General features: G+C 34.5%; 11 protein-coding genes and 1 pseudogene across 14 annotated transcripts; 6 read left to right on the forward strand and 6 right to left on the reverse strand.

Moving 5' to 3' along the window:
* Positions 1 to 10,883: 10,883 nt before the first annotated feature.
* Positions 10,884 to 13,216, forward strand: LOC108321884 (uncharacterized). The gene is made up of 2 exons (XM_052867004.1): positions 10,884 to 11,201; positions 11,704 to 13,216. The coding sequence occupies exons 1-2, from the start codon at positions 11,145 to 11,147 to the stop codon at positions 12,784 to 12,786; spliced, it is 1,140 nt and encodes a 379-aa protein (XP_052722964.1). The 5' UTR covers positions 10,884 to 11,144; the 3' UTR covers positions 12,787 to 13,216.
* A 231-nt stretch (positions 13,217 to 13,447) lies between these two features.
* Positions 13,448 to 17,592, reverse strand: LOC108321864 (cationic amino acid transporter 1). Its single transcript, XM_017553757.2, has 3 exons — positions 17,485 to 17,592; positions 16,978 to 17,390; positions 13,448 to 15,097 (listed from the first exon to the last, which is right to left on the reverse strand). The coding sequence occupies exons 2-3, from the start codon at positions 17,387 to 17,389 to the stop codon at positions 13,692 to 13,694; spliced, it is 1,818 nt and encodes a 605-aa protein (XP_017409246.1). The 5' UTR covers position 17,390; positions 17,485 to 17,592; the 3' UTR covers positions 13,448 to 13,691.
* Positions 17,593 to 29,233: 11,641 nt separating this feature from the next.
* On the forward strand, positions 29,234 to 33,072 carry LOC108321865 (protein WHAT'S THIS FACTOR 9, mitochondrial). 4 transcript variants are annotated; one of them, XM_052871342.1, is made up of 3 exons: positions 29,234 to 29,564; positions 30,726 to 30,859; positions 31,251 to 33,072. In XM_052871342.1, the coding sequence occupies exon 3, from the start codon at positions 31,345 to 31,347 to the stop codon at positions 32,635 to 32,637; it is 1,293 nt and encodes a 430-aa protein (XP_052727302.1). In that variant the 5' UTR covers positions 29,234 to 29,564; positions 30,726 to 30,859; positions 31,251 to 31,344; the 3' UTR covers positions 32,638 to 33,072. The 4 variants fall into 4 exon arrangements, with proteins under 4 accessions (XP_052727302.1, XP_052727303.1, XP_052727304.1 ...); XM_052871343.1 differs by having other exon boundaries at positions 30,726 to 30,793; XM_052871344.1 differs by having other exon boundaries at positions 30,739 to 30,793.
* Positions 33,073 to 33,580: 508 nt separating this feature from the next.
* On the reverse strand, positions 33,581 to 45,292 carry LOC108321890 (DNA damage-binding protein 1). Its single transcript, XM_017553785.2, has 19 exons — positions 44,982 to 45,292; positions 44,859 to 44,907; positions 44,658 to 44,717; positions 44,472 to 44,563; positions 43,274 to 43,325; positions 43,059 to 43,121; positions 42,893 to 42,942; positions 41,937 to 42,012; positions 40,741 to 40,950; positions 40,502 to 40,608; positions 40,262 to 40,370; positions 38,687 to 38,887; positions 38,370 to 38,585; positions 37,779 to 37,889; positions 36,070 to 36,345; positions 35,484 to 35,758; positions 34,999 to 35,350; positions 34,627 to 34,911; positions 33,581 to 34,412 (listed from the first exon to the last, which is right to left on the reverse strand). Exons 1-19 carry the CDS (start codon positions 45,083 to 45,085, stop codon positions 33,831 to 33,833), a joined length of 3,270 nt encoding a protein of 1,089 aa, XP_017409274.1. The 5' UTR covers positions 45,086 to 45,292; the 3' UTR covers positions 33,581 to 33,830.
* Positions 45,293 to 57,709: 12,417 nt separating this feature from the next.
* LOC108321885 (glucan endo-1,3-beta-glucosidase 13) lies at positions 57,710 to 60,744 on the reverse strand. The gene is made up of 4 exons (XM_017553780.2): positions 60,452 to 60,744; positions 59,158 to 59,496; positions 58,132 to 58,162; positions 57,710 to 58,026 (listed from the first exon to the last, which is right to left on the reverse strand). Exons 1-4 carry the CDS (start codon positions 60,504 to 60,506, stop codon positions 57,924 to 57,926), a joined length of 528 nt encoding a protein of 175 aa, XP_017409269.1. The 5' UTR covers positions 60,507 to 60,744; the 3' UTR covers positions 57,710 to 57,923.
* A 21,025-nt stretch (positions 60,745 to 81,769) lies between these two features.
* On the reverse strand, positions 81,770 to 83,185 carry LOC128195402 (uncharacterized). Its single transcript, XM_052872746.1, has one exon. It carries the CDS (start codon positions 83,183 to 83,185, stop codon positions 81,770 to 81,772), a length of 1,416 nt encoding a protein of 471 aa, XP_052728706.1.
* An 11,113-nt stretch (positions 83,186 to 94,298) lies between these two features.
* On the forward strand, positions 94,299 to 95,240 carry LOC108321868 (uncharacterized). Its single transcript, XM_017553763.1, has one exon. It carries the CDS (start codon positions 94,299 to 94,301, stop codon positions 95,238 to 95,240), a length of 942 nt encoding a protein of 313 aa, XP_017409252.1.
* Positions 95,241 to 106,233: 10,993 nt separating this feature from the next.
* On the forward strand, positions 106,234 to 108,531 carry LOC108321879 (protein kinase PINOID). The gene is made up of 2 exons (XM_017553776.2): positions 106,234 to 107,413; positions 107,497 to 108,531. The coding sequence occupies exons 1-2, from the start codon at positions 106,818 to 106,820 to the stop codon at positions 108,308 to 108,310; spliced, it is 1,410 nt and encodes a 469-aa protein (XP_017409265.1). The 5' UTR covers positions 106,234 to 106,817; the 3' UTR covers positions 108,311 to 108,531.
* A 7,536-nt stretch (positions 108,532 to 116,067) lies between these two features.
* On the reverse strand, positions 116,068 to 118,526 carry LOC108318855 (glycosyltransferase family protein 64 C3). Its single transcript, XM_017556155.2, has one exon. It carries the CDS (start codon positions 118,498 to 118,500, stop codon positions 117,442 to 117,444), a length of 1,059 nt encoding a protein of 352 aa, XP_017411644.1. The 5' UTR covers positions 118,501 to 118,526; the 3' UTR covers positions 116,068 to 117,441.
* A 7,663-nt stretch (positions 118,527 to 126,189) lies between these two features.
* On the reverse strand, positions 126,190 to 127,760 carry LOC108322309 (protein JINGUBANG). Its single transcript, XM_017554362.2, has one exon. The coding sequence runs from the start codon at positions 127,567 to 127,569 to the stop codon at positions 126,268 to 126,270; it is 1,302 nt and encodes a 433-aa protein (XP_017409851.1). The 5' UTR covers positions 127,570 to 127,760; the 3' UTR covers positions 126,190 to 126,267.
* Positions 127,761 to 135,948: 8,188 nt separating this feature from the next.
* On the forward strand, positions 135,949 to 137,430 carry LOC128195403 (uncharacterized mitochondrial protein AtMg00810-like; annotated as a pseudogene).
* A 1,909-nt stretch (positions 137,431 to 139,339) lies between these two features.
* Positions 139,340 to 140,179, forward strand: LOC108336379 (uncharacterized). The gene is made up of 2 exons (XM_017572816.2): positions 139,340 to 139,536; positions 139,858 to 140,179. Exons 1-2 carry the CDS (start codon positions 139,432 to 139,434, stop codon positions 139,936 to 139,938), a joined length of 186 nt encoding a protein of 61 aa, XP_017428305.1. The 5' UTR covers positions 139,340 to 139,431; the 3' UTR covers positions 139,939 to 140,179.
* Positions 140,180 to 144,179: the final 4,000 nt, after the last annotated feature.

Below are 144,179 nucleotides of genomic sequence, written 5' to 3' on the forward strand. Positions count from 1 at the left end.
TTTTTCAATCAACAAATGCAAAATCGATAATGCATGGTTGTGTTAGAAATTTGACTAGTTTTAGAAGATTCTACACATGTTAATAGTAATTTTAAGGCTTAATATCTTTGATGGTCCCTATTTTTATCAAGTGTGTTCGATTTGGTTCCTGTTTTTTTTTTGTTCAATGTTGTCCTAAAGAATATAAAATCTGTTTAATTTGGTCCTTTTTGCAAACGTTGTTTAAATCATTAACAACAAACAGTCCAGGTGTGCACAACAGTGTTGAGATGACATTTAACTGTCCACGTGGATGGTGAGGTGGATTTTATGTTTTTTTGAAAGTGTATTTTTGATATGTAATGAAACCCATTACTCTTCTTCTCTTTCCTATACTAACCAAATCCCAATCCTCTAGTCTCTTCTCCTTCAGCTTCTCTAACTCGAGCCCACCACCTCAAACACCGCCAAAATGCTCTCTTAGTTGCCACAACCCAATTCTACCCTAAAAATCACAATCCAAGTCTATCCCAAAAACACTGTTGTGCACACTTGGATTGTCTGCCGTTAACGATTTTAACGATGTTTGCAAAAAGGACCAAATTGAACAGATTTTACATTCTTAAGGACAACATTGAAAAAAAAAACAGGGACCAAATTGGATGCACTTGACGAAAATAGGGACCACCAGAGGTATTAAGCCTAATTTTAATGTTTATGAAATGTTAGGCTATATATTTGCTACTTGAAATTTATAATTAAGTTTTCAATTGAATGAATTTAAAAAGTAATTTCTAGGTTTAAAAAGTCTAAATGTCTATAAAAATATAAATAATAGACTTTTGTAAAAATATAAAATGTGCAAAAATAGAGTAGATTTGTTAAAACTATAAAGAATATGTAAAAATATATAGATTTGATTTATTAAAAATATAAATTAATGTATGAATAAACAAATGTAATATAAATTGATAGACTTGTCTAATTAATGCATTGACAAAATCGTTTAATATGTATTGTTAGACTTGTCTAATTAGCATATGTACACATCCGTTTGATGTATATTATTAGACTTGTTTACTTAGTATTTTGAAAAACTTGTGTAATGTATATTACAAGACTCGTTTAATTATAAAATGTATATAGTCGTTTAATGTGTATTAATATATTATTAGACTAGTATAATTGTTAGACCTATATAATGTTTTTTGATATACTAATTTAATCAACATATGAATAAATGTGTCTAATGTGTATTTTAATATTCATCTAAGCAGTAAATGAACAAACTTGTCTAATGTTTATTATTATATTCATGTGATTTATGTGTTGAAAGACTTTATTAATGTATATTAATAGAGTCGTCTAATAAATATATGAATGACTCGTCTAATGTGTATTGCTAGACTCGTTTCATCAATACATTCACAATCTCGTCTAATTTTTTTGCTTTATTCATCTAATCAATGTATTCTTAAACTTATCTAATAATTTTTGTTACACTCGTCTAATGACGTATGAAATGATTTGTCTAATATTTTTTGTTATGCATATAATTATTATATGGACAATCTCATGTAATTTTGTTCTCTATATTCTTATAATCAATGTATGGAAAGACTCATCTGATATGTATTACTCTACTCGTCTAATCAATACATCGATAAATTCACATAATATGTATTGTTAGATTTGCTTAATTAGTATACAGACACATTCGTATAATATTATTGCAAGATTCGTATAATAAGTGTATATTCAAACTCATGTGATGTGTATTAAAAGACTCGTCTAATTAATGATTGAATAAACTCGTCTAATGTGTATTAATAAACTTGTCTAATTTGTGTATAGACAAACTTATCTAATACATATTGATAGACTTGTATAATTAGTATATAGACATATTAGGCTATTGTTTGTTGCTAAAATAATTTAATTAGTTTATGTATATAATCGTCTAATTAATGTATTTGCAGACTCATTTAATTGTATTGCAAGACTTGTTTAACCAAATACGTCTTTAACCAGTGAATGAGTAAACTCGTCTAATGTGTATTAATAGTCTTGTATAATTTGTGTATGGGGGAAATAAAATTATGCAATGCATATTTATAGACTTGTTTTATCAGTGTATGGATAAACTCATTTAATGTTTGTTGTTAGACTTGTTTAATTAATGTATGGAGAGACTCTTCTAATGGGTATTTCTAGATTCGTATAATGAATGTGTGGAATAATTCATCTAATATTTTTTTGGTATACTTGTTTAGTAATTGTATGGAAAAATTCATTTAATGTATATTGTTCAACTTGTCTAATCGTATATCCGCAAACATGTTTAACATTTTATTATACTCGTATCAGTGTATGCTTAGACTTGTCTAATCAATTTATGGAATACCTCAATATTTTTTTTTGTCATACTCATCTAATTAATGTATTAAAAAACTCCTTTATTGTGTATTGTTACACTCATCTAATGTGTATATTGTTATACTAATATAATATTTTTTGCTATATTTGTCTGAGTGTGTGTTGCTAGCCTCATTTAATTAATGTATGTCTAATATATGTTTGTAGACTCAAATAATGACAATATAAATACATTAGTGATATATTTTAAAACAATTAGTTGATTAGCTTTTATTTTTCATTTTGATCTTACTAAAATCTTAAACTCAACATTTTTAAGTTGAAAATAGTAAAACGTGAATTCAAAGAATATAAAACAAAACTTATAATATTAAGAAGTATGATTTTATTATTATAAATATGTAATTTAACCTTTGAAATGAACTAATAGGTACAATATTTTAATTTATTATGTAAAATAAAAAAAGATAAACATAATTTGTTTAAGACTAAATATTACATTATAATTTATTTTATATTATAATGTCAAAATTTATATTATTAATAAAAATATATTTTTTTTAAATAATATTATTTTAAGATATAAAAGTAAAATATATTTTTTAAAATTTTATTTTATTAAATGACCACATAATTAGAAATCACAAAAAGGATAGAATTGAAAATGAAAAAAAATAGTATAGAAAAAAGTTTTTATTTAATGTTTTTTGTTATACTCATCGAGTGTTTATTGTTAGACTCGTCTAATTAATATACATAATATATATATATATATATATATATATATATATATATATATATATATATATATATATATATATATATATATATATTCCTAGACTCAGATGATATAGATACACTAGTAGTATATTTAAAGACAATTAGTTTGTTAGTTTTTACTTTCTTTTTTGTCTTATTAAAGTTACAAGCTTTAACAATTTGAAGTTGGAATAAAAAATGAATCAAGTGAATATAACAAAATTTATAATATTAAGAAGTGTGATTTTTTATTACTAAATATTTGAAATGAACTATTAAGTACAATTTTTTAATTTATTTTGTGATAAATATAATTATTTGAAGGATTAAATATGTTTTTAGTTCATAAACTTTAACACAAAATTGAAATTCAATCTTGTCTAAAATTTTGATAGAATTTGATTCTTAAACTTTTAAAATACATGGATATAGTTCTTCTAACCCAATAACATTAATTTTTTAGCGCAAATGTGAGTGTAGAAGATAGTTTAACACGTAAAAAACTTAACAACATTGAATTGAAAGGACTATATCCATTCATTTTTAAATTTTGAAAACCAAACTATATCAAAACTTCGAACATGAGCCAATTTTAATTTTGCGTTCAGCTTTATAGACTAAAAACTGAAACATAGGAAAAACTCTAGAAAGGGGTTGAATTGAGTTTTTAAAACTTTTTCACAAGTGTTTAAACTCTCTTGCAAGGGTTACAATAAGTGTTAAACACTTCGGTAATTTGAAAAGCGTTTAGGAAAACCTTTGAAAATGAAAGCAACAAGACAAACTTATTTTTATACTGGTTCGCTCACAACTTAAACTACGCCAATTCTTCCTTAAGCACTCTTAAAGAGTTTCACTAATCTCAAAAGATTTACACACGAGTTTAACCATCCTTGGTATTACAACTAACCCAATTGGTTATGACGAGTATCATCACTCCTGTTACTTACTAGTCTAATTGACTATACCACTTAACTTTATTGAGTTAAACTTACCAGTATTTGAGTTCACTTCTGAATATGAGAGAAATAAAGTGTTTTTTAAGATACAAGATTAGTAGAGAGAATATGAAATTATGCAAAGATTCTGAAAACTTGTAAAGAAACTTTTCTTTTCAAAGAATAAGTGTTAGACAATGTAAACATAGAGAAAACAATAGCGTGAGAGAATGCAAAGAATAATTCTTGATGATCTTCTTTCCATGCGGTCCTCTTTATATAGCCTTCTTAAGAAAAGATTCGTTACTCATAGCTTTGACTTTCACATAAGGATATAGCCTTTTGTACGAAGTCAGAAGCTATGTAGCGTCTTGTAAAGACAACAATGTTATGTGTACAAAGGAGACAAACAGAAGGTGTGAAGGAAACATTCCTAGAATATCTTCTTATCTGTAAATGTTCTTCTGATTCATATGTAGGCTTTTGTATAAAGGTATTGTATTGAGATGATATACACAAAAAAAGAGAATATAACGCAACAGACAAAATAGTACTACTATGTACATGCATTAAAGCGTTAGACAATCCTAAGCATTAGAAAATGTCTATTTGAGTAACACGTAGCGTTTAGGATAAGTTTTAATTGAGAATTTATTTTGATTAAAGTTAGAAACTTTCATGTGATTGAATGAGTTTTTGCCAATAATTGATAATGTACTTTGATTAAAGATGAAAACTTTAACAAGAATTAATCAAAAATGTACTTTGATTAATTAGCTTTTTACTTGATATAAGATATAAAAGAATAAACATGATTAGGCATAGTTATTTAATTGAGTATGTACTTTGGTTAAATTACTATGATTAATCTACAAAGTTCTTGCTTTTAATTGAGAATGTACTTTGGTTAATAGTGAGAACGCCAACAAATTAACTGAGAATTTACATTGATTAATTTGAAAATCTAAGAAAATAATTAATTGAACAATAATATTTAGATAACCAATGATAAATCCTATTTTGGAAAAGCACTAAAATCAACCTATTTTCTTTATCATTGTTTTTATCTTTTTAAATCTTTTTTATAAATTTATTTCTTTCTTTTGTTATTTTGTTCTGAAATATTTTATTTATCTTTATCTTCTTTATTATTTTTATTCTACTAACCCTTTTGTATAGTTTTATAAGAACAAATTTGTTAAGAATCAATTATGTGTTCGTTGGGAGATGACTTAGGGTTAAATTTACCCTACTATCTTAACAATACTGAAGTTGTATAGTTTAGTAGTATTGATTTGATCGTGTCAACGACAACGTTATCAAATTTGTTGTCTTTTATGCGAGCTTGGTTTTTATGCGACCAACTTTAGGTAGGTTTTTTCTAGTGCTATCGGCTTAGGCAAGTATGGTCGAGTTGATGATGTTTTTAACTTCTTTCTATATTGTTACTTAACTTCAAGCAATCCTCGTTTCTTCAAGTCCTCTTTGTGTTTGTCCTCGTGTTTCTTGTCTTATTTTTTCAATTTGCTTGTTTGTCGGGGGAAGTAAAGACGGTTGAGGTAAAGGCCGAGTGAGGCATCTTGATCGTCTTGTGTACTAAGGTCCGTGAGAGCTAAGAGACCTGTAATTGGTTTGTCAGCCTTGAGGCTTGATGTTACTCATCTGGATTTAAGGAGAGTGCCAACTTCCTGACAGGCAGGCTAACAGCTTATACTGATAATTCAGAGAAAGAGGCGAGTCGCTTCTTTAGTCATGGTTTATACTTGAGGTAGTGTGGACAACTCGTGTACTTCAGTATTGGAATGTTGATTTGCTTTTGTTTCTGTATTTTTCATGCCAAGTTGTTATCTACTTTGTACTTTGGTCGAGTTACCCATATATGAAAACACCGAGTTTCTTTTTGTGCTCAGACATTGGGGCATTGAGATGTTCCTTTGCTAGGGTGTTGAATTGTTTTTTGTTCTCAAACATTGGGATGTTGAGCTTCTCTCATACTCAGGTACTGGGACACTAAGCTTGTCTTGTTCTAAGTCTAATGGAATATCTACTTTTACTCGAATAGCTCATTATATCTTTAATTTTGTTTGACTGACTTGATGTCGCACCTTTCCTGAAGGGCTTTTTAGTTTGTTACTTGGTGAAGTAACTCAATTTTCTTAATGAAGTAGCATGGTGTCTCGCATGGAGGCCTTTTTTTTAATGTAAGTTACCTGAAGTAGCTCAATTTACTTATTGATGTAGTCCGATGTCTCGCTTGGAGGGCTTTGGTGCCTCACATGTACGGCTTTTGGTGTCGTTTATGTAACTTGGGTGTCACCTTCGTGGTCTTTTCTCATTGCCACCTCCGTAGACTTTTATCGTTGCCACCTGTGTTGACTTTTATTATTGTCACCTCCGTGAACTTTTATTGTTGCGACCTTTGTGGACTTTTATTGTTGCCATCTCCGTGGACTTCTTTTATTGTCACCTCCATGGACTTTTCTTGTTGTCACCTTTTTGGATTTTTTTCATTGCCACCTTCATGGACATTTTTTGTTGCCATCTCCATAGACTTTTCTCGTGGGGTCACCTTTGTGGACTTTTTTCATTGCCATCTTCGTGGAATTTTCTCATTATTGTTTAATAGCTCACGTGTCTTGTTTGAGGGCTTACGGTGTCTCATTCATGTGCTTTATTTGTTGCTAAAGTTGGCTGCCTTTCTTGCTCTTGTAAGTCTTTGTTGTGATTATTAGCATAAGGGAGCATGAACAAATAACAAAATAAAAGATTCTTGAGTATAGGTTTGGAAATATAATGTTTGCTTATCTCTTGGTCATTTGTCTTTGTACCGTCTTAGGATATTGTGAATATGATGGGTATGAGTAATTATAAAGTAGGTATTCATCAGGAGAATGCTAGTTGTATTTATAGGATGAAGGACCTATGTTTCTATTCAAATAATACTTACTAAGGAGTATAATAACAGTGTAACAAATAATAATAGAATGATAAATAACAAACATCACACTGAACTGCTGAGATTTAATTATAATATTTAAAGATGATCCAAATAGACATAAGTTTAGATCGAATATGAACAATCTACTTTCTTTGTGTAATAAAGTGGACATAAAGAGAGTGAATAGAGTTCATATTTTGGATTTTAAATTTTCTGTTGATTTTTTTTTTATCTTTATATCAAACTTTTAAAATATATTAAAAAATTTAATATATTTTAAAACATATATATATATATATATATATATATATATATATATATATATATATATATATATAAGTATATTTTAAAATAATAACAAAAGAAAAAAATAAAAAAATCCAACAAAAAAAAATCAAGTTAAAATATTCAAAATATTTCCTTTACTACTTAATAATTTGAATAGTTTAAATATTATGTTGATTTGATTGTTTAAAATCAACAACTTTAATAAAGACTCGTTTACAGGCTAACGAAGATATAAGATTAACTTTAGAGATAAAATTAAAATAATTTAGGTTTAATCTCTTCGTAGGTTCCTATTTTCGTCCAGAATCTCAATTAAGTCTCCTTCTTTTTCGGCGTCTCAATTGAGTCCTCATTTTGTGAAAATTGCAACAATTAGATCCTTACCGTTAAATTGGGTCTAACAGCGTTAGTGTTAGGTTGATGTGGCATACTGACGTTGGTTTTTAAATGATGTGGACTTCTTTAGTGTATTTTGACGTGTCTATTTTATTTTATTTTTTAAAAAAACAAATTCAGAAAAATGAATTAAACATCGAGAATGAACTGGGAATTCCACTTGTTCGAATTAGGGTTTGAGAAAATTTATTTATGCTTCTTTGTAGGTTCATACAAATTGGAAATCAATTTCAGAAATTGGAGATTGATGGCACTACCCAACAACATATTTCCTGTCCTTCATCATCGGCGGCCTAGGACGGCACCCAGAGAACCGTCGAGACGACGCCATTGGCTGTCAAAGGCAGGAGGACACAAAGGGAGAAGACGGCGATAAAGATGGCGGAGAAAGTAGAAGGTTTTGATGGAGAAACAAAAATTGAAATGAGTTTGAACTGAATCGTAGTTATGATGGAGAAAAAGTTAAATCGAAGTTAAGAAAATTGAGGGATGAGAGTGGTGGTTGAACTACACAAATTACTTTGCACCTTTCTTTCTTTCTTACTTTTGGAATCGGTGCTTGAGGATTCGGGTGGTTTGAAGGAGTTCTGGTCTTGTTCTATTGCATGCCATTGTTTACAAAACATTTATTTCTTTACCCTTTGATCTTTTATATGTTGCATTATAACCTCTGCAAAAATTGTGTGTAATTGTCTTTTAATCGATTAAATGTTGCTGCAAGCTTTTGAACATGATAAATGAGAAACTCTTATATTTAAATATTGTAATTTGGGTATTTAGACGAGGATAATATTTTGTATAATCTCATTGTTAAATTTTCAGTAATGTGTTTGGAATACTAGCATTTCCCAGAACAATGAATATGGAAGATTAGGATCATATTTTGAGGGAGTCATGATGAACATTGTATAACCGCATTGTGTTGCTGCTGCTACAGTGGTGATATAGGACCACGTTGTTAGTGCATCAGTTGTTGACAAACTATTTCAGATTAAATGAATGTTTATAGATGCAATCTGTAATTGTGGTGATACAATAAATAAGCTCATTCGACTAATATCATGATTATATAAGACCTAGATCGTGAAACATAATATAAGACCTGTGATCCAAATATGATGATAAAGAAAGATATAAAGTAACTTTAGAGGATATACAAAATCAAAAGTTGTGAAAGCAATCATACATAAACATTCTTAAACTTGATTGTAGGGTTTTCATTAATTCTTTTCTTGCTCAAACCACTGTAAAAGACTAAAAAGTTTTCTTCATCGACGAGACCATCATCATCATAAACACATCTTTAAAAACTTTAGTTATTTCATTTAATTCTCTAAATTAAACTAATTATTTGTTATTAAATATTTTAGTTCCTGGCTTTATATTCAAACACACTTTTTTTAACTTTAGATTGATTTATAAATTGACAAATTAAATTTTCAACGACTTATGTAAAGTTTATTAGTGAAATTAATGTGAATAGGCCTATTGTTGAAAGAACTCATCTATGTGCATATTAAAACTAAGGAAAAGTATTTGTAAAGAGTTGAAACAGGTTAGTGAGACCTTTTCCTTATGTAGGTTTCATTGTTTGTTTTCTCAAAATAGTAAAATTTTCTTCCCTCTACAACCAAATAAAACCAGTAAAAGTAATAAATCACCAACTCTATCAGTACGAATCACAAACACTCACTATCAAATTTGTTTTTTAAAATTAAAAAAATTAGGAAAAGTTAATATAATTTTACAAAGGAGAACTTCTAAAGGGAATCAATATGAAATGCTCTGTACGAAGAAATAAGAATTTGCTAGATCAGTCAAACGAAAGCCCCATTACACGTCCAAGGTATATAAACACTTGAATTGTGTATATATAAGAATCCTATGATTGCAACATGCAACATTGCACTAAGCTAGAGCACCTCAAGAACATCACCCATTTTCCTTCTATTGAATCAGATATTATCAACCATCCATGTCACAAAGGAGTAAGTCATTTCGTTTTAGGATCCCATGGCTATCACCTTATGAATCCTTCGCTCGTAGTGTAAGAGATACACAAAAATCTCCTTCCCAATCAGACACAAGTGTACCTATTCATAGACCATCTAAGCCTTATTTGGTGGCACCTTCAGAGCCATTTCCTCCTTCATGAAAAATCTCTCAAATCGCAAGACCAATTCTCAAAGCTACCGTCCGTCCTCATCTTCTTCTATTCGCAATTCAATCTGCAGAAAACCAAATCAAGACCAGCAGAAACCCTAGAATCCCAAATCGTGTCGCCATCACGATTTAACCTACGATACCCTTGCACATCCAAAATCCAAAATCCCCAATTCAAACCCCAATTTATGCAATTGATTCCCAATTTCCATCTTCTCCCTTTGTGTCCTCCCGCCTTTGACAGCAATGACGTGGTATCGACGGTTCTCTGGGTGCCGTCACAGGCAGCCGGTGATGAAGGACAGGAAATATGTTGCTGGGTAGTGCCATCAATCTCCAATTTCTGAAATTGATTTCCAATTTGTATGAACCCTACAAAGAAGCATAACGAAATTTTCTCAATCACTGATTCGAACAAATTGAATTCTCAGTTCATTCCCGATGTTTAATTCATTTTTCTGAATTTGTTTTTTTTTTAAATAAAATAAAATAGACACGTCAAAATACACTAAAGAAGTCTGCGTCATTTAAAAACCAACGTCACTATGCCACATCAACCTAACACTAACGCCGTTAGACCCAATTTAACAGTAAGGGTCTAATTGTTGCAATTTTCACAAAATAAAAACTCAATTGAGACGCTGAAAAAAAGGGGACTTAATTGAGATTCTGGACGAAAATAGAGACTACGAAGACATTAAACCAATAATTTATTAAAAAGTTGTGAATTTAATTATCTCGTTAATAAATACCAGCACCAATGATAAAAAGAAGTCTATATTAATTATATTATAAGAATTTAATATCGATAGCCTCTATTTATATTTCCTTTCCACTTTTGTGTGTAGCTTTAGTTAAGAGAAGTCGTACAAAATCCCATTCCTGATTTATTCTTTCCTGTTTTAGGGACACGGCTACAAAGCTGTGACTATCATTTTTGGTTAGAAAACAGGTTTTCTTTAATATTCTCAGAGTTTCAAACTACATTTTCGTCTTTTCTGAAGCATTTAAATTAGGGATAGCCAGAAAAAAAACAATGCCTTGAACAGTCTACCTACCCGTAGGATATTTACGAAAATGGATTTTTATTTTACTTATAATTATTTTGCCATAAGAAATAAGAACACGAGGAAGAGTGTAACTAAAGTTGATAGTTTGAAATAGGATGGACCTAATATGACTTCTCTCTCTTTATTTTCATCTTCTGTTTCCATTCACTAAATTTTGCTTTGAGTTTCCCAGATTAAACAACTCTGCATTGCTTGAGTTTGAGATTTTGTAAGAAGAAGAACACTAAACAAACAAAAATGCCTTACCAAAGAGCAAGAACATATTCTTCTGAATCTTACTCACCAAACAGCCAGGTATGTATGCATTCATATATGTAAGATATGCTAATGCTATCTTCACCTTGTTTTACCCATTTATCTCATGAGCTCTATATACCCCATTACCAAAACAAATATCTCTATATATGATACTGTTTTATATGTTTCTAAGTTCATCATGATTGTTATGGTATAAGATTGTTGATTTTTCACCATCATACACGCTAGTTTGATCTTCTTTGTCATCTTGAAAGTTGAGGAAATGTGAATACTCATTGTTGCACAAAAATACAGAAACATTCAGGTCATTTGAGACATCTAAAAGGTTTGTGTTTTGCTAAGGGAGAGATGAAGATCCACTTGAGACAAGGTTAAATTATACCATATAAATAGATACAAGTTAGACTTAAAAGTTCAGTTTTTGAAAGTTTCATAGACTATATGCAAATGTTTTTATCATTCTTGTGGATGTAAGTAGCATCCTTACCATTGATTTTATTTGTAACTTGCACATTGTTGGTTTGTGTTCAATGTTCAGTCAGAGTCTTCGGACCTCCCTTCCTCTGCAAGAAAGCGTTTGATTCCAGATTCCAGAGTACTTCATACCCGCCGTTCCTTGAGATTAGCAAATAAGTATATTGAAACTAGAACCACCCCTGTTCAGGCTAACCAAGTCTCACGTTCCACTGTAATTTATGCCGGCTGTTCCTCTATGAGATCAGAACAACAAGAGATTGTTGAAACTGGAACAACAGCAGAGAAGATTACAGAAGTGAGTGATAATGAGAAGCAAATTGTTAATCACTCGACTCAAGTGGAAAAGCACAATGCATTGGAAGTAGAATGTGCCCCTCTTGAGAAGGAACTTTTCGCTGAGGGTACTCAAACATCGGCTAACTCTAGGGAAAGAAAGGACAAGAACAATAGTAGGTCTATTTCAATGGTTGCACATTCATCCTCACAATTCAGCCTTCAATTTACTCACATAGTTAATATGTGGGAAAATGAAGGTGATGATGAAGTTGATTCTGTGGGACATAGCTCAACAATGGACGGAGTTGAAGGATACAAAGTGAAGGAAGAATTCATGCCCCTGTTAAGAAGTATTCTCACTAAGCATAGAGATATTTTTGAGAATTCCTTGATATTGACAGAAAGATTCCGATCAGTTTTTTTGGAGACAATATGTGAGATCATCTCAGAACTGAAAGACAAGGATCTCATCAAAATCACAGAAGATAGGCTGCATAGCATGATTGCCCTTGCAAATGAAATGAAAAATATGCAAGTGAACATTGAGTGGCTTCACCTGAGATTGGAAGAGATATATGAGGCAAGAAAGATTCTTAAACAATCTGGCATGCTGAAGGAGAGAAAAGATAGCAACAAAAAGGTCATCGAAACTGTGCAGAGAGAATTGGATCAATGTCAAGAAGAAAGGGAGGCATTGGAAGTAAAGTTCCAAGCATTACGTGAGAGAATATGTAATAAAGAGACTGCTTGCAAGGAGACACTAGCAAGAGCACAGGATGAATATGCTTGCATATCTCAAACTATCACAGATGCTAAATCTAAAGTGAAGCGCTTTTTAAATTGCTCTCTGGTGAATGGTTTGCTTTAGTTTAAGTACCGTTTCTTCCCCTCTCTCTTCTCTTCATGGTAGTGACATTTTGGGTTGTTTAGTGAGTTTTAATTACACCTCTACGGATATGTTTAGTTGGTTAAACTGTGTCTTTACAGCTCGGTCAAACAATCTTCCATTTATGTTGTTTGTACAATGAATTATCTTATTGTGTGGTTTCCAAACTACCCTTTATTTTTCTGCTTGATTGTGTCTAGTGTGGAACGTGAAGAGAGCTAGAAAGAGACACGGATAGCATGACAAGGCTATCTATTTCAGGCTGGAGAGTGAAGCTAGACTCCAAAATCCAAGCAAAGGAAAACAAACAAATGAGACTTGAAATTAACTATATTGAAGCTTTCATTATGCTAACACTTCCATATTTGTTTAATGAAAGTAACACCTCTGGCTGTTTAAAGGTCCTTTAAAAATACTACCACTTTCATGACGGTCACTTTTTAATAGACTCAATTCTAGCACAACTTGTTACTGGAAATATCATTACTAATTTATAGAATGACCATGTTCTCCGTTTACAGGTACATGAGGATGTGAATCATTTGTTATGCTCTAGTTGCATAAGTCAAGAAGTTCGGTATGTGTCCATACTGAAAAATGATTGGTGTTCTATCCCCTAAATTGTAGTTGAATTTGAGAACCCTTTGTACTAACCATGCAGATTTTACTGCTAAAAAGAAACTATACTAAAACAGATAGTTGTCTAAAGATTATCACTCTACAAATAATTCAGCAACACTAATAAGAAACATGTTCACACATCCACAGCTTCTTTTTTTGAAAAATACACACCCACAGCTACTTTTTTTGACTAACTGGAATATCGAAAGTTTAAGTAAATTATTTGCTGAGAAGCCTTTTGTCTAGTTACGGCAACTTTTTGTACATTAGTCAGTTGTAACTGCTGTAAGAGGCACTTGCCCTCTTGCCCCTTGCGCCCCTTCTTCCGCCTTGTTCCACTGCTTATCAACATCCACAGAAGTTTTTTGGCTCTCGAACCCTTTCGCTGTATCATAAGAAGCATGTAGCCCCAGTAGCCCATAGTATACCAAGAGGAGCCCTGTCCACACCCCAAATCTGATAAATGAATCTTTATCAATAGAGCCAAGAAGGAATATGTTAATGGCAATAGATAAAGAAGGTAGCCATGGAACCAAGGGCACCCCCCAAAGTTTCGGTTGCTTTGCCTGCGGAACACAAAGCCAAAGAACCACAGTCCCTAAAATCCACAGCGGCACGAAAATTGCATACCCAATCCAACCATCGCTGCTTGCCCAATAACCAGAAATTCCACACGAAGACCCCAAAATCAGCACAAGGCACAGAATGAGCTTCGTTTTATTCTGCTTTGTGGTTACCCCACTTGAGTAATAGCGGCGCACTAGAAGCGCCACAGCCACAAGCATGAAGATGAAGAGAGTGGAAATTGACAAGAGGTTGGAGAGAATATTAAGTTTAGTGAAGAAAGAAATTACGGCTGTGGCTGCAAGCATGGAAATTGTGGCATTCACGGGTGTCCCAGTTTTCTCATCAACATGAGCAAACCAAGGAGGCATCATGTGGGTACGTGCAATGTGGGTTAGGTAACGAGCTTGACCCACCGCACCCACCAACAACACAGTGGTCATTCCCTTCAACGCCCCAAATGCAACAATGTACTTAGCCCAATCCATTCCCACAGCACTAAACGCAATCGAATAGGGAGCGTCTGGGTCAATATCGGTGTACTTTTGCATGAGGCATAGTGTCACAGCTAGCGCGCAATATAAGAATGTGGTAATCACCATTGAGCCCACAAGACCAATGGGAATGTCCCTCGCTGGGTTCTTGGTTTCCTCAGCCATGGTTGAGACAGCATCAAAGCCAACATAGGCAAAGAAAAGAACAGCCGAAGCCTTGAACACGCCACGAACTTCAAAAGGAAGAAAAGGTTTGTAGTTTTCGGTGTTGGCCTTCGTTAGGCCTGCGATGATGATGAAAGCAATGACAATCAAGTGAAAGATCGTGGCAATGAAGTTGAAGATTGAAGAGCCTTTGGTGCTGTACACTGCGAGGAGAGTGATGGCTATGAGTACTCCGATGGATATAGGGTCCAGATGCCCATAATCAGGGTTCATGTTGTGGACTACTATACGAAAGTCATCAGGGTGTTGGCCGCAGAGGGTGGCGAAATAAGAGGTCCATGACCGAGCCACCGCGGCGCCGCCGATTACATATTCAAGGAGGATGTTTCCGGCAGCTATGAAGGCCACAAATTCACCCAGTTCTACTCTTAAGTACGCAAATGATCCACCTAACAAAACCAAACATAGCCAAAATGCTTAGTAGTTTTAACGAAACAGGATTAATAGTTGCACATGGCATTTTCTTCTCACACTTTAGAAAAGTCAAACCTATGTTTTCTAGTGAAATTAGGTACCATGTGATATTCTTGAGACAAAAAACATTGTCCATGGCTAATTTTTTTTTTTTTAAATACATAAATAGACGAGTCTTGATTAAAAGAAATCGTGTTTCCATGTTGGATTGTTTTATAAAAGTATAACTTAATTTATTCATGAATAGTAAAATTTAAAGTGGTGTGAGAACATAAACTATGGATATTGGAAATTTAAAACAACCATTTTGGTTGATGCTTTTGCGAAGTGCGAACAATTACACTTGAGATGTGACATCTAAAGTGCAAGGTCGACAACAGGAGTCCAAGAGGATACGTTTTGTGTAATTTGACTCCTTTATATTCAATGGCGGGCGGTCGCTTTCATCGTTTCTCTCATGTTGTTGGACGTTGTTTTCTCATTAAACACTGGGACTACTACTATTATTGTAATATAGCATTTCTAATTTAACAATTCATGAACTCTTTTCCTCTTTATTTATCTACTTATCCATGCATGCTTACTTTTCTTATCAGTATCAAAGTTAATTTTAATATTCAACTCAAATTCTACCAATCAACGGGATTCAAAGGGGACCTAAAACTTCACTTTAACATAAATATGGTTCCGTAAATTAGACATCAAAAGTTTAACATCACATTTCAAATTTTTATTTTTTTTATAGTACGTCTTAAATTTTACATTTTATATAGGATTTTTTTAAAAAAAACCAAAGAGAATGAACACCCTCTCAAAATTATTCTATAAACAACGTCACTCCGATTAAGAAGAATAAATATACCACACAGTACACACGTCAATTCGTTTGAAACGAGAGAAGATCTTGTATGTTCAAGTTTCGTCATCTCTACTGTTTAGAGAATGACTTTATTATTTGAACATTAAATCATGGATATATATCATTTTACGTGTGTGTGTGTGTATGATGCACACATATATTATTACGATTATGAGAAATTCAGAAAATTGTTCTTATGAGTATGAGTTTTGGAGGAAGAAAAATGGTGCTGGGACCGTGCATTCCAGCACAACTCATTAATTGAAAATTCAACAATACAACAGTGGAAGAGTTTAACTTTGTAGGTCACCCACCTTATTCATATTCCAAAAGTTGATACGTAACTTTCACCAATTAAATTTGCCATATTTAATTTTTAATAATCAAATTCTTAATATATCAATTAAGCGTTTGATATGCATTACACTCAGTGAATTTGTATTTATAAATAAATATAAATATAAAGTCACCGACAAATGAAAAATATATTGTCAAACTTAAAGACCAATCAAGTATCCAAAGCTGACATTAACTACAAAAAGCTTTTTTATATAAAATTAACTAATCACTGTTGTAAATAATTTACTAATATGCAGATACAACGGTCTAATTCAAATGCTGGATCAGAAATATCTATCTATATTATCTGATAGTTTTCGATTCATCATATAATTATATATATATAAATATTCATACAAAATCTTAGTTTAAAATATTAAAGTTAGAGTTTGTAAACTTCTTAATAACTAAGAAAGAGAGATAAATATATGCATAATATATTTAAACGTAATATTTATATTTGTTTAAATTATTTGGTTTGTTTGATAAAAAAAAATTAAAATCTAACTTGTTTTCTAATCAAGTTTATATATATTTATATATATAAACCTAGATTCAAAGTAGTTATTTTTGTATGAAGATTTAAACGTGTTATTGTCTGAAATCCTGCAAAGTGTAACTGTACGCAAACAAAAGCAAGAGTGCAAGAGATGGAACCTGCGACGGGGATTTCTACCGCGAACTCGGTGTAGCAGAAGACGGAGAACAAGGCGGAGACTCCGGAAACGACGTAGGAGAGGACGACGGCGGGTCCGACCGTTGACCTAGCCTCGAGGCCGGTGAGGACGAATATGCCGGAGCCGATGACGGCGCCGATTCCAAACCACATGAGGTCCCACCAGTTGAGCGTCTTCTTCATCTCGTGGCTGCTCCGAGCCTTCATCTCTACGAGCTCCGTGTGGTCCTGGGATCGACTCAGCACCCGATCCATCAGCCTCCACGGCGTCTCCATAATGGCTCTGGCATAGTTGTTCCAACTCTTGAACGACTCTTCCGGAAAAAAGTCGTTTTTCCGGAATGTCAATCCCCGCCTCCGCACTCCGCCGTCAATCGCGCCCTCACCTCCCATCCTGCTTAGTACAACGAATGAATGCCGTAAGAGAACTATATAACAGAAAAAATAAAGACAGTGAGTTTCAGAAAATTGAATGAAACAAAAGGAACCAGTTTTGTAGTTTTCTCTCTGTCAAAAGCTGTGTGCCTGATAGTGTGGCGTAGAGTTAAGACTTATAAAGTCCATGATATTGAAATCCCAAACGGTTGACTAAAATAATAATAATAATAATTATTATTATTATTATAATTTTTATCTTGGATTATTGTATTTTCTTGAGGTAGGTGTTAGGATATGTTCACACCGATTGAGTGAGATAACGCTTCTTCTCTCTCTTTAATAGGCAGACATTTTTTCTTTCTTTCTATAGATGAAGATTCGAAATCCACAATTAATGCACATGAGATGAATGAATTAGTAAGATTAATGACAGAGAGAAAGAAAATAAGAGTCACATGGAAAGAGGTTGAAGTCAAAGATGACAGAATATTCTTCACCTTGTCCATATGGAGAAATATTCTTTAAATTTAATTCATCACACTGTTACATTATCAAACAAATTTCATTTCCACACCTCAAATTTTGATTCATCTTTAATTTTGTTACATCTTCTAATTTATTATTTTCATAAATAGAAATAGACGTCTATGATTTTAATTCTATTTTAATTGATTGTTAAAACTTATCAAATGTTTATAAATGTTTTTCTTTAAAAAATTTATGCTGAATCCTTTTCATCACGTAATCTTCTGTAGGACTTATAATGTTTTTTAATTGATTATGTGATAATTTGTTTTTAACTAAGCACCTATTGGTTTCAATTAGTTCTTAAAACTTATTCATTTTTAATAAATAATTTTCTCAAAAAATATATTTAAACTGGATCAAAATATCAAAATATTGTACTATTAATATGTTTATTTAAATTAACTTTGATTCTTTTAATGAAAATTTGAATTTGAATGGTTGATATAGACTTCTGTTAATTTTGGATATGTGAATTCTATATCCTATTCTTCAAACTTAAAAAATTAACTTTGGAAAAATAACATGACTCAAAGTAAAACATTTTTGTATAAATAATTAAAATTGTACTCGATTAAAAAATATTTGTAAAATTTAGATTGATCTTTTAATTTTTTTTTTTTACTTCTAAATTATTATTTTCATTGCACTTTAATATATAAAAATGAATTACACCAAGAAGAAGACAAAAAATTAACACTTGATTTAAATGATTTAACTCAAACATACCAGACAAAGTGTATTTACCAAATTGAATGGTTTTAAGGATTATTTAGTATAAAATTAAAATTTAGGTGTCTTTGTTTAAAAATAAATTATGCTTATGGATCAATTAGCAAAATTAAATTTTGACATATCTATTTGTAAATGTGACAAAATTTGAGAATCAATTAATATAAAAGTAAAGTTTAAAGTGCATACTTATAAAAGGAATAAAATCAGGAGGGTTAAATATTTCTTCCAATAATTTTCTACTTAACGTAATTTTAATTAATTTAGTTAGCTAAAATTATTTATTGCCTTTTATGTCAGAATTTATAAATAATAATAACAAGATGATAATAGAAAAATATAATATCTGCATTTTAAGAAATATATATTTCATCGAATTTAATGCATATAAATGATTAAATAAAATTATTTTGAAATGTGATAATTTTGAATACATGATTTAGGTAAAAAAAAACAGTCTAACAATGAATTTCAATAATAAATGTTGTAACTAAAATTATTAAATACTATAATATTTAATATAATTATAATGGTGTATCATTTCATATGTTACACGTAATAAATATTCTATTATATATATATATATATATATATATATATATATATTAAAAAAATTCATATATATAATGACATAAATTAATAACTTTTTTATATTATTTGAATTTTAATTAGTGATAAGCTTCTAATTGTATTATCTGATTAATTAATTTTTAATTTCTTTATATATTTCTATATCTATTTATCTATATGTTAGGAATTAATTAATGAATTTATGTAGAAGAAATTGAAGAAATACTTACAATTATGTTGTCGAATAGCTTTTTATTGATTTATTTATTAATTATTTCATATACTTATTGATATAAAGACATAAATTAATGAATTTTATATTAGATAAAATTAATTACTTATTTCCTAATTAGTTTACATTAATTTAATTTTAAATATATTAAAAAAATCTATAAATTCTATTATACTATATTTAAAGATAGGAGTTACTGAATTCTTGTAAGCTGTATGAATTATAATTAAATAATTTTGTAATTATGTTTTCCAAATAATTAGTTTGAATTAAGAGGGACAGACTAAATAATACACGTGTAATTCATACAAATTATTATGTCGTTCAATAATTTTAAATTAAAAAAAAACCATACATTTTCAAAATTCACACTTAAATTAAAGTTTCTTTCACATAAATTATATTTATAAAATTATTTAGTATCTCATATATATATATATATATATATTATTTTAAATAAAATTATTTAAAACCAAATCTTTAAAATATAAAATTAAATAAAAAAGTATTCTTTAAGTACAATTTAAATCAAAATACTTATTAAAATGTTAATACAATACAAATTTGAATAAGTTCCAAAATATAAATTTTAAAAAATGAGTCTGTGATATTTTGTTATTAATAAACTTAAACCAAATAACATATGTTTTGGTTATCTGTTAAATGTGATTTGGTGTGTACAATTGAATTAAAATTGGAGGGTTATAAAAACCCTTGAGAAGAATATTAGGAAGTAATTCTGGTGTTTAATAGTTCATTATAATTATCAAGAATTTTGTACTATTGTGTTGTTATTGTGTGGACCATAATGATAATATTAAGAAGATCCTAAAGTTAGATTTTTCAAAATTGATGCTGATTGTGTGGAAAACCCTTTGATTGCGAAATAAGGTAGAAGTTTAATCTCCATAAAATAGAACAATATCAAAAGATATATTTTTAATTGTATAATAAATATTTCTTTTTTATATTATTTCAATGTAGTATACTTTAATATAGTCAAACATTTTATAATATTTATTTTAAACTTTTTGTATTAATATGTAAATTCATATTATAACATAATATAGTCATACATTTCTGTCAAAATTAAAAATATTAATATAAATGAATTTATCAATAACATATACGTAAAAACATCAAATTATTATAATTTTTAAAATTTAATGAAAAATTATAATGATATACAAATTATTACATAAATAAAAGTTACTAAGATAATAATTTCAATATATTTTAAAAAATTAATAAAAAATATTATTGTTAATTAAAGAAGATGCATGTCTTATTCTCAATCTTAAACACAATCAGAAAGATCATATTAAATAAAGAAAAATTGATGTTTGGATGATAACGATGATTTATAAATAAATGATGCAAAGTTAAAGAAAGTTTGATAGGTAACATTGAAGATTGAACACCTATAGTTGAGTTAAAGACTTGGAAATTTCCTTGTTAAAGTCATGTCATTTGTATATTTTAGTTAAGATAGTAAAGTTAGAAGGTCAAGAGTGTATTAATGGTAAAACCAATGTAAGTCTATTGGTCGCAGTGTAGTAAGTGATAAATATTCTTCTCTTTTGAAACTTGTGCAACATTCGATAACTCTTGCACTCAATAGCTTAATTAGACCACAACAATCATAAAAACACAAGAAACTTTTTTTGGTATTTTCATCAAACAGTTGGTGTACAAGAAAATGTAACATAAATGTATTAAGACTAGACTTCATCAACTTCATTATCATGCATTAATAATCATCTCAATTCCACTTTCAAGTCAAAATCAACTCACAAATATAGTCAAATCCTATCCGTACTAACTTTGAGCCTATGATAACTCATCAAGCTCCAATTCCTTGAATCCTCAACAAGAAATCATGGATTAAGTTCAAGAATTTAATATTACTAATGAACCAAGTTTTATTCCTAGATATAAGCATTCATTAGGCATTCAATTTCAAGGCTAGATTCTAAAAATATTATCCAATCTCTTCAAAATCATAAATTAAGCATGCGAACAATCCACATCAAGCATGAAAATCAAATATTAACTTGAATTGGAAAAGCATACATATATCAACAACACAATTTTAGACAAGAATTTAATGTTTTACATCTAATATCAACAAATAGAAATTGAAAGAGATAAAGAATCTAGGGTTTACAAATTAAGAGATAAAGAAGAAATTGAAATCATAAAGAAGATGAAGACCCTTTCCCAAGGCACCTAGCAACTACTTCAAGCTTCAATCACGCCTTTCCTCTGCCCCACAGATCACCACGTGGCTTTCCACGTGTGCTTTGTCCTCACTCGCACACTTTTCGAGAAAACTTCCCAAAAGGTCACCCATCCCTAAATTGCTCCAGGCTAAGCACGCTTAACCATGGAGTTCTTATGGGTCAGGCTACCGAAAAGCAAATGCATTTTGGTGATATAAGTAGCCAAATCAATTCCTTTAAGCTATCCTTCAACTGTATAGTCCCATACCTATACAGTCTCCAGATCCCTCTCATTCCGGTGTATGTTCGATTCATCCATGTACCCCTTCCACCCGAAGCTGCCAGGAGCCGCTCCTTGTCTGTGCTCCCTGCACCATGCCTCTTGCACCGGCGTCACTCCCCACCCTCGTTAGTGCCCGGATGTCACACAAGGAGGCGAGGTATAACTTCCTAACACTCCAAACAACCTCCAAGAGTCTCTCCCAAGTACCCTAGGTGATTTTATTCGTGTAAAAAAGAGGAGTACCCAAAATCCTCGTGAAAACATGATTAAATACCAATTTTCGCATATCAAGGCTGACAGACTCGCCCAACGGCTTCATTCTTACCCAATGAAGCCTAAAATTTATGCTCTCTAACTTGTAACTCGTTGGGTGAGCCATATTTTCGTCCAACGACTCGAATATTGTAGGTTTGAACTGTCATTTTCGCCTAGCGACTCACCTTGGTGCTTAATGGTGATTTTTAGTCCTCCGGAGGCGGTCCATGGAAATATAACTCTACAAGTGAGTCTTTTCTTTATGTTTGCAACGTTAAATGCGATTCTAATAAGTATTTGTCTAAAAAGAATTCTTTCTTGTCCAATCATGCTTCCTTGAGTTCCAATTTGTTTTTCTCCACATAAATTGTTTCCTATTGACTTATTTTACAAATTCAAAAAAGATATTAGAGGTATACAAGCATAAAAAAACCTAAAATAAAAAATAATGCAAAAAAAATACATTTGAGGATTAAACAAGAAAAAATCCATGGAGATGTTGATTTTATTAATTGAAAGAAACACACAAAAATAGGTAAAAATAAACCTTATTAGAGCCAAAAGACATAACCCAAACAACAATGCACTAAGAAATTTAAGAGAGAGTTTTACTTTTGTAATTAAAACTAGAATAATCGATTATTCTTATTAATAATTGATTATCTCAGAAAAAATGTTTTTCAAAAAAAGTCACAGTGATAATCGATTATCACTTAAGTTAATCGATAAATGCAGAGAAAATCTTTCTAAATAAGTTACATCAATAATCGACTATCACTTTACAATAATCGTGACAAAAAAAAAGATTGCACTGAAACATTTTCTTTGAGAAGCAATGCGCAATAATCGATTATTGATGGTCGTTAAAACCTAACCCTTCATCTTCTTAACTTAATTTATAATTTAGCTCTTATAAATGAAGTGGAGAGATCATTCTAAGAAGTCAGTAGAACTTGGTAACTCTATGAAAGGCTTTGAAAAACCTAGTGCTAAAGCGACAACTTTCGCTAAATGTGACCTTGAGTGACTGAGTGTTGTTCACTAGTACAAAAACAGCGTATAACATCACGCGTTCAACGTCCAACCACTGAATAACAACCGTTAAAAATGAGGGGTGGCATTTTTGTAAATAAATGCAATTATTAAACATCGTTTAGAATTGTAATTCGACGTAAAAGGATAAAACGTCGAATGCCTTTTAAATTCGACCTCAAAAGGTTAGTGAATTCAATAAAAATTTGAGCGAGAGATTGAAAATTCATTCACTTTATCTTAGCGCGCGATATCCTCTTCTCTTCTCAAACTTTTCTCGAACAAAGTTTGACGAGTATCACATGTAATCTTTCTTTCATTTGATACAAATGCATGTTAATTAACTACTTTATGTATGATTTTTGTTTGTTTTAACCGATTATTTTCGTGTTCTTGTCCTTCATAGGCGCATTCTGATTTCTCTCTCACTGGTGACGAAACTTTATTCCGATGAACCCATCTTTTGAAGGTTAGTTTTCGTTTTCGTTTTAAACAACTTATGTATTGAACTTGTTTTTTTTTTTTGTTGAACTTGTTTTTTGTTGTTGTTTGGTTGAACTTGTTTGTTGTTGTTTGATTGAACTTGTTTGTTGTTGGTTATTATTGTTTGTTGATGATACTACACTACACATTCATAGTTCATGCTTTATAAAATACCAAAAACTGAAATTTGTTGTTTTTCTGCTTTTCAAGTTTCTTAGAGTCGTAAAAAATGATCACAATTAATTAAAAAAAATTGATTAACGTCAAATATTGACAAAATTCGACGTTAACGTCGTATATTGAGAAAATTCAACGTTAATTTAACGTCGAATTTTTTTAATTCGACATCAATTTAACGTCTCCTGATATGACGTCGTTCGCGATTTCGCCGTTAAAAGCCCAAAATATTCGACGTTGTACGCGATTTTTGTACTAGTGGTTGTTGTTGATAGGAGAAGTTGTTCATCCTTTGTGTGATTCAAAGAAGGTCTTTAAACTTGTCAAATTGGCTCATCTTATTTGACTTAGCCCTAACCCACATGGGTTAGGACCAAAAAGTCCACAAGACCAAAAATTTCCTTATTGAAAAAACTCACAGTGCCAAATTATCCACAAATCCCTTTATGCCATGGTTAGCCTATAGACCTTCCTTTTTAGCATGAAATTCCATTTTATAGAAGACTTGACAGTTTTATATGGTATATTTTTAGTATTATCTCAAAAATTTTATATACAAAAATTAGTGATGAGGACCACACACTCCTACTAAGAATCTAGAATTGTTAAAAGTTAAGCCTTCCTAAGAAATAAAGATGACAATATGTCTTAATTTCCATTTAAATCATCATCTAAGGATAAAATAAACATTTAAACTAAATGCAACAAATGATAGATCCAAGACATTACATTGAAAAGAAATGAATGAATTACATATCATGTGTAACACCCAATTAATTTAAGGGTATTACAAACTTTAAACAATATAGCCTTCACCACTTAACATAAGTTCGAATTTAGACTTACAAGCCTTACACAACATATTTTTTTAATACAAATTTATTCTTTTTACAAAAACAAAACCCTTGAAAGTTTTTCCCAGCATGTCTCTCATCATCTCTAAGTTTTTTCAACTGCATCTGCAACATTATCTGCTCACGTATAACATGAGTTATACGATCATAGCACAAACAAATAAGAGTAAGCTAACCATAACATACAATCATTAAACTTACTTATAATATATATTTCAATCATGTATTATTACAATTTATGAACAAAATTATCCCGATGTCATTAATTCATTTTTCCTTAACTTCCTTCAAAATCATCCTTCTCATTTTCATAAACATTACCAGTATACTATGCTTACTCACGAAGCCTTATGGTTAGACCGCTCTCTGCCTACTTCCTTAAGCCTTACCCGTATATGTTTTACTTTCTGAAGCCTGATGGTCAAACCGTTCTCTGCCTGCTTCTATAAGACTTACGAGTAATATGTTTATGTCAAAGCCTTATGGTCAGACCACTCTCTGTCTGCTTTCATAAACCTCAAGTGTTACTCTGCTCATATCAAGGTCTCATGGTATAAACCAAATATACTACTCCCGATAGTAAACATCATTTCATAATTAATGATTTCTTATATTCACCCCAACATTTCCTAAAATCAACAAATCATATCTTCTCATCCACCTAACTCAATCATGTTTGTTCTCTAATCATAAATTGATAATAACTCATTTTCGTGTCAATATCCAAAATAAAATAAACCTATTGTCAGATATCATACTCTTCTTATAATCTCATATTTCCCATAACGAGTACAAACTCAACATAATTTCACCAATCAAATGTTACAGATCAGCCAAATTTATTTATTTTTTATGACGTTACACACAAAAGTTTGTTCTTAGTACAAGTTCCACATTCAGGATCTAAACTGATAAACTGAATCATAATTTACTAGAATCTTGGATAAAAATTTCAGTTCGATCTAACCATTAATAAAGTGAAAATTTGAAATTTTGCATCCGTAATTTAAGAACATAAAATTGAGATCCTTAATAAATACCACTTAGTTTTTAAAAAAATGGAACATTCAAAATACATTAACATGTCTTAGGAACTACATATCTAAATTTTAGGTTAATCTAACAGTTAACTAGGTAGAGATTGAGATTTATACAACTCGAAAACATTATTCAATTGGGTTGTCAACTCTATCAAAATTGCGGAATTAATTCCTCCAAGTACAGACATTCAATTACAAATCCGAGTGGTCAAAATATAGTAATATATTTCTGGAATCAATTATCAAAATTTCCAACTTAATCTATCGGCAAAAGAAGGGGGAATTTAGATTTTTCCGATATAAGTTAGAGATAGAAATAAAGTGATGGTCATTCTACCCAAAATTATAATATTATTTCCTCTAAGTACAATTCTCAAGTTAGCAAGAAAGTTAAGATCTTGTACAATAGAGTGAGAGTGATTGTTTATGAAGTGAGTATTCCATAGGAGAATACTAGTTGTATTTATATGATCAACATGAACTATGAGTCTATGTTCTTATTAGAACTATACTTACCTAGGAATATAATAACAAAATAGTGACAAAATGAAACTTACTAAACTACCTAAATTTAATTATAATATATAAATATGACTCAAATAGACGTAGGTTAGAATGTTCCATAACGAAGATGTTTAAAGAACTTTATTAGGTCACCCTCTTTAATATGTCTATTAGGCTGGACAAAAACAACAAAAAATTAAACTTTCCTTATGCTAACACTAACCAGAAGTTGGAATCAAAACTAATAAAGTGACTGAAACACTAATCAGAATTTGGAATCAAAATTGAAGAAGTGGCTGAAACTCTAATTGGTAAAAATTAAATTTAAATTTTCTACTGATATTTTAAAATATTTTAACATGTGTTTTAATATATCAATATCAATGTAGTTTAATGTTTACAAAAGAAAAAAAATCAGCACATCATATAGACCAATAAAAATTAGTATTTACTATTATTAGTTTATCATATTATATGTTATTTTTAAATTCTTTTATATATTTTTCTAATTTTATTGATTATATATATATATATATATATATATATATATATATATATATATATGTTTTACATAGCAAAAGAGAAGAAGACGACATTGGACTTAAAGTAAGGCCCAACTTCTAAAAATACCCAATCCACTAACACAAAATAGAAAAAATAACTGAGAAAGACAGCATCAACACACAAAATGGATAGAAACGGAAGTGAAGCACCGAAATGTTACCCAGCTCTGTTCGACATCGTTTCGGACATAAGGTTGAAATCTCATACTCAAAGCACTCTAGATTGTCTCGAAGGTCAGACGAACTACCTAGTAGCTGGTCGGGATTCCTCTAGTTAAGATCCACGGCTACCTCGAGCGGTAGTGTTCATTTAGAACTTGTCGTTTACCGCCCGGTCAAGTCGACAGTGGTTTCTTTCGGAACTCTCTGCTCATCAACTTGGGCGTTGTTCGTACCGGACGGTAGTGGTTCCTTTCGGAACTCGTCGTTCACCATCCGGCCAAGTTGACAGAGATTCCTTTCGGAACACTCTGTTCATCAACTTGGGTTTATGTTGACTATTTTTTCGTTCGGTTCCGTTTTTCTTCGCTCACAATTTCGCTGTTAGGCCGAAAGGCCGAATGGTTGACTTCCTGTGAGGACAAATGGTTGAATACTTGTGAGGCCAAGTTTGAGAAAGTACCTAAGAGGTCAAGGTATGACCGGACGACTAAGGCCATGGTTGTTGGGAAGTTAAGGTTAGGGTATTGTCGGACGACTGAGGCCATGGGAGGCTGGGAAGTTGAGGTCAGGGTATCGCTGGACGATTGAGGCCAATACTTGGGGCCAAATGGTTGAACACCTGTAAAGCCAAGTTTGAGAAAATACCTGAAAGTTCAAGGTATGACCGGACGACTGAGGCCATTGGAGACCAAGAAATTGAGGCCAATGTATGGTTGGACGATTGATTCTTAACACTTGGGGCCAAATGGTTGAATACCTATGAGGCCAAGCTTGAGAAAATACCTGAAAGGTCAAGGTATGATCGGACGAATGAGGTCATGGGAGGCCGGATGATCGAGACCGGATGGCCGGGGCCAGATGCTTGAGGTTGGATGGTTGAGGCCGGATGACTGAGGCCAGATGGCGGAGCAATTGATGTCCTTTAAAGCATCACTCATTAGTTCCTTATTGCTACAATGGGTGATATTCGCTTGGCCCCACATTGGGCTCCAAAATGTTTCGGGCATAGAGTTGAAGTCCCATACTCAAAGCACTCCAGATTGTCTCGAAGACCGGACGAGTTACCTAGTGGTCTTCTAGTTGGCACGTAGGGCGGACGGGCTCCTTGGTTGTCCTCCTTCCTCCAAGTTACGTTGTTCGTTCTCCCTCCTCCTTGGCCAAGCCGTGTGGGCGGACACCTGTCAAAGGCACTCTGATGCTCAAGTTAGTAATGTAACCCAACGGTTGGCAAAGCAAGTAATGTATGTATATTGTGCATCGTGATCCCAAAGTCATACCTGAGACCTTCATTTATGCTAGTCGTAATGGGTCTTTACCTTTCGTTGGCCTAGTGACAGTCCAATCACACTTTAATCTGCTTTAGGGGCTTAATGAGTCATTATCGTTTATAATTAAATCATGTGGTCGGCCTAGGTGGTCGGCGTAAGTAATCGGTCGGCCTGATGAGTGGTCAGCCACTTGGTTTAGTGGTCGACCTAGATGGTCAGCCATGTGGTTAGCCTAGGTCATCTGCATAGTGGTCGACCATACAATCGACCTAGGTCATCAGCCTAGTGGTCGGCCTGGTGATTAGGCTTGAGTGATTGACCTAAGTGGTGACCGGGAGTGCGTACGGTACAGGCATAAATCGTTACCTACAAACAAACAATTTTTTTTTTGTTTTTGGCATTTTTGTAGCGTACTCTAAACTCGATTTACACGTGTCTGATCGAGTTCAGACGAGCCTACGTAGAAGTGATTCTACTATGTGTGAGTTAACTAGGTTTGAGTTCACTCACGATCTCGATAATCTTGCATTTGTCGGCTCTTCTAATTGATTGTAGTGATTTGAAGATGGATAATGATACTTTGACAACATTTTAACATCATCTACGTGTCATTGTGTGATAGGTCCAAAATTACTTCACAATCAATAATAATAATCATAAACACTAACATAGATCAATCACAGAATAACACATAAATGATGTTAAAATGTTGTCAAAGTATCGTTATGTTTCTGAAAGCTCATAATATCATACATGATGATTAGCTCATAAACATGTGGTTTTGTTTTTGTGCTTCTAGGAAACTGATTTCTTATTTTAGTTAAGGTTGGAAAAGAAACTTAACTATATTAAATTATAATTAATTATACAATTATACTCAAAAATTAATTTATTTTTACTAAAAATTAAATATACTATTTTTTATTTCAGTTTCAAATTTTCAGTCTTTGTTTGAGAACTGAATCAGTGGCTTTTTCATCACTCCCTCTTGTCAGTTATTCCTAAAACGTGAATCGAGTAAATGAGAGCTCCAACTTATACGCACGGTGACCCTGCTCTATCCTTGCCATGACGCGGCCGCTGCCCACCGTGACCCTGTCGTCGAAGGAGAGCTCCAACGAAAACCCACGGTGATCCTGCCCTAACCCTGCCGTGACGCTGCCCACCGTTGTCGTCGAAAAAGAGCTCCAACGAAAACCCACGGTGACCCTGCCCTGGCCCTATTGTGACACGGCCTCTGCCACCGTAGAGGGACCCTGCCGTGTTCGCTGCCGTACTGACTGTCGAGGTAAGCAGTGATTCGATTATTGTGTTCGAGCTTGCCTCTTTCTCCCTCTGCCTCTCTGTGTGCTTTCCTTAAATCTATGTTCTATGAAATTTTGTTTTGATAAATGTGATTCTGAAATCATGTCCATTTCTTAAATTCGACACCACCATTCGAATTTACAATGATGCCAATACTCAAATTCAACCCTGATAGATGTGAGCAAAAAAGTTTAAATTCTGTCTCTCACTCGTTCCCTGGTAGATGTTTATTCAGAAAAGGTTTAGCCAGATTATTGAAACTCACTAACATCTTCAGCGGCTGCATACCTTCTAATGATGTCAATAACTTCGGGCTTTAAAATCTTCTCTTTGTTAAAATCGTTACAGATATAATAAAGTGCTCCAAGTGCATAATTTACCTAAAATAACAGATAGATACACTTTTAATGCACCAAATTGTAATTGATTCTTTTATGAAAGAAAAATAACTTTAGAATGTACAGGCCAATGTAAGGACTATTACTCTGCAAATGCGAAAAAAATAAATAAATTCATAATGAGTTGTTAGTATAGTGAGTTGGGTAATTAAAAACGTACCTACTAAAACATATTGCTCTAAAACAGTTTTTTTCTGGAAAGCAAACCTTTAACTGCCATTAACTTGGATGATTGAAGATGTAGTTACAAGCTGCTTCAGACTCTACCTCCTTAATTAAGAAACTGATGAACTCCCCTTATCTTTGAACTTCTGATTTTATCTGTCCAGCGATGTGCACAGTATCAATGAAAATATGTGAAGATTAATCAATGTTAAAACTTTTGACCCATGAAAATTAGTGTTGAGTCTTGAAAATCTGGATTTGTATGTATATTTGCATTTTCTGAACTCTTTTCACTTGTGATTATCTGAACTGGTGATGCTTTAAGTTGAATTGGTTCTGAATTGTTGTTGCCATCGATGGATTTCTATATCTTCTTCAACAAAACTGATTATTTTTCTCTGTTACTATGCTTTTCTTTCTTTGGTTTTGTGTTAGGGTAGTGAACTATGGGGTTCCAATGTTGGTAAGTTAATCACAGTATTCCAGTAACATGTCATGTCTATTTTTATGCATTTTATTTTTATTTGCTTAGAACTTAATTTTTTATATAATTGATATGTATAATGTTCAAGGAATTGTAGTTCTTATACCCAGGGGAGGATTATTCCAGTATTCCAGTTAGGGAAGTGAACTATGGGGTCCAATGTTGGTAAGTTAATTGGAGGATTATTAGAAGTAATCAAGTTAACCAAGATCTTGAGTGTTTCTTCCTAAGGTGTGTGATAAGTACCTCTTGTTTGAACTAGTTGAACATTTTTTCTGTCTAGTATGTCAGATACTGGCTTATGAAAGGAAAAAACTGCAAAGACAAAATAGTGGAGACCTTATATTCGTTGCCTTGGAAAGTTAAACCTTATATTCCAAACCTTTTTTTTTCTGCTCAAACGATGCAAAGAAACCTCTACGTTTATCCAACCTAGCTTTTAAGTTTTTGATCAGGATTTGATAAAATATTATATTTGTTGGCAATTTGAATTTAAATCTGGTTTGCAAGTTTGATAGAACTTTTAGTATCAAGTTTCATTTTGTGTCGAATACTGTCTTTCTAGTGGTAGGAGAATCTTTCTTTGTTTAAATTGTCTTAAATCTACGTTTTACTTATGCAGTAGCTTTTCTTGGAGCAAAGTGTGGATTTTGACAACTACAAGTCCATAGGGAATCTCTGTGTGCTACTTATACTGTCCATGGTCAGTTTATATTATGTTCCGTGGGGTATTTGGTATTGGAAGAAATTCTGGTTTTGTTCACGGTTATGGTTATCGACAAGGATACATTTACCAGCAGAAGTTTAGTCTGGTGAACATAAAATTGAAATGGGTAAAAGATAGGACATTGGATGCTGTTGTTGCTGGTCAAAGGGATGTTAAGGCAACTGGGATCCTTGTCTCCATAATTCATTCTTCTTCCCAATGCTGCCTTCCAATATACCATCTTTCTCCCTACCGTGGACAACTTGGTCTTCCCAGTGACCTCAAACTCTCTACCTTTATAAGAAGATATCCGAATATATTTGTTGAGTCCTGTTTTCTTGATAGTGGAGGTTCTCCTGTCCCATGGTTCAGTCTGAGTCCTGAAGCCTTGGAGCTTCACCACCGGGAAGTCAGCATCCTTCAGCAAAGTCAATTGGAACTTAGGGATAGGCTGTGCAAATTGCTTATGCTCACGGCTCATAGGATCCTTCCACTACAAACCATTGACCAGTTAAAATGGGATTTGGGTTTACCATATGATTACCAGCATTCTTTTATTCCAAATCACCCTGAAAGATTCGCATATGTTCGCCTTCCTGATGATCGTGTTGGGTTGAAATTGTTATTTTGGGATGACAAGCTTTCCATCTCAGAGTTACAGAAGAATAGTTCTCTACAGCAAAAGGGAGAAGACATAAAAAATGGATCGTTAGCATTTCCAGTTAGTTTTACCAGGGGTTTTGGTTTGAAAAGAAAATGCATGGAGTGGCTGAAAGAGTGGCAGAAACTCCCATATACTTCACCTTATGCCGATGCCTCTCATTTGGATCCCCGCACTGATGTTTCTGAGAAAAGAATTGTTGGAGTCTTCCATGAGCTCCTTCACCTTACACTTCATAAACAAACTGAGCGCAAGAATGTCAGCAACTTGCGTAGACCCCTGTCACTGCCGCAGAAGTTTACTAAAGCGTTTGAACGTCATCCTGGTATATTTTATATTTCCAAGAAGAGTGACACCCAAACAGTTGTTCTCAGGGAGGCCTATTACGGTCAAGAACCTGTGCAGAATCATCCCCTCCTACAAATTAGAGAGGGATTCGCAAGCCTAATGAAGAAAGGACTGTTGGATAGGAGTAGGGGTGTATACAGAAGAAACAGAGATACTAATTCGGTGGATGGTTTGAGAAACGAGGTTTGCATTTCTGATAAAACTAACCAGATTAGTTCTAAGGATAAATCAGATTCCATGTTTTATGATTATGATTCAGATAGCCCTCTACAAAGCCCTTGCCGATATATGTGAATGTGGTAATTTCTATTTGGCCACTGTCTTAGTGTGGCTTCGATTCGTGAGAATCTTAAATATGGCATAGAGAGGATGTTTAGATATTACTACTGTTCAGCCACCTCCTTCTGCTACCTTATTTATGAAGTTCTGTCAACAACCAAGCATATCAGCAATGCTATCATCTTAACAAGGAGGGTCATTTTCGGATTAGAGGCAATATTCTGGAATAAGGGTACAGCTCAATCTCGTTAGAAGATTACTGACATGGGATATATTTAAGACATAAAAAGCTACAATTCAATTCACTGTAAGAAATTTTTGGTATCAATTTTTATGGGAATTACAAATTTAGCTCAAAAGCTATGACTAGATGCACGTAATACTGAACAATTCAGTTCACTGTAAAAGAAATTTGGTATCAATTTTTATGGGATTTAAAAATTTGGCTCAGAAGCTATGACTAAATACTCTTTCTGAAAGACAATTCGAATAATGAAATTTTTCTTTATGTCGAAGTGAAAGTTTTTCATTATATTATATATTATGTGCGGCAGGAAACTTTCAAAGTCTCATTAATGCTAAATACGAATACATTAATTACGCATCTCTATCCCTGCAATTACAGAAGAGTTTCACAGTTTTCTTTTCAATTCAAATTCACAAACACTACAGATAATCTTGTTCGTATCTTCCGTTTTGAGAAAAAAAGAAAAATCTCGAAAAGTAACGAGAGGGTTATTGTAATTAAACTGAAAATGTTAATGTAATTATATATACCTTTTCTTTAGAAACGTGTAGCTGTCGGCCCTATACTTCAATTTTCAATGACCAAATTTTTGTCTAGAAAGTCTTTGGCATGACGATTTTGTTATTCAACCAAAACTTCAAAAGAGCAGCGCTACAATACATACTAATATTGGACGTCTGACCAGACTTTGTTTTTGCGTGATTTACAGAATTTTAACATATAAATAACTAAGCAAATATTAGGAAATCGATGGTGTTTTACAAAATTTAGAAAAGAAAACGCTATTATGCCTCAGAACATGGCATTCATATCATACACCAATTGTGATTCATTCATTGCAAAACACAAACGAAGGTGAGCATGGGGTACAAAATATCATATAATACTATAGCCCTCACCCATACCCTGAAAAATTAAAAAGGAAGAAGGATGCTAATTGAGAGAAAAAAAAATAACAAACTCAGTGCAACCTGGTCAACTCTTCCACTCTTTTGCATAACTCCTCTACAGAAACATCCATTGCCTTGGAAATTTCATCCATCCTACTGCGGTTGAGATCCAGAAATGATTCAATCAAATCTCCATCCAAAAAGTTTCTGGCTTCAACAGTTTTCTTCTCATTGTTAAACGACCTCCATTGCTCATGGCTGAGTCCTCCAACACCTTTAATTACCTTCCTCAAATTTGACTGAAGTTTCTCCAAGAAAACATATTGCTCGTGCGGAAGAGAAGCAATTACCCCAATAACACCATTAATGGTACCAAAGATAACTGTTGGAATCTGCCCAACATCAGAATCTGGCAAGCGCATAACGAGGGAGCCATGCCGGAACCGATTAATAAATTCTCCAAGGTGATACTCACCAACCACTTCAAGACGACCCCGCTCTTCGTCAGTAGCACCTTCACTATTTTTCCGAACAGTGAACAGATTAAAATTATTTTCTGCACCAAGGTAAATGTCATCGTCAAGGATTTCAACAGCCGACATCCAATTTGCATTGTAGTCACGAGCTCTTTCCTCAATAGCACCTTCTTCATGCTAACAATAAAGAACAATTTACCATTACAAAAGAACATGCTCAGAGAAATCCGGTATTCATTCAAAACTATAAGCAGCACAACAGTTTAAAATTTGACAAAACCAGATATAAATTTGAGTCACAACATATAAATTTAACCAAAAAAAAGACAGGATTGAAAAGGTTAGCATTTGAGACAATGAACTTCCGCTTCAAGACAATTTAGAAGCTTACCTTATAGATTAACAAGGAAATTGACTTCATCAGATCACCTACTACAATAAAATCTCCTCTAGTTTGCACATAAAGAGCTAGGATGTGTCCATGATGTCCACATTCAGACTGCAATTCGTGGGTTCCATCATCACGTAGCACCCACTTGTACAGCTGGATTTTTTGATTAATAGCAGCAAGTAATTTACCATTAAATGCATTCAAACAATAAACAGCTCCTTTTGTCTCCTTCTCAGCAATTAGCTGTAGTTTTCCATCTTCAACAGTAAAAACAAGAATTCTACCCTACATGTTTTAAAATGGGAAAAGTAAGCAGGAATTAGAAGCTTTTACTAGAACAATGCTGGAAAAAATACAAATTTATCAACTTACTTTTGTTGGTTCATTTTCCTCTGGCAACACATATGCAGTTCCAACACAGTAATAAACATTATTATCATCTGAGAATGAGCAGCTAATTATAAAGCAACCATACTCATATGTGTCAAGAGAATAAGTTGATATGAACTCAAAAGTCTGGTCATCCAGTAAACGGACAAAGTGCATTTCAGAGTCTTCACCACCCGTTGGGTTGTATTTCAAACTACAAATAGCAAAAGTCCTAGATTGCTCCTGGTGGCAGATACGCCGAGCATGCTCTCCAAGCGGAATGGAGCGTATATGTAGTTTTTGTATGTCATCAATGGTGCCAATAGTAAGCTCACCTTCTTTCGCAATTGCCAAACTGTTGGAAGTTATGAACAGTGTGTAATGAGTACCATCACCTTTACATTAATGTAAAATACAAGATACAAGAACAGCACAAGGCAGATATGTCAATAATTTTAGGAAGCCAAACTAATGAAGGACCAAGATACCTGTCTGGAAAAGCAGCAGAATTGAAAGGACACATATGACTCACTTCCTTCAGATTTACATTACTATAAAGTAATTTTTTGTTACTACTATAGATCACAGTCGGCCGATCAGATGCAGCAAATACATGGGTAGTATTCTTGGAGGAGAACGTCCGTAGTGTAATGGGCTGTGTCCCAAGAGATACCTTTTTCCTATCTGTTAACTCGCCAGTATTTGTGTTCAGCATGAAGTTTAAGAGATGTCCATCACCAAGGGCACATAGCAAGTAAGATATCTGGAGAATAAAATTTAAAAAGTAACACTTTAATAAGATATTTTTAACAAGGTAACTGCAATTAAACTTGTGAATTGGTAGTTTAGCAATTCCTAAATTAATCCTTGAAGGACATCATTACAAAAAGATATTAGTGTTGCTGATCTAGTATATCCCTCACAATGGCTACATGTAAAATCCAAAATCTCTACTCCAAAGATTGAACTTAAAAGAGGTGAGCATTTCATGGTATTCAGAAACAAAAATTAAGCAGAATAACAGAATAAAAAAACTATAAAAGCACATGAAAAAATAACACAAGAAAAGCCTACCCCTTCAAAAGCACAAAGAAGAACAGAACGAGGTATGATTTCCCCTCCTAGCTGTTCCTTTGTGACGAGATTCAGATCAGGAAGAGAAAAAACCCTAACACTTATGTCTGTCCACATTCCAACAGCTGCAAGATGACTATGATTGGGGTTTTCACCAATGGGATTGATGTCTAAACATGAAATCTCATACTCCAGTTGGGCATGTTTTACTTCATGCAATATTCCATCTCCAATTTCAAGGTAAACCAAATGCCCTCCTCCTGTGGCCAACAAAACCTGTATCAAGGTGTAATGATAGTCACCAATTTGACTGCAAATTCAATGTATATAGTCATTGTTAAAAAATAGACTTTAAACATAACTCAATCCTACAAAACCGGTTTGTAAGATGGGGTTTGCACCCACTTATATACTCTAAATTGTTCTTATATCTAGTTGATGTGGGACTTCAAACACATCCTTCACATCAAGGTATATGCATCTCAAACGCGAGACTTGACATTAATATATGATCGGATAGCAGATGGAACAATATGCCTAATAAAGACAAACCTCGCTAGGATAGACTATTAACAATGACTTTAATACCATGTTAAGAAGTGGACTTCCAACAGTCATAATAAAATCAAACGATGAAAATGCACATAATAGTGTAGATTGAAGAAAATTCTCTTAAAAGGTAACTAAGTAGAACTTGATAGGATGCCATACCAAAACAACTAATAGAGACCTAGATATCATAACAAAGGCCAAGCATAGAAGTTGTACCCAAGAACAATTTATTTTTCCAGCAGCAAGAATGTGATACTTCTGGCCAAAATCAATACTAGTTCTATACCAATTAACCCAAATTATGCTTGGCTGAACAATCACAGATATAAAACTTATTATAATCAAAATTTGGCACAGATTATATTATTGTGTAGAATGTATTATGTGGCATTTTAGTGTATCAGAATCTAGAATTCTCTATCTTTTGGAAAGGGTCTATCCCAACTTTCGAGGAATTCAAATACGTAAAAATTGTGTTGCCACTTGATGATTAACTTTTTTTCCCTTTAACATTCCACTGTTACTGACTTTTGATCTATGTTAATAAAAAAAACATTGGGCAGCATAAAACATCTGAATTAAAATATCAAACAGAAAACGGAAACAAGGTTATCAGTATAAAACAAATTCATATTCATATAGATATTTAATATTGGAGCTTCACCGATCACCAAAATCAATCCTTGGAGAATCAAAGATAGTTCTCTAAGTAAATGAAAAAACTAGAAGCAGGCATTAAGAAACTACAGAGCCTTCACGCCTAACTAACATTAGCTGAAAACCTTCAGGAAATTTTCCATGCTTACAGAAGACATTAAGACATCAATCAACATTTTTAAACAACCAATGGCAGATAGTTAACGCTTAATTTTTTCAGCTGTCTTCCACTTTTTACTTTTAAGAATTAACCAAAGGTATCATTTTTAGCATTCTACTTTCAGTAATCCTATAGCTTTCTAAACATAATAATTTCACCCAAATAGCACTAGCAATGAATAGAAGAACATGGTCTCAACTCATTAAAATTAATCATAAACAGCTGCTCATGATTCACCCACTTCCATCTCCCGGATCTGCCTCCACTCAGAAATGCCACATTGACAAGGAAACGCATTGTAATTATTAAAACACCAAGCAAATATTTCCTATAATCAAACCTGGGTAGCATTTGCTGTAGCTACATTAACTGAATAGCCCGATGGTGCAAACCATTCATTGCGGAGCTCTCTAGTTGTGGAACTGACTAGTCTGACAGAATTCGAAGTGACCTGTTATGATGGTTTATTAGATGATGGGAGGTAACCGACACAAAACACAATAAAATGAAGTAAAAAAAGTATGGAAGAATACAACAGAAGAGCATCAATTTATGAAGATTATTCTAATTAACTGCAAAGGAGTATGCAAAACCTAGCCCGAGAAGCTTCAAGAAAATTAACCCATTTCTTTAAAATTCCAGGTAATTAATTTAGATGCGCAGAAGATTAAAAATCTCAACAATTATTATAGAAAACCAAAAATAAAAGGTATTAATAATCACTAGGTTGTGAAAGAGTTTGAAAATTAAAGGAATGCAATCCTGAAAAAATATAAAGAGAGCCTAACAGAAAAATTTGATGCTAAATCTATATCAATATGCCAAAATAGTCCTTCAGGTATGAATAGCTTTCTTAATATCCACTTTTTGTAAATGCCATCAGATAGATGTAGGAATTAAATCAAGAGAAGAAAATAAGGTAAGAACCTACTTGAACAAGTTGATTGTGAACAGCATCGTGGCAAAATAATGTCTGCACTTGAGAACAGAATCCCTCAATCTCAGTTTCTTCCAGCTCATCCTCAAGATTCATTGCTAAGATTCTTGTTTCACTAATAAAACTCACAACCAGAAAAGTATCAAAAGGATCATCAGTTGAGGATCTTAGTGACCACATTCCTTTGATACCTTGAAGCTCTACTGATGCCTGATCAAATAAATGCATGAAAAAATTAAATATTATACAAGCCATGTGCCATTGATATAAAAGTTAATTTTCTCTTTCCTTTTGAATGTCTTGGGGCTGACCTGCTCATTAATTCCAATCCCATTGCGAACAACACGCAGAGAACCATCCTTGTAGGCTCCAGAGCAAGTTACAACCTGACCTTGGCCCTGCCTCTCAAGGTCTACTACACAGAAGTCAACAATAGGCCCTAAATTGACATACCTTTCCAGTACTTCCACATAAGAACCTTTTGCATCAGGCTGCAGATTTAGTTTTATAAGCTGTGCAATTTACCATCAGAAATTGTCAATGTTATGTCTGAATATGTAAGCAAAAGTATTAGATAGGTCATAATACAATTCAAAGTCATCAAAACAACATAAATATAGAAAACAATGTATTCCAATTGCTTCATAATACAGATCCGTTTTTTCCCTCCCTTAATATTACCAAGTAAAAAGATTAGAACAAAAGAAAATATCATTTGAAAAAAATTGATCTGGGTGTACCAATTCCCACGTGTATTGACCTACTGCTTTATGTTCTTACTAATTACAATAATATTGCAAATGCTTACTAAAACAGATCTGTTCTTTCTTTCCCTCCCTTATTATCTTACACTACAGAGAAAAAATATTAGAAGAAAAGAAACTATAATTTGAAAAAAAAAAAACTTAATTTTGGTGAAGCAGCTCTCTCTCACTTGTATATGTTCTAACTAATTACTAATAATATTACATTTTTCCTTTTTTATGGAATTTGGAATTGCTAACATTTATTATGTAGTGTTAAATTGTGTTTGGGGTTTACTTAAACTAGAGCTGTCAAAACGGGTCACCCGGCCCAACCCGACCCGGCCCACCACGGATTGGTCACTTAGTGAGCCAACCCAACCCGGCTCATTTATTAGCGAGCCAGAAAAATTTGAACCCGGCTCGACCCACCACGGGTTGGTGGGTAAACGGGTTGGCTCATTGGCTCACTTAATTACAATTTCTTTTAAATAAAAAAAATTACAAACTTTCTATAATACAAATCTAAACAAATTTCACTTCCAAATTTCACTTCCAACATGGGTGTTTAATTAATTTTGAAAATAAGAAACTTAAATAATTTTTTCATGCAAAAACAAAATAATAAATATTTTTTTATAAAATTAAAATTAATTTTTAATAAAATAAAATTAGGTAGGTGGATTGGTGGGCCAACCCGGCCCACCACGGGTTCAACCCGCATGAGCCGGGTTTAAACAAGCCGGGTTGAAATCTGACCCGCATAAAAAAAATACAATTTTTTCTAACCCAACCCGGCTCAAACTCGTGGTGAGCCGGGTTGGCTCGCGGGTTGTGACCCATTTTGACAGCTCTAACTTAAACTAACACGACCTTACCATTTACCAGATAAACAAGGCTACACTCTCTTCTAAGCTATATTTAAACAAGTACATCTAGAGTCATAAACTCTCAAATCTGAATACAATTAATAGGCAAACAACCCAACATAAGATACAAATTATATCAGATAAAAATAATGAAACAAGTCAGCCTGCATACTCTTTCAAAACCAGTACTTTGGAAGACAGAAATTTGGAAATAACATATTATAAACTCATAAAACAAAAAATTATAAAGTAATATGCTATTTCATTAGGCAACCTGTGAGTCTCCATAACTTGAACCAATATAGACGAAAGCATTATCAAGGTATGATATTGTAGATGCAATGGAAGTCTCCCCGAGGGGCTCAATTTTGAGTCCAGTAACCCTACAAAACAAATGTAAATGATAAAACAACAGGATTAAGGTAAATACGGATTGTTTATTCAATGAACATGCTGACACCCAAGATAGTAAAAAATCTGTTAAGCCAACATGAAAATGAGACAGATCACATACTTTTCTTTCTCATGGGTTATTACAAGTAGGCTAAGCAAACCCGTATGATCACCAAGTAAATATCTAGAACCATCAGGATCAACTCTTCCATAGGCTTTCGTAATTGACTGAAAAGCACATAAGGTATAATTAAAATTGAAGGGAATTCAAAAAACACGTATTGCATAAATTTCATGAAAATCCAAAAAACCACAATGGATGATTTAAATGGAAGAAACAAAAACTATTATTTAACATACAGGTCTGATTGGGATAGCCTTGAAAGCATTAGCACTGCAGTATACGATGGTTTCTTCTCCAATAATAAGCACGCCACAAAGTGGTGGGGGAACTGGTATCAATAGATCAGCCCCATTATCAAGATTGTTCTGGGACCATGGACCTTCAACAAAATCTTTATCCTTCAGCGCAACCTCATATGTTTTAACATGACGAGCATCTTTATTATCCTGTCATAGATTAAAATATAATATTAAAGCCATCATAATAAAAAGACAGATATGTTTCCAACCAAATGCGTTGCATAAAGGACATGCAAAAAACGCATCATGCATTTTCATAGATGATAGAATCATAGAAACATTGAGTAAAGAAGGTATGCAAGAATATGAGTATGCCCAGTCAAACTGAGACTAAAACAGTAAAACCATGAAATCAATCACAAACCCTCTTTGGCAGTCGTTAAATTGTCTTATACCTATGTCAACAATTCTAATACATATCAATGTGACGATCACGACTGTGTCACTTTTAAGCAACAAACTACATACAGAACTTGCCCGTAAGAACTATTTAATTCTTCAGTATGTTAAATTAGCTATTAAAAGTCCCTTTTAAAAAAACAGAACATGGTAAGTACTATAATGATTCCATGTTGACTGTATGAGCAATCTTTCGACCAAATGTAGGCAGGTCTACAACAGTAAAAAAATGTGAAACGCACATAATTCCCTCTCTTAACAAATTTTGGGGCAAAAGACACCTTAAAGGTGTAAGCATCCTGGTCTAACTAAACATGCCGGAGGACAGCTTACACCAAAACCAGCCACAGAAATTTAGCCTCCTTAGATAAAGCTCTAGATTCCTAAATGCATTCAGTGTGGACCCAAAGACTACAATAAAAGAGCAGACGAAAGAAAGAAGCAAAGTATGATAACACCTCAGACTCAATCTATTCCATGTAACTAATCAACTAATAACCCCAAAACATTAGGTAGAAGAGGAATGCTCGCAACACACCCTCTAACATACTGTTTCTAACACAATTAATTATTAGTTAGAATTTATTGAAAACTACAAAATAAAATAATTCATTAACTAAGAGAGACCCACCAAAATCTGTGAATTCCAATATATTTCAACCCATACTAGTATTCAAACATGTCACAGAAAGTGTGTTGCCAGTAATTCTCACAGGTAGAATAGAATTAAGAACCTGGTAAAGAACCACGATGGTTGGCTTTGAACAACCATAAAGAAATTTGATATCCAAAACTTGAAGCTCCTCAAGCCTGAAAACAAACAAATCATAATTGAAAAGAAACAAAAATGGGGAAGAACAAAAGCTAGGGTAGAAATTACATGACATATTATAAAAATATTTTCAATTTAAAAAATGTCAACTGTATGTGTTTTTATTTTAAATTTTAAAGTTCAAAAAAGAAATCTAGAAGACTTAGGTGCAACAATCAACATAAGCTTATCTGGATAAGGACTGCTTATAATAGTGTGAAGTGTACACAGATGAATATTCTTATTTATAATGAAGATGTGATACACTAATAGGAACAAAATCAATAATTAATAATTACAAATATTAGCGTAGATATTTCCCTACTTGAACACTTAAATTCTCCACCAAGCATACCATGCTACTTGATGTGGTACCTAAGCACCCAAGTTTCCATTGATCCCTCAATACGCATATGAAGCCTCTTTATTAACAAAAAAAAAGGCATTATCTACCTAAATAATAATTTCTTTAAGGCAAGGATATTTGAGACCCAAGGGAAATGAGGTACATCGATTGCCTAACCAGGTAAAAGTTCGAATTTTTAAAATCATCTTGTCAATTAAACATACATTAAATCAACAAAGAAAAGTATACACATACTTCCCTATGTTTTTTTTTTTTCAAAGAAAGCTATATCTAAGTTCACTATTGATCCAAATCCTTTATGCATGAGATTCAGAAACCACTTTCAATCTTATGTAAAGACACCAACACTATCCAAGAAATTGGTTCACAGTTCCTTCTTCAGACAGTGGAGACTTGTAATCATTACTCAACGTCATGGACTTGGCTACTAATACAACATTTACGCACACCTGCAAAGATCAAATTATAAAGAGAATTCATGTGTAGACCACCAAGAGAATAAAAAGAATTACCTTATATTAAATGCTTCCTTGAGCTGACCTTTATTGTCAAAGGGAATAACCTGGAATATCAATGAACAGTGAATTATTCAAACTCTGTAACATGACACTGTAAACCAAAGCATATTGTCATTAGAATCTAAATTTTTTACAGGATACTAGATGAGAAGTTACATACTTTGAACAAACCATCATACAAGTGAAGTCCAATCAACCTACAATCAGGATCAATAATGCCAATCTGCAAAAAGAAAATGGATAACAGCTGAAATGCACTGAACAACTTTCATCTGATCCTAGACTTATCATTAATGTTGTTACAAATATCAAAAGTTAAAGAATACAATAACTACCAAGCTATATTGGTAAGTAGTAATAAAATAATATAGATACCTGACCGTTATCAGTGGGACGTCCTATCCGATCAGAAACATCCCCCATTGCCCTGGATGACAGTAAAATTGAGAATTAAACTGATGAATAAGACAACCATTATGGCCCCTACTAGGAATTCCAGTTTTATGATATCATACAAAAATTGAAAATCTTGCTGATTATTTGAGCTATTTTGGCTCACAATTTCATTTGTTTTCAATTTATAGGAGGGTTTCCTCCCTTGCCCTACATGAACATACTCTTCCATATTTAAGTGGCACACATTTAAGTTAAGAATCTGGGGGGCCATTCTTATTTTGACTTATAACTCCCAACATAACTCCACCTCCAGAGTCCTGTTTGGGGGTCTCAAATGACCCAGACAAAACCTATGCAATTAAGATATGGAAAGGTCAGGATGCGGAAAACATTCCCATCTTCATTTTTCACAGAAAATCCTAGCTTGTATACTTAAGATACCACTCAAGACCACCAGGTTATCAACCTATAACCCCGCCCAAAAGAAAGTAAAAGAGGCAGAACGATGCAAGAGACTCAGTCTGGGAGGTCAAGTGACGAAAACATCCCAATCATTTTTCTAAGAAATTTTGAGCTTGTACATTTAGGACACTACTCAAGATCATATAGGTATAGAAAATAATCCCACACAAAAGAAAGTAAAAGAGGCAGTTTAATGCAGGAGGCTCGCTCTAGGAGGTCAAGAGTATGCAATTTACTAAACTAAAATTTCCCTTCACATGAACGGATACCTATATCCGTCTTCATAAGCAAAGCTGTACAAAACATATCAATCGGGATTTTCTGGTCATGCAGAGATGGCATGCTGTGTTATGTGCAAGAATATATAGAATACATGTCAGAAATGCAGTTTGCTTCCCATTTCTTCATCCAACAACACCAGAAAGCTTAGCAGTAAAAGTATAACTAACGAAGTAATTAACAAGGAGAGAATACAAAGTTACAAAACTCTCCTTGAGGCATTTCATATAAAGTTTCCTATTCTAGCCAATAGGATTGTTGCATTACAAAATTCACATTGAGATTGTTAGCACCCCAGCTGATTGATTATATGCCCCTAAACGTCGTAACTATTGGTAAGATTAAAAATAAAGTTGATTTCAATCTATCCGAAAACAATCATGAGCATGAGTAAGTCCACTCCAGAGGAAAACATTTGCTGTTTCCTCAAACATACCGGGTAACAAGCTCAGCAGTCTCAGAATCCCATTGAAGAACACAAAATTTGTATCTTTCAGTTGCGATAAAGAGATAATCCTGTGCTTCACCCTGTTTGAGACCAAAACAAATTACAGAAGGATAAAATCAAAACTAAAACATTAGACGATAACTCAAGAAACACGGATGCTTTTAAATTTCTCACGTGAGGGCGGAAGAGTTCAAGCGTAGCAATTCTTCCATATATCGGGACGTCCAACATAGGCTGCAAAGATAGGTTTCGGTTTCACATTTATCCGATTCAGTTACATATGCATCCAAAAATGAAGAGAAGAAAAACACAAACAACGCATATTGAAATAAGATTATTGAAACAAGTAGTGTATCAACGGGAGAGCGAAAGAACCTGTAAGCCCTGAGGAGAGAGCAAGTGAATCTCGATGCGCGTGCATTTCCTGATAATAAAAAAGAAGTGAAAAGGAGAAGAAGAAAAAACCCTAAGAGAAAAAGAAAGGGAATAGATGAATACGCGATAATGAGGTTGAGGTCTTGAGGACTGGTGAAATTGCCGACGCAGGAGTGAGTGACGTTGGTGGGTTTGTGAGCTGTGACAACGTAGTTCCATATACTCATCCTTCTCTTCCCTTCTTTGCTTCCTCTCAGCACGAACTCTGCTTCTGCGCTTCGAAATTGAATAGGGTTTCGTTTTGGTTCCGAACAATTAACTGCTTAGGGCGCTGTCAAAGAACGCAACAAGCACCTCACTCACAGACACTCTCTTTCTCAGACCCTCGAGCGGCTTTCACTTTTGGCTTTTGCCCTTGTTTCAGTGAACCGCTTTTTTTTTCTCTTTTATTTTCTCATTTATTATTTTTTTCTTTCCTTCATTTTCATTTCATGTTTATTTTATTTTGTTCTTATGTACATAAGTCAAAGACTTATGTGTATTTTTGTTTTGACAAAATTGTGAATTTTATTCCTCTTTTCAATATATTTTCCAAACTTTTTCCTGGATTTTTTATTTTATTTTAAAATGTTATCTAGGTCTTTTGATTTCATGATTACATATACTATTTAAAAAAGTTTTAAAAACAAAAACCAAATGAAAAACTTCTTAAAGATCAAAACTAAAAAACATATATCTTAAACAAAAATTAAAATTTGATCATTTATCTTGACCATAACGTATTTAAGTTTATAGATTGTCCTGATTTGTTTTTGACGGCATAACCATCTATAGTTTAATTATGATTTTATTACTAAAATTTAGAGCCAATCTGGTTTTGGTCTTCCGTATTTTAATATATATATATATATATATATATATATATATATATATATATATATATTGGTTTTTCAGATTAAAAATACATTTTTAATCAAAAAATTTATAACTAAAATTATTTTCAAAACTACTTTTGGTTCTCAAATAGTAAATTTGAGAAACTACAACTATTTTTTTTATAAAATTGTAATTTAAGAATTTTAAAAGGGTAAAGTCAAATTATCACAAATTTGAGAATTCAATATTATTTATTTGACATTTTTCATATGAAATCATAATGAAATATATTGCATGTATGGGGCATCGATGTTTTGTTATCATAATGTGTTTACATTTAATAATTATAGTGTAGTTTTTTAAGAATGTGTAAGGATTTGAATAATAGAAATGATAGGGTTGAGATTGTTTTAATTACCAAAGCATTATGAACTTTGTAACAATCCATTTTTTCGTACTCAAAGTATTAATCAGGTTTTTTCTTTTAGTTAAGAAAAAAAAGAAGAAATAGAATATATATATATATATATATATATATATATATATATATTATATTTCAAATTAACTAATTTGTTTTTCAAGAAAGACTGATACAAAATATTTTTTTCAATATCTAAATTTACAAACTATGGTGTTAATTTAATGTTTTTGGCAGCGCCTGCATCCCTTACTATTCATGTTAGTAAAATTACATATAAAATACACAAGGATAATACAAGAATTAGACTAATTACTCTACATTAGGACCATAATAAAGGATTTATCATATAATTAAATTCATGCATCATTTCACACAAACAAGTAATATTTAAATGATTACATAGTTTCACAATATACTTTCACAATTTTTCATATTCATCGTCATTTCATAATCATATTTCATAAAAATGAGTATAACATGGTGAGTCGCCTATTTATAGATTTAATCATAAATGCCAAATATACCGATAAGGATCTCATACAACTCTCATCATAAGATTTTTCTCTATGTAAATCTAATACTTAATAGAGTCCGAATAGTCTCATTCTAATTCTCACATCAATACACGTCACATAACAAATCAAGAGTAGAGTTTCCACCTTTAGAACTATTATTTCAAATCAAACATTTCAACCAAGCAAGAACCCCCAATAAAACAAAGTTCATACATTATTTATATGTCTCAAATATCTTCTCTTCCATATACAAATTATGCATATTCAACTCAAATTTTATTCACAATTCATTCAAGATAAATATAAAAAAGAACAATGCAACATCAAACAACTTCTCTCCATTGCCCAACACTAGTTGCACCTAGAGCCACTTATTTTAAAATTTGAAACAATGCACAGCGGTATCCCTAAGCGCCTAGCGCCAACACTCCCTGATGCTTTTTATCAAAGTAGCACCCAATGGTCTCAACATGGTGCCCAACGACATCAAAATGGCACCCGACTCTACCCCTTTAAAGCTTTATGACTTTAGATTTTAAACGTATCACTCAACAATACGCGTATGGCGCTCAACGTCGCACCAGGATACTCAAAAGGTTGATTTTTCTATATTAGGATACCAAACTTGATTTGTCTAACGAATCTCCACTCTTTTATTAATCATTTTCCAATTTATAGTTCAAACACATCCTTTAGACAAAACAATTTGAATCTCTTTGTATAAAGAAATCAAAATACACACAAGTTCATTCAAAAATCAACCATTTGTCACATTTATTTACAATTATTCTCATTCAACACTAACATATATTAGTTAGTCCTAAATTAATCAATTTCTAAGGCCAATCATGCACAAAAGTTCAACTATACAGAACAATTGTTTCAATTTACACTAAAATACCAATTTTTTTTCTATAATGTTAGCTTCCTTGGCCTTGATTAGGACTCCTAAAGCTCTCAAAGTTTCCCCTTCACAACCCACTCGTAGATGTAATTTTGTCTACACAAAAAAGAGAATTAGATTAATGATATGAACGTACCATTAAAATCATAAACACAGAAAGAACCAATTTGAGTAGAATTAAGCCACATACAACTCATCATACTCACATGTAAGGGATGAAAACATTTTTTTACTTTAGAAAATGACCACGACTCTGATCGAATAAAGTTAGAGTGTTCTCTGTAATGATAGACTCTGATCGAATAATAGATGAAGGATGAGTTTTATATCTTAAAGAGAAGACAGAGAGATTTAAGAGAAATGATTTTCTAGAGAGATAAAATGATTTTATAAAATGAACTCTATAATAGGAAAATTATTTATAGTTTAGTCTTTTATTAATAAAATATTCAAACATCGTTCTATTAAGGTTTTTATAACTTTAAATATTTATTTTTTAATCTTCACAAAATGTATTGTGACAATTATTACATGAAAGTAAGGTGTGTATTTTATCAATATATATATATATATATATATATATATATATATATATATATATATATATATATATATATATATATATATATATAATACTTTTATGTTTTTAGTTTAATACATATTTTGGTCTCTCGGTTTGTAGGGTATGTTCAAAGTTGTCCTCCTTTTTTTTAAAAGTTCACTAACATCCTACTTTTCGCAAGAACGGTGCACGTTAGTCCTTTTTGCTTACGGCGTTAAAAAGACTAACAGCAGAGCTGCCCAGCTAGCAAAAAATTGATGATATGTACAGTTTTGGTTGTGGTGGCACTATGACTTCATTATATGTGTTAAAATAAAATAACTTAAAATGACGTGGAATATGTAAAAGATAGGGTTAAGATAATTTTAGGATTAACTGAAGCGATATTACATTTGGGGTAAAATCAACTCGTGATTTTGGGGCGATTTAGAGTTCAACAATCAGCTTCAACAATCCAGATTTTGATTCCTGGTGAAATCACGTTCGTGGTTCATCTAAGAATGTGGTTCGTTCATCAGCGCTGGTGAGGTTAGTGTTCTTACTTATGTTGTTGGTGTAGTTACTGATCGCATTATTAACTACTTTCATTCATGATGTTTGTCGTCTTTAATGGGTGGATTTTGTATTTGTTTTGTAATGGGTGGAATGGGTTAAAATATTATTATATTTGTCGCATGTTGGGGGGTTTATGGAAAAAGTAGTGGCGTTGGGTGTTGAAATTGGTCTCATTGGTGTTAATTTAAGTTAATTGAGTGGTCCCCCTTTCCATTTGCAGGGTAGGGATGTCTAACGATAGGTTTGAGGTAGCGATCCACCACAGTGGGACCTTGATAAAGGAAATTCCCTTTAAGTATATAGGTGGGGAGATATGTTATTGGGACATTGACCCCGATACATGGAATTATTTTGGAGTAGTAGGTTCACTTAAAGATTTGGGTTACATTGAAGTAGAGGAGTTATATTAGAATATTCAACATGTTTTACATAAGCTATATGACGATAAAGGAGCTATGAACATGATGAATATGGAAAAATTGTTAGGGAAAGTTGTCGCAACCGGAATCGCGACGGGACGACAATCCATAGAGAAAACGACTTTGAAAAGAGATTTTGGAGTCGCCACCATAGTTTATTCTGGAAAACTACGGAAAAACCATAAAATGATAAGGCATGGTCAATTTGAACCAGATTCTTGGTTCGGGAGTCGGTTACGTGTAGGGAAGGTATCAGCACCCTACAACGCCTGCCCTAAGGCAGTACCTTTAACTAAATGTGCGAATGTGGATGTGGTTTTCAAAGTGTTTAACTTTCCCTTAAAATAAAATTCTAAATAAACAAAACATATTTTTTTAATTTTTTGGGCCCGACAAGGATTGACCTTGCTCCTACGTATTCTCATTCAGAATGAAAAATCAGGGTTCCGTAGTTCGTTTGGAAAACTGCTTGAGAAAATTTGCTTGAAAATTGTTTGAGGATTTGTTTGGAAAATAATTTGGATTTTGAGGGAAATGAGCCTGACAAGGACTGGCCTTGCTCCTACGTATCTCCACTTTTGACGGAGAATCAAGGATCACGTAGTTCTACGAGGCGATATTGTTTGTAGCTTTGAAAAGTAGATGTTTTTTAGTTTTTAAAGATTGTATATTTTTTGGTATTTTTTATTTAGGAGAATGAAGAGGTTTTTTAGCACAAGGACGATGCGTGCGATCACACATGTGCCTAAACCTTTAAAACATATTTTTTTGGATTTTTTAATTTTAGAAAAGAGAAAAGGTTTTTAGCACAAGGACGATGCGTGCGATCACACATGTGCCTAAACCTTTGAAACATATTTTTTTGCGTAATGAGTACTAGGCTGATGCGTACGATCGCACGAGCACTCACACGGCTTTTTTTTTCCTTTTATTGTTTTGCGTAATGAGTACTAGGCTGATGCGTACGATCGCACGAGCACTCACACGGCTTTTTATTTCTTTTGTTTTGCGTAATGAGTACTAGGCTGATGCGTACGATCGCACGAGCACTCACACGGCTTTTTATTTATTTTATATTTGGGCAATAAGTACTAGGCTGATGCATACGATCGCACGAGTACTCATACCGAGATTTATTACATTAAATGTTTTTTAAGTTTTATATATTTTTTATTATTTTTTTGTCCTTTTTGAAATAAAACGAGATGAACAAATTTACTAAAACAAAAAGTGGAGGTTATTGTACAAAGGGTGTGACAAGTAATAAAAACCAATAAAAAGAAAAAGAAAGCATAAAAATAAAACAAGAAAAGCTCAATAGAAATTGGGGGTACAGAGATAAAAACCAGGGGTGCCGAGTGAAATTGAAGCTCCTTTGTTTGGGTAATGTCCTTTTTCTCCAACTTTGTATCTGTGAAGAGTGTAAATATGAAAACGGAGGTGCATCCATGGGTGCGTGCTGGGGTTCCTTCAATTGGGCCAAAATCCTTCTCTTCAACTACTCTGTATCCGTCCAGGTGTAAGGATGAAATTCGGAGGTGTTGCTGGTGAATGTTAACCCAAGATCGAGGCCCATTTCTTTTTTTGTTATTTTGTTCTTTTTTTTATTTTTATTTAGACGGGCTTTAGCCCAAAATGAAAATGGATATGAATGGAGTTGTGCGGGTGAAGATCTGCGTGTGGTATGAAGAAAAGACACAGCCCATAGCCAATTCAGAATCCCTTAGGGGTTTCTCACACGAATCCAATCTTTCTTACTTCTCACTTGCCAATCACGAATACAATCTCTCTGCTCTCATCCAAATGAAACAATTTCTTTCCGCCATGAATTCAGATGAAGGGCGTCCTCCGCACATACGTTACCGCATCCGTCAGATCGGCCGCCTCCATTGGTTGCCGTGCTAAGCTTCCCTCTTTTTCTTCTCCGTTTCTCCGTGCACGATGAGGAAGGACCCTACCTTTCAACCTGCAATATCGTCGCCGCAGTTTCCACCGAAGCCGGTCGCCGCAGGTCACGGTGCAAGGTTCAATTTGCAGATTTAGATTGCGCAAAGAGGGCGCTGGTCCCTGATTGTGGAAATGGGAGAGGCGTGTTTGGTTTGTTTTGGATTGAGACTTTAATGATGCTTTTTGGCGGAGAGAGTGGGAGCAGACGGTGGTTGAAGGGTGGATGGCAGTAACCGTGAGTAAAAAAAAAAGAAAAAAAAAAAGTGGTAGAGGTGGTTACGGGCTGGGAGATGGAATGAGAGTTGGTCCTGAGGTGGTATAAGAATGAAGATGTTGATGTTAAATGAAGAGGAAAAGGACCGATGATGATGGGTTCTATGGGATGGTTTTCAGGAGCAGAGTGATGGCTGGAGTGGAAATAATGTGTTGGAGATGCTGGAAAATGGCAGTTGCTCTCCAAGGTTGGCCACTTGCTGGATGTGCTTCTCCCAAGTGATAGCACCTCTCTTTTTTCAATAATATCACATGTGTGGCAAAAGTAACGTGGAGGATGCAATTCATGTTTCAGCTTTGTTAAAATGAAGCATTTCCTCCAGCTAGGCCGTGGGCATTTTGTGTGGCAGGAGCACTTCTTTACGCATACTCCAAGTTGCTCTCCTGGACGAGTGGTAGAAAAGGGTGAGTTGGACGAGCGTAGATGAGGGGGAACGAATTCGGCGAGCGGTCGCGCAAAGGACGAGCGCTCAAAACCGAATGCAGGGAATACGAACGCTGGAGGAGACCGAACGTTCAAAAGAGAAACCGAGTGTCCAAGTGATGACCGAACGCTCATTAAACAATAAAAACCGAACGCTCAATAAACAATATAAAAACCGAACGCTCACTAACACATAACACTTCAAAACCGAACGTTCACTAACACAAACATGACCGAACGCTATTTGCTAAACACCACAATGGGACGAACGTGCAAAGCCGAACGCTAAAGACATATATCATTGAGCCCGAACGTTTGTCAAAACATTATGACCGAACGGTTGAAGATGAGGACGAACGTCCTAACACAACGAAAAGTCGAACGGTTAAACAGTGCAAAGGACGAACGGTCACTGTTTGGACGAGCGGCCACAGTAACAGACGAACGGTCACTGTTTGGACGAGCGGCCATAGTAACAGTGGGGAAGGACGAACGGTTTCAGCAACAGTGAGAAAGGACGAATGGTCACTGTTTGGACGAGTGGCCACAGTGGGGAAGGACGAACGGTCACTGTTTGGACGAGCGGCCACAGTAACAGTGGGGAAGGACGAACAGTCACTGTTTGGACGAGCGGCCACAGTAACAGTGGGGAAGGACGAACGGTTTCAGCAACAGTGGGAAAGGACGAATGGTCACTGTTTGGACGAGCGGCCACAGTGGGGAAGGACAAACGGTCACTGTTTGGACGAGCGGCCACAGTAACAGTGGGGAAGGACGAACAGTCACTGTTTGGACGAGCGGCCACAGTAACAGTGGGGAAGGACGAACGGTTTCAGCAACAGTGGGAAAGGACGAATGGTCACTGTTTGGACGAGCGGCCACAGTGGGGAAGGACGAACGGTCACTGTTTGGACGAGCGGCCACAGTAACAGTGGGGAAGGACGAACGGTTTCAGCAACAGTGGGGAGAACCGAACGGTCACGGTTTGGACGAGCGGCCACAGTAACAGTGGGGAAGGACGAACGGCCACTGTTTGGACGAGCGCGAGATCATAGGGGACGAACGTCTGATCCTTTTTTTTTTATTTTTTATTATATATATATATATATATATATATATTTTATATACACACATTTTTTTAATTTTTCCTTTTATGAGGATAAAACAATAAAACAAATTATTTAGTCAATCCGGACGAAATTGAGTGTTGACAAAAGTCAACTTGTATGTTGTACATAAAGTGAGCGAAGTAGTGGTTGTAGAAAATGAGAATGAAATTCTTTACCTTTGCCAAGGGCCTGCAGAGAGTGGTGAGGGTAGTGGGGTTGAGGCTGGTGTAGAAGGTCCTGTTGAAGTGCAACAGGAGGTTGAGGAAGGTCCTCTTAACTATGGTCGTGACTTGGAGAGAGATGATGGAGTGTTGACACAAAGGGTGGCGTGGAGGTAGAGCAGGATGGTGTACTAGGGGTGGAGCAAGTGGTTGAAGTGGAGGTTAACCAAGAGGGTGTAGTGGAGGTGCAGGGAGTGGGTGCAGTGGAGGTGGAGGAAGTGAGTGTAGTGGAGGAAGAAGTAGAAGTGAACAGTGAGGAAGAAGTAGAACTACACAATGAAGAACAAGTAGAATTGCACAGTGAGGAAGAAGTGCAACTGGATACTGAGGATGAAGCACGTATTATTGGTGAAGAGAACTTGGAGGAGGCAGGAGATTTGGGTATTGGTTTGGACAACAGTGATTCAAAATACAGGATGGAAGACAGTGATAACGAAGCACAAGGACATGGTAGGGGGTTATCAGATGATGAATGGGAGTCAGATGTGTTGTTAACTCTAGAAAATAGTGGAAGTGAGAAGGATGACACTAAGGACAGACCAAGTAGAGGTCCCTTTCCTACATATGGGAAAAAAAAGTCAATGTCAGATTACAAATGGGAACTTGGTACTATATTTACTGATAAGGATGAGTTTAAGAAAGCCATTAGAAGTTATGCTATTCATGCTGGGAGGGCTCTTAAGTTTGTAAAAAATGAAAATCGTAGGGTAAGGGTGAGATGCATGGGTGGGCAAAAAAAGTGTCCATGGGTAGCTTACTGTGGGTATTTGCCCTCACGCAAGATTTGGCAGTTAAGGAAGATTGTTGATGTTCATTCTTGCAGCAGACAACTGAACATTAAAATGATGAATACTAAGTGGTTGAGTCATGAAATATATTAGTCTTTACATGAGAATCCTAGTATAAGGGTCCAAGACATACGTACTAAAGCATTAAGGAAATGAAACACAAATGTATCAATTTCGAAAGCAAAAAGGGCAAAGTTAATGGCATCAAGTCAACGTGAAGGGGATTTTAAAGAACAGTTTCGAAGGATTTATAACTACGCACATGAGGCATTGAGAAGTAACCCAGGGTCAACAGTCAAGGTTAAAGTGAACAGTGATAATGGTCAGTCCATATTCGAGAGATTTTATGTTTGTCTTAAAGCATGTAAGGACAATTTTATTAGTTGTAGGCCCATCATCTGTTTAGATGGCTATTTTTTGAAAGGTCTTTATAAGGGAGAGTTGCTTACTGTTGTTGGGAGGGACCCAAATGAGCAAATGCTACCCCTTGCATATGCAGTATGCAGTAGTTGAAGTCAAAAATAAAGATAGTTGGTCTTGGTTTTTGCAATTATTGGTTGAAGACCTTGGGGGTAATGAAGTTTGTGGGGCATACACGTGGATGTCTGACCAGCAAAAGGTACATGCATTACTTAAATTATTTTATTATTCATACTTTATTAATCATGTATGTTTGATTAAAAAGTTGATGTTGGCAGGGGTTGGGGCCAGCTATCCAAGAGTTTTTCCTAGGGCAGAACAAAGATTATGCATCGGGCACCTTTATGCTAACTTTAGGAAAAGATTTTCTGGTCAGATATTGAAGAATTTGATGTGGAGGGCTGCCACAAGCACGTACCCCCAAGCTTGGGAGAGAGATGTTGAATATCAGAGTAGTGAATGAAGAAGCATATAAATACCTCATAGCCATTCCCCCAAGGTACATTCTTTCCCTTACATGCACAAAGATTTTGCATTACTCATGTTTGGTAACCCATTTTCTTCATTCTTGTGCAATAGGTATTGGTCAAGAAGTAGGTTCACAACTCAAGCAATGTGTGATATCCTAGATAACAACATCAGTGAAGGTTTCAACAGTGTTATTGTTCATGCCAAAGCAAAACCCATTATCACCATGCTGGAGGATATTAGACTGTATTTGATGAAAAGATGGGTCACGAACAGAACGAAGGTGGCATCTATGGATTTCGATGTCTGTCCAAAGATAAAAAAAAATACTTATGAAGGAATGTAATTTGTCAAGATATTGGATCCCAAGGTAATATTGTTCTTGTGCGTTAATTATGTTCATATCCAATTGTTGTTGTGCCTTATTTATGTTCATTTCTTTCAGATGGTCTGCAAGAAGGATTTTTTAGGTTAGGCATGTTTTAGTCATTTGAAACAAGTTCATAGTGGACCTGGACAATGAAGAATGTAGCTGCAGGAAGTGGATGATCAGTGACATCTCATGTTATCATGCAGTTGCAACAATGAACTATTCAAATATAGACCCAGAAACTTTTATACCAATTTGGTTCAGGAAATCCACATATGAAGAGGCATATGCGTCCATCATCTATCCTGTAAATGGCCACCTCCTATGGGAAAAAATAAGTTGTCCTGATGTACTGCCACCACTTAAGAGGAAGATGCCTGGGAGACCAAAGAAAAAAAGTAGAATGGAGCCATGGGAGCTAACTAAGGATGGGACCCAAATGAGTGTTTGTGGACATAGAAAGAAATGTAGCTTCTGTCGTGAAGTGAGGCACAACAAAAAAGTGTGCCCTTTACGTCCAACCATCATAAAACCAACAGAACCAGCACAGACACAAAGTTCACAACCCCTTGCACCTTCACAGCCATCAAGTCCCCAATCTCCTCACCCACCACAACCAACTCAAGATTCCATCCCAGATTTAACTCCACCAATAGCAAGGAAAAAGTTAAATATTAGAAGAAAAGATCCATAGATTTAACTGAAAATTTGGATGTATTTGGATCTATTTTGTACTCTTACTAAGCACTTTAATTATGTATGTTGTACTCTTATTAAGCACTTTAATTATGTATGTTGTACTGTTATTAAGCACTTTAATTTTGTAGTGCTATTAAGTACTTTAATTAAATATGTTATTATAGTTGTAGTGATATTATGTAATTATATCTGTTAGTATGCCAGGTATCCTTAATATGTATTACAGTCATATACGTTAGGGACCACCTTGAACAATTTTTTAAGAAAAGGGGGACCACATTTAACATTTTTAAAATGTAGGGGGACTAAAACGAACTTTATTGCACGAACTCAGATTGTTCACTCATATTACAACACCAACTGATATTACATGAACAAAACATGAAGCTAAACACCTAAGCCATTACATGAACAAAACATACATTGCACATTGCACACCTAAGATCAAGCTAAACACAGTCACAATGTCATAATGCTCAACACAATAACAGCAAACACAACTTCAACTAAGAACTTTATCCTTCTCTGCAACTCTTTAACATTATTTTCGAGATCACATATCTTGTTGCTTTGTCTCACAATTGTACCATCTCAATCATCAACGTTGTCTTCAGAACACCACTTGAAAAAATTACATGACATCCCAGTTGAAAATCCACCATATTATTCACCAAGAACACAAAAATGTATGAACACAAAAATGTGTGAACACTTAAAATCCAATACACATAAAAGTGACTACGGTATTCAAAACACCTTGTAATGACGACATCCCCAAAATTTCCTCCCAACATTCCTTGAAGTTCTAACAACTTTCATTACAACGATATCACCATAGTGGAAAATAAGGGTTATCCCAACTCCCCTCAAAACAACACCGTGTGAGGATTGCGAAAATCCTTTGCACGTTAGCTTCGAACAAGAAGAACAACTTTGTGATAAAGTCATCCCTAACCCTAACCCTTTACTTTTAAATTTGGGAACAACAGTAGCACGAATGTTTAAATGTAGGTTAAATTATACCCAACTCGCTTAATCATGAGTTAAACAGGTTCTAACTTGATTGAAGTTGAGTTGATGTGTATCTTACCAAAAACAACTTTTTATTAATTTTTTATATAATTATTTACTACTTCTAGTTATTAACAATTTGATATTTTTAAATATTAGAATATTATTCAATAATATTTGAATGCTTAATGTTTAATTTTTTTGTTTGATTAAGTAGCTTGAAATTTTAATTTTTAACTATTATATTTAGAGTAGTGTTTGGTGAAATATATGAATACTTTCATTTAACAACTAAAAATAATAATTAAGTCAAATCTACTTTAATTTACTGTAGTAAATATATAAAATAGATGCTAAGAATAAAACATTACTGACTCAACATTAAGTCACTAACTCATTATGGATCAAGTTTGATTACAAAAATTTAGCTTTTAAAAAAAATTGAATTGCATTAAATTAACTCATTTTTAATTCAATGTATGGCTAGATAATCTATGAGTTAGTTTAATTCACTTTACAACTCTAAAAATTAGGAATAAATTTAAATATAAATTTTAATCAAAATACATTTAATGAATAAATCTAGAAATTATTTTAAACATGTAATCACGAATTTAAAATCTAAACTGTTATGAAAATAAAATTCAAATTTACTAATTCATCTATCGATCATCTTTCAACTACACCAGGCTTAAATTGACTAATGTTTAGTATGTTTAGATGATATATTTTTTTAAATATAAAACTATTACTTAACTATTATATTAAATACAGATCAATTTAATCAAATATTAGTATTTATCTTACTTTATGAAATAAAATAATATTAAGTAAATAATTTGGAGGTTAGCGTCAACAACTTAAAATTGTGAAGTTCTTATAAATTTGGAATTGTTAGAATAATTTACAGATTAAACTTAAAAAAATAGATTATTTGCACAATTAGAGATTCTTGTTCTGACCCAACATGAAAGCTAAGAATACCTTAGCAACAAAAACACAATTATAAATGCTACCAAAACTACATTCCCTAACCTTCCTCTAATTCCCTTTTCCTTTTGTCCACAGTTTCACCGACCATAGTCACATCCAAAAGTATGAAACCAGTAACACCACAACAAGTTTCGACCAAACCAGGTTTTGGCTATTCTTCTTCAACAAAGGTGGTGCAGAAGCAACTAAAGATCTGTCACAAAAAATAAATACAACAATAATATAAACAGTGATTAAATAAAATATTTATACAAGCTTCTTTCAAAACTAGTAAGTTATACTGTAATCTCATACATACCCAGATGTAGAATAAACACATTTTCCATAACCTGGAGAGAAAAGAAAAACACAAGTTCAGGATGATTTCTCTTTCAATCTTTCAAGATCAGTATGAACAACATTATCAGCTACACTAGTATCAAAATTCCACTCATTTCGAAATTATTAATGTTTTAACATTCAAATATTCTACACTTAATTTTCAGAAAGCATTCTGTAAATACTGCATAACATGTACTCATTATGATAACATCAGGAATATAATCCAAAGTATGAAGCTACTTTACTATATATACCAACTCAGCATAATTGCTTATTCAAAAATAGGCGTTCTGGTATCTTCTAAAAGAATATCACATCTCATAGTTATAAATACAAAAACCTGTAGCAGTTTTTCAAAGAAAACAAGCTAATTTGATCTTAAAGTTTAAAGGAACTAGAATAATGCAAATGCATAAAAAGAAAGCACCCATACAAAAAGTAAATGGTTTGATTGGATGGAACTGCAGTTGCTTAAGTTAAGCACCTGTCTTTTCAACACCTCAACATTCTCAGGCAAAAAGTTTCATAAATCTTTGACATTATTCATCAGCATATGTAAATGTGTTTATATTTATATATTTATATTCATCAATCATACAAGTAATGTTATTCATTATTACAGTCTAAATCACTATGGTACCAAAAGTGAAAGGATGCTACGTAGTAGATATGAAAACAAAAATGGCAGAGGAAAAGTACTAAAGTTCCCAAGATCCTAGAGGCAAATGTAACTGTTTGTTACTTGTGATCTTCACATAAAGCATCAACAAGTTATGGTGGGGCTAGGGAATCTTAATCCCATATGTCTTAGCATGAACTTTTGTGGGTGAAAAAAATAGTTGAAATGAAAGGGATCAGACAGATTTTTGACAGAAACTAATCATCAGTAAAACTGTTAAAAAAACTCGACATCAAAAACATGGTTATCCGAACATATCTGTTAACATAAACATCTCAGAACACCGAACATAATTAACCTGACGAGGTTAACATTTTGACTTACTGGGGTCACGTTTGGTCAAAGCAGCAGTGCCTCCAAAATTGCATGCAATATCGGAATTTCCATTTGTCTGATAGTAGCTATTGAAAGCGTAGGAAGCATGAGAAACAAGTGTGTCTGGTTCAAAACATGGTCCACCTTGTTGGATGGCTTTGCAATTTGCCATTCCAAGTCCACAAGCCCAATCAAGAGCATTCTGCAAGTCATTTTGAGAAGCACCAGGACGAGCCATACACCAAGTTGTGCCATCAATGAATGTAGTGTTTCCTTCAGGTGGTGACATTGTTGTCACTGGGATAGCAGCATCTGCTTTCTGTTGCACCACGATTTCCCTTGCCATGGCTAAATATTTTTTCCGAAGTCATGGAATCAAGAAAGAAATAATAGTATTGGTTATTAAATAAATAAATCAGCAATGACCATAGTGAAAATCATGTGGCAGCATCAACCTCTGGTCCACCAATAACAATACAAGAAAAAGAACTACTGAATAAGAGAAAGTAGTCTGATCACTTTATACATAGCTGAGGTATATAGTATTTAGATTATTTTTGGGGATTGTAGCGTGAAGGAAGTAAAGAATTTGACCCCATCATTCTTATCCTTTAATCACCCCTTTTCAAACTAAAAACTACCAAAAAATTGCCAGAGTTTGGAAATTAAAAAAAAAATCATGTTTAGGGTTTAAATTTACAAAAGAAGAATAAGCTAACAAATAGTGACTCAAATGAAATGCAGAAAATATTTTATCATAACTTAGACAATAATAAGAAATGCAACCCAGCCAAGGTGAAAAGGGGTGATTGGGTGGTTTTGAAGTTCTTTTATTTTTTCAGTAAATTCTCTCATACTTGACAAGAAGAATTACAAGGGCACTAAGCATGTTTCATCTGATTTGTTTTAAGAGCCAAAAGCTTGCTCTTTTTCCACTCTAAATATGAAATCAACATAACTAACACCATTTTTTGCCTACCATGGTAACAAAAAACCATGACACCACCTCCAAAAGAGGTATAAACTTTAGTATTGGAATGATAAAACTGGAAAGTACCCAGAAAAAGAAAATGAGATTTGTTGATTACTTAACAAGAGACATAGATCACCAAGATCTCTTGAACTGAGTAAGATTTAAGAAAATGATCACACTGCACAGCTAGACACTTAACAACTGGTTTAAAATCTGAAATGAAAAAAAAAAACAGAGAAGAAAGTACAGACAGAAAAATATAGCTTCCCACGAAAACAGAAACATGAACATGACCAAAGTAGTGAAACAAGGGAGAGAAACAAGACATACCCAGATAGCATTCTATAAAAATAAGGAACAGATAAAGCCACATTTTGTTTTTCATGTCTGAAGTTTTAGTGAGTACTCTGAGTCTGAATGAGGGTGAAGAAAGGTTGAGTGCAATGAGTGGTGCTATAAGAGCAGCAGTGTCAATGGAATCACCGGTTACTTGAAGGAAGATTTCGTTTGATCTTTTCTTTCCTTTTCACTTTTTTGTGATTTTAAAATGATTTATGAAGAAGAAGAATGCAGCCTTCTGAAGCAAGTAGTACTATCTTTGACAGAGAGCAGATGAGGATACATTTGAGGCTTTTCACGAGCTACAAAAGAAGCTAGAGTCCACCATGTAATATAAAGCCTTGTACTGTTATCACTCAATCGACTGTGATTTCGTATAAAACATTACTATTATTTGTACCACCAAAATGCGGGATTTATTTTATCACTATTTAATATTCAGTGGTGACAAAATAAGATGTAACATTAATCATTTTACTGCATGAACCATTATTTTGGTAATTGATATTTTAATCTCTAAACTTTTTCAATGAACCTACTAATTATGTTCCACATTTTTACACAAATTTTGTTTGATCAAATATTCACTAATTTTTTACTTTTAAAAAATTAAAATTTATGTCACAGCCTTCTTTATTAAGCTATGTCATTTTAAAACTTCACAATAACATGTCTAATTATTGTTTATTTAACACCATTTTAATCAACTTAACAATAAAGATTAACTTTTCCAAATTAAAAACCAAATTGAGACAAAAATAAAGAAAGATTTGCATTTTCGCTACAAAAATAACGATCAATGAAATAAATTTTAAAGTATATAAAATCTTAAACAATTATATTTAAATTAAATGACCAAGTAATTTATTCGTTAATAATTTATTAAATGACTGACTAATTAGAAATAATAAAAGGATAAATTTAAGAAAGAAAAAATACTATGGAACAAAACAATTATTGTTTTTATATAAGTTATTATTGAATTATAAATATATTAAAAATACGTTAGAAATTCTTTTAAGAATGGTTAAAATGTGATAAAGATATATGTTAAAAGAAGCATTTATTTATTTATTTTAACGATTAATTAAGTTTTTAAAATAGATTTTAAAAATGTGTATCATGGATTAAATTTATTAACAAACAAAATTCTAACTTTATAAATAATTGACGTTTTTATATTGATATAAAGATTTTAAATTTTAAAAAACTTATGTTCTATTTAAGAATTAAAATAATAATTTATTAAATATTAAGTTATAAATTACAAAGTTAAAATATATTTTTATTTTGAAAATAGATTAATTTAAAAACAAAATAAAAGAATAAAATAAATATTTAGAAATACAACTTTTTACGTGATAGTGTAAACTATTTGTATTATTAATATATATATATATATATATATATATATATATATATATATATAATTTTAATAAATAAAAATAAAATGTATTTTTTTAATTTCATTTTGTCAAATGACTAAATAATTATAAATAATAAAAGGATGAAAGTAAAATAAAAAAAAATAGTATAAAAATTAATCCTTTAATTATAAGTTATTCATTAATAATTTATTAAATGTCCAATTAATTAGAATTTATAAAAGAATAGAATTAAAAATGAAAATATAGTATAAAATCATATTTTCACTTTTAGGGCAAATGAGTTTTAAAGTAAAATAAATTATTAAAAAGGTAAAATAACTTCTACACAACACCAAGATAAATATAAATTAAAAAAAATTAACAATGTTAAATAATTAAAAGCCAATTTTTAATCTTGAACAAAATAAACATGGATAATAAAGTAAAATTTATGGTGTCTTCTTTTTTATTACAATAGAAATAAATTATATTATAAGAGATATGGTTAGTTTTTAATTCACTTTTAAGTTAAACCTTGTGACTACGCATAGTTCATGTTTGTTTGTGTATTTATTAAAAAATATTTATAGATTAATGAAATAATTAATAACTATTTTTAAGTTTATAATTAATTTTTAAATGGAATCGAGTGAAAAATAATTTATAGGTTTATAAAGTCAATATATTTATAAAAATATAAATAATAGACTTTGTAAAAATACAAAGGATAGGATAACACATGCAATAATATAGTATATTCACAAAAAATACATATGATATGTAAAATTATGTAAAACAAATTTGCTACCGTTACAAATCAATGTATGATCAAATTGGTCTACTGTATATTTTTAGATTCACATAATTAGTGCATTGATAAACTCATCTTATTACTATATAAACAAACTTGTATAATGTATATTGCATGACTCGTCTAATCAAATAATAGATAGAACCACCTAATGTGTATGAATAGACTCGTTTGACATGTATATGAACAAACTCGTTTAATGTATATTATTAGACTTGTCTAATTAGTTTATGAACAAACTCGTATAACATGTGTTGAAAGACTCTACTCATGTGTGTGTGGGGTCATACTCGTTTAATGTGTATTTTTAGACTCGTATAATCAATTTATGAAATAACTATCTAATGTATGTAGTGCAGTAAATATAATATATGTAATGCAGTAAATATTATCTGTACCTGACTCGATCCATTGTCATCCTTATATATGAAAAACTTTTTTTATAAATTTTACTTTATCTATAATAAACATTAAGTACATGATAATTACTTTGGGATGTTATAAACATTGGTGGAATGATTCTTTTCACAACAAAGTAAAACACCTTTTGTGTTTTTTTAAAGTAAACAAATTATTATTTTAGAATTAAAGGAATAGTGAAAAAAGAGTTGTTTTAGGATAATGTTATTTCCTTACAAGAAATTGAGGTAACAATAGTTTAAAATTCAGTAAATTCAAGTTACACAAGTTCTTTTGCAAAAGAAAAGGATAATTACAAGCAATTTTCTTATTTCTTGTTAATTCCCCTTAAATTCTTAAAAGCATTTAAAAGTTTATATTCCATGCTTCCTAGTCTTCCATATCAACCCATGTTGATCCCTATAATTTATCGTTTTACTATTTACACTTCCCTTTCTTGTTTTTTTCACACATCCTTCATGCATGAGACTTCAGCTTAACAAATTCGTTGGTTAAAATATTATTGGCTTTGTTTTTTAAAACCAAAAATTAAAATTAAGTTCCAAAGAGCATCATTTCAAAATTATAAATACCTTTATTTCTTAATTCATTATATACATTTTACAGTTGGGATGAAAAAAATACTATGCTTATCTATGAAAATATTTAATAAATAATTTATATTTATTATTTATGAATAACGAATATTTTAATTTCCACTTATAAATAAATTTATAAATAGATTGAGTTAAAGTATTATATTATCCGTGACTATCTATTAAATATAAAAAATAAAAGTTTAATTTATATATTATTAAATTAAAATTAAAAATAATTTATATTTTATTTGTTTAAATTTAATTAAAATTAAAATTATATTATATTTTATATATTTATATGTAATTTTGTTTAAAAATTTATAAAAATCCACGATACTTTTTTGTGTTTCAAAATATCTACTAATATTTTTTAAATGAATATCACACACGGATAGTAAAAGGATAGCAAATAACTATCTTTTTCAAATCAAATAACAGATAAATATTAATGGTATCTGATTCAACATATTATTATCTCTTTCTAAGAAAATGTTGACAAAATAACTAAATTAAAAAATGTCTCAGATATCATCTCTAATAATATCATGAAGATTTGTAGTTTGTTACATGTGTGGATTTTATGCATTTAATATCCTCTTACCTTTGTACACCCACATAATATGAGTATATGAAATAAGAAAAATGATCGCATGTTGCAGGACATGAATAAAGGAAAAGAAAATATTACAAGTTACCTTGGGGCAAAACAATGGTGAATAGGAAACAAGATTTTCAATAAGTTCCTCAAGATGCTATAATAGCTTTTACTGGAAGAAGAATGTCCCAAACCAAAATATTTGATGAAATTGAAAATAAATTCGATATATATTTTTCTAACGGATTTAGAACGTGTTACTTTTAGTTTATAATTTTCTTAAAATATATTTTTTAACTATATTTTTACTATTTAATAGAAAACATTTTATATAACATGATATTGTATTAACGGTAAATTTTCTGATTTAAAAAATAATAATAAGATTTAGTTTAAGTTTCGGATTCCTTTTATTTTACAATAAATAAACATTGATGTGTATGCATTTTTTAAATATTTATAAATATTTAAATTTTAAAAGTAGTAATTAAAAGGGTAAATTTGGAAAAATAAAAGTTTTATATAATTATAAATATAGTTATAAATAAAATAAATTTTAGTTATTAAAATAAAAAATATTATAAGTAGTATTATATAAATAATTTTTTATTATGAGTAATTATTTAAATTTAAAAAAGTAGTTATTAAAATGATAAAAGAGTAAATAACTTTTTTGTAATAAGTAATTATTTGAATTTTAAAAAATAGCTACTAAAATTGATAAACGTGATTTTTTATTAGGGATAATTATTTAAATTTACAAAATAATAATTAAGAGGATAAAATTCAAAAAACCAAAATATGATACCAAAGAAATGTATCCTCTTTTTATATACAGTTATAAATTAACTCTGCATAGTGATGAAATTGATAATAGTATTAAAACTTATACTTTAAAGTACCGTACAAATAAAATATTTTAAGGCAGGATATAATAATTGTGAAAGCCTTGAAAAATGTCCAAGAGTGATGATTGTTTTAAAAAATATGACACAAGTGTCTGTTGGTTCTATTGGATTCCCAACACTAAGATATTTGAATAATAAAAGATTAAAATTATAAATATATTTTTTATTAATTAAAGTTTGTTTTGTAAAAATTACTATCTCTTTAGTGAATTTTTATCTCCTTTTGAAGTCTTTTTGGCTCTTTGAGGTGCATGTGTTATATCATAGTGCATGTACTGTGCTCAAAATGAATCTATGTTGTCTTGTAATCACAGTGATATACTTAAATTTCTAATCGGAATTTCTTAGTTTAATTAGGTCATATGATAAATAAAATTCTATAATACAATTACGATACAAAAGGCAATTTGATCAAAGTAAGGGAAACTAATATTAATTATTGCACCATTGATTTTAGATTGATCATTTGATTGTTTGAACGTTGTGAATTGATTTTAAGGATTGTAGATTGCACTTAGTTTATGTGGCTTGCTTTGTGAAATATTGTTAAATGAGTAATTTTGTGGTTGCATGTTAAATCCATATATATGATGTGAAGTTTGAATCGAACATGTGGGATGGTATGTGAGACTTCTATTATATAAGTTTAAATGAATTTGTATTGTTTTTTACTCGAATAAAGGACGAGAATCCTCTCTAAAGCCAAAGGTATCATTTTGAATGTAGATTTGTATGTTTATGTTATGCAGACTCGTTAAACGAGTTGACCGCTTATTGAACATTTGTTGCTAAGCATTTGAGGCTTTCTCGTTAAGCGAGTTTAGTCTCGCTGGGTGAGTGTCAAATATGGGTTTGATATAAAGATAGGGGATGTATCAGTATGTATCAACCATTTTAGTGATGTTTTGTGGATATTTAATTAATGATTGATTTGAAGGGAATGAATTTGATTATACCATATAATTCAATTACTATATGAATTATTATAATTGTACTAATTTATTCTATTTTTTGTTTGTCTCTGTGTCAAACCTCGGAAAAACGCACCCAAACCCCTCTTGTCAGCTCATTTTAATACGCACCCAAATACCCCTCTGCGCGGACGCCAGGTGTCAAGCGAAGAGGATCCGAAAATCAGTTAGTGAAAAATAGGTGTCGACGGAAGGGGGACGTTCGTTTTGACGTGTGATGCAAAACTTGGATTTTCAGAAAATTCTACTTCACTCTCTGCATGCACCCTCTTTTCAGATTTTTGAAGGATCTCATTCTCTCCTCCTTCTCTCTACGTCTTCTTCATCTTCTCTCTGAGAAAACACTCACCTTCTCTCCTCCGATCACTATTTCGGCACCGTAGGATCACTCCCGGCGTCCCAAGCTTTAGTTTGATCCGATTGGTTTCAAATTCTGAACGGGTAAGTTTTTCTTGTCTTAACCGTTCGTTCTTGTAAACATGCAAACCAAGTTCTGGTTGCATGAGCCCTTAGTTTCATTATGAACGAGTTTGGTCTGTTGTTTTACTTTGGATCGAAGAGTCGTTGAGCGTTGAGGGTAGAAAGGATCGTAGTTCAGCGAACTGAGTCCCAGTCTGAGGGACGTACGTTCACGCTCTGAGGTAAGAGAAGCTTATTTAATTTAATTTGTATGTTGTTTTATTGTATGAACGTTCGTTATTTGACTGAATAATTTTGATGCATGATGGTTGATATGATTGGATTGAATGAACGTTCGTCTATTTAATGAGTGGAAATGAAATATGGCTGAGTTATGTTATAATGTATGAATTATATGAAACTTATATGATATGGATTGTATGAAGTATGAAAGTTGATTGTGATATGAAGGTATAAAGTTACGAAACTATATGTTAGGAAATGAGTTTGAAAAGAAATGATTCTGGTATGAAATTTCTCATATAAAAGTGTACGTTCGTTACTGAACGGTCATTGACCGTTCGGTTTTCCTGGTGAACATAGTTGAAATGGGATTCTTTCAATTGGAGAGAATCCTAGTTGAGGACGAGCGTCCTCGTGTGATAATACTATGTTTGAGCGTTCGGCCAAGCACAACTGTATCTGGGTATCCTTTGATAAACTCAATCTTCATATATATGTGTCGCAACCGGAATCGCGACGGGACGACGATCCAATAAAAAGAAAGATAAAATATTTTTGAAAAGAGATTTTGGAGTCGCCACCATAGTTTATTCTGGAAAACTACGGAAAAACCATAAAATGATAAGGCATGGTCAAATTGAACCAGATCCTTGGTTCGGGAGTCGGTTACGTGTAGGGAAGGTATCAGCACCCTACAACGCCTGCCCTAAGGCAGTACCTTTAACTAAATGCGCGAATGTGGATGTGGTTTTCAAAGTATTTAACTTCCCCTTAAAATAAAACTCAAAAGAAACAAACAATATTTTTTAGTTTTTTTTGGGCCCGACAAGGATTGACCTTGCTCCTACGTATTCTCATGTGAGAAATCAGGGTTACGTAGTTCTTTTGAAAACTGTTTGAGAAATTTGTTTGGAAAATTGTTTGAGGAATTTGTTTGGAAAATGATTTGGATTTTTGGGAGAGTGAGCCTGACAAGGACTGGCCTTGCTCCTACGTATCTCCACTTTTGATGGAGAATCAAGGATCACGTAGTTCTGGAAGGCGATATTGTTTGTAGTTTTGAAAAAGTGAATGCTTTTTAATTTCTGAGGATTTTTTATATTTTTTTTGGTATTTTTATTTAGGAAAAAAAAAGAAAAGGTTTTTGGCACAAGGACGATGCGTGCGATCACACATGTGCCTAAACCTTTGGAACATATCTTTGGGATTCTGAAAAAAGAGAAAAGATTTTCGGCACAAGGACGATGCGTGCGATCACACATGTGCCTAAACCTTTAAAACGTATTTTTGATATTTTGAAGAAAGAGAAAAGGTTTTCGGCACAAGGACGATGCGTGCGATCACACATGTGCCTAAACCTTTAAAACGTATTTTTGATATTTTGAAGAAAGAGAAAAGGTTTTCGGCACAAGGACGATGCGTGCGATCACACATGCGCCTAAACCTTTAAAACGTATTTTTGGCATTTTTGAAGAAAGAGAAAAGGTTTTCGGCACAAGGACGATGCGTGCGATCACACATGTGCCTAAACCTTTAAAACGTATTTTTGATATTTTGAAGAAAGAGAAAAGGTTTTCGGCACAAGGACGATGCGTGCGATCACACATGCGCCTAAACCTTTAAAACGTATTTTTGGCATTTTTGAAGAAAGAGAAAAGGTTTTCGGCACAAGGACGATGCGTGCGATCACACATGTGCCTAAACCTTTAAAACGTATTTTTGATAGAAAGAGAAAAGGTTTTTGGCACAAGGACGATGCGTGCGATCACACATGTGCCTAAACCTTTAAAACATATTTTTTTGTATTTTGAAGAAAGAGAAAAGGTTTTCGGCACAAGGACGATGCGTGCGATCACACATGTGCCTAAACCTTTAAAACGTATTTTTGATAGAAAGAGAAAAGGTTTTTGGCACAAGGACGATGCGTGCGATCACACATGTGCCTAAACCTTTAAAACATATTTTTTTGTATTTTGAAGAAAGAGAAAAGGTTTTTGGCACAAGGACGATGCGTGCGATCACACATGTGCCTAAACCTTTAAAACATATTTTTGGTATTTTGAAGAAAGAGAAAAGGTTTTCGGCACAAGGACGATGCGTGCGATCACACATGCGCCTAAACCTTTAAAACATATTTTTGATATTTTGAAGAAAGAGAAAAGGTTTTCGGCACAAGGACGATGCGTGCGATCACACATGTGCCTAAACCTTTAAAACGTATTTTTGATATTTTTTGAAGAAAGATTATTATTATTATTTTATTTACTTATTTTTGTGATTTTTATTCATTATAAAAAAGAGTGTGTGCAGTGTTTGACAAATAAATGAAATAAAGGGATGGGGTTATCTTACAAGGGGATACATAATAAGATATGAAACAACTAAAAAAACATGAAAATAAAATAAAAGCAAGAGAACATCCAATGAAAATAAGAGTGTTAGGGGTAAAACCAGTATTGCAACACGATTTGCCTCGTCCAGCTCAAATCCAAAAGAACGTAAGGGTGTACTGATGAATTTTGGGGGTGCCGCAGGTGAATTGGCCCAAGAGACCCATTTCTTATCTTTTTACTTCTGGCAAGAACACATGGGCTTAAGCTCTGGGAGTGCATAAGTGAAATTTGTGGGTGCCAGGAAGAGGGGATGCGGCCCGAAGGGTTAGGTCCAAAGAGTTGTATTCAGAAAATAGGGGTTTCCAAATTCATACTCATTTTACGTTCACAGTTAACTCAGCTCAAATTTAGGATCTCCTTCTCTAATTGGACCAACCACTTCCTCGCTACCGCTTCGAACCAGCCACTGCGAACCGCTCTCGACCGTTCTCAGCACCTCAGGCACCACCGCGACCGCTGCCAACCGCGGGTCACCACTTTCTCTCTATTTCTCTTCTCCGCGCTGCGCCAGGAGCCGTCAGCGGCAAACCCAAACGCCACCGGATCCGTTCCCAACCGTGACGCCGATGGTTTTGGAGGGTATAGTTCAAATGAGTGAATGGAGGAATGAAAGTCGTGTTGGTTTGTAGGAGGGTTTATGGCTGTGAGGTGAATATGGAGGATGAAGGAATAAGGATGATGGTGTTGGCCGTGAGGTAAGGATGAAGACGGTGGGTTGAATATGGGCGCTGGAGATGGTTATGAGGTAATAATGGGTATATACAGGTTCGGAGGTATAAATGGTGTTTAGGTGGTGGGTTTGTCCGAGTGGTTCTTGATGGTTTCCAGTGAATATAGGTGAGTAGTGAGAGGGGTGGGGAGTTGGATTCTCAGGGCCGTGTGAGGGTGAATGATAATGGTGTTGGAAGTGAGGTGAAGATGATGATGTTGGAAATAGAATATGGATGAAGATAAGGTGCCGGTTCAGTGTCAACGAAGAGGGAAGGGTGTATGTCCGCGAGGTCTCAGGATGAAAATGATGATGTTGATGTGTATAAGAGTTATAGGTCCAGTGTTGGAGCAGTGTTGGAGATGATAAAGATGTTGTTGGTCGAATGGTAAGGATGAAGATGGTGGGCTGGAATGGGCGAATATGGGTATAGGGGATAATGGAGAAAGAGAACGTGATGAAAATGATAGGTGCAGGCCGCGGGTGTCAATATGACTTATGGCAATGGGTGAATACGGATGATTGGTGTTTGTCGTTCAGTGTCATGAAGGGATGAAGATTGATGTTCGGTAACAACAGACATGTACAAACACTAGCCATTTATTAAACAACAACACATGCAAACTTAACAGAAACATAACAGGGACATATTCAAGGGAAACTTAACAGAAACATGCTTAAGGGCGACGTAAAAGAGACATACTCAAAGACAAGTAATCAAACCAGTAAGACAGGGAGTGCAAAGGATTACTTACCTTTTGAAGCTTCGTTTGCTATTGCTGACCTCGCGTCCCCAATGATTCTATGCTAATTCTTCTTTCTTCCAGTAAAATGTCCTCTCATTTGCTTCTTTCTCGTAGCCCCGTGACACTCCAAGCTGTTGGACCATTTGCTGGACCAGCCGGCTAGTATTGAACGTTTATCTTCCTCTAAACTGCTGGGCGTGACAAATTGCTACTGGACCGTGAATGATCAGGCCGTGGGTGAAGTTGCTGTATGGAAAGCCAACATTTTCTTCTTTTCTCCAAAGTGACTGCCTCCTTTTGCTTGCTCCAGCCGTGTCACCAACTCTTCCCCCTTTTGCTGACTACGGGAGGCCTCTTCAAGGCTAGCTAGTATTAAGTTAATTTCGTGTCATCTCTGATTTGGATCAAAACAGCATATTCCATTCCCTCCTTTCTCTATCTGGTGTTGAGGAGGTCCTTGATTATTTGAATCTTGTAATGGAGGGACTGGATTTCATTGCTGTTGGACCTTTGTCAAAGCTTCTTAACGTATCAGTTCTGTGGTGCAAGGCCCTGTGCTTCTCTTTCAATCTTTCATCTTAACTGTATTGGACCCCAGAAAGCCTCCAAGACGTGCCATCAATCTCAACTTCCCCCCCTCTCTTTTTTTTCTTCTTCTGTACTTGTTCAACCCTCTTTTTTCTTTCCACATGCTGGACCACGTTCAGAATTTTTTTGATGGTTTTCCAGGTCATCCTCCACACCAAAAATGAAAGCAAAGACTTCCACTAGCTCCTCCCCATAACCATGTGCACTCCCTTTGCCCATGTTGTAACGTGGTGTGCTCCTCATTCTTCTGCTGACTTTGTGCACATGCATTCTTCTGCTGACTTCATGCACATGCATTCTTCTCATTTTTCCATTCAAACGCCACCCTTTGCTGCTGACTAGTGAGTGCTTGTGGTCTCCCATATCTTAGAATAAAGAATATTTCCACATTATGGGCCGTGAACGTGCTCTGCAATTTCTTCCAAGCCATACCGTGAGAGCTAGCCGGAGAGAATTCTTCTTTTGTTTTTGCGTTATGCCCACGTGAAAACTGCACCAAGGTGGCTGCCTCGTGAGTGTGTGGGACACGTTAAAATGTGCCCATGGATGCTTCCATGTCATCATACACCAATTTATTCTCCATGCTTTTCCACCTTCACGTGATGTTTCAGAATTCTGGTATCCCTTTCCAATTGATTCTTTTCCATGTCATCATAGCAGCCCCCACATCTTTATTATTTTTTTCTTTGTTTCCTTTTGCTTTGCTGACCATGCTCACCAAAATTCATCTCTACCAATGTGCTGACAGCCACGTGAAGTTCCTGCCTTGTGATTCCCAAGCTGCCGAAAGGTATGGAGCTGCTATCATTCTGAACCGTGAGCTCCTCTGTAGGCTGGAGCTGGAACTTGAAGTTTGCTGGACGTGTTAGATGTGCTTCATGTGATGCTACTGTCCATTCTTGCTTGCTGGAATATTTCATCTTCCCTCGGTGCTGCTTCTGTTTCCATTGCCGTGAGCCATCCATTCTCCGTGCTCCCCTTCCAGCTGCTATCTCACGGCCTCCACTTCATCCTCATGGCCTTTCCTCTTCTTCTCTCCAGGTGACTGGACCGTGTTTTCACGTGAAACTGGCACCGTGATCCTTCAAACCGCTGGTTCGTGGTGTGTTGGTTGTGGCAGCTGTCAAGCGTGTGTTTCTTTCCAGCCATGAATCCACCTTTGTCCAAATTAAAAATCCAAAAGTGAAAGCCTGCCAAAAATATTCTCTTGCACCATACTGCAAATAGCTTTTCAGACGGTTAATGGCGGACACGGCAGCATGAAGGTCATCTTCGCTGTTCAGACCAATTTAAAATGTATACCAGCTTTTTGGACGTTCGGTCAAACAGCAAACGAACGTCCGTTCATGTTAAATAAACGAACGCTCAAACCAAACGCTTACGAGGTCAGGCCAAACGCAAACAGTAACAAAGAACGAACGTTCACAAGGTCAACCAACGAAAACCGAACGCTCACAATCACTACCTGAACGCTCGACATCTCAAACAGACCGAACACTAGGCTTGGACGCTCGCGAAACTGAGAACAAAACCACATTAAGAACGAACGTTCAAATAGTACAGACCGAACGCTCACAAGCTTGAACACTGACCGAACGAAAACCTTGTCAGGCCGAACGGTTGATGACGAACGTTCAGAGGAAACGAAATGCCGAACGGTTGAACAGTGAAAAAGGACGAGCGTCCTAAAAAGATCGGGACGAACGCCCTCAGTTGAGGACGAACGTTTTCTGAAAGAGGAGATCACTGAAAGAGGACGAACGCCCTCAGTTGAGGACGAACGTTTTCTGAAAGAGGACGAACGACCTCAGTTGAGGACGAACGTTTTCTGAAAGAGGACGAACGCCCTCAGTTGAGGACGAACGTTTTCTGAAAGAGGACGAACGCCCTCAGTTGAGGACGAACGTTTTCTGAAAGAGGACGAACGCCCTCAGTTGAGGACGAACGTTTTCCGAAAGAGGACGAACGCCCTCAGTTGAGGACGAACGTTTTCTGAAAGAGGACGAACGCCCTCAGTTGAGGACGAACGTTTTCTGTCGTTTCATTTTTATTTATTTTTTTTATTTTATTATTATTTTTTTTTTAATTTTTGTTATTATATACCCTTTTTTTTCTGTATTTTTGATATTTATTCCTTTTGTTGGTGAAAATAAATTTTATTTAAACAACCCGGACGAAATTGAGTGTTGACAGCTGCCCCTCTTTACTTAGATTTTACTTGATCATATGATAAACAAAGTTTTTCATATTATCAGAGTAAAAGATAAGTAAAGATAGAAATACCAATTTCGTCTGGATTTCGAGATGAACAAGAAACAAACAAACAAAACTGAGAATTGAAGTGTGACAACCTCGTGGAAGGTCCACCAATGCTACAGATGCAGTGAACGAGGAAACATATATATATTTTTTTTTGATGAAAGTAAAATTATTAATCAACCCGGACGAAATTGAGTGTTGCCCCTCTTTACTTAGATTTTACTAGATCATATGATAAACAATGTTTTCATATTATCAGAGTAAAAGATAAGTAAAGATAGAAATATTAATTTCGTTCGGATTTCAAAATACACAAGGAAAAACAGAGAATTTTCAATGAAAAAGAAACAGGAACAAACATGGAATTTTTTTTTTTTTTTTTGAATTAATTAAAATTTTTTGTTGTGTTTTTTTTTTTTTTTATAAAATGAACAAGATTAAATGAATGAGAAATTTGAGTTTAATTGGTTTGACCATTGCCATGCAGAGGGTCGTTTGAGAAAATAAAAATATGTACTGACCATTGCCATGCAGAGGGTCGTTTGAAAAAGTAAAAAAAAAATGGGCTCGACCATTGTCTTACAGAGGGCCGAGATACCAATGACAGAAAGTAAAAATTGGGCTCGACCATTGTCTTACAGAGGGCCGAGATACCAATGGCAAAAAGCAAAATTGGGCTTGACCATTGTCTTACAGAGGGCCAAGATACCAATGACAAAAAGCAAAATTGGGCTCGACCATTGTCTTACAGAGGGCCGAGATACCAATGACAGAAAGCAAAATTGGGCTCGACCATTGTCTTACAGAGGGCCGAGATACCAATGGCAGAAAGCAAAATTGGGCTCGACCATTGTCTTACAGAGGGCCGAGATACCAATGACAGAAAGTAAAAATTGGGCTCGACCATTGTCTTACAGAGGGCCGAGATACCAATGGCAAAAAGCAAAATTGGGCTTGACCATTGTCTTACAGAGGGCCAAGATACCAATGACAGAAAGCAAAATTGGGCTCGACCATTGTCTTACAGAGGGCCGAGATACCAATGACAAGAAAGCAAAATTGGGCTCGACCATTGTCTTACAGAGGGCCGAGATACCAATGGCAAAAAGCAAAATTGGGCTCGACCATTGTCTTACAGAGGGCCGAGATACCAATGACAAGAAAGCAAAATTGGGCTCGACCATTGTCTTACAGAGGGCCGAGATACCAATGACAGAAAGTAAAAAAAATGGTTGATTGTTTTGAAAATTGAAATTTCTGAATTTGTTGAAATTTTGAGAACCTTTTTTGATTTTGATTTTGATTTTGAAATTAAGAAACAAGGTGTTGCATTTTGTACAAGTATATGGATTTTGAAACCTCAATGTGCAAGAGAAACATGGTTGATGTAAATTTTGAAATTTAGAGAAGAAAACTTTGATACATGCTGATTTTTTTTTTGTCTTTTTGAAGAAGAAAAATTTGACGAAATTTTGAAATTAGAGAGGAAAACTTGGATGCATTTTTTTTTGAAGAAGAAAAATTGATGTAATGTACGTGGAGGGGAAAACTTTGATGCATTTTTTTGTCTTTTTGAAGGAAGAAAAATTTGATGAATATACATGGAGGCAAACTCGAAGTTATGAAAATACGTACATGATGTATTGGAAGATTATGAACTTATGACATTTTTTTTAGAGTCAATTTGTTTCCCTTGAAAACATCCAATTTATGACGATCTAGACTTCCAATTTCCTTTCAATGGACGTCCAAATTCTAAAGTCAACTGTTCAAAATGAAGCTTGTGTGCCAAACATTTCTTGACGAGATACTAGTGTGTACATGCTTGATATCAGGGGTTGGTTAAAATATGTGGAGGATGATTGGAAGGATTTGGGAAGTACCAAGTTGGCTGCTTGAGCCTTCTACTCCTTAAAACGGCTACAAAGGCCAATGTGAGGTAGTAGATACCCAGAAGCTACTCTGGAACATGGTAAAAGTATTGGTATGGACAAATGTATCTGTGAATTGTGAGGGAATAGGTCAGGAATCAAGGAGTGAGAATATCATGTGGGATTTGCAAATTGCCTCAATTTTGGTGGTGATGGATTTCTTTGAAGTTCGGGGCGAACCAAGATCATGCAAGGCCCAACAAGGGATGCCCCGGTCTTGGTATGAGCTTTGAATATTCAGATGAAAAAATTTGAGATTTAACAAAATTGCTCAATACTCTGAATGGGCTGAGGCATATGAAAGTCACGCCTTGGTTTTGGGCATGAGTCAATTAAGCGAGGTTTCACAAGAAGTTGCCCCCCACTTTGGGTTTACGAATGATAAGATGGACTCAAAATCATACAAAGCCCCAAAGCGTCTGCCCCTGTTTTGAGGGTGGATCTATGAATTTTGGTGCGGACAAAATCTGAGAGGCCCAACAAGGGATGCCCCGGTCCTGGTACGAACTTTGAATATACAGATGAAACAAATGTGAGACTAACAAAGTTGCACCATATTTTAAAAGGGCCAAAACATATGAAATAAAGTTGCCCAAAATTGTCCCCTAGTTTGGGAATCGGGGGAGGAGTTTGAATGGAACTTGAATGTGTTCAGAAATTTGTGATGGATATGGAAAGGATTGGCTTGAAAAGATTGCCCCAAACGGTTTGATTTTCCTTTGTATAATTTTGATCAATAGGGAGTTCCCTTCATCCGAGGACATTTATTTTTCATCATCATTCATTTTTTCATTTTTTTTTTTTACAACTGCATTGTTGGTCATTTTGTCTTGTCTCAAAATTAAGCTTTACGAAAATTTAAGCAACCATTATTCAATCTGTGTGGGCTTTTATTGGGCTTGTAATGTGGCTTGGGCTAAAGGGTGTTGAAAGAAAAGATATAAAGGCTCAAATAAATTTTTGTGGGTATTTTTTTTTGAAAAACAAGGGTTACCATCTATACTTTGTATCAGTTATTCGTCAAAACTGCTTTGACTACTTTGCCCTTTCTCAAATTTCATTCTTTGCTTGCCATCACTTTGTGATTCTTTGTATTTTTACTTCACTTTTGAGAAGTTCTCTTCATTTGATCACTAAGTGTGTTCTTCCTGCAATTTGAGTCGATTTCTATCGTGATGGTAACCCTTGTTTGGGTAAAATTTTGAAAAGAAATTTCTTATTGGCTCAAATTGGGTATCAAAGGATGTATTTTTTTTTTTTGGATGAAGAAAGATGGCCACACATCATTTCAAATTTTGGTTGTTTTATTTTCAAAAGATTAATTAGGAGACAAAGACTAAATGATCTCAACAAGAGTCATTCATTTTTTTTATTTCATTTTTTTTTTTACAACGGATTTCAGGATCTCCCAAATGAAAGCCAATGGAGATAACGGAAAATCTGCCCCAGTGTAAAACTTGGTGTTTATCAATTGGGCTCAAGAACATGATTGGGCCAATTTTGGTTTAATGAAGGCTGAAGGACGATGATTTCAAACAATGCACACACAAATACCTCTTAAGAATATGTGATTTGATCATTTGACTCCAGGAGATTATGACATTTATTACATTTTGAAATCTCATAAAATGGATGATTTGCATCGAAAACAAATGACTCAAACTTTTGCGTATTTTTTTTTTTTTGATTTTATGCATGAAGAAAAGTATATGAAATGAAGATGATGATGCTAGTTGAAAAACAGATTCTTTTTTTTTTGTTTGAAAATTGGGCTTTGCAGATCAGCTTGGAAACTGGACCTTGCGGGCCGATATGGCAAATAGGCTTTGTGAGCCATTGGGGAAATTGTGATTTTTTTTTTTTTTTTTTTGCCAATGTGGAATCTGGGCCTTGCGGGTCAGTATGGAAACTGAGCTTTGCAGACCAGTATGGGAAATGAGCTTTCTTGGCCATTGGGGAAATGTGATTTATGAGCTGTTGTGGAAATTGAGATTTTTTTTGGCCCTTGTGGAATCTGGGACTTGCGGGTCAGTATGGAAACTGAGCTTTGCAAGCCAGTATGGGAAATGGGCTTTCTGAGCCTTGCGAGTCAGTATAGGAGCTGAGCTTTGCAGGCCAGTATGGGAAATGAGATTTGAGTGCTAAAATGGAAACAAGGGCTTGGGAACCAGTGCGGAAACTGGGCTTGGGGGCCAGTGTGGAAATTGATATTTCTCGGCCATTGTGGAAACTGGGCCTTGCGGGTCAGTATGGAAACTGAGCTTTGCAGGCCAGTATGAAAAAATGAACCTTTTGGACCAATGTGGAAAATAGGCTTTGTGAGCTATGCAAGAATGATTTGATTTAGGAAAACGTTTGAAAAATGTTTTTTTTTTTCAACTTTCTGACACAGGAAAATCCAGATCGGATCAGCCCTGAGGAGAAGTAACAAAGAAGGAGGTTGGACTTACCAGGCACATTGTCCCAATGGATCAGATGACCTGAGCCGTGAAAGCTTGACAGAGGAGAGTTACAAAGGAAAATATTTTTTTCATTTTTTCATAATTTATGGAACAAGCTAAAGAAAATCGATTTTTTTTATTATTTTTTTTTATCAGAGGATTTCAGAAAATTGAATTAAAGAAAGCTTTACAACATTCTCGACCCAATGGGCCCAAAACTATTTTTCTTACAGCCATGACAAAAATTCTTCAAACAAGGTCTGAATTCCTCTATCTTTATTTTTCAGCACAAAATATCTTATTCACACAAACAAAAAGGGAGATCATGAATTCGAATAAACAAAAACATGTATTTTTTCAGTAGTTCAGATGCACTGGGTTCCAGAGAAACCACATATGGCAACTGGGCCTAATGGGCTCAAAAACTGTTCATCTTTCATTTTGAGATTTTTTGTTACAAATTCAAAGAAAATCACACAGGATAATTTGGATAATTGTATTGGAAAGATACTGTTGAAAATTTGTATTTTGAGATTTGATTTTGATTTTTCAATGTTTTATTTAACCTTTATTTTACAAGACTATAGAGAAACTTGGGTCAAACTTGGACCTGAAACAAATCGAAATGAAAGCAAGGCAGTGCGAGCTTAATGGGCCGGACGGACCCAACTGCCAATGCGACTCAAGAAATTGATCAAAATTTTTTTTTAAATTTTTATTCGAGAATCAAACATGACACGATGAAAATTATACAACATGATGAGGAAAATATTTTTATTTTCAATTCTGAGAAAACAAAACTGAGATAAATTTTACATTGAAAATGGGCCCAGATGGACTCAACAAATATTATTCTTACTTTCACCATGAAACTTTATGAAAAGGAATTTGAAATCTCTTTTTTTTTTATTTTATTTTTTTTGAAAAATCTTAGAATGACACATTACAAACGCAAAAATGTGAAAACAACATATTTTGACATTTTTCAAAAGAAGTAGACTCGAGAAAAACCACAAAGGCCATTGGGCCTAATGGGCTCGAGCACTGTTTTTTTTTTTTTTTTAGATTTATTCAAAATGTAGAAGAAGGAGGAATAAAAAATCAAACAAAATGGTGATGTGAAATTATAAACATGCCAAAATAATTCTTTCACTCAAATTTATATTTCAGAAAGAATTGGGTTCAAAGAAGGCTAACATGGTAATGAGGCCCAATGAACCTGAAAAAAGTTCTTTATCAAGCAAATGAAAAACAATTTTGAACACTTCAAATTTTACATCACTCCATTTATTATATTTTTTTTGGAAAAATTTTCTATTTATCATATTTTTTTGATTTTTTTTTGTTTTATTATTTTTTTGGTGAAATCGGATCATACAAGAAGTCTTGAATTGGGCCGGATCGACCCAACAAAACCCTACCCGTTTCAGTTTTTCAAAAAAATTATTATTATTTTTTTTTTCTTGAAAACTCAGAAAGAAATCAGACCGACACCAAGCAGTTGCAGCGACCGGAACTGTAGCCACAGTGGATTTGCTTGGCTATAAGTCGAGAGCTCCTCCGCGTTGGGCGACATTTTCTGATCTCTCTCTCTCTTGCTCTCCCTTTCTCTCTTCTCTCTCTTCCTTGAGCGTCTGTCGAGAGCGTCGGGTTCTTGCGACGAGGTTCTGCCTGTGTGTGCCCTCGATAGCGTCTGAGTCTTCCGGCGAGCTTCTGTAAGCCTTTCTTCCCCGGGTAAGTCCTCTCTCTTTCTATCCTTCAAATTTTCCGCTCTTCCTTTCCTTTACGCTTTCTCACTTTTCGTTTTTCTTTTCCCTTATGCTTTCTGGTTTATTCTTTACTCTCTAGCCTTCTGCTTCTGCTTTTCCTTTTATGCTTTCGCATTTCATTTTTGCTTTACTTCCCCTCTCCCCTTTATGTTTTTCTTTTCTGCTTTCCTTTCTGCAAGCTCTTCTATTTTCTTCTGCTTTCCGCTTTGTCTGCTTTTATTTCCATCTTGCCCTTCTTTGCATTTCTTTCTGAGTCTTCTTTTCTCTTTTTCTCTTTTTTTTTTTATTTTAAAAACTTAAAACACTTAAAAACACAACTGTCTTAACTTAAGGGGTATATAGGCTGGAAACCAGACGTTAATCTCCCTTCGATTGAAGGTATGGCAGAGACAATCGGGTAGAACAACGCCACGTACCCCATAAAATCAGAAAACTTAAAAAGAGAATTTTATTTGTATGAATCGAACATGGACAAATGGACAAGGACAAAAGGACAAGGACAAAAAGGACATAGATCCATTTAGGAACCTTTGCGAGGACCGTGAAACAGATCCGAGACCGGACACTGAAATAACAAAGACCGACCGGACAAAAATTAACTTAAAAGGAAACAAAAACGAATAAAGAAAACACTGAAAAAAAACTTCTTTTTTTTTTATGCTTCTGTTTTGTTTTTGTTCTTTTTACTTTTTATTATTTTTTTTTTTAGAAAACTTAGAGAGGAAAGATGAACGAGATGGAGATGGAGAGGTACACCAGTCAGCGGTGGAGACCTACTGAAGATCAGGTCAAAATGATGACCCATATCTACAATTACGGGGTCACACATCCCAGCAGAGCCCAAGTTGTCGAGATTGCGTCTCGACTAAGAGTTTTCGCAGACGCTACTGAATACAATGTGCACTGCTGGTTTAACAACCACGGCATTCGGGTCAGGCGCTGGCAAGCAGAGGTAGACCCCACTGGCACTCAGTTTTCACAACTGCCGCTATACATGTATGGTAAGCATCCTGATCACCTCCATCTTTTTTTTTTGAAATTTTTTTTTTTTTTTTTTGAAAATTTTCTCCTCATCTTATTATTGACAAAATTTTTTTGTTTTTATTTTTTTTTTTGGAAGAATATGACTGGGTGATCATGAAGGCGCCGAGGCTGCTGGACTTGTTCCCCGTTCCAATCATCATTGATGACGATAGGGACGAACGACAAATCCCTCCACCCATGCTTTTCACATTCCGGACCCGAGCTCCCTCGACGGAGCTCTCCCTTAGACCACCGCAACCAGCTCGGGAATTTTTTCGTTGAAATTGTTTTTTTTTTATTTTGGTCTGTAACTTAACGATCACCCGTGATCGAACCACGAACACTGTTTATTTTTTATTTGCTTTTGTTATCTGCTTTATTTGCCTTCTTTTTTTTGTTTTTATTTGAAATTGTGACTTTGTACCTTTGTTGTTATATCTGTTTTTTTTTTTCTTTTTTATGCATTTTTATGCATTTTTATTTTACTTATCAAAAGTTAAGATCGTATGAGTGTATTCAGAATGATGTCATTGTTCAAAAATATCTCCGACCTTACTGTAATTCTGCTCCAATGATGAAATGAAAAAATATTTTTATGGTTTTTTTCTTTTTATTTCAGTCTAACAAAATTCCTAATTTAAACAAAATGATGGAAAACCGGGTTCAAAAGAAAATAAAATATTTACAAAGAAAATAACGAAAAATGACTTCAAATGAAATGAACGCCATGAGCATGAAGAACACAATTTTGAAATCATTATGCATATGAGACAAAGAAATGGGAGGAGAAGAACAAAGAACTCGTAAACAAACTTGCACAATTTGAAATTTAGACAAACCCCCCCCCCCCCCCCCCCCCCCCCCCCCCTTTTTTTTTTATATATATATCATCATTTTTTTTGTTTGGCGACACCCTATTAGGACATGATTTCCAGTAAACCTTGGAGATACCAAGTAATGAAATTTCACATTAAAATTCATGGATGAAAGCGTGATATCAATGAGCATAAACCTCATAGCGAAGCAAATTAAAGCTCGAGCAAAACAACATCAGTTCCAACTTTTACAATAATTTATGCTTTCCAAATAATCCGAGAGTCCTCTTCACTCGTCCATGGCATTTGTAGAGGTGAACTCACGCCTTGCCCCAGTGCTGGATTAACTTTCTTCAAACTTTAAACATCCTGAATCAATCAAAGATTGCACTTTACGTTTCAGAGCCTTGCATGCCTCTATTGAATGTCCACACGCTCCTGCATGATAATCACACCTGGCATTTACGTCATAGTTCTTTGGGTACGGAGGTCGTATAGGCCTGGTTGGACAAATCTTTATGAGGTTTCTGCGGAGAAGATCTGGTAGTAGCTCTGTATAGGTCATGGGGATAGGAGTGAAGTTGGCGACCCTCTTATCGCGATTGTAATTTCTTCGCTCAATGGCTCGACTGGACCCATAGGAATGTGACATTTGAGGATAGGCAGTAAAATGGGAATTAGCTCTTCGCTTCTTATCCTTCTCATGACCAGGACCATAATCGTTTAAACTGGCTACTAGCTCTGGGCCTAGTGCAATTTTTCCACTTCTTATGCCACTCTCAACCCTCTCTCCAATTATTACTATGTCAGTAAAACTTGAGGAAATTGAGATGTTTAACATGTGCTCATAAAATGGTGGTTGCAGAGTACTCAAAAACGTGGTAGTCATCTCCTTGTCGCTCAGACGCGGTTCTACTTGAGCAGCTATCTCTCTCCACCTTTGGGCATATTCTCTGAATGATTCAGATTCTTTCTTCACCATGTTCTGCAATTGTGCTCTATCAGGTGTCAAATCTTTATTATATCCATACTGCCTTAGGAATGCCTCAACCAGATCTTTCCATGAGTAGATGTGAGTAGTTTCTAAGCGCATGTACCAAGTTAGAGTTTCGTCAATTAAACTTTCTTGGAAGAAGTGAATCAAAAGTTTTTCATCGTGGGCATAAGCTGCCATTTTCCTGCAGTACATGCTTATGTGGCCCCTCGGGCAAGTATTTCCCCGATATTTCTCAAACTCTGGCAACATGAACTTTGGAGGTATCACCACGTCAGGAACTAAACATAGTTTTTTAGCATCTCCCAATTCAAAACTTCCTTCACCCTCTATGGCTCTCAACCTCTTCTCAGGGACTTCTAATATGCTCTTATCGTCCTTAAAATCTGCTGGTGTAATGACACAAGATGGAGACTTCGTCTCAGGTTGTTTTTTCATTATCATGCTCTCAATACCTGGTTGGATCGTCTGCCTAGGAATTGCGAAAGTGGTTGCCCCAGGCTCGTCTTCTACTTCAGGTGCATTACCTTCGGCCTTTTGAGTGTCAAGATGTCCCGAGTCTACTCCTGAGGGTGGAGTATAATTCGGGGGAAGACCATAGGAAGGGAAAGTTTGTGCTTCTGGAACTCCTTGTTGTGATCGTTGTGTGCATAAACATCCAGGGCTTCGTAAGGCATCCAGGGTCTTTAGGACTTGTCTCATTTGTTCCTTCAGCTGTTGGATATCGGCTTTCATTCCCTCTTGAACTTCTACTTGGTTCTCCATGATTTTGCCACTGGTTCGTGTCCTTTAGGGTGTCCTAGATGCTTAGCTGTATTTTTTTTGAAACAAATTAAGAAAAAAGAAAAATAAAAAGAAAAGAAAAGAAAAGAAAACAAAGTTCAAATTCTCTAGTCAGAAACTATAAAGCTGTGAAAATATTTGCCCCGGTATAATTTTGGAAATTAACACGAAACAGAGTCAATAAGGTGGTTCATCATTCTGAAATCCCCAAAATGCTAGACATAGGAATTCGTGATCAATCATCGCAGGCTTTAGTCATCACTTTCTTCATTTGTCTGATCAGTTTCTCGCAGCAATCGAGGAATGTTTCAATCCCCTTAGGCGGGTTGATGATTGACATTAGCATCAACTAAGAACTTAAGGACGTTTTCAATGGCTCCATTGGCAAGGGAAGCTAGCTATGAGAGACTTCTCTCCCAATTCTTTTAACTTGTCCTTATTCAATGACATATTCTTTCTTCATCTGACTCATCAATCTTTTATGTCCCCTTTTAGCTGAATGGCAACGTTCCTTCTCTAGTTTTGTCATTGCTGCTTCTATCCACTGCTCATCATTTTGAAATTTCTTCTCACAAATTGGGTAGGGGCAATTAATGTGAATTACAACCTGATTGTCTTAACCCTTTCTGCGATCCATTGGCTAAGGGAAACTTCCATTAATAGTACCTAATCTTGGGTCTCCCTTGAAGCGAACAACATTGCCCCCAAGTGTCTTTAACTTGATGAAACATTTCACCCAAAAGTTCATTCCTCACAAGATAAAATGGCCATGGAAGAAGACGAAGAATCCAATAGGAATAAGGGAGTGTTCCCACGAGCCCTAGCAGCCCTCCAAACTTTCCTCTAAGTGAGATGCACCTCCAACGAACCAAAGACAGTAACCCCTTCGAATTTCTGGACTAAAGCGCCCATAGAAAAATCAAGAGTGGACGAGCGTCCACTGAAATCTGGACGAGCGTCCTATTCTCTGGCCTGGACGAGCGTCCTAAATCTTGGACGAGCGCCCTCTTATCCACTGGACGAGCGTCCTCTTAACTCTCTGGACGAGCGTTCTCTACTGGACGATCGTCTTCTCTAAACGTCCTGGACGAGCGTCCCAAATCTTGGACGAATGCCTTATTATCCCACTGGGCGAACGCCCTCTTCTATCCTGGCCGAGCGTCCATTTCTGCCTGGGCGATCGTCCTGAGCGTCATGGACGAACGTCCTCTTCCCACATCATTTGAACGAGCGTCAACTTTAAAACGAGCGTCCTCTTAATTCTCTGGACGAGCGTCGTCTTCAGAGAGCTGGACGAATGTCCACTTGGCGCTGCATGTGTGACGAGCGTTTCTGCGGGCCTTGTGGTTGGTTCATCTCTATAATTTGTTGGAGACTCTTCCCAGCTCATTTTTAGCTCCTGCAAATGATATACAATCTGCGATCTATGCTGCCAAGGGACACACCATTTATGTTGTTCTTCGTTTAAACTTGCACAAAGTTGCGCCCATTCATTTGCTCTTTTCACACGTGGTTCACAAGGAACAGCCTAAGACAAGTGCGAAAGTTCCTAAAAATCACTTCTTTTTCCAATGGTGACCCATGTTCACCTGACTGAGTACCTGTGATGGACTTTTGTTACAAAATCCAATTTTCTCTCGGGTAATCGTTTACAATGTCCTTGTAATCGATTACATACTACAATAATTCGTCCATGGGGTACAGGGAATTTAAGGCGTCTCCAGTCTCACGGGAAATGAACCACAAATACACCACTGGTGGACAACATAACATCCTCCCCCCTTTAAGTTCATAACAACGATTAAGGGTCCCATAAACTTCAGCCAGGATGGCACTGACTAGATTCTCACAGCGCTCTTTGTCTCCCACAAATGCATTCATAGCGGCATAATCGACGAGGTTTTTGACATTTAAGAGAAATCATGACACCATAGAGGAGAAGAGCTAATACATCCGTAAACATTTCCCAATTTTCCTCTTAAGCCAAACGATGTAGGTATTCCCATAAGTATCTTTGAGGAAGGCCCCTCACTTTGCCCTTGATTGTGAACTCGCTTTCCAACTTCATTGGGTGTACTTTCCTGATCCTTGCTAACTGTAAGACAGGGATACACTGCTCAAGGTAGTTGTATGTAGCTTTTTCCACATTTAAGACTTGCTCGAATTCTTCCACTGGTGGATCATAGTACTGGGCTAAAGTAGTAATTGCTGATGTTTGGACCTCCACCTCTAACAGACTCAACAAATTCTTATACCCCACCAATATTATCCTCCTTTACTCGACGTGCATCTTTTCGTCAAAATGTATGAACTCGAATACCTCTTGACTCAAAATTCCATGTTAATTCCCATTTTTTAGCTTAAGGCCTTAATCACAACTTTATAATTTTTGACTAGAATCCACAAAACGTGACAAGACTATGAAGAAACACAATGAGCGAAAAAAAAGGAAAAAGCAAAAGAAAGAAAAAAAAGATAAAGAGATATGAGGATATGTACAAGGTGCGTGATTTTTATTAAGCGAACATGAGGGTTATAAGAAAACACATTTCTCCCTTTTGTGCCTTATCAAAGGTTGGATGACTGAAGTTCTAAGGCCAAATATATGCACTCACAAGGATAGCTTCCTAATGCTTAAATCAGGCCACCAGAACTATGGCTCTTTTCACTGTTTCTCCACAACAGTCAGAGTAATCAACTAGATGTGGAGACACAAATGAAGAGAACAGACTCTGGCTGGGGTTCTCACGATAGCCAAACAGGAAGTATGTCCCAAATGACACCGCTACACAACCCCTCTATTTCTAAGTTGCGCTCAGACCCGGGTATAGGGCCCCACTCATGATATGCATATTGTGTGTGTGTGAAGGGAGAATGCAATTGTACACCCCAAACCCTCACCTGCAAAACAACCAGAAAATTCCCAGGCAAATATAACATGTTTTCTACCCTAGGGTTCAATATAATCAAAACAAACACACATATAATTATGACAAATATCAAATAAGGACAAAGAAAGAGGGAAGAGAAACACAAAGAAAAACCACATTAAAATCGCACATCTAATTAAATGGCCAGACTCTCTGGTGTCCCCAGTGGAGTCGCCATCTGTCGCAACCGGAATCGCGACGGGACGACGATCCAATAAAAAGAAAGATAAAATATTTTTGAAAAGAGATTTTGGAGTCGCCACCATAGTTTATTCTGGAAAACTACGGAAAAACCATAAAATGATAAGGCATGGTCAAATTGAACCAGATCCTTGGTTCGGGAGTCGGTTACGTGTAGGGAAGGTATCAGCACCCTACAACGCCTGCCCTAAGGCAGTACCTTTAACTAAATGCGCGAATGTGGATGTGGTTTTCAAAGTATTTAACTTCCCCTTAAAATAAAACTCAAAAGAAACAAACAATATTTTTTAGTTTTTTTTGGGCCCGACAAGGATTGACCTTGCTCCTACGTATTCTCATGTGAGAAATCAGGGTTACGTAGTTCTTTTGAAAACTGTTTGAGAAATTTGTTTGGAAAATTGTTTGAGGAATTTGTTTGGAAAATGATTTGGATTTTTGGGAGAGTGAGCCTGACAAGGACTGGCCTTGCTCCTACGTATCTCCACTTTTGATGGAGAATCAAGGATCACGTAGTTCTGGAAGGCGATATTGTTTGTAGTTTTGAAAAAGTGAATGCTTTTTAATTTCTGAGGATTTTTTATATTTTTTTTGGTATTTTTATTTAGGAAAAAAAAAGAAAAGGTTTTTGGCACAAGGACGATGCGTGCGATCACACATGTGCCTAAACCTTTGGAACATATCTTTGGGATTCTGAAAAAAGAGAAAAGATTTTCGGCACAAGGACGATGCGTGCGATCACACATGTGCCTAAACCTTTAAAACGTATTTTTGATATTTTGAAGAAAGAGAAAAGGTTTTCGGCACAAGGACGATGCGTGCGATCACACATGTGCCTAAACCTTTAAAACGTATTTTTGATATTTTGAAGAAAGAGAAAAGGTTTTCGGCACAAGGACGATGCGTGCGATCACACATGCGCCTAAACCTTTAAAACGTATTTTTGGCATTTTTGAAGAAAGAGAAAAGGTTTTCGGCACAAGGACGATGCGTGCGATCACACATGTGCCTAAACCTTTAAAACGTATTTTTGATATTTTGAAGAAAGAGAAAAGGTTTTCGGCACAAGGACGATGCGTGCGATCACACATGCGCCTAAACCTTTAAAACGTATTTTTGGCATTTTTGAAGAAAGAGAAAAGGTTTTCGGCACAAGGACGATGCGTGCGATCACACATGTGCCTAAACCTTTAAAACGTATTTTTGATAGAAAGAGAAAAGGTTTTTGGCACAAGGACGATGCGTGCGATCACACATGTGCCTAAACCTTTAAAACATATTTTTTTGTATTTTGAAGAAAGAGAAAAGGTTTTCGGCACAAGGACGATGCGTGCGATCACACATGTGCCTAAACCTTTAAAACGTATTTTTGATAGAAAGAGAAAAGGTTTTTGGCACAAGGACGATGCGTGCGATCACACATGTGCCTAAACCTTTAAAACATATTTTTTTGTATTTTGAAGAAAGAGAAAAGGTTTTTGGCACAAGGACGATGCGTGCGATCACACATGTGCCTAAACCTTTAAAACATATTTTTGGTATTTTGAAGAAAGAGAAAAGGTTTTCGGCACAAGGACGATGCGTGCGATCACACATGCGCCTAAACCTTTAAAACATATTTTTGATATTTTGAAGAAAGAGAAAAGGTTTTCGGCACAAGGACGATGCGTGCGATCACACATGTGCCTAAACCTTTAAAACGTATTTTTGATATTTTTTGAAGAAAGATTATTATTATTATTTTATTTACTTATTTTTGTGATTTTTATTCATTATAAAAAAGAGTGTGTGCAGTGTTTGACAAATAAATGAAATAAAGGGATGGGGTTATCTTACAAGGGGATACATAATAAGATATGAAACAACTAAAAAAACATGAAAATAAAATAAAAGCAAGAGAACATCCAATGAAAATAAGAGTGTTAGGGGTAAAACCAGTATTGCAACACGATTTGCCTCGTCCAGCTCAAATCCAAAAGAACGTAAGGGTGTACTGATGAATTTTGGGGGTGCCGCAGGTGAATTGGCCCAAGAGACCCATTTCTTATCTTTTTACTTCTGGCAAGAACACATGGGCTTAAGCTCTGGGAGTGCATAAGTGAAATTTGTGGGTGCCAGGAAGAGGGGATGCGGCCCGAAGGGTTAGGTCCAAAGAGTTGTATTCAGAAAATAGGGGTTTCCAAATTCATACTCATTTTACGTTCACAGTTAACTCAGCTCAAATTTAGGATCTCCTTCTCTAATTGGACCAACCACTTCCTCGCTACCGCTTCGAACCAGCCACTGCGAACCGCTCTCGACCGTTCTCAGCACCTCAGGCACCACCGCGACCGCTGCCAACCGCGGGTCACCACTTTCTCTCTATTTCTCTTCTCCGCGCTGCGCCAGGAGCCGTCAGCGGCAAACCCAAACGCCACCGGATCCGTTCCCAACCGTGACGCCGATGGTTTTGGAGGGTATAGTTCAAATGAGTGAATGGAGGAATGAAAGTCGTGTTGGTTTGTAGGAGGGTTTATGGCTGTGAGGTGAATATGGAGGATGAAGGAATAAGGATGATGGTGTTGGCCGTGAGGTAAGGATGAAGACGGTGGGTTGAATATGGGCGCTGGAGATGGTTATGAGGTAATAATGGGTATATACAGGTTCGGAGGTATAAATGGTGTTTAGGTGGTGGGTTTGTCCGAGTGGTTCTTGATGGTTTCCAGTGAATATAGGTGAGTAGTGAGAGGGGTGGGGAGTTGGATTCTCAGGGCCGTGTGAGGGTGAATGATAATGGTGTTGGAAGTGAGGTGAAGATGATGATGTTGGAAATAGAATATGGATGAAGATAAGGTGCCGGTTCAGTGTCAACGAAGAGGGAAGGGTGTATGTCCGCGAGGTCTCAGGATGAAAATGATGATGTTGATGTGTATAAGAGTTATAGGTCCAGTGTTGGAGCAGTGTTGGAGATGATAAAGATGTTGTTGGTCGAATGGTAAGGATGAAGATGGTGGGCTGGAATGGGCGAATATGGGTATAGGGGATAATGGAGAAAGAGAACGTGATGAAAATGATAGGTGCAGGCCGCGGGTGTCAATATGACTTATGGCAATGGGTGAATACGGATGATTGGTGTTTGTCGTTCAGTGTCATGAAGGGATGAAGATTGATGTTCGGTAACAACAGACATGTACAAACACTAGCCATTTATTAAACAACAACACATGCAAACTTAACAGAAACATAACAGGGACATATTCAAGGGAAACTTAACAGAAACATGCTTAAGGGCGACGTAAAAGAGACATACTCAAAGACAAGTAATCAAACCAGTAAGACAGGGAGTGCAAAGGATTACTTACCTTTTGAAGCTTCGTTTGCTATTGCTGACCTCGCGTCCCCAATGATTCTATGCTAATTCTTCTTTCTTCCAGTAAAATGTCCTCTCCTTTGCTTCTTTCTCGTAGCCCCGTGACACTCCAAGCTGTTGGACCATTTGCTGGACCAGCCGGCTAGTATTGAACGTTTATCTTCCTCTAAACTGCTGGGCGTGACAAATTGCTACTGGACCGTGAATGATCAAGCCGTGGGTGAAGTTGCTGTATGGAAAGCCAACATTTTCTTCTTTTCTCCAAAGTGACTGCCTCCTTTTGCTTGCTCCAGCCGTGTCACCAACTCTTCCCCCTTTTGCTGACTACGGGAGGCCTCTTCAAGGCTAGCTAGTATTAAGTTAATTTCGTGTCATCTCTGATTTGGATCAAAACAGCATATTCCATTCCCTCCTTTCTCTATCTGGTGTTGAGGAGGTCCTTGATTATTTGAATCTTGTAATGGAGGGACTGGATTTCATTGCTGTTGGACCTTTGTCAAAGCTTCTTAACGTATCAGTTCTGTGGTGCAAGGCCCTGTGCTTCTCTTTCAATCTTTCATCTTAACTGTATTGGACCCCAGAAAGCCTCCAAGACGTGCCATCAATCTCAACTTCCCCCCCTCTCTTTTTTTTCTTCTTCTGTACTTGTTCAACCCTCTTTTTTCTTTCCACATGCTGGACCACGTTCAGAATTTTTTTGATGGTTTTCCAGGTCATCCTCCACACCAAAAATGAAAGCAAAGACTTCCACTAGCTCCTCCCCATAACCATGTGCACTCCCTTTGCCCATGCTGTAACGTGGTGTGCTCCTCATTCTTCTGCTGACTTTGTGCACATGCATTCTTCTGCTGACTTCATGCACATGCATTCTTCTCATTTTTCCATTCAGACGCCACCCTTTGCTGCTGACTAGTGAGTGCTTGTGGTCTCCCATATCTTAGAATAAAGAATATTTCCACATTATGGGCCGTGAACGTGCTCTGCAATTTCTTCCAAGCCATACCGTGAGAGCTAGCCGGAGAGAATTCTTCTTTTGTTTTTGCGTTATGCCCACGTGAAAACTGCACCAAGGTGGCTGCCTCGTGAGTGTGTGGGACACGTTAAAATGTGCCCATGGATGCTTCCATGTCATCATACACCAATTTATTCTCCATGCTTTTCCACCTTCACGTGATGTTTCAGAATTCTGGTATCCCTTTCCAATTGATTCTTTTCCATGTCATCATAGCAGCCCCCACATCTTTATTATTTTTTTCTTTGTTTCCTTTTGCTTTGCTGACCATGCTCACCAAAATTCATCTCTACCAATGTGCTGACAGCCACGTGAAGTTCCTGCCTTGTGATTCCCAAGTTGCCGAAAGGTATGGAGCTGCTATCATTCTGAACCGTGAGCTCCTCTGTAGGCTGGAGCTGGAACTTGAAGTTTGCTGGACGTGTTAGATGTGCTTCATGTGATGCTACTGTCCATTCTTGCTTGCTGGAATATTTCATCTTCCCTCGGTGCTGCTTCTGTTTCCATTGTCGTGAGCCATCCATTCTCCGTGCTCCCCTTCCAGCTGCTATCTCACGGCCTCCACTTCATCCTCATGGCCTTTCCTCTTCTTCTCTCCAGGTGACTGGACCGTGTTTTCACGTGAAACTGGCACCGTGATCCTTCAAACCGCTGGTTCGTGGTGTGTTGGTTGTGGCAGCTGTCAAGCGTGTGTTTCTTTCCAGCCATGAATCCACCTTTGTCCAAATTAAAAATCCAAAAGTGAAAGCCTGCCAAAAATATTCTCTTGCACCATACTGCAAATAGCTTTTCAGACGGTTAATGGCGGACACGGCAGCATGAAGGTCATCTTCGCTGTTCAGACCAATTTAAAATGTATACCAGCTTTTTGGACGTTCGGTCAAACAGCAAACGAACGTCCGTTCATGTTAAATAAACGAACGCTCAAACCAAACGCTTACGAGGTCAGGCCAAACGCAAACAGTAACAAAGAACGAACGTTCACAAGGTCAACCAACGAAAACCGAACGCTCACAATCACTACCTGAACGCTCGACATCTCAAACAGACCGAACACTCGGCTTGGACGCTCGCGAAACTGAGAACAAAACCACATTAAGAACGAACGTTCAAATAGTACAGACCGAACGCTCACAAGCTTGAACACTGACCGAACGGAAACCTTGTCAGGCCGAACGGTTGATGACGAACGTTCAGAGGAAACGAAATGCCGAACGGTTGAACAGTGAAAAAGGACGAGCGTCCTAAAAAGACCGGGACGAACGCCCTCAGTTGAGGACGAACGTTTTCTGAAAGAGGACGAACGACCTCAGTTGAGGACGAACGTTTTCTGAAAGAGGACGAACGCCCTCAGTTGAGGACGAACGTTTTCTGAAAGAGGACGAACGCCCTCAGTTGAGGACGAACGTTTTCCGAAAGAGGACGAACGCCCTCAGTTGAGGACGAACGTTTTCTGAAAGAGGACGAACGCCCTCAGTTGAGGACGAACGTTTTCTGTCGTTTCATTTTTATTTATTTTTTTTATTTTATTATTATTTTTTTTTTAATTTTTGTTATTATATACCCTTTTTTTTCTGTATTTTTGATATTTATTCCTTTTGTTGGTGAAAATAAATTTTATTTAAACAACCCGGACGAAATTGAGTGTTGACAATATGTAATGGTATATTTTCGTCGTTCGTGAACACTACTTCGATAGTATATTATTTTATTTGTCAAGCCTGTTATTATAAGTTTATAAGTGTTCGGTCTTACACCTAGCGCTCGTACTGAGTAGTGCTCGGTCTTATACCAAGCGCTCGTACTGAGTAGTGCTCGGTCTTATACCAAGCGCTCATACTGAGTAGTGCTCGATCTTACACCAAGCGCTCGTACTCATTTCTTGTATAATCTCTTTTGATGAAAAAAAATAGTGTTCGCCTAACTTAATGGAATTTTCTTCTCGATCGTGCTCGATCATTGACTGACATTCGAATTTCTTGATGTAAATTCAAATAAGCTAAACATTCATAAACGTTCGGTTTCTTCATGTGAATGCTTCTAAGTATTATTATTGGAATGTCATAAAGTGTTTGTATCGATTGGTTCCGGCCTAGAGTCGTAGCACTCGGTGAGGTCCTTTTAGCGTTCGGTTAGAACTCTCAAGGGTCAGTTCCTCTAATTGACTCACCTTTTAAATAACGTCCGTTCTAGTCATTCTTGCGATATGCAGTTGGACCTCGGTTTCTTTCGTATTCCGATAGTAACCCTGTCGGTCTTACTCTATTCTGGAACTGGAGACCTCTCTGTCTCGTTCCAAGCGTTCGTCCTCGTTCTGAGTGAGGATAGAACGTTCGGTATTTGGTGTCTTTATAAACCTTTGAACAAAGATGAAATTTAACTTATTGGCAATAAAGATGAATTTGAGAAAAGTGATAATGAAAGATGGAATTGAGAATGATTATGAATGAAATAAGAAGAGAATGTGATATGAATGAAATGATGTGAAGTTGAATGAGCATTCCAGGGAGGAACGACTCATGGATGAATGTTGGAATTTGTAAAGTATGACTATGGGAAGCTAATGTTGGTTGTTCATCCTGATGTTCCGTGAGTACTCGTCTTCACGTAGAGGAGGGTAGGTCATGTGTGGGAACGGCAGGAGGTCCCGTCCTGAGGGGTACTTTGGATGAATAGGACTAACCTCGGGTGGCAGCTGATGAGAGTATTCCAGTTACTACATCACCCGGGTGCACGAACGCCTGTAGCTACGCAGATTTCATACAGTCCGGACAATCAGTCTAGTGATAGGCTTTGTGTGATACGTACGTTGAAATTTATTTGGTGTTGGATTATTTGAAATGTATGTTTATGCATGAATTAAATTACATAAGCTTACCCTGCGTTTCCTGTCGTGTCTGGTTTTGTACGTCCGTCCTTGTCATTGCAATGATCATCCGTGTGGATGTGAGCAAAAGGAGACGAGCGACTAGAAGAGGCGCTGGAAGAAGAAAATTTAGAAGAAATTGAAGTAAAGACCGAACAGTAGGACGTTCGGTCAATAGTCTAGTTATAGTAAGGTGGTCGTTCGATCACCTTCATTTTTGTTAGGTATTGACCGTTCAGTATTTCTCTTTTGTAAACTGTTCGGTCAGGTTTGCTTATCTTGTACATCTCAAATTTTGTAACTCTCTTTTGTAAGGCCGTTCGACTCTAGTGTAAGACTGATCTGGATTGTTATTAATGTGATTATTCTAATATATATATTTTATTGCTGTATTTTTGGGATGTTACATTAGTGGTATCAGAGCAGGTTTGTTCTCTTAAGGACACTGTAGGTTATGAGTACATTATGTCTTTGTTGTGTGCTTAACGTTCGTTTGATGAGTATTTTAAACTCTTTGAACCTAACTAACGATTGTTTTCTCTCCTTATCAGAGAGAATTAATGGCACCACGACCACCTCCTCAACCTACCGAGCGTGAAGCGTCTGATCACACTAGACTACTGGAATCAGTAATAGAGGCGCTTCAACAGCAGAACGCTGCTTTGGTGCAGCAGAATACGGTCGCTTTGTAGAGTTTGGAGACCGCACGAGCAAACTCTGAAGCTACCCAAAGACAACTGATGGAGATCATCTCAACCACGAGGAACACATCCGGAGTGTCTACTTCCTCTGCAAATCATCCGACCGAGTGGAGCTTAGAGAACTTCCTCCAACAACACCCTGCCAAATTCAATGGGAAGTGTCTTCCTGATGAGGCCGATCAGTGGCTGCGAGATATGGAGCGGATCTACAATGCCAAGAGGTGTCCGGACGACAATCGCTTGGCATTCACTGAGTATCTACTGACTGGAGAGGCCAGTCATTGGTGGACGAGCATGAAGATGATATTAACGGACGCTCAAAGTCCCATTTCATGGGAAGTATTCAGAAGCAAGTTTTATGAAGAATACTTCCCAGATAGCGTTTGTTTCGCCAAGGAAGTAGAGTTTCTTCAATTAGTGCAAGGAGGGATGTCCGTCTCTCAGTACACCAACAAATTCAAGCATTTAGTACGATTCAACACCATGGCTACCAGTGAAGAGTGGCAGTGTCGGAAGTTTGAGAATGGATTGAGGAGCGATCTCAAAGTACTGATTTCAAGCCTTTGTATTAAGTCTTTTCCAACAATGGTGGAGAGAGCCAAAGTATTGGAGAAGAACGTTGAAGAAGTCAAACAACAGAAGAAGCAACAACAGACGGCTAGGGGACCGGTCTCGTCTAAGAGCAATACGAATTTAAGCAGAAGTCCTTACGCTCGTCCTATACCACCATCTACTTCTAGTGGGTCTCAGTCACAATCTTTGGTTTCTGCCAATCGATCTGGACAGCAAGGGGCAGTGACGTGTTTTCAGTGTGGAGGACCACACTACCGATCATCATGTCCTCAGTTGTTATGGGTAAAGTTTTGCACTCGTTGTGGGAGGAACGGACATCTAGAGCGCGAGTGTAATATGGGAGGACGAGCGGTGATGAGGCCACCATATGCTGGAAGAAATCAACCAAGGGGTGGTGGCCGAGCATAGGCGGTCGGTCGGGTTTATGCCATAACGGGCGCTGGAACAGCACGCTCAGGTACATTCATCACCCACACTTGCTTATTGTCTAAACTGCCTTGATGTGCATCGTTTTAAGTGTTGTTATAAGGAAGTTGTTGGTCTGGTGGTGTAAACACCAGCAATTGGGTTAGTTTGGATATTCGACCCGTGAGATAAATGTTTATTACTATGTTAGTGAGAGTGTAATTTTCTAGAATTGACTAACCTAGGAGATACTTCACGTGAATGGTGTGTCAACGATCGGTATCTATTAAGTTAGACCGTTCGGTAGCACGGGGGGTAACCGAACGGTAATAGTAAACGTTTGAATTGTTGAGTCCTCCTGAAGCGGCGCCAAGGCTATCTACTCAGAGTAAAGTTGAGTCTCTTTCGCACTAATGCCAGGTGTTAGATTAACATCAGTAACTTCTTACAAAGTAGCTTTTGCAGAGTGGATGGAACTCAAGAATCAGTTTAAGTGAGTTGAATGTTTCGTTATGTAGTACGCTCGTTTTGCTAGCATACAAGAAGGATGAATCAGAGTGGAACCTTTGAGAGCATTTCTAGGAGTGTTAACGATAAGAAGAGTTGTGTGAAGAATTGTTCGATGTGTGAAATACTGGATGAGTAAAGTGTAAGTCCTAGGGCGTGTGTAAGCAGTGATAAACAGAGAGTCGAGTTTAGTTGAGAGTTTCAGGGACTTAGTATTATAAGTGAGGATACGAACGTTATTAGGGGCCTCAGTTGGGAGTAGAGAGTGAACTGTTCGGTAGAACCAATAGAAAGTGAGCAAAGAAAATATTTTAGTTAGAGACAAACGGTCAGACGAATAGGACAACCCAAAAACATGAAGGTCTGGACGTCCACATATTTTGAACTGAACAGTTTCAAATTCTGAAAATGGGTTGTTGAACGTAAGGGTAGAAGGGATTGTAGTCAGGCGAACCGTAATTCTGCCTCTAGGACGTACGCGAGCTTTGAATCGATTAGGAGTCAGAGATGAAGTCTCATTTTCTCCAATGACCAAGAAATCCAGTCTCTACCTAAACCTAAGATATTAGATGCTCTTCTTCAAAACACTCAACAATTATCTATACTACCTTCCTCCAACAGTAACAAACTTTTCTATTAAATTTTTCCCTGGGAAGACTTGTGACTCTTCCTAATAAGTAACTTTTCTCGTTCGGTATTTATGTTACCGATCGGTACACCTTTCAAAGCCATTGTCTCTTTATTTAAATGTTATCAACTGGTTCCTTACTTCAGGGTTCTTCTGTAATTTACTCTCTTCCCATAAACATTTAGTCCTTACCCAAACATAACCGTTCGTTATAGTTGAAACCAGTCAACATTGAAGATTTGCAAAAGACGTGCGTGTGGGCAGAGTCGTTCATCCTAGGAAGTTGTTGCCGAAGGTTCTTGGACCGTAGACGCATTGGACCAGTAGCGTACGAGATATCATTGCCTCCTCAATTAGCTAATCTTCATCTAGCTTTCACGCATCACCACTCCGGAAGTATATTGGAGACTCGTCTCATGTGCTAGAGCTAGAAGACGCTCGTATTTGTGGATACCGATCGGTAGAAATACAACCAGTACGTATTGGATATAGCCAAACCAAGTACTACAAGAGGAAAGTCATCAGATTGATGGGTGTAGTCTGGGACGAGAAGACTGACGACATTACGTGCGAAGTTGAAGATTGCAAGCAGGGACAAGTACTCTCGCCTATTCTTTAGTATGTCTTAATTTTCAAGGATGAAAATTTTTGTAGTTGGAGGGAATGTCAGACCTCGGAAAAACGCACCCAAACCCCTCCTGTCAGCTCATTTTAATACGCACCCAAATACCCCTCTACGCGGACGCCAGGTGTCAAGCGAAGAGGATCCGAAAATCAGTTAGTGAAAAACAGGTGTCGACGGAAGGGGGACGTTCGTTTTGACGTGTGATGCAAAACTTGGATTTTCAGAAAATTCTACTTCACTCTCTGCATGCACCCTCTTTTCAGATTTTTGAAGGATTTCATTCTCTCCTCCTTCTCTCTACGTCTTCTTCATCTTCTCTCTGAGAAAACACTCACCTTCTCTCCTCCGATCACTATTTCGGCACCGTAGGATCACTCCCGGCGTCCCAAGCTTTAGTTTGATCCGATTGGTTTCAAATTCTGAACGGGTAAGTTTTTCTTGTCTGAACCGTTCGTTCTTGTAAACATGCAAACCAAGTTCTGGTTGCATGAGCCCTTAGTTTCATTCTGAATGAGTTTGGTCTGTTGTTTTACTTTGGATCGAAGAGTCGTTGAGCGTTGAGGGTAGAAAGGATCGTAGTTCAGCGAACTGAGTCCCAGTCTGAGGGACGTACGTTCACGCTCTGAGGTAAGAGAAGCTTATTTAATTTAATTTGTATGTTGTTTTACTGTATGAACGTTCGTTATTTGACTGAATAATTTTGATGCATGATGGTTGATATGATTGGATTGAATGAACGTTCGTCTATTTAATGAGTGGAAATGAAATATGACTGAGTTATGTTATAATGTATGAATTATATGAAACTTATATGATATGGATTGTATGAAGTATGAAAGTTGATTGTGATATGAAGGTATAAAGTTACGAAACTATATGTTAGGAAATGAGTTTGAAAAGAAATGATTCTGGTATGAAATTTCTCATATAAAAGTGTACGTTCGTTACTGAACGGTCATTGACCGTTCGGTTTTCCTAGTGAACATAGTTGAAATGGGATTCTTTCAATTGGAGAGAATCCTAATTGAGGACGAGCGTCCTCGTGTGATAATACTATGTTTGAGCGTTCGGCCAAGCACAACTGTATCTGGGTATCCTTTGATAAACTCAATCTTCATATATATGTAATGGTATATTTTCGTCGTTCGTGAACACTACTTCGATAGTATATTATTTTATTTGTCAAGCCTGTTATTATAAGTTTATAAGTGTTCGGTCTTACACCTAGCGCTCGTACTGAGTAGTGCTCGGTCTTATACCAAGTGCTCGTACTGAGTAGTGCTCGGTCTTATACCAAGCGCTCATACTGAGTAGTGCTCGATCTTACACCAAGCGCTCGTACTCATTTCTTGTATAATCTCTTTTGATGAAAAAAAATAGTGTTCGCCTAACTTAATGGAATTTTCTTCTCGATCGTGCTCGATCATTGACTGACATTCGAATTTCTTGATGTAAATTCAAATAAGCTAAACATTCATAAACGTTCGGTTTCTTCATGTGAATGCTTCTAAGTATTATTATTGGAATGTCATAAAGTGTCTGTATCGATTGGTTCCGGCCTAGAGTCGTAGCACTCGGTGAGGTCCTTTTAGCGTTCGGTTAGAACTCTCAAGGGTCAGTTCCTCTAATTGACTCACCTTGTAAATAACGTCCGTTCTAGTCATTCTTGCGATATGCAATTGACCTCGGTTTCTTTCGTATTCCGATAGTAACCCTGTCGGTCTTACTCTATTCTAGAACTGGAGACCTCTCTGTCTCGTTCCAAGCGTTCGTCCTCGTTCTGAGTGAGGATAGAACGTTCGGTATTTGGTGTCTTTATAAACCTTTGAACAAAGATGAAATTTAACTTATTGGCAATAAAGATGAATTTGAGAAAAGTGATAATGAAAGATGGAATTGAGAATGATTATGAATGAAATAAGAAGAGAATGTGATATGAATGAAATGATGTGAAGTTGAATGAGCATTCCAGGGAGGAACGACTCATGGATGAATGTTGGAATTTGTAAAGTATGACTATGGGAAGCTAATGTTGGTTGTTCATCCTGATGTTCCGTGAGTACTCGTCTTCACGTAGAGGAGGGTAGGTCATGTGTGGGAACGGCAGGAGGTCCCGTCCTGAGGGGTACTTTGGATGAATAGGACTAACCTCGGGTGGCAGCTGATGAGAGTATTCCAGTTACTACATCACCCGGGTGCACGAACGCTTGTAGCTACGCAGATTTCATACAGTCCGGACAGTCAGTCTAGTGATAGGCTTTGTGTGATACGTACGTTGAAATTTATTTGGTGTTGGATTATTTGAAATGTATGTTTATGCATGAATTAAATTACATAAGCTTACCCTGCGTTTCCTGTCGTGTCTGATTTTGTACGTCCGTCCTTGTCATTGCAATGATCATCCGTGTGGATGTGAGCAGAAGGAGACGAGCGGCTAGAAGAGGCGCTGGAAGAAGAAAATTTGGAAGAAATTGAAGTAAAGATCGAACAGTAGGACGTTCGGTCAATAGTCTAGTTATAGTAAGGTGGTCGTTCGATCACCTTCCTTTTTGTTAGGTATGACCGTTCGGTATTTCTCTTTTGTAAACTGTTCGGTCAGGTTTGCTTATCTTGTACATCTCAAATTTTGTAACTCTCTTTTGTAAGGTTGTTCGGCCATAAACGTACGCTCGACTATAATGTAAGAATGATCTGAATTGTTATTAATGTGATTATTCTAATATATATAATTTATTGCTGTATTTTTGGGATGTTACACTGTCTCTATAATGTTCATATACTATACTAAGCAAAAGCAAATGATTATGCATATGAAATAGTTGTAAAATAATAAACCAACTAATAGTTGTAAGATAAAAATGTTAGTTGTCACTTAGACATATGATTTTTGTACTGTATGGATCATTCTAGTCGATGAAGTGTTATTTATCTTTAATAAATATAATTTTTTTTCTCACGAAGAATTTGTAAAGATGTTTTGTGTACTTAATTATTTATTTATATTTTTTATCAATTATATAATGCTTAAGATAAATCTAAGGTGTTGCCATATATATATATATATATATATATATATATATATATATATATATATATATATACGAGACTTAAATATTTATAAAGATAAATGCTTTTAATACATTTAATGTTGTTTTTTAGCATTAGTTTGAAAATTTTGAAATAAAATGTTAAATCAAGTAATATTAAAAATGTGCTGTAAGTAAAAGAAAAACACATCTCTTTTATTGCACCTCAATTTGTAAATTCAAAGATAATTTATCAAGGAAAGTTATCTCATTTTACAAAAATGATTGGTGAAATATATTAAATATAATTTAACGCATTGTGATGATTTTCTTTACCTTTGTATTTTATACTGGAGTAGTTGGTCTAACTTTTTATATTTGATTGTTTAAGATTGTAGCTTTATTTTATTTTTATATATGACAGAATATAAAAAAAATCTTCGTCTTTCAAAATATTCCTTAAAAAATAAAATATTTTATTATTAGGTAAAATTATTCTAACCTTTAAACATCAACTGAAACATAAGGCTAAAAATGTACTTTGACATCAAATTATTAATTTCAAATGTGTAGAACTTTGAAGTGGACTTCTGATTCCACAGCTTAAATCACTATTGGGCCAAGAAAACAGCAACAACAATTAATTATCCAATTATTTAACTCTATTTAGTTCGTAATTCAATAAAATCACCTTTAACTATTAAAAAACAACTAAAATGTTTATTTAAGTAAATTAGTCCAATATCATAGCTCTTCATCTTAAAGTGACTGTATCTGGTAAAATCAGTAAAAAAAATTATTTAGACGTTAAAAATTAGGATAAAAGTATTTAAAAAATCAAATAATCAATTAGCTTAATAATTATAAATTTGTATTTTTAATTTAATTTAATTAATATCTGTGTAAAAATTTATTCTTCATTATAATTTAAAATAATAATAATTTTTAATAGAGAAATAGTTATTTAACTACAAATATAACAATAAAATATTCCTCTAAAAATCTTAATTATGAAGAGAATTGAACATTCATGCTTTCTTTTATTATTTTAGGGGGTAATGTGGTAAAATATAAATTTAATATAAGTAGAGATTATTTCGAAAAGCTAAATAAGTAATTTACTAAAATGAATTAAAAACTATTAAAAGACCTACTTTGCCAAATACAGATAATTTTTCTATCATCATTTATCAGTTTTATCTTTAATCTAGATGAAATATTTTACACACATACACAAAATGACTACGGTAAACTTTTATTTTACTTTTGAATTAATTGATCTTCTCATTTTATGATAAAATAATATTTTTATTCTTAATTTATAATTAATTACTCAAAATAATATGTGTATTTAGAAAGATAAAATATTTATAATTTTAAAAAATAAAATAATAAATTGTTATAATTTGGAATAAACAGAGTAATATTTTTAAGTAACTAGTGTTAGTTAATTAACACAACTAGAAGATTTTCAAATTCCTTAAACATTTAATTTTGACTAACACATCTTTTAAAAAATGTATGTTATAAAGAGACTTGAAGCCATTAAAACCGGTTGACTCTATATCGATCTGACCAACCGAGTTTAAAATTGGTTGTTGCGGAAAACCGTGACGTAGCATGATCTTACTAATCACATGATTAAATGTTAATGAGAAGTTGAATATGATATGGTGGGACAGAATCTGTAGTTAGTTGAACAACCACTGTTCATGAATCAGTTTTTATATTACATTGAATTGAAACAATGTAGAACAGTTTGGGAACACACTGCGTGGACATCATATTATTATGGTACCGAGGAGGAGCAACTCAGATTCCACACCAAATTTTCCATGGATTTTGCTTAACATCATTGCTTCAAAAGCAAAAGTCACGAACCAAATCAAAACATATATATTAATTTAAGTTCTAAGTATGTTTATACTTTTTAAATATATATACAAAATTAGAATAAATTTAATAATTTGATGCATTTTCGTCTCAAAACTTTAAAAATACACAAATATAATTATTTTAATTTTAAAATATTAAATTTTAAAATTTATTAAAATGGTGTTTCAGATTATATTTAAATTAAAACATGTTAAAACGATATAAATAACGTAAATATATTTTAAAGCATTTTAAATTAGTAATCATTTTAGAAACACTTTATTTTCTTAATCCACTGATATAATCAACTTCCTAAAAAGAGCAGAATTGTTAAAATTGAATGCAGACAAATGTATAATGATTGTAACTGTGGGAATGAAGTAAGTTGGAAAATGTTAACTAAAGTGTAATATAATGAATGAAGGTTGTTTTAAATCAGGTTAAGTTGGTGTTAGTGACGTCATTTGTGTTAAAATTGAGATTAAGTTTAATGTTTAATGTGACAGATTTTGTCCTATTGTCGGCCTATCAATATAGCGGGAATATTGGTGGCTGTTTTCCTTCTTCCTTTTTCCCACAGACTCTGTTTCCTTTGATTCTTCCACAATAATTTCATCATAATCGCAGGTTTTTCCTAATTTTTTATTATTTACCACGTTTTTAACCCTTCTAGTTAGCTTTTTAGTGTCACATGAGATATTCAATTAAAGATTTAACGTAGATTCTGTAATCTTTTTATTAAAGTAATAAACTATTTATAGATATTTAGTCTCATTTTTAATATATCCAAACGTTTATTAAAGTTCATTTGGCAACGAATAAGTTCATGTCTCACAAGAGCAAAAGTTTGATTCTTATTGTCCATATGAGAACCTTCCTACTGGATAAAATTTTATTTGTATTTTTATTTTAATGAAACTAAAATTCTAATGTTATTTCCCAAAGTAATATCTATATTTTGAGATTTTCTAATATTTTTATTAGTGAATTTGGCTTTCTTAATTGCATATTTTATGTTTTCTTTTATAGTTTTTATTGATAGATTTATTTTTAATAACTTTTGGATTTCCAAACAATGAAAAACAACCTTATATCTCGAAATAAATGTTTTCTAATTAAATTAATTTTTTTGGTATTTAAACATATTTAATTGTTATAATGTTATTCATAATATAATCCATATATTTGAGAGATATTTTTTCTTTATAAATTTTAGTTGTATAAAACTAAATGTTATATCTTACACATTGCACAGCTTACAATACTTAATTTGATTATTTTATCTGGGTAATGCTAATTTTGTATTAATTGAAATGTTCAACCATAATATTTTGCCATGTATTTTAAAAGTTTTATAATCGAAATACAAACAGTTTTTAATCAATTTTATATATTAAATTAAAGCAAACAAAAACACTCGGGAAACAAACATTTTCTTGTCGATTTTTCCCATCTTTTTCAGCAAAGTATATACTGATATTAAAAATATCATTTACACAGATATATATATTTAAAAAAGTTAGAAAATGAAATATTGCATAGTTCTACCTAAAAATATGATAGTTGCTTGCGAAGACAGCAAAGTAGAAAATAATGAATGAGTTGAATTTGGCCCACAAATTTAAAATTTCTTTGGAGTGAGATTAGTATGAATTTGGTGGCTCATTCATTATAACTGTGTACAGTTATCTGGCACGTGAAAATCCATGATTTTAATATACACCATAGTTTCATTTTTGTTACTATCTTCTATCACTTCATCATTATTCTGCTTTGGCTAGAGTGTGCTCGGTGCCACCAAGCTAATTAATTATTATTGGCCCCTTTTCTGCAACTTAAGTACTTCTATATTACTTTTCCATTAAAACCATTTATGCCACATTCTTCTTATATTCAACTCAAACTTTAAAAAAATATGAGATCGATAACTACTATAAAATGTTCAATCGGTCGTGGATAACAAATAAGATTAATTTTAGAAGAAATCAAGTTAAACTTAAATAAGTTGTAATTTGATCATTTTTAATTATAAATTTATTACAAAAATTTATAAATACATGTTTCATACTAATTGACTTTGACTTTTACTGTACATTTATTATAAAATTATTCAAACAAATATTAACTTAAAGTATAAAAGTATTTTCTACCAGTAACATTTAATAGACAGAACGATAAAAAAAGATTTAGGAATTATTTTATGGTCTAAGTTAAGAGTTTTTAAATAAGAAAACTTTATCTCGACTCTATAAATCAAAACATATCCAATTTTTTTAAAAAATATAGATTAATTTTAATTTGTGTTTAACCTAGATAAACTAGGTATAATAATAATAATAATAATTATTACTTATTATAAAATATGTATATTTTAACATGGTGATAATGAAACTTGATAGTTTGATATACAATTTTTTTTAATTATTTATTTTATTTTGTATTTGAAAAAATAAAATGAAATAATTTTATTTTTGTAATATATATCTAAAATGAATGTAAATGTGTATGTCCTATCATTATTTATCTTTTAAAATTTGTCATGAAAATAAAAAGGAAAAAAAATTGATGAATAGTGATGTGTATTTGGGTTTCCCTTTTTGGGAAAACCTTGGTCCCTCTAAGGCATCAACAATTCCTTTTGAGACACTTTTTGTTGTTCTTTCCCAAAACACCATTTCCCACCCAACAATTATGGGTCCCTTTCAGCATTTTTCTTCTCAAATAAATCTAAAATTCAACAATTGTGAGAGAATGAACATCAAATAATACAAATATCATGTGGGGATTTTGGGGAATTATTCCTTTCTTTGAGGACCCACTTATATGTTATCTCCCATCAACCACACTGCATGCATGGACCAATTTTTCACTCTCCACAGTGTCCTCTCTTGCAAATTTCATAAACACTACATAAAAAAGAAACAAAATTTACATAATTTATATTTCAAGCCTTAGTTTTTATTTTTTTATAAAAAAAAAAAACAGGGTGAAGGTGAACATTTAATTGCCATCATTAGTCACACTGTTCCCTATCCTCTATACAGAATACTTCACTCACCTCAGCAGTAGCTTTTGCATTTTTTCTGAATAAAATTAACTCTGATAGTTACACCTTTTTTGTTTTTACCTATTACATCATTTTCATATCACATCAAATCATTATAAACATGTCTTCTTTTTGTAGTTATTTTACTTTTTATATAACAGTTTTCCCCTTAGGATATAAATAAATAATACGAGCATTTTAATTTAAGAGAAACATTAGAAAATAAATAAATAATAAGATGATGTGGATGTTGAATCTATTACTATATTATTATTTTTCATGCAATACTTTCATAAGCCTCTTATATTAGTCAATAGAAAATGCCACATCATTATTGGACTTTTTGTTAGTTTAAATATTTTGAAATAAAAGAAAAGTGATTAGAGAAATTTATATTTGATATTAAAATAATATTTTTTATTGATAAGATTTTTGTTGAAGAAACCCTGTGTGTGTCTCTGCGTCTACAGGCATTATATTGTCATTCTTTCAGCTTTCTTTTCATTTGAAATGACTCTGTGTGGACGCCAAAAGCTACTTTCATTCCAAAACCAGATTTCTGGTTTTTGATAAGTCACTTATTACAATAAATTTCTTCCTGTTTTTCTTTTTTTAGTTTATTACCTTATATAGATAACCACAAATATGTATGGAAATTGATTTTTCTCTTCAAAACATATTCATTAAAAAACGATAAGAAATTAAAATATATTGAACTGCTCAAAATATCATATAAACTCTTAGATTTAAAAAAAAAATCATGAAATTTAAAAATAAATAAATCATGCATTAAGTTATAAATAAATAAAAATCAATAATTTTTCACCAGTAACAAGATAAGTCTGTTCAAAAAGAAGTGCACTGTGGCGATGTAGTTTCAGATCTTACGTTTTACCTTATATTTTTACTTTGTACTAATTGGTGCTAGCATTTATTTTTATGCTAGGGATTCGCGCAGTTCCAAATTTAACAGTAGAACTGTTAAGGATGCCATAACTTTTTCGGGAGTGAGAGTTACACCTAACAAACTTATTCAAAACACTATTTTATGAAGTGGATAAATAATTATTACTTATTTAATCTATGATGTTTCTTTCAATTTAATCAAAAGAAATTGTTTTTAATATAATTTTGAGTTAGTTATTATCATGGTTAATGACGATAGAAAATATGTATTTAAGGTGATTAAAAGAAAAAATGTAATTGGGTTGTTATTATTTTGCGTGAGGGAAAGGTGTTTAATATATTTATGGTAAAAAGCATATATAGGGTGAAAGATAAGGCAAGCGACGTGGACGGAACAGGATGGTCTGTGTCTGGTCATAAATAGGGTTGACCGTTGCACTGCATGGTTAGATGAACAGAAGGGTAATTCCGTCATTGCAGAAATGACTGTAAAAGCCTCTTTAACCACACTGCACCACCACACGCTCATTAGTGATTGCTCAGTAAGCTTAACCAATGCTCCAAACAAATCCCTGCCACGTCACAAACACCAACACCAACACCCCGCACGTGCCAGAACTCCCCTCTCTCACGTGCCCTGCTATGTTAGCTCCCCTCCTTCTTACGTGTTCAGCATAAATACAACACAACTACCTTCTTCTCCTGTATCGCCTCCTTTCTTTAACGCCACTCTCTATTTCTGGCCCAACCTGTTCCTCCTCTCTTATTGCTCTCTCAAACCATTCGTACCATCCGACTTTTATTATTCTTTCAATGTTTTTTTGTGCTCACTAGCTTCCTTGCTTGCTAAACTATAATCTTTCATAAAGCCTATCTGGACTGCATCACTCCCTATACTTTCATTCACTCTACAGTTCCCATTTCAATTTCCAACCTTCTTTTCTCTTTTCCTGTTCAAACCACTACCATGCTAGAGCCTGGTGGTGCTGAACGTCATTCCGAGGCCAGTTCCGAGACTCTCAATTCTTCCATGCTTGGAAGCTCCATGAGCAGCGAGAGCATTTGCAGTACCAGTTTCAGCCGTCTTTCCTTCGATCTCCTCCCGCCCTCGCCGGAGAGTCTCTCCCTTAAGCCTCATCGCTCCTCCGACTTCGCCTACTCGGCCATTCGCTCTGCCGCCTTCTGCCGCAAGGCCGCCCTCACCTTCCGCGACTTCCACCTCCTCCGTCGCATCGGCTCCGGCGACATCGGTACCGTCTACCTCTGCCGCCTCCGAAACCGGCAATTCAACAGCCCCGTAGAGGACGAGGAGGATGAAGAGTGCTGTTTGTACGCGATGAAGGTGGTGGACAAAGACGCAGTGGCATTGAAGAAGAAGTCGCAGAGAGCGGAAATGGAGAGAAAAATCCTGAAGATGCTGGACCACCCGTTCCTTCCTACTCTCTACGCGGAGTTCGAAGCCTCTCATTTCTCTTGCATCGTGATGGAGTTTTGCTCCGGCGGAGACCTTCACTCGCTGCGCTTCAAGCACCCTCATAACCGTCTCCCTCTCTCCTCCGCTAGGTAAATATGAAAAACCGTTATCCTAAACGATGACTTTTTCTCTCTTGTAAAAACCCTCACGACTCGATCGTTTTTTGTCTCAGATTTTATGCTGCGGAGGTGCTGGTGGCGTTGGAGTATTTACACATGCTGGGAATCATATACAGAGATTTAAAGCCCGAAAACGTGCTGGTGAGATCGGACGGTCACATCATGCTTTCTGATTTCGATCTCTCTCTTTGCTCGGATGCAATCCCAGCCGTTGAATCCTCAGATCCCTTATTACCTCACACTTACACTCACAGTTACACTCCCCCTCCCACTCGCTCGCATTCTTTTATCAGTCCATTCTCCTGCTTCTCGAACCGGGGTTTCCGGTCTCGTGACATGCGAGTCGTCGAACCGAACCGGCTCTTTGTAGCCGAACCGGTTTCGGCCCGCTCCTGCTCCTTCGTCGGAACCCACGAGTACGTCTCGCCAGAGGTTGCCTCCGGCAGGTCGCACGGTAACGCCGTTGACTGGTGGTCGTTTGGAGTATTTATCTACGAGCTTATATACGGTCGCACGCCGTACGCAGGTCCATCGAAGCAGGCTACGCTACGGAACATCGTGAAGAAGCCCCTGGCGTTCCCCACTGCCACGCCCGCGAGCTGTCTTGAACTCCACGCGCGAGATTTGATATCCGGCTTGCTGAACAAAGACCCGGCGCGTCGACTCGGGTCGAAGCGTGGCGCCGCTGACGTCAAGAAGCACCCCTTCTTCAAAGGGCTCAACCTGGCGCTGATTCGCATGCAGACGCCGCCCCTAGTTCCTAGCTCGAGAAGGACCAAAACGACGTCGCTGTACCCCGCGAAGGGTAAAAGTAGCAGGAACCATCATAAACAGCACGAGACGGCGTCGTTTGAATTTTTCTTTTGAAAATAAGTAAAAATAAAAGTGCGGTCCTATTTTTATTAGTTTTAAAAGCTCAAGTTGGTTCTCTAATTCCTCTTATAGAAAGCTTTCTGGAGACAGTGTGGGAGAATTCTAAACGAAGAAGATTCGTTGCTTAACATCTTTTCTTCCTTCTCCATCGCACATTAGAGACGTCAAAAGAAAGATTACTACGGTATTCATTCCAACCCGAATGAGTTTTGATTTGTTTATGCATCCCAAGTACATAAAGTCAGACATATTCTGCATAAATCCAAATTATTAGTTAACAAGGAAACATGTAATTACGGCCATTTATTTGAAAAATGTATTCCAAAACATGGTATACTTTATTTAAAGGTAGAGGTTTTGTAACGGGAAACTGAGAAAAAAAGGTCAAGTTTACAACTCATGATTCACCTAATTAAAGAGTAGTACGTAATTAGAGTGTAGTTTTTTACTTTGTTCTGCCTCAACGTTGGGAACAAAGAAAAAACAGCATAGTGACTTTCTTGCATTGATGAATTATTTATATAGGATGTGAACAGAGTCAATCTTTTACCATTTAATGAATGTGATGAAAAGTTGGGAAGTGGTATTTAAAATGGCATATTGTTGTCTTTGTTTATAGACATAATATGTGCATCTAACTTAGTTGTGGAGAGAATGTTGAGCATAATGTGCGAGTGACGTAAAGAATTGCAAGACTTTTAATAGGATATGTTTAAACATGTCGCAGCATGCAACGTATAAATATAAATAATTATACAGCATCATTTACAATGTTCATGATGTGTGTGTGCCCATGGACTCAATTAAGAATCAATCCCCTCCAGCTCATTCAAATTCTTTGTTTTCTGCCTTTACAGATGTCTTCCCTCTAACAAATCCCAAACCACATTTTTTACATTGACTTTCAACATCAATGGTACATATTCTTTTCTAACTCTTCTCATAATGTGCTTCCGCTTTCAGTTAAAAGGTGGGTATGTTCCAGCTGCTCATCGTTATATATTAAATGCCCTGTAATATTTTCTTTTACTAGTTGTTACTCTCCTTTATCAACTTTAATATTATCACTGGAATACTTATATAGAAACAAAAAGAATGTTAATATATGCTTATAGTTTCTAAATATAATTCATATTATAAACTTTAATATTTTTGTTTCCAAACTTAATAATATTTTTAATTGGTATTTTAAATCAAATGTGACAAATAATGTAAAAATAATATTTTAAATTAATATTTGAAATAAAATGTACAAATAATATAAACAATTTAAAAATCATTAGTGTAAAAAAGACTTTCTATAAGTAAAATGGATTTTTTTTAAGTTTCTTTTTTTAACCTTTTTTTTTCTATTTTACTGTTTTATCCATTTAATTTACTTAGAAATTTCAACAGATTCAGTTGACTAAATAATTCATGCAAATTATTTCACATGATAAATTGTTTAATAATATTTAAAAATTGTATATACACGAACTTATCTATAATATTTACAATTGTTACAAATATTTTTCAGAAGATTATAAAATATTAAATTGTCAAGATATTAATGTAAGTTACTAAGATTTAAAACAAAATAAGTTCACTTGATTTTAATTTCTTTCATCTCTTTCAATGGGATAAATAATTAAATATATAAAAAAACATAATGACTTGTAATTCAGTATTGTAACATCTAATTGTTGAAATCCCTAACCCTAAATGGTGGAGTGTGAGTTCGTTAAAATTCAACCAATGAATCTCAAACACAAAATATCAAAGACTTAAGTAGAGGGAAAAAAATAAACCTTATTATCCAAGCAGAACTAGAAAAAACATCGTCTTTGGTCAGAGATGACAACTTCTATCGAGAGGCAACCACGTATAGAGGTGATGGCGAGGAGAGACAACCATGTGTAGAGACAATGACAAGGAGAGACAACCATGTGCAAAGACAATGACGAGGATGTAATGTGTTGTGAAATGATGCATGAACAAAGAAGTTTGGAAGCGTGAACGAAGAGAAGAGAGTGAGTGGAGAGAAGAAGAGAGGATGATGTGTGAAAAAACAGAAGAAAATAGATGCTTGGTAAAATTAGGAATTGAGATTGAGACCTACTATAACATATGATTTAACAATAATCATAATAAAGAATTATTATCACAAATATTACTAGATCTGTCATGATAGGTTTTGAATATAATTTCAATTTTGTTACAACATCCAATATATTATGACAAGTGGTGAACTAAGTGTCATAATAAAAAAACTACTATAACAAGTCTTCTCAAATCTATCATAATAAGTTTTTATTATAATTTTAATTCTGTCACCGTATCTCTTTTTATGATAGGTCATGTTACTTTTATTATGAAAATGTTACCGTTTAACTTATTATGACAGGTGGATTTCACTTATCATAATAAATCGTTATAAAAATTATTTTTTTCACTAATGAGTCAACTTTTATACTTGAAAAAAGTTAATATAATTAGATTAAAAAATTACATTTATTGATATTTTAAATTTTGAGATTAAATTATACATAATTGGAGAGACAAATAAATTTTAATTTTACAATAAATGAAAAACATACGTCAATGCATGATTCAATTTCTCTCTCTAACTAAAGTTAACTTATAAATCTCAATTTATCAAGAATTCTTATCTAGTTTTTTTAATTGAGATGTAGAAATAATTTGTTGAAAATTTAGAATAATTTTACTCATTTGTTCTTTCTATTATAAATATTTATCAATAAGTTAACGCTTCTATCAATCTTATCGCCACATAAAAAAAATAAATGTAATCACAATCATTGGTAAGCCCAATATACTTACCTACATATGAAGGTGGCTTCTATGTTAATAATGACCTAATCAATAGAGGTTGACTTTAGCTATGAAATTAAACTGTGTGTACATAATGTTTTTCTTTTTACGCTTGAAATCCAATTGATTTTCTCTTATCTCTTGTATGTTGATTTTGCCTTTGAATATCCTGAACATAGGATAGGTTATCAAAAATTGACACCGTTAATAATTGATAAAATTTATCAACTCCATTATCTATTTTCATGATATTATTATGATGATCTACCAACTTTTAGACAACACAGTTACTAGCCATGGATGTGTACTTTATTGTACAAAAGATATATGATTCAGTATTAATTAAACAAAATAACTAAATGAAATTTCCTAAGTTTGATTAGTTTTATGTAAATTTTCAATGGATGAATTGATAAAAATTTTCATTTTGTAAAAATATTCTTATTCTTAGAAGGTTAAATTTGTTAATATTATATGGTATCAATGTTTTCCATAGAAATGAAATGTCAACTTTTTTTTTTTATGTTTATTTTCAATTTAAATAACTTATTTTTATTTTTATTTTTTTTTTATCAAGATTCAGAGAGTGGATAGGTCAGAATATTTTAATAATGATTTAATATTTTTTGATATTTCGTTGTTCAAATAAGAAGATCCACGCTGACATTCAAGTAATTAAAAGAGCTTCAGAATTTATATGCATATGGAAAAAAGTATAAGAAAAATTGTGTGTTACTTAAATAACATGTATAATTTATAAGGTTTATGAACCTTATAACTCATGAAATAAAAATAAATAACATCGAATTAAATATCTTATATATATCAAATATTATGTAAATATAAGTATTAAGAAATATTTTGATCAAATTTATAATATTTAATTATATGGCTAATATATTAAATAATTACAATAAGAAATATATTTTAATATATCTATGAATTACTTTGAATCAATAAAGTCTAATAAACCTAATTAAGCCGCATCATTTATTGAGGTATGTACAAACTTAATATTTATATATTATTATTAGTTAGTTAAGTTTAGGTTTAATCATTCATTAAGTCCCTATTTTCGCATGAAATCTCAATTTCGTCCCTTTCTTTCTGAAAATATCAATTGGGTCCCAATTTTATGAAAATTGCAACAAATGGATCCTTTCCGTTAAATAGTGTCAAACGGCGTTACGGTGTGTTTGACGTGGCACGCTGTTGTGGACGTGTTATCTGACGTGGTTGATTCAAGCAGGAGCAGTGGGCACGTGGAAATTCATCCTCTCCCTCGTACCCCCTGTCCTCTTCTTCACCGGCTTCGCCGCCGCCATCGCCTCCTACAACCAAGCCCTAATCCACCACATCCTCCCCGACTTCCTCCCCCTCCTCCACTCCTCCTCCCTCCCCTACCAGCTCACCGCCCCCGCCATACGCAACCTAGATGACTGTTTTCTAAAACCTAGATCTAAGTTTGTGTTTGAATCAGTTGGGAGAGCTCAAAAGAGGTTTTTAGATGCAACAAGTTCTATCTTCGTTTGATGCATTTCAATAGCAAATCTGAAGACAACAATTTTTTTAATTGATGATGGTTAAATAAGCATCATAGACAAAGGCAGGCACATGAAGAGAAAGAAAGGACAAAAAGGCACTGTTTCCCTTTTGCTGAGTTCTAAAAGTCCATACAACCAAAACCATCAAGGCCATTACTCTGCTTCTTCTCCTTTTCCCGTACGAACAAGGGCTGCTCACAAAGACGAAGTCCAAGAGGAAGACCCAAGCCCTCGTCGCAATGGCTAAAGAGAAACAACAGCAGCAAGAAGAAGACTATCACAAGATGTTGCGTTCGTATTTAGGGCTCAGCTTCTCCATGTTTCTGGCCACGCTGGCAAACAACTCGGTACCGGCGCTTCAGGGGAAGGTGCGCATGCTGTCGCTGCGGGCGGTGGAGGCGGCGGAGGAGCTGCGCCAGATGAAGTCGCGGCGGCAGGAGGACTCGAAGGCGAACGCTCGAGTGATGGAGATCTTCGCGTCGCACCGGAACGCGTGGCAGGCGGAGGAGAAGCGCCTGTTGCAGTAATTTTAGATCAATTTTTAACCTGAAGACAACAATTTCTTCTTCATTTGGTGCATTCGAATTGGCAGAAGTACTTTTTAAACTTAATTCAAACATAGTCTAACGTGTTAGGGTTCTATCTATTTGGGCCTTTTATAATGTTAATGTGAATGGTGTTTGTGATTGGACTTTTTAGGTTGGTAGTTAGTTGTGGTTGATGGCGAACCCACACGTCGCGGAAACACCGCGCCTGAGCCACCAAACCTGATCTCCACTCCCAAAGAGAAATCGCTGGAATCAGAGAAGAACAGAGGGAAGTTCCCTATTTTGATTCGAGCCTTGAACCCATAAGAGTAAGGAAAAGAACTTTCCCGTGCACGCCGCAACTCCCATTGCTTGAGTTCTTGGTTCAACGTGAGACAAAGAGAAAAGGGAATGAAACTTCCCTGCTTTACGAGCTCGAACCATGGCGAAAGAGGAGAAGAAAAATTCTTTTCTTTTTACTTATAAAATATTCAATTTCCACGTGTCCCACTGCTCCTGCTCTCTTAAACCATGTTAGATAACACGTCCACAACAGCGTGCCACGTCAAACACACCGTAACGCCGTTTGACACTATTTAACGGAAAGGCTCCATTTGTTGCAATTTTCATAAAATTGGGACCTAATTGATATTTTCAGAAAGAAAGGGACGAAATTGAGATTCCATGCGAAAATAGGGACTTAGTGAATGATTAAACCTTAAGTTTACTTTAGTTTTGGATTGTTAAAACAAATATACTCACTACTCTCATTAGAATTCACTTTCATGAAAAAATACAAAACTTTATACTTTTATGATAATTTTATTTTTATATTCTGTGTTAAATGAATGTAAAAATGTATCATGATATCATTCCTCTTCTTTTATATTATTGAAAGACTTCATTGTACTATCACTATTGAGCCAATTATCAATTCGATCATCATAAGAATCATTTCACGTATTTTGTACAACCTTAAATTCACTACAAGAAATTTACAAACCTAAGGAAAATAGAAATTACAGTGGGAATTTGGAATCAAACATGAAGAGGAAAAGAAAAAAAAAAGAAGGTTTTTCACATCCTTATCCATCCTTTGTTTTCCTTAACAAAGCAAGACTGATTTAAATATTTCTATAATGTTGTGCAACAATTAGTGTTCACGTTGCAACATAGTCTCAATAAGTTGGTAAAATGTTGAATATAAATATAAAAAATTAAAAATTTACAAGTTTATGGTCTTAAATGTTTTTGATCAGTGTCAACGTTATTTGGTGTAATTATCTCATTATTCATTGATACATCTAATGTGAATTTCAGTAATTATTTTATTTATTAATTTTGTAACCAATAATATTTACCTGCAATGCGAAGACGTAAATGAGATTTGCAAATAAAAAATTAGCTTTAATAAATGATATTTAAATATTTTATTATTAAAGGAATTTAGTATAAATATAATTTTATTAGAATGAGTTTCGTTTATAAAAACTTCATGATTCGACTGAGTTTTGAATTGTTAGCAGAAAGTGGACAACAGTGAGGGTTTGATCAGTCTGTGTAATTGAGTTGAAGACTGGTAAAATGTTGCATTCACATGCTTTGCAGAAACAGTGCATGGGTAGCATAAAACACTGTCACAGGGGTCAAATGGTGGAAAATCACTTTTGATTTTAGATTGGCTTCTTGAATGTTTATGCCAATCTGTACTAGTTTATCTACTACCCTAAAAATGATTTTCTCAGCTGGTTAATTTGGCTTCTTTACCTAGATTTGTGAACTCGCAGAAGTTAATGTAATAAAATCCTCAATAAAGATTTCAAGAAGGAAAAAAACTGCCCATAACAATTTAAATACTTGTTTTCCACTCACTGTCAATATAGCCATTTAGCTTAACAATTCCTGAATTTAAATACTAGATTCCAAAAATTGTTAACATCAGGTTGTCACCTGCCAAGCTTGTTATTTCTTTGCATCATTTGAACCTGCACTTCTTGAGATTATTAACGAGATATATTCTGTGAGATAAATAAACCTGAGTTACATTTGAATACTTTCATTCCAATGAAGTAATTCATGACGCCAAGTTCGGCCATCTCAAAGATATATTGCATTTTCATTTTAAACTTGACCAGCAGAAGCAAATTAGTTCATCTCACAAGCATGTTATCGGCATAAAGAGTACAGGTTACAAACCACAATCATTTTGTTTCAAATACAGAGTTCTTTCATCTTCACTCCTGAATCCAAGTCGAATTAAGAGTCAATTCTGCTTGTTTCAAACTATACAATGTGTGGTTTTATAGTTTCATGTTCTTGGCCAAATGTATAGTTATCACCTATATAATCAATGGAATTATAGATGAATTGCTTGAAGTAGACATAATTTTACCCATATGGCTGAAAAATAAATTGCTCAATTTTGCTCCACTATTTGCACTCAACCTCTCTGCCTCAAAAACACGTAAGAAGCAGGTTTTCATACCGCAGTTATTATCACAATAATGCTATGCTTAATTGATTAACTGAAACAAAAAATTATTCACAACAAAAGGCTAGATCCAAAAAGTTTCCATCACATCAGCAAAAACAACAAAGTCTTATCCCATGGGTGTCTAATTTCCATCACATCAGATCACAATAATGAAATTCTATACAATGATTAAACACGTGCTATTGTAAATATTCAAACCTTATGTAAGATGCTTCCAGTAACTGCTGGTATTGCAAGCTATACAGTCATCTAAACTCTGAAGTCATTTGAATTTATCTTTTATAGTTTAAATTAATATTACTAGGAAGGACTAAGAGAACAAAAGATGAAACAAGTAATCACAAAGAATCTAAAACCATATGGCATTATGGACAGGAAAAAAATCATGCATTAAATTTCTGCATCTCATAATTTACAACAATGCCTTTGGCCAGATAGCATTCCATGTCTGATATCATCTATTATGATACTGTCAAACTAACCATATAGAACCTACAAATTCACCTTATTTCTTCTACTTTGAGACGAAGTAGTAAAAGAAATAGTGTAGCCGCTGGAGTTAAGAATCAATATAACCTAATCAGTTGAAGATGTATCAGTATTAGGGAATATATGCTGCAGGAAAGATACTCTTCCTAGAATTAGAAGGCAACATATGCTAAAAAAAGATATTGAAAAGTAATTGACTCCCTTTTCTTTTCACCTCCGAAAACGCTTCATAACTAACAAAGAAGAATGTGAGCTCACATTAAATAAAAAGTTTGCGAAAATCAGGCTAGAATGGCAACTTTCTCTCCGAACTTAAGGAATTCAATTTTATCTGTTCTAACGATCTAACTGAACGTCCATTCTCACAAAAGGTAGTAACTCTTTATCTGTAGTTGTTCAAGAGATCGAGTGAATCATTTTCCTTAAGATTACCAACCACCCCCATTGCTTCTTTGAAATATCTTCCGATTTATTCGCTGCCTTTCATGGTAATCCAAATAAATAACAACCAATGCAACACTTATGGCCAAATTGCCAAAGCCCAGCTGAGTCCATGGACATTTTCCACATCATATCTGTCTCCTAGGTGCTCCAAACCAGTAATAAGTGCAGCAAAGCCAACAACAATGGCACATCTACGAACAGTTGCGTGGAAATATTCGCAAATCTTGAAGAGTGTCTGCTCTCCATTTGCTGGTTTATGAGGCCTTAGGAAAACATTTACTAGCTATATACAGGCACACAATATAGTAGTAAATCCAAATTTAACATGTCCAGCTCACATAAAACCCCCACAATCTTAAAATCTTATCCCTCCTTTCCCTTAAAAACTTTCGCTTATCACAAAACAGCATGAAACTCCGAAACAAGTCAATTGAACCTTTACAAGATCCCTTAACTCCACCTTGAAACTTTCTTCCTTCAACCGGATCGATATCATGGTGAATAAAGAGTTCAAAGTTCCATTAGAAGCTTTCTCACACAGATCAGTTACCCCTAATAGCATCATGACAGTAAAAAGAGAATGCCGTCAAATAACAGAAAAGTATCATTACAGTCAAACTCCAGCATCCCCTCCATATCCTTGGAATTGACTCTCATGCCATGTCCACCTACTCGGGAGTCAATGTCTCCTCCAACTTTAAAGAAAAAGAACCCCTCCTTGACGAGCTTGGAATCCAGCCAAATAAAATCTTGAGAAGTGTAAAACCAAATACAGTAGATTTAAAATCATAGAAACTGAAGTGAAAAAATCATGTTTCATGATTGATCACAGAAGACAATCTTGCCACCTTTGTAACACAAGCCCTGTTCCCCAACATCATCAACGACCTTGCCATAGCTATACCTCAAAGGCATTCTCCCCAAAACCCTATGAAACTCCCCAATGCACCACCCTCTTCTCTTCCTGTGCTCCCCTTTCCTACTACTCAACCCCACCCTCACCTCTTCCTCCCCGTCGTTCCTCGCGTCCCCGTAATCCCTCACTCTCTTCGCCCCCACCAGCAATGGACCCACCTGTGCCTCCTCTGCCACCACCAAGTTCATCAACACATCTTCACAGTTCCGCACCGCGTCCACGATCCCCCGCGCGCGGGCCATGCCGGCCCCACCCACGCACGTGTACAGGAACAGGTACCGGGCTCTCAGAAGCATGAACTTTGTGAGCACAATGGAGAACCGGTCCGGGTGAACCGTGTAGACCCACTCCCTCCGGTTCAGATCGATGTCATGGGACCGGGCGAAGAGTCCCACTAGCCGGTTGGGGTTTTTCTCCCACACGCGAAACGCGAATTCCAACGACTTTGAGTCCACCTCCACGTCGTCGTCGCAGATCAAAACGGCGTCGGTGGAGATGTGGTCAGGACGGGGGAGAAAGCGGTTGTTGAGGCTGGCGGAGGGTTGGAGTAGAAGCGAGATGGGCGAGGAGGAAGTGGAGAGGGAGAGGTTGCGGGCAAGTTGGTGGAGAACACTTGACGCTGTGGAGGGATTTCCCCAGAGGACAAGCACGGAGGAGACAATGGGGGAGAGGGAGTATGCCACAGCCAGGGAATGGAGGAGGGGGATGCGCGACTCCGAGAAGCCGTTCATCAGAACGGTGACTCTGTCGCGACGGAGGGCCTGGTGGTTCTGATTCCGTGCTGCCGCGCATTCGTGTGGGACTGCGGATTTCGTGATCGAAACCACGCCGAATAGGGCGGCGAGGAGGATGGCCGTAGCTAACGGAGAAGCCATTTTTTGCGGCAGTGTGTGAGTTTCGTTATTGGTGTTTTGTTTAAGTGGGTTGATTGACGTTGACTCACGTAAGTGGAATTGCATCGGAAGTTTGGGTTTTTCTGTTAAATATCCACAACTGTTGATTAAGAAGGAGATTTTTCTTGTGACATATAAGACACTGTATCATCTATTTTAATTTATGAGGGCAATTGATTTTATTTGTTTATTATATGCCAAAAAAATTACATAATTGTTAATACTCAAGATTTTTTTAACCGTACTTTCTCTTCTTTTTTATCATTCTAATATGAATTGTATTAACCTTTTGTTTTAACAATTATTATAATATTAAAATTTTAATTATCGTAAAATAATGACCACATATATACTTTATACTCATATGTTTCCCCTAATCACCAATAATAACATATATAATAGGATATATATATATATATATAGTGTATACATTTTCCCCCTTATTTTAGTGTACTTTTATAAATATAATGGAAATTACTTGGAGTAAGTGATCATTTGTATAGATATTTTTTAAGTTTTACAAATATAATTTTTATTAGTTATTATAAATATTATAGAAATTAATAAAATAAATATTTTATATATTTTTTAACTAATGTTGCAATAAATATTTTTAAGTACATATTTTTTATTATATTAGAGAATAATGTATACTTATATATACATTTGTTATGATTAGATGGAAGGTTGAGCTTTAGAAAGAAGATAAAATTATGAAAAAATTTACTCTATGACTTCTGTTAAGAGATGTTTAAAGAAAATTTAAAAATAAAGTAAGAAGCCTGAATAGATAAAAAAAACATTGTGTATTATAATAATCTCTTAAAAAAAATGAAACATATATATTAATAAATTAAGAAAAATCGTGAATTCAATAAAGATGGAAATTTATATTGAAGATCCATCAATGTGCACAATTACACAATTTATTTGATGTGAATTCTTTAATATTTGTGGATATTCATTTATAATGTTATGTTTATTTTATAAAAATCTTTGTTTGAACATGTTCTATTGTGGAGTCTTCCAATGTATCTACAAAGGAAGATGGACTTAGAAATTTATGCTTGTAGGTGAAAAGTATTATGGGCGAGTGCATGACCTGTACTTCAATTCTCATAATGATTGTATTAAAAGTTACTTAAAACATAAACAAATTCATTCTAGTTAAAAACTTCGATTCACAATAAATTAACTCACTTGGGTGATTTCATATTTTATCTATATTTTCCTGTATAGTAAAGAAGAGATTGAGTTCCATTATGAAAGACTTGAATGGAATCATGCTATTTAGGAATTATTTCAGATTCATTATTGTCAGAAAGTTGATGGATTAGGTTGTTAGTTGAACTTGACATGCGGTATTAGGAGGGATGCATTCTAGGATCATCTCATAATAAAATTAGTTTTGTTGAGCAGAGAAAAAAGTTGCACACTGTATGCATTTTTCACTTTTGTCAGCAAATATTTGTGGTGTTGATAAATAATAAGATGTTTTTTGGTTTGAAAAATGATACATTAAAACAATTTTCTTACAGATATAATTACGTGTCAAAATGTGATTTGTCCAATTTTAAAATATTTCTAAAATAATATTTTACGTTTTCAACCGTATATTCATGATTCATTTCAAATTTTCACGAAACCTTCGTTCCAATTGTTTTTTTCTCAATCGTGATTTCCGGTGTTTGTTCCTCCATCCAATATTGTTTCTTTAAGATCTAGTATTCTACCATTGTTTCTTTTGTTGCTTTGTTTTCTTCTTGTTCTCTGTTTCATAGTTATTCATAGGCGAGTTGATTGTCTTTTACAACTTTTTTAGGGTCCTTTTCTAGACACAAATTGTAGGTGAAAAAATAGCTTTACCTGTTGCGATTTGAGAGTGGAAAACTTATTTTCTTTTGTTGTTTTGTTTTGTTTGATTATTTGATCTTTGTTTGAGGGTTTTTCAGTGAAGTCCAATAAGGCATATCAAAAACCAGCATTGCAACATAACTAAATAACAAAGATCAAATAAGTGAGTAACAACCATAAATTTTTTGTATAGCCTTAACAAAACTCAATAAAACCAAGGTTCATGCACCAACCAAGGTTATGTGCTCCCAATCTATTACAAACACGAACAAAGTAACCACATCTCAACTCATAACTGGTCCAATTTTGTGGCAGTTGGTCATAGAAAAGTCACAAACCAACACTACAACATAACTGAATAGTAAAGACTAAATAAGTGGATAATAACCTTAAAGTTTTTGTCCAACCTTAACAAAACTCAATAAAACCAAGGTTCAAGCAACAACTCCTCCCAATCTACCAGAAACATGAACAAAGACACCACATCCCAACTTAAAGTGGTCCAATTTTGTGGTGGTTGTTCATGAAAACATGAAAAATAAGCATTACAACATAATTGGGGAGCAAAGACCAAATAAGTGAGTAATAATCTTAAAGTTTTTGAAAAACCTTATTAGAATTCAATAAAACCAAGGTTCATGTACCAATCAAGGTTATGTGCTCACCATTTACCACAAACATGAACAAAGTCACCGCATCCTAACTCAAACTAAGCCAATTTCATGTTTGTTGTTCATGAAAAGATGAAAAACCAACACTGCAACAAAACTAGAGATCAAAGAACAAATAAGTGGGTAACAACCTTAAAGTTTTTTACAACCTTAATAAAATTCAATAAAACAATAGTTCATGAACCAACCAACGTTATGTACTCCCAATCTACCATAAACATGAACAAAGTAAGCATATCCCAACTCAAACTAGCCAATTTCAGGGTTGTTGTTCATGAAAACATGATAATGTAATTCGTTCAAGGTTCTCACAACAACCATTTCAATGTACTACCTATCTACAATAAGCTAACCACAATTTGCATTAAATGAATAGAAAGTGCTTCAATAGCCTTATTTTTTCACACAAAAACTGTTAAACCATACATCACACATAAATAATGAGTAATGTAAAAAAAATGGGTATCTTTGTTAGACTTTTTCCACACATACATTAACATGACAAACACATGAACAAATTCTGTACAACTTCAAACCAATTTTGCATTAAACCTCAAATACAGTTCCTTACAAGACAAGAAAACACAATAAATTAAATTTAATGTATTGTCAATTTGTACAACATCAATTTTAGGTACTTCTAATAAATTGTACAACAATGTCAAAAACATGAATTTAACAAACTAATATTCTTATCCTAAATTGTAGAACATTGTCAACATGTAACTATTTCAATCCCTTTTACTACCATATTTGGCAAATGGAGTTATAATGACATGACTCATGAATCGTCTTCGGGGTTCAACCTTCATATGTATATACATATTGCTTTGGTTAGTATGAACCTCATCTTGAACTTGCATGTTGTCGTCCTTATGTTGAATCGGTATCACCACAAAAAAATGTTGTTTGTGGTAAGAAATTCACACTCATGTACACTTGCACGAACACCTTTGTCCACATCGTCATTAGATCATTCTTTAGTCATTTCTTCAACCAATTTTTCTAACAGAAACAAAAACTTCGAGTTCATGAATAAGTCATCCTTGTTCTTCTACAACACAGAAAATTTGTTTCTTATGCTTAGTATTTTGTTTTTTAAATCTAACACCATATTTTTCAAATGTTGCTTTCACAATATGATAACACATATCTTCTTTTGATACACAAACATGAACCACAACTTGAAAAAGCAATGAGATAATTAATTTTCAATGCAATTGTCATCGGAAACTACTAGTTCTATCAATATCTAATCGTATCACTATATGGTTTTGCTTTTTGGATATAAATCCTACCTTTTAATTGAAAACCATAATAAATACATAAGTCTATTTTAGAAAACGTCTTTTATTACATTAACCTTGAATATGTAATGTTATGTTTTCTAACATTGAATGTTTTAGTTTTAGGACTTTTAATGAAAATAGTATATTGAGTGGCAGATCAATCACCAATACTAAAAAGTTTACATGAATTTCCCTCTTATATTATAGCATTCATTTACTTTTTATATTATCATTTAATTTATCTAAATAGTTTTATTATGAGAGTAATGTAATAAACAAACTAAAAACTATGAGCATGACTATTGGGTCAAACAATGGATAGTAACCGTTATGAAAGCCATTGGATGAAGTACTATGCTATATATAATTTACTATTAATTATCATGAGTACTAATTTTAAAATTAATTAACTTTTTCAAAATTTCAAAGACCCAAGTCTAGTTAATTTTAAAGCATTAGCTTATGTTTAACTAGTGTGTACAAGGCATTTTCTGATATTTTCTGTTTAAATATAAAAATATAAAGTAGTTAAAGTTAGAATTAGTTTATAATACTTATATATATATATATATATATATATATATATATATATATATATATATATATTTGTAATACTTTTGAGATCTTTAAATATTTTGAACTGGAACTGTTCGAACGTATTTGTGTGAAAATTTTTGACAGGTTTATAGTAAAGTGAAATTATAATTTAAAAAAAATAACAACCACGATTCATACTATATCTATAGTTATTTATTCAACATAGTTGTGATCAAACCAATGGTTATTTACTAAATCTTTTTTTTGTTTTTTTAAATACCATACATTATACGAATTAAGTATCGTGATTTTATAAATCTATTTTTTTTAAAATGGTTGAAATTTACTAAATCCAATGATTTTATAATGAAAAGTTTGAAATTTATTAAAATTGACGATAAATAAACCAACCGTTAAATGATGACTGTGTTAAAAGATTACTCAGATGTTGCGATAAAAAAATTATTTTAACAGTCGTGACATATCTACAGTTTTAAAATATATACCTTTCAAAACTTAAATATGATATATATATATATATATATATATATATATATATATATATATATATATATATATATATATATATATATATATATATATATATATATATATATATATATATATATATATATATATATATATAGGTTTGCTAACACATTTGTTTTTCAGTTGATACATTTTAGTAATGTGTATCAAATTTTAGTAGACAAAAATATCCTTATATATCATGGATTCTAAGTTTTAAGGTTAAGGGTATTTTAATAATTTAAAAAAAAAAAAACCCCAAACCCTTACTCACCTCTCTCATTTCTCTCAATCCTTTCTCTTTCATCTCTCTCACTTCAATCTTTTCTCTGTCATCCTTAGTGTAGTTCCAACTGAAAACATCAGAAACATTTGTCTTTAAACAATTTGTCTTTGTAAAGAGTTGAGTCATTGACATATTCACTTAAGGCAAATGTTCATTCAAGATCTCTTCAATTTTACCATCTTCACTAACCTATCTAATTTCATCACGTGCATATGTTGAATCATCATCTCTTAAAAAAACCCTCCAGGCGAATTACCAATTCTTTTTTATGTCATTATGCATATGTTGAATCATCATCTCTAAAAAAACCCTCCAGGCGAATTACCAATTCTTTTGGATGTCATTATGCTTGTGAAAATTAGATAAAATTATATACGACAAAAATTATAAAATGAAAATTCATTATAAAGTCATTTTTTTGTAAGAAATTGTTTAACAATGAGTGTTTCTGATTTTCTCCAGGCCAATTACCAATTCCTTTGATGTCATTATGCTTGTGAAAATTAGATAAGACAAAAATTATAAAATAAAAACTCATTATAAAATCATTTTTTGTAGAAAAATTGTTTAACAACGAGTATTTCTGATTTTTTCCAAGTCAATTACCAATTCCTTTATGCTTGTGAAAATTGGATAAAATTTGATAAGACAAAAATTATAAGATGAAAACTTATTATTTAACGGCAAGTGTTTTTGATTTTTTCAATTGGGGCTACAGTAGGGATGACAGAGAAAAGATTGGAGTGAGAAAGATGAAAGAGAAAGAGTTGAGAGAAATTTTTGATTTTTTTCAATTGAGACTACAGTAGAGATGACAGAGAAAAGATTGGAGTGAGAAAGATGAAAGAGAAAGGGTTGAGAACAATGAGAAAGGTGAGTAAGGGTTTTAGGTTTTTTTTTTTTTAGTTTTGAGAATGAAAATTATTAAAATACCCTTAACTTTAAAACTTAGAATCCATGATATATAAGGATAATTTTGTCTACTAAAACTCGGTACACATTGCTAAAACGTACTAACTGAAAAATAGACGTACGCGCATTAGCAAACCCCATATATATATATATATATATATATATATATATATATATATATATATATATATATATATATATATATATATATTACTTATCTTTGATGAATTATTATTAGTTAACAAGACTTTGTTTATTCATTGTGAATTATTATTATAAATTTTATCTATGATTATTTTAAATAACCGTCCCTAAAGGAAATTATATATATATATATATATATATATATATATATATATATAATGTATATGTATACGTTGTGAAGGAGTTTTAAATATTGTAATTACTTATGAATATTTGTATATTATTTACAATTATCCGTATAAATAATTATTTAGATTTATTATTACCAAAATTACATAGAAAAATTATCTTATATATGAATTTTAAAATTATATAGATAATTGTTACTTATATTTACTAATAACTATTTTTTAAATATAGATAAACCACAAATCATTTAGTTTTATCTACGACTACATTTTTCAAATTTTTTATATATATTTATCTTGGCACATGTAAATAATAATAAATTCTCATTAATTTTTTACATAATAAATTATCTTACATCAATTACGTGTTGGGTCAATTAATAATATATAAATTGAGATTCCTTACAAATTAATTTTTTTTGGAGTGAATGTTAAAACACATCTACAAATATTACTTACGGACTTAATATAGAGATAATAATTACTTATAAACTATTTACCCATAAATGTTTTAAGTAATTCTTAAATAAGTTAATTTTATCTACCAATTTTTTTTATAGTTAGAGTTTTTATAAGGTGTCAAAATATCATTGTACTTAATGAAATTATTGGAGTGAAGAATTACACACTAACAGTTTATGTTGTAAATTACTCTATTCTATTTTCTATTTATAGTATTTAAAACCATCTTAATATATATATATATATATATATATAAATTAAATATGAATACAACCGTTTGTCTCAAAAGTACCTCATATGATTTTGTGTCAAAATCTATCATAAAGAAATAACTATAAAAAATGAAAAATATTTTTATAACAACTTTTTTATAACTTTTTTATGACATATAACTTATTGTCCAAATTTTTTTATGAAAAGTTAACACGTCAGAGTCTTAAAAATCATTGATAAATAAAATAAAATTATTTAAAAATTAGACATTATTATTTTGACACTCTAAATATTTTTACTTTCATCTAATATTATCACTCACTACTTTTTATTTATTCTTCTTTTACAAATAAAAAATGTAATTTTTTTAATGATTATTTTAATCTTATATAAGTATTAAATAGTTGTCTAATGACAAACAGAAAACCTTTTTTTTTTCCATTAACCATCATCACATCTTTATCCTTCATTTCTCATGCATTCACTTTTACACAATATTTTTTTTTATCTCTTTTTTTCTTTGTGAAGGGTAAAAAATTGAGCAGTTCTTCATCATTCAAGGATGTGCATTAAAAAAATGAGCATAAATATGTCTTCATATTTTACAATGGCAATATTAATTAAGTTTAAAAATTTTCCACAGTTTTAACTAAAGGAGAGAGGTGCATAAATGATAATATAATATAACTAAAAATGAATGTGTTTTTATAAGAAAATGAAAATAAATGTTATCACCAGGTATCCATTTTCTATGAATCCATTTCTGGATAATGCGCCGATTGGCTGCTGATAGCAACCTGCCAAACCTTAATCTCTCCATCAAGAGTGCCACTGAAAATCGAGACCGTGTTATTAGGTGAAGCTTCATCATTCTCCAAAATAGCGGCCAAGGATTTAACCGGTTTCCGGTGGCCATCAAGGACAGCAAGACATCCAAACCGTCCATCAGTAGCGCGCTTCCAAATCCTGACCGTCCGATCAGCCGACCCACTGAGGAGCAAATCGGAGACACTGACCAAGCACAGTATTGCCTTCTGGTGCCCTCTGAGAGCCCCACTCACCACCATATGGTTCGCACTGTCCTCCCTCTCCCACACCAATATGGAACGGTCACAGGCACCTGAGAACAGCACCGAAGCGTCGTCGTTTAGGGCCAAAGCGTTCACAGCAGATTTGTGTTTTTCCAAAGTCGCCACCAGCACGTGCTGCTTCTCCCCCGCGGGTCTAGCCCACACGCGTATTCTTTTATCGGCGGATCCAGTGTACACAATACCATCAAAGGACACTGCAACCGCGTTGACTGCATCCTCATGCGCATTCACGGACTCCAAGCAGCGGAAATCCGAGAGTCGCCATATCTTCAGAGTCCTGTCCCACGAAACGGAATAGATGGCGCTGTTTGTAACCGCCAGCCCCGTGACGGCGTCTGCATGTTCGATCCAGAGCTGTTTGTTATGGCGACGGATAGTTATATAGTTTTTCGGGAGGAGGAAACGGTGGAGACGGTCTTTGACCGTGGGGAGAGTGGTGAACACGCGGTGGTGGGTCTTGTGGTTTCGCCAGACTCGGATCTTGGAGTCCTGGTGGGTGGTGAGGACGAGGTTGTCGGTGAAGGTGATGGCTTTGGTGGAGTTGGAAGTGGGTTGGATGTTGAACGTATGGAGGATGGTGCAGGTGTGGCGGTCGTAGACGTTGATTTCGTGGTCCGTTGCGGCGTAGAGGAGGTTGTTGGTGACCGCGAGGGAAGTGACAGGGCGAGAGGGGTGTGGGGTGAGAGAGTTGATGCAGTGGTGGGAGACGGAGAAGATGATCGGGGTTTGGTTTTGGAGAGAGGGAATGGATGGGAGGGTTTGTATGGAGAGGTTGGTTTCGAGAGAGGAAGTGGTGGTGGTAGATATGGCGGAAGAGGGTGTTTCGGAAACGAAAGAGGAGGTTGTTGAGGTGTCGTATGCATGTTGGTTTTGTTTAAGGAGGGAGATTGTGGAGTTGTGGGTGGCAGTGGAACTGTTGGAAGAGCAAGAACATGTCTGCAGCCATGACTGGATTCTCATGGTTAGAAGATAAAGTAGAAATGAATTGGAAAAGGAAAAAAGTTTGGCTGAAGAGGGTGGAATGGATTGAAGAAGAAGAGAGTGATTTCGATGGGTTCGAGGTTGTTAGGAGACGAAGGAAGGTATCTCTGTGTTTTTTTATTGCATGTTGCAGTGGGAGAGTTTGGGACCGAGGAAGCATTTACTGTACGCCGAAGCATCAACCACAAAAGGCCAAAAGTGTTTCATTCAATGTTTCTCTCTTTTTATTTGTTCTTTTCTTCTTCTATTGGTTCCAAACTTTATTATCTTTCTCTCTCTTTTCTGATTTCACTTGGTTTGTGAGAGAAGTTTATGATTAAAATGCCATCAATCTCAATCTTATATTAAGCAAAAGAAAAAATAAAATAAAAAGAAAGTGAGATATTATTAAACAAAAAAACATTGGATTCATTGTTCTTTTCTTCTTTTACTTTCTTTTCCTTTTCCTTTTTTTGTTCATTTCTTCCAAACAACTGATTAAATATTTATTTTTATAATTATATTATAGAAATATTAGTTAAATGCTAATCTACGTTTAACAATTTTATAAATAAAAATCAAAGTCAAATGATGTGTTTGGTTTTTTATTTTAAGAAAAAGCTTGTGTGTTGGGAACTCAGTAGACAGAGTTGCAAGGAGTGTAGAACACTGTAGCCCTCTTGACTTGGTTGGATGTGATTGCCAAAGTCCAAGTTGGCAATATTTTACACTTTGCACACATGCATTCGTGTAGATAAACTCTATGCAATAATTTTCACAACCAATCTTTTTTTTTTATATATAAAAAAAATTAAACAAAGACGGTTTTTGTGGTTTTGTTTTGTTCTTGATTTCTTTAGTGGGCTAGCTGTATTCATTCCTTGAAATAAGGGCCACATTTTGATATACTAACAGCCAATGGAAGTTGTCTTTTTCTAAATTAATTAATGACAACTGAATAAAATTAAATTTTAAAATTGATTATATAATTAAATTATATAATAGTTTAAAAAACATGACCGGAATATATTATTTAATCACAAGCAGATTTTATTAGGATAAGAGTCTCTTGTATTATTAGTTAATCTTACTTTCCAATAAACAACTGAAAATTGCAATACTATTGGTTTATAGTCATCACTGTTGAATTGAAAGAGTATAAAATTTATTGAAAAATAAAAATAATCAAACTTATATACATTTGAACTTCTGGTTCTCATGTTTTGGTTACAGTTGGAGTTAGTATATAAAATCAACTTAAAAAAAACTGGATTTTATATATAGTTCATGCTTTTATATTGAAAGTATTTAAAATTTCACAATAACACCATTGCTTAAAAAAACAGTGATAGAAGAAAGTCATTAATGAATTGTTTGACTTTTTATATATCTAAAATGTCTTTTAAATAACTCTATTTTTAATTAAATTATTCATCTTTATAAATCATAATTGTTTTTTACTATATGTTACATTTTACAAATTATAATACTACCATTTAATCATATTTTATATTTTCCATTTGTATAACTCTTAAAATAATAATTATGTAAAATAATTATTATATAGTAGTAAAAACAGGTGAACATGTTATTTTTTTTATGATAGCAAAAAATAAAAAATTAATATTATAATAATTATTAAAATAAAAAACTATTAAATTATAATTTTTTTTCATGAAAATTAATAAATTTTTATGATTTTAATGTATTGATTTTTTTATTATATAAGTGATTTCATTTATTGTGATTAAATATTTAATTTTAAAAGAATAATTACTTAGAAGGAAAAATAGAAATAATATTTATATAAGAAAAAGTAATTAAAAGAAAATATTTCATGACAACAAAAGATTAAAATATTATGATTATAAAAATTATTAAAATAAAAAATAATTTTAAATTGAAATTTTTTTCCTATGCAATAATTATAAGAAAAAGAAGTAATTTTATAATTTTATTATGGATTTTTTATTTGTGATTTTTTTATTTTGAATGGTTATTTTAATTTGAAAATTAATTATTTAAAAAATAGAATGATAAGAAATTATGTTTATGAAAGAGATAGTAAAAAAATAAAATTTCATTATTGATGTTGTATGTAAATTTATAATTAAATGGTATTTTTTTTTTCGTTAAAAATATATCTTATTTTTTCATTTATAAAATGTGAACAAACTAAAATAATTTGAGACTAATATTAATTAGTTTATATCATACATGTTACATTCCAATAGCTTTTGAAGTTTATGAGAAACTTAAACTTTCTATGTTTAGTATATTTCTCACTTGACTTTTGCTATGAACTAATTCAATTGTATTTTTTTTTCAAGATTTCTTAGGAAATGAAACCTTACATCTTTTGCGCATGTATATTATTATTTTAGACAACTTAATTATTGAGTTGTCATCACACATCAAAGTTGTACAATCTTCATCAGAATGCCCTAACTCTTTCAAGATTTTCTTCATCCAAATTCTTTGACAAACATTAACATTAACATCTAAAAATTTTGTTTTGGTGGTTGATAAAGTTACAATAGGTTGTTTTTTTAAACCATGAACACCTAAACTCACTAAAAATACATAACCAGATGTGCTCTTCATGTCTTCCACATCTCTTGCATAGTCATTGTCTGTGAATCCCAAGAACTCACCATCTCTTGTTGTTTTATAATAAATTCCATAATTCACAGTCCCTTCTAGGTATTGAAGTGCTCTTTTAGCGGTCTCAAGGTGAATATCCATTGGTTTTTCCATATATTTACTTATGAGACAAGAAACAAACATCATGCCATGTCTTGTGACAGTGAGATACATCAAACTACCAACCAATTACTTATAATAAGTTTCATCAACAAAGTTTCTAGTTCCATCTTTACTCATTTTAAAACCTATAACTATACACTAAATTACTTTCCATCATATCGAATCTCCTCAAAACTTCTAATGCATACTTTCTTTGGCATATATAAATACCATTATGTCTTTGTAGCACCTCAATCCTAAAAACTTCATATTCCCCACATACAGAGATTTTAAATTTAGACATCATAACTTCATCATTACTAGTAAAAATTAAATCATGAACATAAACACTTACAATGATAATTTTTCCTTCTTTGTTCTTTTGGTGAATAATGTTTGCTTGCTATCACACCGTTGGAAATTTTCACCAATGAAATGGGCTTAGATTCGACTAAACCTAGCTTGTGGGGCTTCCATACAAAGCTTTACGCAACTTGTAAATCAAAGGCTCACTACCCCTTGCTTCATATCCCCTTGGTTGTTCCACATAAATATCCTCATTTAACTCACCATGGAGGAAGGTCGACTTGACATCTAGTTGGAAAGTTTGCCAATTCTTATGTGCAATTATAGCAATAATCATTTTTACTGTATCCATCCTTGCCACCAGTGTATAAACTTATGTGTACTTAACTCCATGCTTTTGAGAATACTTATTAGCCACTAACCGAGCCTTGTACTTATTAACCTCTTCATGCTCATTATATTTGGTTTTATAAATCCATTTTATTCCAATTGTTTTTACCCCTATAGGTAGTTTCGTGAGCGTCCATGTATAATTCTTTTTTATGGATTTGATTTTGTCATCCATAACCAATCTCCAATTTGGACTACTCACAACTTCCCCAAAACATAATGGATCAATTAACCTTCACCACTAACATAATCGCCCATCTACGTAGGAGGTTGCCTATATCTAGATTGTCTTAATCCCTTAACTCTATCTTCACCTTCACTATAATCATCATCATCATCATCATCTCCATCTCCAACTCCTTCATTACAAACGACTACTATCTATCCATCAATATTTCTTTCATTCTCACCATTATCCCACTCTAAATCTGGTACAGTTTGTATCTCATCCCAATCCTATTGCTTTTCTTCTTCAAAAATCACATCTCTACTCGCAACAACTCTCTTAGCAATAACATCAAACAACCTGTAGCCTTTTGATCCTCCACTAACTCCTAACAATATACAAATGATGCTTCTATTATCGAGTTTAGTCCTCCTTACTTTCGAAACATGCCATGTGCCATGCATCCAAAGACTAAAAAATGATCAATTGAGGGTTTCACTTCACTCTAATATTCCTCTAGTGTTACCTCCTTCATTGCCAATGTAGGAAACCTGTTTAGGACATAGATAGTCTAGTTGACCGCCTTTGGCCAAAAAAGTCTTGGGAATGTTCTTACCAGATAGCATGGAACAAGCCATATTCATCATCGTTATATGTTTTTTTTGGCAAGGCCATTTTATTGTGGAGTATAAGCAATAACTAATTACCTCTTTATCTCACACTATTTGCAAAACTCATTGAACTCATTTGAATTGAATTATCCTCCTTTATTAGTTTGCAAACACTTAATAAACATCTCAACCTCTTTCTCAACCATAGTCTTAAAGCATTTGAAAAATTTCAAAACCTCTGACTTCTCTACCAAAAAATACACTCATGCTTCTCTACTATAGTCATCAATGAATAATAGAATATACCTTTTGTTGCTATTAAATGTTGGAGTAATAGGACCACATATATATGCATGAATAAGTTCCAACTTCTGAGTTGCTCTTCAATTATTGTTCTTTGGAATAGAATCACGATGTTGCTTCCCATTGATGCAATCAGTGCAGGTCACCATTGACCAAAAAGTTGAGGAAGGCCATGTACCATGTTCTTGTTTAGTTGTGTTCTTAAGCCACTCTACCTTAGATGCCTATACTTTCGATGCCAAAGATGAGATAAATTTTAAGTGCTTGTATGAAAGCACTGATCATATGTGCTTGAGGGAAAGTCAAAGTTTTGAGGCAATAAGATAAATATTATATTGACACTCTTGTTGGTATGAATTATCAAACCTTTCTCTGGATGAAATATTTTACACATTCCTCCCTTGATCAAAATAGCCAGACCTTTTTCTTGTAATTGTCCTATGCTCAAGATATTATTTCTCAACTCTAGAATATAGTATACTTTAGCGATTATGAGATTGACTCCATCTAAAAGTAACTTCACACTTCCATTCATCAAATTCATCTTAGTGTTGTTTCATAATTTTATTGAATGTCGAAATTTCTCATCAAGCTCATGGAACATAGCTGGATCACTACCCATGTGATTAGAACATCCAAAATAAAGGAACCATGCATCTTTTACTTTAGCCTCGTACAACTCCATATAAGACATCAAAAGCATTTCTTCATCTACATTAATCTCTACATAATTTGTTTCTTTGTTTCCAGGATATTCGTAATGAAAATGTCCAAGTTGATGGCATTGGTAACACTCTAGAATTATCTTGTTGAAATTTGCTTGACCTTTTCGTCTTCCTTATCCTTCTCTTCCTCCACCTCTATGGGCACCTCGACCATGACCTCTTTCCCCTTCAATTGCTAGGTGCAAAGCATGTTCCTCACCATTGTTATAAAACTTGAATTAGGAAATTTATTTCTTGTTGCTTGGTATTCCTAGTATTAATGATTTTAGGTGGAAAACCTACTCAATAGGCATCATGATTTATTTCTGGCATTTGAAGAGGCAAACCTTTTACTGATAAATACTTGTAACAATTCATTTGAAAGAATGCAGAAGAAAGAAAGAGAATTTAAAAAGCTGCCAAATTTTGACTTCTTGTTGCCAACAAATTGGTATCAGAGCGTGTGTGTGTAAGGTGAAAAGTGAGAGACCATACCAAGCTTAACAGAGAACACCGCGATGTGCGCTGACAGAGAGAGAGAGGAGCGACTGAGAGTTTTGTGAGGTGTGAGAGTTGATGGTAAACACTTGAGAGAAATGGCAAGTCTAACCAATGGCATCCCGTTACCCAAGTTGAGGAAAGACGTTAATTATGACAACTGGAAGGTGCAGATAAAGGCCCTTCTCGGCTCCCAAGATAATTGGGATGTGGTCGAGACTGGGTTTGAGGAATCGACAAGCACAGATGGATATTCAAATGCCCAGTTGAATGCGTTGAAGGCCGTTCGAGCTAAAGACAAGGTGACCTTGTATCTGCTATACCAAGCTATTGACGAATCCGACTTTGAGAAGATAGAAAATGCAAAATCTTCCAAAGTAGCATGGGATACACTCGAAAAGGCAAACAAAGGAGGCAAACGAGTGAAGCAGGTCCGTCTTCAAACCCTTAGGGGCGAGCTGGAAAACATGAGGATGAAAGAGTCTGAAAGCGTATCCGAGTTCATTACTCGGGTGGAGATTATGGTGAAAAAACTAAATCAGAATGGTGAAAGTCTTTCATCAAACCGAGTTGTTGAAAAATTTTTGAGGTCATTGACAAATGATTTCAAGAACATCGTATGCACAATAGAAGAGTCCAAGGACCTATCAACACTTACCGTTGAAGAGCTTGCTAGGTCCTTGGAAGCACATGAGCAGAGACGGAAAAACAAGAGGGGGAATCCCTTGAACAGGCTCTCCAAGCAAAGACAACAATAAAAAAAGATAATGTGTTTTATGCTCAAAGTACTAGAGGCCAAAGAAGAGGGAGAAACCAAGGTGGTAGAGGAAGAGGAAAACGAAGAAATGTGCAAGTTGATCAACAAAACTGATGTGGCCGAGGTCAGGCCCGAGGTGGTCGAGGTCAAACTCGAGGTGGTCGGACAAACACAAACAACATTGAATGCTATAAATGTGGAAAGTATGAGCATATTGCCAAGGATTGCTACTCGATAAAATGCTAAAACTGTAGAAAAATGGGCCATATTTCCAAGGATTGTAGGTCAGAGAAGGAAAAAGAGGAGCTAACAACCTTACTTGCTGAGAAAGAAGAAGAAGGATTGTTGCTAGTGAAAAACATTCCAAAAACCGAGGTCAAACCAAGCTGTTCTAATAACTCGGTCTGGTACTTGGACACTGGCGTAAGTAACCATATGTGTGACGACGAGAGTTTATTCAAAGTACTTTCAAAGGAGGAGTCCAGATCCGTTTCTTTCGATGATGCTTCGAAAGTAACTGTCAAAGGTCGAGGAACGATATGGTATCAACAGAAAATTGGGCTAATCAAAGATATAAGAGATGTATAATACGTACCCGATCTCAAAAGCAACATACTGAGCATGAGACAGATAATGGAGAAGGGGTACTCGGTTCTGATGAAGGACTGAGAATTACAACTGAGGGATAAACTCGGGAGGCTCATCGCCCAAGTAGAAATGAAGAAAAATCGCATGTACAAACTTGAGTTGAAAATAGTTCAAGATAAATGCATGCAACTTGATATGGAGGATGAGGCCATGAAGTGGCATTTGCGGTTCGGTCATCTTCACTTCGAAGGGTTGACCGAGCTGGTGAAAAAGGAGATAGTGCTCGGACTGCCTAAAATGGAATTCGAAAAGAGGTTCTGTGAAGAATGTGTGATCGGAAAGCAAGCGAGGACTTCTTTCCCTCGGAGCTCTGAGTACCGAGCAAAAGAGTATCTCGAACTGATCCATACCGACTTATGTGGGCCAATAACTCCAAAATCATTTAGTGGTAGGAGATACTTTGTCTCTTTCATTTATGGTTTCTCAAGGAAGACGTGGGTTCACTTTTTGAAGGAGAAGTCAGAAGTGTTTGAAACTTTCAAGAAATTCAAAGTGGTGGTAGAGAAAGAAACAAACAAAGTCATCAAAACAGTTCGATCTGACAGACGAGGCGAGTTCACTTCTGCCGAGTTCAACAAATACTGTGAGGAACATGGAATCAAGCGTTTCTTGACGGCTCCATATTCTCCGTAGCAAAACAGTGTAGTAGAACGAAAGAACCGAACTATTCTCGACATGGTTCGATCTATGTTGAAAGGGAAGAATATGTCGAAGAAGTTTTGGGCAGAGGCGGTACAATGCGCAGTCTATGTACAAAATAAATGTCCACATGCCAAGTTGGGCGAGAAGACGCTTGAGGAGATTTGGAGTGGTGTGAAGCCGAGTGTCTCTCATCTAAAGGTGTTCGGTAGTGTGGCCTATGGGCAAGTACCAAGTCAGCACAGGACAAAATTAGAAGATCGAAGCAAGAAGTACATATTTATCGGGTATGATAAAAATTCTAAAGCATATAAACTATTTGATCCTGTTAACAAGAAAGTGGTGGTGAGCCGAGATGTTCACGTGGAAGAAACGAAGGAGTGGTGCTGGAGTAACCCGGTCGAAAAAGAAACTAGCTCGAAGATTATTGTACCTTCAACAACAACAACCACCGAGTCCTCAGATGAAGAAACCCAGCCACAACAGCCTAGGATGAGAAGTCTACAATAAATATACGACACTAAAAATGAAGTTCATGTTGTATGTCTTCTGGCCGACTCGGAAGACTTGAATTTTGAGAAAGTCGTCCAAGAAGAGAAGTGGAGAACAACCATGGATGAGGAGATCAGAGCGATTGAACGCAATAAAACTTGGGAATTGACCGACCTTCCTGAAGGAACTCGACCCATTGGAGTAAAATGAGTGTACAAAGAAAATGAATATTGAGGGAGAGGTTGAGCGTTATAAGGCTCGACTTATGGTAAAGGGCTATAGACAAAAGGAGGGAATAAACTATGATAAAGTATTTGCTCGTGTCACGAGAATGGAGTCAATCCAACTCCTGATCTCGTTAGCTGCTCGAACCAATGTCCAATTCTACAAATGGATGTGAAGTCGACCTTTCTAAATGGAGTGCTAAAAGAGGAGATGTACGTTGAGAAACCACTTGGGTGCATGAAGAGATGGGATGAGATGAAAGTGCTAAGATTGAGAAAATCCCTCTATGGACTGAAGTAGGTTCCCCGTGGCTGGAATGAAAGAATTGACGGGTATTTCAAGAAAACTGGGTACGAGCAATGTCTGTACAAACATGCTTTGTACAAATAGAAATCAGAGAAGGATATGATGATAATTGCTCTCTATGTTGACGACCTCATATTCACCGGAAGCAACACGAAGCTGATTAAGGAGTTTAAGGAGGTAATGGAAAAAGAGTTCGAGATGACAGACTTAGGCCTGATGAAATATTTTCTTGGCCTGGAAGTGAAGCAATCGGAGGATGGGATTTTTATATCTCAAGAAAGGTACGCGCTTGAAATTTTAAAGAAGTTTAAAATGGAGGACTGTAACCCGGTTTCTACTATAATGGAACCGGACACTAAACTCTCGAAGTTTGATGGAGGAGAACGAGCTGATTCTGGGAGATATCGAAGTTTAATCGGAAGTCTGAGGTACCTTACAAGCACGAGACCCGACTTAATGTTGAGTGTTGGGATAACGAGCAGATTCATGGAGGATCCAAGCTATACACATTGGAAGGCCTTGAAGAGAATTTTGAGATATATTTGAGGAATCCTATCACTTGGTCTTTTCTATTCAAAATCGGATGACTATCGACTATTGGGTTACTCGGATAACGATTGGTGTGGTGATGTTGATGACCGAAAAAGTACTTTAGGTTACGTATTCCTACTCGAAAATACGACTTTTACTTGGCTGTCAAAGAAGTAGTCCATTGTAACCCTATCTACGTGCGAGGCAGAGTATGTGGCGGCCTCTTGGAGCGTGTGTCATGCAGTCTGGTTTTTAAATCTATTAAGGCATTTGAAAGTGATCCAAGATGAAGGAACTGTGATCCGAGTTGATAACAAGTCGGCGATCGAGTTGGCAAAGAACCCAATTAATCACGGAAGGAGCAAGCATATCGACGTCCGTTTTCATTTCATCTGAGAACAAGTAAGAGAAGGAAAGGTCAAGCTGGAGCATGTTGAAAGTCGAGCTCAAGCCGCGGACATATTCACCAAGCCACTACCGACCACACTGCTGGAGAATTGTAAAAAGCTTATTGAAATGAGAAATGAGAAGAGTATTTAAGTTTAAGGGGGAAATTTGTTATAAAACTTAAATTAGGAAATTTATTTCTTATTGCTTCGTATTCCTAATATTAATGGTTTTAGGTGGCAAACCTACTCAATAAACATCATGATTTATTTCTGGCATTTAAAGAGGGAAACTTTTTGCTGATAAATACTTGTAACAATTCATTTGAAAGAATGCACAAGAAAGAAAAAGAGTTTAAAAAACTGCCAACTTTTACCTTCTTGTTACCAACAAGCATTGCATCTAATGAGCTCTGTAACTCATCATCAGAAAAGACATAAATGTCCTTTGACTCTTCGGAACATACAATATAATCAAACTTCTCAGTTAAAGAATGGAGAATTTTTTTTCCACCACTTTTAACATCTAATATAACTTCTCCATAAATTTGCATTTTGTTTGTCACTCTCATCATCCTAGAAAAATACTTTCACTGCTTCACTAGACCTTATCTCAAGAACTTTAAACTTTTTGTGGAGAGTTTGAAGATGATACCTCTTTTGACCCTTTCATTTCTTTCGAACTTTTTCTTCATAACATCCCATATCTCTTCCCATATCTCTTTAGAAGTGTCCTTTTTGTGAATGATGTCGAGAACCGTTCTATCAATCGCCTGAAAGAAATAATTATTCACTTTAAGATCTTTCAGTTCTCATCGTTCTTCTTTTATTGTGCTTCTGTTTCTAGTGCTTTGCTTGCTTTTGGAACATAGCCAAGCTCAATTAGTTCCCAATATTCCTTAAAGCGAAGACAATTTTCCATTAGCATAATGACCATCAAAAACATGGAATGGTTGGTTCTACGGAACTCCTTCTATAGTCATTTTTCTGTACTATTATACAAAAATATTCAAAGACTGTTGCTTTGATGTATCAGGCTCAATGGGAGCTCTGATGCTAGATTGTTGAAAACTTTTATCTTAAGTAAATTTGATAGTAAGAACACAATAATATTGAGTTGCAGAGAAATGGCTCACTTTTATTAACAGTGACCCAAGCTTAAATAGCCAATCAAACGTTTGCACCACAACTGGAAAATAGCCCATTTAATGGAAATAAAGACTAATGGTAACAGAAACAACAATAATTTAAAATAGATAAATATTCCTAAAGACTAGGACTTCTCAGTAAACTAAGATATTATTCAAAAAGAAAAAAAACTGCATTAAAACTCCTTAAGTAAAATGTTAAGACAAACTCAAATGAACTTTATAATCATCCGTATTCTTATTGAATCAGTCAACAAACTCTTCATAAAACAGTCTATTCACACTTGATACACAATTCCAGTGATAGAAACTTACCTATATACGTTGGTGTCTTCATCATGTGCAATCCTTTACACAAAACAAAGAACATTCTTACAATGTTGTGTCTTGCATTTTGTATGCATGGAATTTTTCTTCACTAATTTGACCTATGAAATGAGTTGATTTTGGAATATGTTGAAAAAAAATAAGTGATCTTACTTTATTTTAGTTTTTTTTTGGAAATTTGGATTGTCTTTATGATTTGTATTTATCATGAAAATATATTGTCTGCCCGCCACCCCGTCAAGGTTTTGGGATGTTTTGTATGCCATTAGATGTTTCGGAAATTGATGACTTTTATTTTTCCATTCATACACCTTTTAATTTTTTTTTCCTGTAGTGAGGTTGTGATTAATGAAATTTACTTCAGTAAGGTTATTATTTCAAAAGATTTCCTATATAATTTAGAAATCACTTTTACCGAGGTAAAAGGGTAAAATAATTACTTTAAAAGTTTGGGGAGTTGCACAAAGAAATTGTGGGGTGTAGCAAGTAAAATCTCTAATTGAAAGTCAGAACGAGATGTGGTTTCGCATCGTAGTTGGGTCATACTGTAGCCACGAGCCCAGAAAAGCTGTGGATCGCGAAATCACATTCCCAGCAGAGAAGAAGAAAGAAAAGTAGCAAAGCAGAGATTTTGATAACAAGGGAAAAAGCTGAAACTAAATCGTAACAGAAGAAGAAATATGGTTAGGGTGGCATCGTACTTCGCGATGACGCTGGGTGCTTTCGTGTTCTGGCAGTCCATGGACAAAGTCCATGTCTGGATCGCCCTCCATCAGGACGAAAAGGTTCTTTAGCTTTGCTTCTTCATTTTCTTCATCTTTCTCTCAATTCCCTTCTCCAATTTTACTCTTCAGCCAAAGAAAACCCTAGATATCATCAAAAAAATCATTATTACAATTATAATTTCACACCTAACTAAGTTTTGATTTTATTTTAGGATTTCATTTCGCATATACATTATTTTGTCCTATATGCAGTACCGAGTTTATATTATTGCATTGTAATGAAAAGCGCATTATATTTTTTGTGCCAAAGTTCGCGGACTTGTGCAACTCTGATTTGTTTTTACTTTCTTGATTCTCTTTCTGTATCATAATATGTTTCAGCAAGAGAGGTTGGAGAAGGAAGCGGAGATCAGAAGGGTTAGAGAAGAATTATTGCGGCAGCAGGCCAATCAGAAGGGTTAGAGAAGAATTATTGCAGCAGCAGGCCAATCAAAAGGATTCTCTTTATTGAATTCGAATATGTTGAAATTTTGCTGCCTTTTACTTTGTACTTTCCTTCCCATGCTATATTTGGTGCTCAAATAAAATATGGTACTCCCTAGCACTTCAAATTAATTGTGTGGATTTCTAATGTGTTTCCATGGATTTTTTCGGTCATACTTGAACCTTATTCTTCTTTACAAGTACGGGTTTTGGAAATCAATCAAGTATTGGATCATATTATTAACTGACTGAAATAAAAGTCTGTAAACTCTCTAGTTTGTCCATCTGACTGTGGTGCAAAAATCATTTGATTTTGATGCTGCTGCTGCTGCTTCGCCTATATTGTGAATGTCTTCTTACTTCTTCGGCAATTCCCTTGTTCTCTGTGTTTTACTATGATATTCAGATATAAGTGGACAGACTGGCCTGCTTAAAAATAAGTTTTAGAGTGGAGACTTAGTATCAAACCATTTTCTGCAGCGTTTCTTTTGACCTCTTTCTCATACTTTTCACCTACAGAATTTTGAGGTTAAATCGAGCGATAGAGGAATTATGAAGTGACAGTACTAACTGAAATAAGCAAGTGCCCAAAATGCTTTACATGCTTAACTCTTCCCAAGGTCTTGACAATATTGCAATTAGGCAAGTACTTGGTATAGAAGTAGAAGAATTTCTTGTTGGTTTGCTGTCTAGATGAATATTTCAGACAGAACAGTGTGGTGCCGTCATTGTGCTGTTACAGCTGCATTCACTACAGGGAACATCTAGCATCGTGTGCATAGATAGTGAGTGACTGATTGAGGTAGACTGCACTGCTGTACGAAAATGTGGCAAAATCATTTCCAGGGTTCCTTTTATGATTTCACACTCTCTTTTTCAGAACCCTTAATTTTGACAAAATCCAGTAGCTCATGTTCATTAATCTTTGGCCGTTGTGTTTTCTTTCACTCTTCAAGTCAGCTACTCGCTTTTCGGTCCAAGCATGCACTTGGGTTTGCGTTGTCCTCTCTGTTCTTGCCTGCCTCTGCTTACACTTTGCTGGCTGTTCTTTCGGTCCTATGCCCTTTTGTCCTATGCCCTTTCCGGAGAACCTTGTGGTATGAGTAATTGCCCCATCATTGTTATTGTCTTTTGTGCTTTTTACAGACGTGCGCATGGGAAATTTTGATGACTCTTGCTACTAATCAGTTATGCATTACATTTATGATGATTATGTCTTTAAGCTATGGTCTTTTGATTATTAATGGTAAACATGTCTTTCATTTTAATTGTTTTTTTTTGTTTTTTTAATTTTGAGCATTAATATCTTTGTATTAGGCAGTATAAATTATTAGCATTGTATCTATTAGCCATCCTTTTATCTACATCCCAGCTATGACATTTTTAGGGTTAACTGCCCCAGGCTACTATGGGGATGGACTGCCACAATACAGTAGTACTCTCAACAGCTAAATGTTTTAACTTCAATCCAATGACTTTATTGTCATGTTTGCTTCGTGTTACAATTTGATTGTACCGAGTTATTCCTTGTTCATAAAGACTAGAATAGGAATCCACTTCCTGTTCGGTATATGTAGTCATGAGCTGATTGAGTTGTCTGATTTTCTATTAAAGGTCTGGGTTGTTAAGGTAAGGTAACTGCATTTAAATCATGTATGTAATTGGTATCTTTTGTGGATTTTACATATTGCATGGTGTCACATATTTGTTATGGATATTCCTAGTTTCTGTGGAACTAGTCTTAGTAAAATTAGGATAATAGGTTGAATTTTCTGGAAGGTTCCTTTAGCATTTCACTCTTCCCCTTACTAGTGATCGATGTTAGAGTGACACTCTCACTCTTTGATTGTATAGTATATGGCAACTGTCTAGCGCAATGGTGCAATATAACGGATGGCTGATGTCTTTGGTGATGTGTGTAAGTACTGAGAATTTGTACTCTTTCTCTCCACAAGTGAAATATTTTAGTTGTGTTGTTTTCTAGTATGTGGCAACTATCTAGTGCAATGGTGGGATACAGTGGAGGCTGAGGTCTATTGTGCACATTTATTTTAGTGCTGAGAATATTTACGCGTTCCCTCTACTAGTGGAATATTGTAGTTGTGGTGATGATCGTGTGATACTCTAATTCCTGCTTGTTGCCTTGTTTATTGCAATTACCAATTGCTTGGGTAGTACAGGAGTTTGATGAACGGGAAAATCTATAGTGCTGGTTACCAATTAGAAAGGCATTAATGGTCGCTTCCAAACGTGAAAGGAAATACTCAAGTAGACAGGTTTTCCGATTTCTGGCCCTTGGTTCTTCTTTCTCTCCGCTAGGTTTATATCCACTTAGAAGCACAAGGCATATAAAATACTCTGATTTCTAGTTATTGGTGCTTCTGTTTGTAGGTCCTTTAGTTGTAGTAATTGATCAGGAGAATATGGATTAATTGCCATGGACTTGATTGATGCTGAGCTATACTGTACAAATCATCTCATACACGAGATGGTTGTAGTTTAGTTTGTTTTTCTCTGAGTAAGAGAGGGGTACAAAGTACAAAAAAAGAAGAGCGAGAAAGTTATAAATGTAGTAAGTGATCTAATTGAACAGAAAGAGAAATATATGAAATAAACGGGGTGAAAAAGGAATGAAAAAGAAAATGAGTGGATGAATATAATTAGTTTTGGTTTACCTTCATCAATAGTTCATCAAATGGACAATGTTGAGAAATTATCAGCTTCATGGACGCGTGGGGGGTGTTTTTATTTTATTTTTTTAAATTCCAATAATGCTCTTTACACAAAACACTTATTTCTAAACATATTTTTCATTTCTCATCATTGACTTTATATCTCCCGCTCTTGTATTCATCAGTACCGGTGATGAACACATACCTTTGAATATGTGAATTGCACTTGCACATTGTATAGCGACAGGCTTATTGTCCCCTAAAATGACATTCTGCAACTTGTAATTCATTTTTTTTTTCAAGCCAACACATTTATTATATCTATTATTTGATTGCTTAATCTTTATATTGGAATCGGTTAAGAGCCAAATTATTTGGCTATTCCTCGAATGGGCCCAATCAGCTTATTTTTTTAGATGTTTGAGATTTTGACATCTCGATTTGTGAACGTCACCGTACATTTTTAGTTTTTTGACTAGGAAGTTGTTGTAAGAATGTTTCTTTAGTAAACATATTAGCATGTGTATCACATTCGTGAGTTAACTCGTCAATTCAGACGAGTTTACGTGTTTGCTCATGACTTTCGAGTTAAGTTGGAAACAAACTCGTTTTTTGTATTGAATTGGTAAACTCGGTTGTAGAATTGATAAACTCGTATAAACTCGCAAGTTTAGAAGCATGTGTGAGTTTGATGAAATTTTTTTTTGAATCAAAATGAAGTCGCATCAACTCACCAAATTAGGGCTTTCGCAATTAATCCTTTTCTTCTTAATCTTAACTCTCTCATGTATCACCCTCTCACCTCACACCAATGTATCACTGTTTTTGACATAATCTCTCATGCTCGCGTTCGTTGTCAACAACGTCGTCTTCCTTGCCGATTGCCATCCTGGATTGTCGTCTCTATTGTGCTCGAACATCGTCAGCAAGTTCGTTGTTGCCATCATGCTTGGTCATTGTCGCTCGAAACACGTGTTACCTCTTTGCTCTGTTTTCTTGTGTAAGTTTTACGTTAGAAGATATTTTAAAAAAATAGTTTAAGTGTTATATATACATCTCAAAAATATAGTATAAAACTATATACAGGTGTCATCATTTAATAATATGGTAAAACAGTTACTGGAAATAAAATTAACCTTATAGTTATTACAAAAATAACCATAAAATTTAAAGCTTTAAAAAAATCCTACACTATTTCAAAACTATGTACCTAACCGACCGGGTAATACAGGATTAAAACAGTGACCGGACGGTTTAACCAAAACTATAAACAAGTAGTATGACCGAGTGATCATAATCTAAACAGCAGGGTTCTCGCCATCCAACGCCTGCTCCAATGAACACTCCTCCCCCTCTCCTCACACCCAAAAGGTTCATCGCAAAGAATAAATACCGAACGGAAGACATAACAAACAGAAAACAAAAAGGGTAAGCTAGAGTAATTTAATTAATCATTCAATTAAAAGGAGTATAAACAAACATGCAACATACAAGCATATCAAGCATACCAAGATAATCATAAAATACATACTACGACCATCCGGATTG

Source organism: Vigna angularis, chromosome 1 (assembly GCF_016808095.1).
Source record: "Vigna angularis cultivar LongXiaoDou No.4 chromosome 1, ASM1680809v1, whole genome shotgun sequence".
NCBI lineage: Eukaryota > Viridiplantae > Streptophyta > Magnoliopsida > Fabales > Fabaceae > Vigna > Vigna angularis.

Bases quoted from the DNA above. Each gene is read 5' to 3' on its own strand.
- LOC108321864 (XM_017553757.2), bottom strand. From the start codon at position 17,389: ATGGGAGGTGAGGGCGCGATTGACGGCGGAGTGCGGAGGCGGGGATTG. The intron at 15,098-16,977 runs GTTCCATCTCTT...TGGTTTTGTTAG, and splicing joins GGTAGAAATCCCCGTCGCAG to GTGGATCATTTGCGTACTTA.
- LOC108322309 (XM_017554362.2), bottom strand. From the start codon at position 127,569: ATGAGAATCCAGTCATGGCTGCAGACATGTTCTTGCTCTTCCAACAGT.
- LOC128195402 (XM_052872746.1), bottom strand. From the start codon at position 83,185: ATGGAGAACCAAGTAGAAGTTCAAGAGGGAATGAAAGCCGATATCCAA.
- LOC108336379 (XM_017572816.2), top strand. From the start codon at position 139,432: ATGGTTAGGGTGGCATCGTACTTCGCGATGACGCTGGGTGCTTTCGTG. The intron at 139,537-139,857 runs GTTCTTTAGCTT...AATATGTTTCAG, and splicing joins CCCTCCATCAGGACGAAAAG to CAAGAGAGGTTGGAGAAGGA.
- LOC108318855 (XM_017556155.2), bottom strand. From the start codon at position 118,500: ATGCAATTCCACTTACGTGAGTCAACGTCAATCAACCCACTTAAACAA.
- LOC108321890 (XM_017553785.2), bottom strand. From the start codon at position 45,085: ATGAGTATATGGAACTACGTTGTCACAGCTCACAAACCCACCAACGTC. The intron at 44,718-44,858 runs GTTCTTTCGCTC...CTATCTTTGCAG, and splicing joins TCTCTCCTCAGGGCTTACAG to CCTATGTTGGACGTCCCGAT. The intron at 42,013-42,892 runs GTAATTCTTTTT...GTTTGTTTTCAG, and splicing joins AAGGAAGCATTTAATATAAG to GCTTGAGGAGCTTCAAGTTT.
- LOC108321868 (XM_017553763.1), top strand. From the start codon at position 94,299: ATGGAGATCATCTCAACCACGAGGAACACATCCGGAGTGTCTACTTCC.
- LOC108321884 (XM_052867004.1), top strand. From the start codon at position 11,145: ATGCCTTACCAAAGAGCAAGAACATATTCTTCTGAATCTTACTCACCA. The intron at 11,202-11,703 runs GTATGTATGCAT...TTCAATGTTCAG, and splicing joins CTTACTCACCAAACAGCCAG to TCAGAGTCTTCGGACCTCCC.
- LOC108321885 (XM_017553780.2), bottom strand. From the start codon at position 60,506: ATGAAAAACAAAATGTGGCTTTATCTGTTCCTTATTTTTATAGAATGC. The intron at 58,163-59,157 runs GTAAGTCAAAAT...TTTTCTCTCCAG, and splicing joins TTTGACCAAACGTGACCCCA to GTTATGGAAAATGTGTTTAT. The intron at 58,027-58,131 runs GTATGTATGAGA...TTTTTGTGACAG, and splicing joins TGTGTTTATTCTACATCTGG to ATCTTTAGTTGCTTCTGCAC.
- LOC108321879 (XM_017553776.2), top strand. From the start codon at position 106,818: ATGCTAGAGCCTGGTGGTGCTGAACGTCATTCCGAGGCCAGTTCCGAG. The intron at 107,414-107,496 runs GTAAATATGAAA...TTTTTGTCTCAG, and splicing joins CTCCCTCTCTCCTCCGCTAG to ATTTTATGCTGCGGAGGTGC.
- LOC108321865 (XM_052871342.1), top strand. From the start codon at position 31,345: ATGTTCCGTGGGGTATTTGGTATTGGAAGAAATTCTGGTTTTGTTCAC.